Below are 144,179 nucleotides of genomic sequence, written 5' to 3' on the forward strand. Positions count from 1 at the left end.
CGAAATTTCACTTGCAAAACTTAAAATGGCTGTATCTCCTTAACTATGCGTCCTAGAGGGAAAAGGGCCTTAATTCGTGACTCCATCAAAAATTTCAAAATCCATTAAAAATCGAAATTTCACTTGCAAAACTTAAACCGGCTGTATCTCCTAAACTATGCGTCCTAGAGGGAAATGGGCCTTAATTCGTGACTCCATCAAAAATTTCGGAAGTTCATTGAAAATCCATTAAAAATCGAAATTTCACTTGCAAAACTTAAAATGGCTGTATCTCCTTAACTATGCGTCCTAGAGGGAAAAGGGCCTTAATTCGTGACTCCATCAAAAATTTCAAAATCCATTAAAAATCGAAATTTCACTTGCAAAACTTAAACCGGCTGTATCTCCTAAACTATGCGTCCTAGAGGGAAATGGGCCTTAATTCGTGACTCCATCAAAAATTTCGGAAGTTCATTGAAAATCCATTAAAAATCGAAATTTCACTTGCAAAACTTAAACCGGCTGTATCTCCTAAACTATGCGTCCTAGAGGGAAATGGGCCTTAATTCGTGACTCCATCAAAAATTTCGGAAGTTCATTGAAAATCCATTAAAAATCGAAATTTCACTTGCAAAACTTAAAATGGCTGTATCTCCTTAACTATGCGTCCTAGAGGGAAATGGGCCTTAATTCGTGACTCCATCAAAAATTTCGGAACTTCATTGAAAATCCATTAAAAATCGAAATTTCACTTGGAAAACTTAAATTGGCTGTATCTCCTTAACTATGCGTCCTAGAGGGAAATGGGCCTTAATTCGAGACTCCATCAAAAATTTCGGAATTTCATTGAAAACCCATTAAAAATCGAAATTTCACTTGCAAAACTTAAAACGGCTGTATCTCCTTAACTATGCTTCCTAGAGGGAAGTGGGCTTTAATTTCTGACTCTTTCAATTGAAAATCCATTAAAAATCGAAATTTCACTTGCAAAACTTAAAACGGCTGTATCTCCTAAACTATGCGTCCTAGAGGGAAATGGGCCTTAATTCGTGACTCCATCAAAAATTTCGGAATTTCATTGAAAATCCATTAAAAATCGAAATTTCACTTGCAAAACTTAAAATGGCTGTATCTCCTTAACTATGCGTCCTAGAGGGAAATGGGCTTTAATTCGTGACTCCATCAAAAAATTCGAAATTTCATTGAAAATCCATGAAAAATCGAAATTTCACTTGCAAAACTTAAAACGGCTGTATCTCCTAAACTATTAAAAATCCATTAAAATCGAAATTTCACTTGCAAAACTTAAAATGGCTGTATCTCCTAAACTATGCGTCCTAGAGGGAAATGGGCCTTAATTCGTGACTCCATCAAAAATTTCGGAATTTCATTGAAAATCAATTAAAAATCGATTTTTTACTTGCAAAACTTAAAATGGCTGTATCTCCTTAACTATGCGTCCTAGAGGGAAATGGGCCTTAATTCGTGACTCCATCAAAAATTTCGGAATTTCATTGAAAATCCATTAAAAATCGAAATTTCACTTGCAAAACTTAAAATGGCTGTATCTCCTTAACTATGCGTACTAGAGGGAAAAGGGCCTTAATTCGTGACTCCATCAAAAATTTCGGAATTTCATTGAAAATCCATTAAAAATCGAAATTTCACTTGCAAAACTTAAAACGGCTGTATCTCCTAAACTATGCGTCCTAGAGGGAAATGGGCCTTAATTCGTGACTCCATCAAAAATTTCGGAATTTCATTGAAAATCCATTAAAAATCGAAATTTCACTTGCAAAACTTAAAACGGCTGTATCTCCTTAACTATGCCTCCTAGAGGGAAAAGGGCCTTAATTCGTGACTCCATCAAAAATTTCGGAATTTCATTGAAAATCCATTAAAAATCCATGCAAAACTTAAAACGGCTGTATCTCCTAAACTATGCGTCCTAGAGGGAAATGGGCCTTAATTCGTGATTCCATCAAAAATTTCGGAACTTCATTGAAAATCCATTAAAAATCGAAATTTCACTTGCAAAACTTAAATTGGCTGTATCTCCTTAACTATGCGTCCTAGAGGGAAATGGGCCTTAATTCGAGACTCCATCAAAAATTTCGGAATTTCATTGAAAACCCATTAAAAATCGAAATTTCACTTGCAAAACTTAAAACGGCTGTATCTCCTTAACTATGCTTCCTAGAGGGAATTGGGCTTTAATTTCTGACTCCATCAAAAATTTTGGAATTTCATTGAAAATCCATTAAAAATCGAAATTTCAATTGCAAAACTTAAAATGGCTGTATCTCCTTAACTATGCGTCCTAGAGGGAAAAGGGCCTTAATTCGTGACTCCATCAAAAATTTCAAAATCCATTAAAAATTGAAATTTCACTTGCAAAACTTAAAACGGCTGTATCTCCTTAACTATGCGTCCTAGAGGGAAATGGGCCTTAATTCGTGATTCCATCAAAAATTTCGGAACTTCATTGAAAATCCATTAAAAATCGAAATTTCACTTGGAAAACTTAAATTGGCTGTATCTCCTTAACTATGTGTCCTAGAGGGAAATGGGCCTTAATTCGAGACTCCATCAAAAATTTCGGAATTTCATTGAAAACCCATTAAAAATCGAAATTTCACTTGCAAAACTTAAAACGGCTGTATCTCCTTAACTATGCTTCCTAGAGGGAAGTGGGCTTTAATTTCTGACTCCATCAAAAATTTTGGAATTTCATTGAAAATTCATTAAAAATCGAAATTTCAATTGCAAAACTTAAAATGGCTGTATCTCCTTAACTATGCGTCCTAGAGGGAAATGGGCCTTAATTCGTGACTCCATCAAAAATTTCGGAACTTCATTGAAAATCCATTAAAAATCGAAATTTCACTTGCAAAACTTAAAACGGCTGTATCTCCTAAACTATGCGTCCTAGAGGGAAATGGGCCTTAATTCGTGACTCCATCAAAAATTTCGGAACTTCATTGAAAATCCATTAAAAATCGAAATTTCACTTGCAAAACTTAAAACGGCTGTATCTCCTTAACTATGCTTCCTACAGGGAAGTGGGCTTTAATTTCTGACTCCATCAAAAATTTCGGAACTTCATTGAAAATCCATTAAAAATCGAAATTTCACTTGCAAAACTTAAAACGGCTGTATCTCCTAAACTATGCGTCCTAGAGGGAAATGGGCCTTAATTCGTGACTCCATCAAAAATTTCGGAATTTCATTGAAAATCCATTAAAATCGAAATTTCACTTGCAAAACTTAAAATGGCTGTATCTCCTTAACTATGCGTCCTAGAGCGAAATGGGCCTTAATTCGTGACTCCATCAAAAATTTCGGAATTTCATTGAAAATCCATTAAAAATCCATGCAAAACTTAAAACGGCTGTATCTCCTAAACTATGCGTCCTAGAGGGAAATGGGCCTTAATTCGTGATTCCATCAAAAATTTCGGAACTTCATTGAAAATCCATTAAAAATCGAAATTTCACTTGCAAAACTTAAATTGGCTGTATCTCCTTAACTATGCGTCCTAGAGGGAAATGGGCCTTAATTCGAGACTCCATCAAAAATTTCGGAATTTCATTGAAAACCCATTAAAAATCGAAATTTCACTTGCAAAACTTAAAACGGCTGTATCTCCTTAACTATGCTTCCTAGAGGGAATTGGGCTTTAATTTCTGACTCCATCAAAAATTTTGGAATTTCATTGAAAATCCATTAAAAATCGAAATTTCAATTGCAAAACTTAAAATGGCTGTATCTCCTTAACTATGCGTCCTAGAGGGAAAAGGGCCTTAATTCGTGACTCCATCAAAAATTTCAAAATCCATTAAAAATTGAAATTTCACTTGCAAAACTTAAAACGGCTGTATCTCCTTAACTATGCGTCCTAGAGGGAAATGGGCCTTAATTCGTGATTCCATCAAAAATTTCGGAACTTCATTGAAAATCCATTAAAAATCGAAATTTCACTTGGAAAACTTAAATTGGCTGTATCTCCTTAACTATGTGTCCTAGAGGGAAATGGGCCTTAATTCGAGACTCCATCAAAAATTTCGGAATTTCATTGAAAACCCATTAAAAATCGAAATTTCACTTGCAAAACTTAAAACGGCTGTATCTCCTTAACTATGCTTCCTAGAGGGAAGTGGGCTTTAATTTCTGACTCCATCAAAAATTTTGGAATTTCATTGAAAATTCATTAAAAATCGAAATTTCAATTGCAAAACTTAAAATGGCTGTATCTCCTTAACTATGCGTCCTAGAGGGAAATGGGCCTTAATTCGTGACTCCATCAAAAATTTCGGAACTTCATTGAAAATCCATTAAAAATCGAAATTTCACTTGCAAAACTTAAAACGGCTGTATCTCCTAAACTATGCGTCCTAGAGGGAAATGGGCCTTAATTCGTGACTCCATCAAAAATTTCGGAACTTCATTGAAAATCCATTAAAAATCGAAATTTCACTTGGAAAACTTAAATTGGCTGTATCTCCTTAACTATGCGTCCTAGAGGGAAATGGGCCTTAATTCGAGACTCCATCAAAAATTTCGGAATTTCATTGAAAATCCATTAAAAATCGAAATTTCACTTGCAAAACTTAAAACGGCTGTATCTCCTTAACTATGCTTCCTACAGGGAAGTGGGCTTTAATTTCTGACTCCATCAAAAATTTCGGAACTTCATTGAAAATCCATTAAAAATCGAAATTTCACTTGCAAAACTTAAAACGGCTGTATCTCCTAAACTATGCGTCCTAGAGGGAAATGGGCCTTAATTCGTGACTCCATCAAAAATTTCGGAATTTCATTGAAAATCCATTAAAATCGAAATTTCACTTGCAAAACTTAAAATGGCTGTATCTCCTTAACTATGCGTCCTAGAGCGAAATGGGCTTTAATTCGTGACTCCATCAAAAATTCGAAATTTCATTGAAAATCCATGAAAAATCAAAATTTCACTTGGAAAACTTAACATGGCTGTATCTCCTTAACTATTAAAAATCCATTAAAATCGAAATTTCACTTGCAAAACTTAAAATGGCTGTATCTCCTAAACTATGCGTCCTAGAGGGAAATGGGCCTTAATTCGTGACTCCATCAAAAATTTCGGAATTTCATTGAAAATCAATTAAAAATCAATTTTTTACTTGCAAAACTTAAAATGGCTGTATCTCCTTAACTATGCGTCCTAGAGGGAAATGTGCCTTAATTCGTGACTCCATCAAAAAATTCGGAATTTCATTGAAAATCCATTAAAAATCAAAATTTTACTTGCATAACTTAAAATAGCTGTATCTCCTTAACTATGCGTCCTAGAGGGAAATGGGCCTTAATTCGTGACTCCATCAAAAATTTCATAATTTCATTGAAAATCCATTAAAAATCGAAATTTCACTTGCAAAACTTAATATAGCTGTATCTCCTTAACTATGCGTCCTAGAGGGAAAAGGGCCTTAATTCGAGACTCCATCAAAAATTTCGGAATTTCATTGAAAATCCATTAAAAATCGAAATTTCACTTGCAAAACTTAAAACAGCTGTATCTCCTTAACTATGCTTCCTAGAGGGAAGTGGGCTTTAATTTCTGACTCCATCAACAATTTTGGAATTTCATTGAAAATCCATTAAAAATCGAAATTTCAATTGCAAAACTTAAAATGGCTGTATCTCCTTAACTATGCGTCCTAGAGGGAAAAGGGCCTTAATTCGTGACTCCATCAAAAATTTCGGAATTTCATTGAAAATCCATTAAAAATCGAAATTTCACTTGCAAAACTTAAAATGGCTGTATCTCCTTAACTATGCGTCCTAGAGGGAAAAGGGCCTTAATTCGTGACTCCATCAAAAATTTCAAAATCCATTAAAAATCGAAATTTCACTTGCAAAACTTAAAACGGCTGTATCTCCTAAACTATGCGTCCTAGAGGGAAATGGGCCTTAATTCGTGACTCCATCAAAAATTTCGGAATTTCATTGAAAATCCATTAAAATCGAAATTTCACTTGCAAAACTTAAAATGGCTGTATCTCCTTAACTATGCGTCCTAGAGGGAAATGGGCTTTAATTCGTGACTCCATCAAAAATTCGAAATTTCATTGAAAATCCATTAAAAATCGAAAATTCACTTGGAAAACTTAACATGGCTGTATCTCCTTAACTATTAAAAATCCATTAAAATCGAAATTTCACTTGGAAAACTTAAAATGGCTGTGTCTCCTAAACTATGCGTCCTAGAGGGAAATGGGCCTTAATTCGTGACTCCATCAAAAATTTCGGAATTTCATTGAAAATCAATTAAAAATCGATTTTTTACTTGCAAAACTTAAAATGGCTGTATCTCCTTAACTATGCGTCCTAGAGGGAAATGTGCCTTAATTCGTGACTCCATCAAAAAATTCGGAATTTCATTGAAAATCCATTAAAAATCAAAATTTTACTTGCATAACTTAAAATAGCTGTATCTCCTTAACTATGCGTCCTAGAGGGAAATGGGCCTTAATTCGTGACTCCATCAAAAATTTCGGAATTTCATTGAAAATCCATTAAAAATCGAAATTTCACTTGCAAAACTTAAAATAGCTGTATCTCCTTAACTATGCGTCCTAGAGGGAAAAGGGCCTTAATTCGTGACTCCATCAAAAATTTCGGAATTTCATTGAAAATCCATTAAAAATCGAAATTTCACTTGCAAAACTTAAAACAGCTGTATCTCCTTAACTATGCTTCCTAGAGGGAAGTGGGCTTTAATTTCTGACTCCATCAACAATTTTGGAATTTCATTGAAAATCCATTAAAAATCGAAATTTCAATTGCAAAACTTAAAATGGCTGTATCTCCTTAACTATGCGTCCTAGAGGGAAAAGGGCCTTAATTCGTGACTCCATCAAAAATTTCGGAATTTCATTGAAAATCCATTAAAAATCGAAATTTCACTTGCAAAACTTAAAACGGCTGTATCTCCTAAACTATGCGTCCTAGAGGGAAATGGGCCTTAATTCGTGACTCCATCAAAAATTTCGGAATTTCATTGAAAATCCATTAAAAATCGAAATTTCACTTGCAAAACTTAAAATGGCTGTATCTCCTTAACTATGCGTCCTAGAGGGAAAAGGGCCTTAATTCGTGACTCCATCAAAAATTTCAAAATCCATTAAAAATCGAAATTTCACTTGCAAAACTTAAAACGGCTGTATCTCCTAAACTATGCGTCCTAGAGGGAAATGGGCCTTAATTCGTGACTCCATCAAAAATTTCGGAACTTCATTGAAAATCCATTAAAAATCGAAATTTCACTTGGAAAACTTAAAACGGCTGTATCTCCTTAACTATGCGTCCTAGAGGGAAATGGGCCTTAATTCGAGACTCCATCAAAAATTTCGGAATTTCATTGAAAATCCATTAAAAATCGAAATTTCACTTGGAAAACTTAAAACGGCTGTATCTCCTTAACTATGCTTCCTACAGGGAAGTGGGCTTTAATTTCTGACTCCATCAAAAATTTTGGAATTTCATTGAAAATCCATTAAAAATCGAAATTTCAATTGCAAAACTTAAAATGGCTGTATCTCCTTAAATATGCGTCCTAGAGGGAAATGGGCCTTAATTCGTGACTCCATCAAAAATTTCGGAACTTCATTGAAAATCCATTAAAAATCGAAATTTCACTTGTAAAACTTAAAACGGCTGTATCTCCTAAACTATGCGTCCTAGAGGGAAATGGGCCTTAATTCGTGACTCCATCAAAAATTTCGGAATTTCATTGAAAATCCATTAAAATCGAAATTTCACTTGCAAAACTTAAAATGGCTGTATCTCCTTAACTATGCGTCCTAGAGGGAAATGGGCTTTAATTCGTGACTCCATCAAAAATTCGAAATTTCATTGAAAATCCATTAAAAATCGAAATTTCACTTGGAAAACTTAACATGGCTGTATCTCCTTAACTATTAAAAATCCATTAAAATCGGAATTTCACTTGCAAAACTTAAAATGGCTGTATCTCCTAAACTATGCGTCCTAGAGGGAAATGGGCCTTAATTCGTGACTCCATCAAAAATTTCGGAATTTCATTGAAAATCAATTAAAAATCGATTTTTTACTTGCAAAACTTAAAATGGCTGTATCTCCTTAACTATGCGTCCTAGAGGGAAATGTGCCTTAATTCGTGACTCCATCAAAAAATTCGGAATTTCATTGAAAATCCATTAAAATCGAAATTTCACTTGCATAACTTAAAATAGCTGTATCTCCTTAACTATGCGTCCTAGAGGGAAATGGGCCTTAATTCGTGACTCCATCAAAAATTTCGGAATTTCATTGAAAATCCATTAAAAATCGAAATTTCACTTGCAAAACTTAAAATAGCTGCATCTCCTTAACTATGCGTCCTAGAGGGAAAAGGGCCTTAATTCGTGACTCCATCAAAAATTTCGGAATTTCATTGAAAATCCATTAAAAATCGAAATTTCACTTGCAAAACTTAAAACAGCTGTATCTCCTTAACTATGCTTCCTAGAGGGAAGTGGGCTTTAATTTCTGACTCCATCAACAATTTTGGAATTTCATTGAAAATCCATTAAAAATCGAAATTTCAATTGCAAAACTTAAAATGGCTGTATCTCCTTAACTATGCGTCCTAGAGGGAAAAGGGCCTTAATTCGTGACTCCATCAAAAATTTCGGAATTTCATTGAAAATCCATTAAAAATCGAAATTTCACTTGCAAAACTTAAAACGGCTGTATCTCCTAAACTATGCGTCCTAGAGGGAAATGGGCCTTAATTCGTGACTCCATCAAAAATTTCGGAACTTCATTGAAAATCCATTAAAAATCGAAATTTTACTTGGAAAACTTAAATTGGCTGTATCTCCTTAACTATGCGTCCTAGAGGGAAATGGGCCTTAATTCGAGACTCCATCAAAAATTTCGGAATTTCATTGAAAACCCATTAAAAATCGAAATTTCACTTGCAAAACTTAAAACGGCTGTATCTCCTTAACTATGCGTCCTAGAGGGAAATGGGCCTTAATTCGTGACTCCATCAAAAATTTCGGAACTTCATTGAAAATCCATTAAAAATCGAAATTTCACTTGCAAAACTTAAAATGGCTGTATCTCCTTAACTATGCGTCCTAGAGGGAAATGGGCCTTAATTCGTGACTCCATCAAAAATTTCGGAACTTCATTGAAAATCCATTAAAAATCGAAATTTCACTTGCAAAACTTAAAATGGCTGTATCTCCTTAACTATGCGCCCTAGAGGGAAATGGGCCTTAATTCGTGACTCCATCAAAAATTTCGGAATTTCATTGAAAATCCATTAAAAATCGAAATTTCACTTGCAAAACTTAAAACGGCTGTATCTCCTAAACTATGCGTCCTAGAGGGAAATGGGCCTTAATTCGTGACTCCATCAAAAATTTCGGAATTTCATTGAAAACCCATTAAAAATCGAAATTTCAATTGCAAAACATCAAAAATTTCGGAATTTCATTGAAAATCCATTAAAAATCGAAATTTCACTTGCAAAACTTAAAACGGCTGTATCTCCTAAACTATGCGTCCTAGAGGGAAATGGGCCTTAATTCGTGACTCCATCAAAAACTTCGGAACTTCATTGAAAATCCATTAAAAATCGAAATTTCACTTGGAAAACTTAAAATGGCTGTATCTCCTTAACTATGCGTCCTAGAGGGAAATGGGCCTTAATTCGTGACTCCATCAAAAATTTCGGAACTTCATTGAAAATCCATGAAACATCGAAATTTCACTTGGAAAACTTAACATGGCTGTATCTCCTTAACTATTAAAAATCCATTAAAATCGAAATTTCACTTGCAAAACTTAAAATGGCTGTATCTCCTAAACTATGCGTCCTAGAGGGAAAAGGGCCTTAATTCGTGACTCCATCAAAAATTTCGGAATTTCATTGAAAATCAATTAAAAATCGATTTTTTGCTTGCAAAACTTAAAATGGCTGTATCTCCTTAACTATGCGTCCTAGAGGGAAATGGGCCTTAATTCGTGACTCCATCAAAAAATTCGGAATTTCATTGAAAATCCATTAAAAATCAAAATTTTACTTGCATAACTTAAAATAGCTATATCTCGTTAACTATGCGTCCTAGAGGGAAATGGGCCTTAATTCGTGACTCCATCAAAAATTTCGGAATTTCATTGAAAATCCATTAAAAATCGAAATTTCACTTGCAAAACTTAAAATGGCTGTATCTCCTTAACTATGCGTCCTAGAGGGAAAAGGGCCTTAATTCGTGACTCCATCAAAAATTTCAAAATCCATTAAAAATCGAAATTTCACTTGCAAAACTTAAAACGGCTGTATCTCCTAAACTATGCGTCCTAGAGGGAAATGGGCCTTAATTCGTGACTCCATCAAAAATTTCGGAACTTCATTGAAAATCCATTAAAAATCGAAATTTCACTTGGAAAACTTAAATTGGCTGTATCTCCTTAACTATGCGTCCTAGAGGGAAATGGGCCTTAATTCGAGACTCCATCAAAAATTTCGGAATTTCATTGAAAATCCATTAAAAATCGAAATTTCACTTGGAAAACTTAAAACGGCTGTATCTCCTTAACTATGCTTCCTACAGGGAAGTGGGCTTTAATTTCTGACTCCATCAAAAATTTTGGAATTTCATTGAAAATCCATTAAAAATCGAAATTTCAATTGCAAAACTTAAAATGGCTGTATCTCCTTAAATATGCGTCCTAGAGGGAAATGGGCCTTAATTCGTGACTCCATCAAAAATTTCGGAACTTCATTGAAAATCCATTAAAAATCGAAATTTCACTTGTAAAACTTAAAACGGCTGTATCTCCTAAACTATGCGTCCTAGAGGGAAATGGGCCTTAATTCGTGACTCCATCAAAAATTTCGGAATTTCATTGAAAATCCATTAAAATCGAAATTTCACTTGCAAAACTTAAAATGGCTGTATCTCCTTAACTATGCGTAGAGGGAAATGGGCTTTAATTCGTGACTCCATCAAAAATTCGAAATTTCATTGAAAATCCATTAAAAATCGAAATTTCACTTGGAAAACTTAACATGGCTGTATCTCCTTAACTATTAAAAATCCATTAAAATCGAAATTTCACTTGCAAAACTTAAAATGGCTGTATCTCCTAAACTATGCGTCCTAGAGGGAAATGGGCCTTAATTCGTGACTCCATCAAAAATTTCGGAATTTCATTGAAAATCAATTAAAAATCGATTTTTTACTTGCAAAACTTAAAATGGCTGTATCTCCTTAACTATGCGTCCTAGAGGGAAATGTGCCTTAATTCGTGACTCCATCAAAAAATTCGGAATTTCATTGAAAATCCATTAAAATCGAAATTTCACTTGCATAACTTAAAATAGCTGTATCTCCTTAACTATGCGTCCTAGAGGGAAATGGGCCTTAATTCGTGACTCCATCAAAAATTTCGGAATTTCATTGAAAATCCATTAAAAATCGAAATTTCACTTGCAAAACTTAAAATAGCTGCATCTCCTTAACTATGCGTCCTAGAGGGAAAAGGGCCTTAATTCGTGACTCCATCAAAAATTTCGGAATTTCATTGAAAATCCATTAAAAATCGAAATTTCACTTGCAAAACTTAAAACAGCTGTATCTCCTTAACTATGCTTCCTAGAGGGAAGTGGGCTTTAATTTCTGACTCCATCAACAATTTTGGAATTTCATTGAAAATCCATTAAAAATCGAAATTTCAATTGCAAAACTTAAAATGGCTGTATCTCCTTAACTATGCGTCCTAGAGGGAAAAGGGCCTTAATTCGTGACTCCATCAAAAATTTCGGAATTTCATTGAAAATCCATTAAAAATCGAAATTTCACTTGCAAAACTTAAAACGGCTGTATCTCCTAAACTATGCGTCCTAGAGGGAAATGGGCCTTAATTCGTGACTCCATCAAAAATTTCGGAACTTCATTGAAAATCCATTAAAAATCGAAATTTTACTTGGAAAACTTAAATTGGCTGTATCTCCTTAACTATGCGTCCTAGAGGGAAATGGGCCTTAATTCGAGACTCCATCAAAAATTTCGGAATTTCATTGAAAACCCATTAAAAATCGAAATTTCACTTGCAAAACTTAAAACGGCTGTATCTCCTTAACTATGCGTCCTAGAGGGTAATGGGCCTTAATTCGTGACTCCATCAAAAATTTCGGAACTTCATTGAAAATCCATTAAAAATCGAAATTTCACTTGCAAAACTTAAAATGGCTGTATCTCCTTAACTATGCGTCCTAGAGGGAAATGGGCCTTAATTCGTGACTCCATCAAAAATTTCGGAACTTCATTGAAAATCCATTAAAAATCGAAATTTCACTTGCAAAACTTAAAATGGCTGTATCTCCTTAACTATGCGCCCTAGAGGGAAATGGGCCTTAATTCGTGACTCCATCAAAAATTTCGGAATTTCATTGAAAATCCATTAAAAATCGAAATTTCACTTGCAAAACTTAAAACGGCTGTATCTCCTAAACTATGCGTCCTAGAGGGAAATGGGCCTTAATTCGTGACTCCATCAAAAATTTCGGAATTTCATTGAAAACCCATTAAAAATCGAAATTTCAATTGCAAAACATCAAAAATTTCGGAATTTCATTGAAAATCCATTAAAAATCGAAATTTCACTTGCAAAACTTAAAACGGCTGTATCTCCTAAACTATGCGTCCTAGAGGGAAATGGGCCTTAATTCGTGACTCCATCAAAAACTTCGGAACTTCATTGAAAATCCATTAAAAATCGAAATTTCACTTGGAAAACTTAAAATGGCTGTATCTCCTTAACTATGCGTCCTAGAGGGAAATGGGCCTTAATTCGTGACTCCATCAAAAATTTCGGAACTTCATTGAAAATCCATGAAACATCGAAATTTCACTTGGAAAACTTAACATGGCTGTATCTCCTTAACTATTAAAAATCCATTAAAATCGAAATTTCACTTGCAAAACTAAAAATGGCTGTATCTCCTAAACTATGCGTCCTAGAGGGAAAAGGGCCTTAATTCGTGACTCCATCAAAAATTTCGGAATTTCATTGAAAATCAATTAAAAATCGATTTTTTGCTTGCAAAACTTAAAATGGCTGTATCTCCTTAACTATGCGTCCTAGAGGGAAATGGGCCTTAATTCGTGACTCCATCAAAAAATTCGGAATTTCATTGAAAATCCATTAAAAATCAAAATTTTACTTGCATAACTTAAAATAGCTATATCTCGTTAACTATGCGTCCTAGAGGGAAATGGGCCTTAATTCGTGACTCTATCAAAAATTTCGGAATTTCATTGAAAATCCATTAAAAATCGAAATTTCACTTGCAAAACTTAAAACGGCTGTATCTCCTAAACTATGCGTCCTAGAGGGAAATGGGCCTTAATTCGTGACTCCATCAAAAACTTCGGAACTTCATTGAAAATCCATTAAAAATCGAAATTTCACTTGGAAAACTTAAAATGGCTGTATCTCCTTAACTATGCGTCCTAGAGGGAAATGGGCCTTAATTCGTGACTCCATCAAAAATTTCGGAACTTCATTGAAAATCCATGAAACATCGAAATTTCACTTGGAAAACTTAACATGGCTGTATCTCCTTAACTATTAAAAATCCATTAAAATCGAAATTTCACTTGCAAAACTAAAAATGGCTGTATCTCCTAAACTATGCGTCCTAGAGGGAAAAGGGCCTTAATTCGTGACTCCATCAAAAATTTCGGAATTTCATTGAAAATCAATTAAAAATCGATTTTTTGCTTGCAAAACTTAAAATGGCTGTATCTCCTTAACTATGCGTCCTAGAGGGAAATGGGCCTTAATTCGTGACTCCATCAAAAAATTCGGAATTTCATTGAAAATCCATTAAAAATCAAAATTTTACTTGCATAACTTAAAATAGCTATATCTCGTTAACTATGCGTCCTAGAGGGAAATGGGCCTTAATTCGTGACTCTATCAAAAATTTCGGAATTTCATTGAAAATCCATTAAAAATCGAAATTTCACTTGCAAAACTTAAAATGGCTGTATCTCCTTAACTATGCGTCCTAGAGGGAAAAGGGCCTTAATTCGTGACTCCATCAAAAATTTCGGAATTTCATTGAAAATCCATTAAAAATCGAAATTTCACTTGCAAAACTTAAAACGGCTGTATCTCCTAAACTATGCGTCCTAGAGGGAAATGGGCCTTAATTCGTGACTCCATCAAAAATTTCGGAATATCATCGAAAATCCATTAAAAATCTAAATTTCACTTGCAAAACTTAAAATGGCTGTATCTCCTTAACTATGCGTCCTAGAGGGAAATGGGCCTTAATTCGTGACTCCATCAAAAATTTCGGAACTTCATTGAAAATCCATTAAAAATCGAAATTTCACTTGGAAAACTTAAATTGGCTGTATCTCCTTAACTATGCGTCCTAGAGGGAAGTGGGCCTTAATTCGAGACTCCATCAAAAATTTCGGAATTTCATTGAAAACCCATTAAAAATCTAAATTGCACTTGCAAAACTTAAAACGGCTGTATCTCCTTAACTATGCTTCCTAGAGGGAAGTGGGCTTTAATTTCTGACTCCGTCAAAAATTTTGGAATTTCATTGAAAATCCATTAAAAATCGAAATTTCACTTGCAAAACTTAAAACGGCTGTATCTCCTAAACTATGCGTCCTAGAGGGAAATGGGCCTTAATTCGTGACTCCATCAAAAATTTCGGAATTTCATTGAAAATCCATTAAAATCGAAATTTCACTTGCAAAACTTAAAATGGCTGTATCTCCTTAACTATGCGTCCTAGAGGGAAATGGGCTTTAATTCGTGACTCCATCAAAAATTCGAAATTTCATTGAAAATCCATGAAAAATCGAAATTTCACTTGGAAAACTTAACATGGCTGTATCTCCTTAACTATTAAAAATCCATTAAAATCGAAATTTCACTTGCAAAACTTAAAATGGCTGTATCTCCTTAACTATGCGTCCTAGAGGGAAATGGGCCTTAATTCGTGACTCCATCAAAAATTTCGGAATTTCATTGAAAATCAATTAAAAATCGATTTTTTACTTGCAAAACTTAAAATGGCTGTATCTCCTTAACTATGCGTCCTAGAGGGAAATGTGCCTTAATTCGTGACTCCATCAAAAAATTCGGAATTTCATTGAAAATCCATTAAAAATGAAAATTTTACTTGCATAACTTAAAATAGCTGTATCTCCTTAACTATGCGTCCTAGAGGGAAATGGGCCTTAATTCGTGACTCCATCAAAAATTTCGGAATTTCATTGAAAATCCATTAAAAATCGAAATTTCACTTGCAAAACTTAAAATAGCTGCATCTCCTTAACTATGCGTCCTAGAGGGAAAAGGGCCTTAATTCGTGACTCCATCAAAAATTTCGGAATTTCATTGAAAATCCATTAAAAATCGAAATTTCACTTGCAAAACTTAAAACAGCTGTATCTCCTTAACTATGCTTCCTAGAGGGAAGTGGGCTTTAATTTCTGACTCCATCAACAATTTTGGAATTTCATTGAAAATCCATTAAAAATCGAAATTTCAATTGCAAAACTTAAAATGGCTGTATCTCCTTAACTATGCGTCCTAGAGGGAAAAGGGCCTTAATTCGTGACTCCATCAATTATTTCGGAATTTCATTGAAAATCCATTAAAAATCGAAATTTCACTTGCAAAACTTAAAACGGCTGTATCTCCTAAACTATGCGTCCTAGAGGGAAATGGGCCTTAATTCGTGACTCCATCAAAAATTTCGGAACTTCATTGAAAATCCATTAAAAATCGAAATTTTACTTGGAAAACTTAAATTGGCTGTATCTCCTTAACTATGCGTCCTAGAGGGAAATGGGCCTTAATTCGAGACTCCATCAAAAATTTCGGAATTTCATTGAAAACCCATTAAAAATCGAAATTTCACTTGCAAAACTTAAAATGGCTGTATCTCCTTAACTATGCGCCCTAGAGGGAAATGGGCCTTAATTCGTGACTCCATCAAAAATTTCGGAATTTCATTGAAAATCCGTTAAAAATCGAAATTTCACTTGCAAAACTTAAAACGGCTGTATCTCCTAAACTATGCGTCCTAGAGGGAAATGGGCCTTAATTCGTGACTCCATCAAAAACTTCGGAACTTCATTGAAAATCCATTAAAAATCGAAATTTCACTTGGAAAACTTAAAATGGCTGTATCTCCTTAACTATGCGTCCTAGAGGGAAATGGGCCTTAATTCGTGACTCCATCAAAAATTTCGGAACTTCATTGAAAATCCATGAAACATCGAAATTTCACTTGGAAAACTTAACATGGCTGTATCTCCTTAACTATTAAAAATCCATTAAAATCGAAATTTCACTTGCAAAACTTAAAATGGCTGTATCTCCTAAACTATGCGTCCTAGAGGGAAAAGGGCCTTAATTCGTGACTCCATCAAAAATTTCGGAATTTCATTGAAAATCAATTAAAAATCGATTTTTTGCTTGCAAAACTTAAAATGGCTGTATCTCCTTAACTATGCGTCCTAGAGGGAAATGGGCCTTAATTCGTGACTCCATCAAAAAATTCGGAATTTCATTGAAAATCCATTAAAAATCAAAATTTTACTTGCATAACTTAAAATAGCTATATCTCCTTAACTATGCGTCCTAGAGGGAAATGGGCCTTAATTCGTGACTCCATCAAAAATTTCGGAATATCATCGAAAATCCATTAAAAATCTAAATTTCACTTGCAAAACTTAAAATGGCTGTATCTCCTTAACTATGCATCCTAGAGGGAAAAGGGCCTTAATTCGTGACTCCATCAAAAATTTCGGAATTTCATTGAAAATCCATTAAAAATCGAAATTTCACTTGCAAAACTTAAAACGGCTGTATCTCCTAAACTATGCGTCCTAGAGGGAAATGGGCCTTAATTCGTGACTCCATCAAAAATTTCGGAACTTCATTGAAAATCCATTAAAAATCGAAATTTCACTTGGAAAACTTAAATTGGCTGTATCTCCTTAACTATGCGTCCTAGAGGGAAGTGGGCCTTAATTCGAGACTCCATCAAAAATTTCGGAATTTCATTGAAAATCCATTAAAAATCGAAATTTCAATTGCAAAACTTAAAACGGCTGTATCTCCTTAACTATGCGTCCTAGAGGGAAATGGGCCTGAATTCGTGACTCCATCAAAAATTTCGGAATTTCATTGAAAATCCATTAAAAATCGAAATTTCACTTGCAAAACTTAAAATGGCTTTAATTCGTGACTCCACCAAAAAATTCGAAATTTCATTGAAAATCCATGAAAAATCGAAATTTCACTTGGAAAACTTAACATGGCTGTATCTCCTTAACTATTAAAAATCCATTAAAATCGAAATTTCACTTGCAAAACTTAAATTGGCTGTATCTCCTTAACTATGCTTAATTCGTGCCTTAATTCGTGACTCCATCAAAAATTTCGGAATTTCATTGAAAATCCATTAAAAATCGAAATTTCACTTGCAAAACTTAAAATGGCTGTATCTCCTTAACTATGCGTCCTAGAGGGAAAAGGGCCTTAATTCGTGACTCCATCAAAAATTTCGGAATTTCATTGAAAATCCATTAAAAATCGAAATTTCACTTGCAAAACTTAAAACGGCTGTATCTCCTAAACTTGCAAAACTTAAAACGGCTGTATCTCCTTAACTATGCGTCCTAGAGGGAAATGGGCCTTAATTCGTGACTCCATCAAAAATTTCGGAACTTCATTGAAAATCCATTAAAAATCGAAATTTCACTTGCAAAACTTAAAACGGCTGTATCTCCTAAACTATGCGTCCTAGAGGGAAATGGGCCTTAATTCGTGACTCCATCAAAAATTTCGGAATTTCATTGAAAATCCATTAAAAATCGAAATTTCACTTGCAAAACTTAAAATGGCTGTATCTCCTTAACTATGCGTCCTAGAGGGAAATGGGCCTTAATTCGTGACTCCATCAAAAATTTCGGAATTTCATTGAAAATCCATTAAAAATCGAAATTTCACTTGCAAAACTTAAAATGGCTGTATCTCCTTAACTATGCGTCCTAGAGGGAAAAGGGCCTTAATTCGTGACTCCATCAAAAATTTCGGAATTTCATTGAAAATCCATTAAAAATTGAAATTTCACTTGCAAAACTTAAAACGGCTGTATCTCCTAAACTATGTGTCCTAGAGGGAAATGGGCCTTAATTCGTGACTCCATCAAAAATTTCGGAATTTCATTGAAAATCCATTAAAAATCGAAATTTCACTTGCAAAACTTAAAATGGCTGTATCTCCTTAACTATGCGTCCTAGAGCGAAAAGGGCCTTAATTCGTGACTCCATCAAAAATTTCGGAATTTCATTGAAAATCCATTAAAAATCGAAATTTCACTTGCAAAACTTAAAACGGCTGTATCTCCTAAACTATGCGTCCTAGAGGGAAATGGACCTTAATTCGTGACTCCATCAAAAATTTCGGAACTTCATTGAAAATCCATTAAAAATCGAAATTTCACTTGGAAAACTTAAATTGGCTGTATCTCCTTAACTATGCGTCCTAGAGGGAAATGGGCCTTAATTCGAGACTCCATCAAAAATTTCGGAATTTCATTGAAAACCCATTAAAAATCGAAATTTCACTTGCAAAACTTAAAACGGCTGTATCTCCTTAACTATGCTTCCTAGAGGGAAGTGGGCTTTAATTTCTGACTCCATCAAAAATTTTGGAATTTCATTGAAAATCCATTAAAAATCGAAATTTCAATTGCAAAACTTAAAATGGCTGTATCTCCTTAACTATGCGTCCTAGAGGGAAATGGGCCTTAATTCGTGACTCCATCAAAAATTTCGGAATTTCATTGAAAATCCATTAAAAATCGAAATTTCACTTGCAAAACTTAAAACGGCTGTATCTCCTAAACTATGCGTCCTAGAGGGAAATGGGCCTTAATTCGTGACTCCATCAAAAATTTCGGAATTTCATTGAAAATCCATTAAAAATCGAAATTTCACTTGCAAAACTTAAAATGGCTGTGTCTCCTTAACTATGCGTCCTAGAGGGAAAAGGGCCTTAATTCGTGACTCCATCAAAAATTTCGGAATTTCATTGAAAGTCCATTAAAAATCGAAATTTCACTTGCAAAACATAAAACGGCTGTATCTCCTAAACTATGCGTCCTAGAGGGAAATGGGCCTTAATTCGTGACTCCATCAAAAATTCCGGAACTTCATTGAAAATCCATTAAAAATCGAAATTTCACTTGGAAAACTTAAATTGGCTGTATCTCCTTAACTATGCTTCCTAGAGGGAAGTGGGCTTTAATTTCTGACTCCATCAAAAATTTTGGAATTTCATTGAAAATCCATTAAAAATCGAAATTTCAATTGCAAAACTTAAAATGGCTGTATCTCCTTAACTATGCGTCCTAGAGGGAAATGGGCCTTAATTCGTGACTCCATCAAAAATTTAGGAATTTCATTGAAAATCCATTAAAAATCGAAATTTCACTTGCAAAACTTAAAATGGCTGTATCTTCTTAACTATGCGTCCTAGAGGGAAATGGGCTTTAATTCGTGACTCCATCAAAAAATTCGAAATTTCATTAAAATCCATGAAATATCGAAATTTCACTTGGAAAACTTAACATGGCTGTATCTCCTTAACTATTAAAAATCCATTAAAATCGAAATTTCACTTGCAAAACTTAAAATGGCTGTATCTCCTAAACTATCCGTCCTAGAGGGAAATGGGCCTTAATTCGTGACTCCATCAAAAATTTCGGAATTTCATTGAAAATCAATTAAAAATCGATTTTTTACTTGCAAAACTTAAAATGGCTGTATCTCCTTAACTATGCGTCCTAGAGGGAAATGGGCCTTAATTCGTGACTCCATCAAAAAATTCGGAATTTCATTGAAAATCCATTAAAAATCAAAATTTTACTTGCATAACTTAAAATGGCTGTATCTCCTTAACTATGCGTCCTAGAGGGAAATGGGCCTTAATTCGTGACTCCATCAAAAATTTCGGAATTTCATTGAAAATACATTAAAAATCGAAATTTCACTTGCAAAACTTAAAATGGCTGTATCTCCTTAACTATGCGTCCTAGAGGGAAAAGGGCCTTAATTCGTGACTCCATCAAAAATTTCGGAATTTCATTGAAAATCCATTAAAAATCGAAATTTCACTTGCAAAACTTAAAACGGCTGTATCTCCTAAACTATGCGTCCTAGAGGGAAATGGGCCTTAATTCGTGACTCCATCAAAAATTTCGGAATTTCATTGAAAATCCATTAAAAATCGAAATTTCACTTGCAAAACTTAAAATGGCTGTATCTCCTTAACTATGCGTCCTAGAGGGATAAGGGCTTTAATTTCTGACTCCATCAACAATTTTGGAATTTCATTGAAAATCCATTAAAAATCGAAATTTCAATTGCAAAACTTAAAATGGCTGTATCTCCTAAACTATGCGTCCTAGAGGGAAATGGGCCTTAATTCGTGACTCCATCAAAAATTTCGGAACTTCATTGAAAATCCATTAAAAATCGAAATTTCACTTGCAAAACTTAAAATGGCTGTATCTCCTAAACTATGCGTCCTAGAGGGAAATGGGCCTTAATTCGTGACTCCATCAAAAATTTCGGAATTTCATTGAAAATCCATTAAAAATCGAAATTTCACTTGCAAAACTTAAAATGGCTGTATCTCCTTAACTATGCGTCCTAGAGGGAAATGGGCTTTAATTCGTGACTCCATCAAAAAATTCGAAATTTCATTGAAAATCCATGAAAAATCGAAATTTCACTTGGAAAATTTAACATGGCTGTATCTCCTTAACTATGCTTCCTAGAGGGAAGTGGGCTTTAATTTCTGACTCCATCAAAAATTTTGGAATTTCATTGAAAATCCATTAAAAATCGAAATTTCAATTGCAAAACTTAAAATGGCTGTATCTCCTTAACTATGCGTCCTAGAGGGAAATGGGCCTTAATTCGTGACTCCATCAAAAATTTCGGAATTTCATTGAAAATCCATTAAAAATCTAAATTTCACTTGCAAAACTTAAAATGGCTGTATCTCCTTAACTATGCGTCCTAGAGGGAAATGGGCTTTAATTCGTGACTCCATCAAAAAATTCGAAATTTCATTGAAAATCCATGAAAAATCGAAATTTCACTTGGAAAACTTAACATGGCTGTATCTCCTTAACTATGCGTCCTAGAGGGAAATGGGCCTTAATTCGTGACTCCATCAAAAATTTCGGAATTTCATTGAAAATCCATTAAAAATCGAAATTTCACTTGGAAAACTTAAATTGGCTGTATCTCCTAAACTATGCGTCCTAGAGGGAAATGGGCCTTAATTCGTGACTCCATCAAAAATTTCGGAATTTCATTGAAAATCCATTAAAAATCTAAATTTCGCTTGGAAAACTTAAATTGGCTGTATCTCCTTAACTATGCGTCCTAAAGGGAAATGGGCCCTAATTCGAAACTCCATCAAAAACTTAGGAATTTCATTGAAAATCCATTAAAAATCGAAACGAAATGGCAGTATCTCCTTAACTATGCGTCCTAGAGGGAAATGGGCCTGAATTCGTGACTCCATCAAAAATTTCGGAATTTCATTGAAAATCGAAATTTAACTTGCAAAATTTAATATGGGTGTATCTCCTGAACTATGCGGAATTTCATTGAAAATCCATTAAAAATCGAAATTTCACTTGCAAAACTTAAAACGGCTGTATCTCCTAAACTATGCGTCCTAGAGGGAAATGGGCCTTAATTCGTGACTCCATCAAAAATTTCGGAATTTCATTGAAAATCCATTAAAAATCGAAATTTCACTTGGAAAACTTAAATTGGCTGTATCTCCTAAACTATGCGTCCTAGAGGTAAAAGGGCCTTAATTCGTGACTCCATCAAAAATTTCGGAATTTCATTGAAAATCCATTAAAAATCGAAATTTCACTTGCAAAACTTAAAACGGCTGTATCTCCTAAACTATGCGTCCTAGAGGGAAATGGGCCTTAATTCGTGACTTCATCAAAAATTTCGGAACTTCATTGAAAATCCATTAAAAATCGAAATTTCACTTGGAAAACTTAAATTGGCTGTATCTCCTTAACTATGCTTCCTAGAGGGAAGTGGGCTTTAATTTCTGACTCCATCAAAAATTTTGGAATTTCATTGAAAATCCATTAAAAATCGAAATTTCAATTGCAAAACTTAAAATAGCTGTATCTCCTTAACTATGCGTCCTAGAGGGAAATGGGCCTTAATTCGTGACTCCATCAAAAAATTCGGAATTTCATTGAAAATCCATTAAAAATCAAAATTTTACTTGCATAACTTAAAATGGCTGTATCTCCTTAACTATGCGTCCTAGAGGGAAATGGGCCTTAATTCGTGACTCCATCAAAAATTTCGGAATTTCATTGAAAATCCATTAAAAATCGAAATTTCACTTGCAAAACTTATAACGGCTGTATCTCCTAAACTATGCGTCCTAGAGGGAAATGGGCCTTAATTCGTGACTCCATCAAAAATTTTGGAATTTCATTGAAAATCCATTAAAAATCGAAATTTCAATTGCAAAACTTAAAATGGCTGTATCTCCTTAACTATGCGTCCTAGAGGGAAATGGGCCTTAATTCGTGACTCCATCAAAAATTTCGGAATTTCATTGAAAATCCATTAAAAATCGAAATTTCACTTGCAAAACTTAAAATGGCTGTATCTCCTTAACTATGCGTCCTAGAGGGAAATGGGCTTTAATTCGTGACTCCATCAAAAAATTCGAAATTTCATTGAAAATCCATGAAAAATCGAAATTTCACTTGCAAAACTTAACATGGCTGTATCTCCTTAACTATGCGTCCTAGAGGGAAATGGGCCTTAATTCGTGACTGCATCAAAAATTTCGGAATTTCATTGAAAATCCATTAAAAATCTAAATTTCGCTTGGAAAACTTAAATTGGCTGTATCTCCTTAACTATGCGTCCTAGAGGGAAATGGGCCTTAATTCGTGACTCCATCAAAAATTTCGGAATTTCATTGAAAATCCATTAAAAATCTAAATTTCGCTTGGAAAACTTAAATTGGCTGTATCTCCTTAACTATGCGTCCTAGAGGGAAATGGGCCCTAATTCGAAACTCCATCAAAAATTTCGGAATTTCATTGAAAATCGAAATTTCACTTGCAAAACTTAAAATGGGTGTATCTCCTGAACTATGCGTCCTAGAGGGAAATGGGCCTTAATTCGTGACTCCATCAAAAATTTCGGAATTTCATTGAAAATCCATTAAAATTCGAAATTTCACTTGCAAAACTTAAAATGGCTGTATCTCCTTAACTATGCGTCCTAGAGGGAAATGGACGCATAGTTAAGGAGATACAGCCATTTTAAGTTTTGCAAGTGAAATTTCGATTTTTAATGGATTTTCAATGAAATTTCGAATTTTTGATGGAGTCACGTATCTGATATCGAATTGTCGGACAAATTGTTTAGGGGACCACCCTTACCCCAAAAACACCCATAAATCGGACATATTTGCCGATGGCAACATGGGGCTCAAATGAAAGGTATTTGGGAGTAGAATACAAAGCTTATATCCAAATGTAGGAGTAAGTCTTTGGGGGCCGCTTTCCCCAAAAAACACCCCCCAAAGAGTTCGAATTTACGACCATAGCAATATGGGTTTCAAATGAAAGGTCTTTGGGAGTAAAACATGAATCTGGTATCAATATTCGGAAAAAAGTGTGTATGCGGCCAGCCCATCCCCATAACACCACCCAAATAGGACGTATTGATAACCATTGCAATATAGGGCTTAAATAAGAGGTATTTAAGAACACGAATCTGAGGCCAACGTGGCGCAGAGGTTAGCATGTCCGCTTATGACGCTGAACGCCTGGGTTCGAAACCTGGCGAGACCATCAGAAAAAAATTTTCAGCGGTGGTTTTCCTCTCCCAATGCTAGCAACATTTGTTAGAACCATGTAAAACTTCTCTCCGAAGAGGTCTCGCACTTAGGCACGCCGTTCGGACTCGGCTATTAAAGGGAGGCCCCTTATCATTGAGCTAAAACTTGAATAGGACTGTACCCATTGATATGTGAGAAGTTTACTCCTGTTCCTCAGTGGAATGTTCATGAGCAAAATTTGCAAAATTACACGAATCTGATACATATTTTCATTGCCAAGACACTGAGTGGCCGCCATATCCGCCAAAACAGCCGCCCCCACCCCAACCGGACATGTTTGCCGATAATGGAAATATGGTGCTCAAATGAAAGAATAATGTCTAGGGGACGTCCCACCCCCATAACAACCCCCAAATAGGACGTTATTTGCTCACCATGGCAATTTGGGTCTTAGAGAGTAGAGTAGCGTAGGGCCCATACCAAACCGGACATATTTGCTGACTTATGCAAAAAGGGGTTTAAATGAAAGTTATTTGAAATTGGAAAACGAGTTTCTTATCCAATTTTGAGGATAACGTCAATATGGGGTTCAAATAAATGATATTTGAGAGTTGAGCACTATACTGTTATGTTTTCGGGCTAAAGTGCTTAGGGGACCACCCCAACCCCCAAAACACCTTTAAATCGGACATATTTACCGTCCATATCAACATGGGTCTCAAATAAAAGGTATTGGGGAGTAAAGCTTGAATTAAATACACACTCTTGGGACCAATTTTTGGGGGCTTTACTACTGTCCCAAACACTCCACAATCAGCAATTATTTACTGACCATCGCAATTTGGGGCTCAATTAAAGGTATTTGGGAATAGAATACGAATTTGATATCCAAATGTGGAACCATATATTTAGGGCACCGTCCCATCCCCAAAACACCCCCAAAGAGGACAAAATTACAGGCCATGGCAATATATGGATCAGATGAAAGGTATTTGAGATTACAAAACGAGTTTGATAACCAATTTTTGAGGCCAAGTGTTAGGGGGATGCCTCATCCTGTAAACTGTCCTTAAACCTACGGCAATATGGGGTATAAATAGATGGTATTTGAGAGTAGAGTGCGATGCTGATATTTCTTTCCAGGCTAAGTGTCGGGGGGACCATGTTACCCCCGAAAACATCCCTAAATCGGGCATTCATATTTACCGATCATGGCAATATGGGGCTCAAATGAAAGGTTTTTCGGAATAGAGCTCGGAATTCGTACCCACATTCAGGACCACGTTTCTGGGGGTACACACCACCCTCTAAACCCAGCAACTCCCAACCTGAGGGTCTTCCCGCTCCAAAAATCCCAATGGGATAACGGGCTCAAATAAAGTCTTTTAAGAATGGAGTGCATTTAACATCAAAACTTAAATGACCCTTAACTTTCCGAGCGAATTTATAGACCAAGAAAGTATGGGATTGAGATAAAGCCATTAATATTGTTATACAGTTAGTGAAGCCTTATACATATACTATTTTCGTGCATGGTATTTCACTAAAAACTCTTTAATTATCGTAAATAAATATTCAACGGATAATCTGGTTCCATATAAAGTTAAAATAAATGCCAACGGAACGGACCCGGTTCAGCTAGTTTTTCTATAATTTCCACATCGCTTCGAATCTGTCCTCCTTTTCGAATTAGATGTATTCGTCTTCGCTGCTTTTGTCTACGTCGACCTCGTAGGCTTGGTCGTCTTCAGCTGGCCTAGCACATTCCATAGCCAATTTAAACAAATATATCTCTGATTTGTCCGACGTTTTCGTTAATCTATCGCTGATCATTTCCAACATTTCATTCGTGGCTTGTTTTATGCCAAAGCAATAAATTTCCGACTGAAGGTTTACTTCGATGGCTACATTCCGCTCGAAGCTATGTTGAAGTTTGGCATTTGTATCCTGCAAACATTGGGTCATTCCATACAGACAGGCAACATGGATTATGGAACGGCGTGTTAATCGATCCAAATGAGTTTCTCCGGGGATTTCATTAACCCCCCATTTGTTATAGATGGGCCTTAGGAACTTTATGAATTTTCTGAAATATTCATCGCGTTTCCATTTCTTCGGATAATTCTTCATGATTTCTGTGAATATTAACCAAGGGGCATATGCATTTTCTCCCGACATATACATAAACAAATCTCTATGAATCAATTCGCGGGTGAAGGAGTGGAAAGTATGGCCATCCTTGCACAAATGATAGGCATCATTCAAAAGCTGAGCACGATTCAGGGGATGTATTTGGTGGGGATTCGAGCGAAGTGCATCTATAATCAGAAACCAATTGCGCTCATCATAGTTGATGCGATAATAACCCGTCGACTGTTTGTTGAGTATCAGCCAATCATTTTGGGGAATGTTCTCACAAATTGTTAGACTTGTCTCATTGAGTAGATAATGGGTTGCCTTGGTGTCACGAAAATCCGCTTTCGATTTAGTTACATAGTTAAAGGGTATAAACCATAATTTATTCGATTTGGTTGTGGAGTTGGTCGAAAAGTCTTCTTGGGAAACAGTGAAACAGCCGTTTCCATAGTTACGAGTAACCTTAAGAACTGGATAACCGCTCTGTTGGGTCCAGGAAGCCACCATATCACCAATTGGAGCAGGTAGTACGAATTTCTCCTCATCTACTACACTTTGAATAGCTTTGTAGAGATCATCTTCGGATGTGGCATTAAATAAGCTGCAAAGAAAAAAAAAAAAGAAAAAAGTGTAGTTTATAACGGTTGATTTCCATTAGTGATGCCTTGTAGACCGATGTCTCTATTTATGATTTTTAGCCCATAGAAGGTGACATCGTTCCTGTAAAAAATGTCCCTGATCCAACCTCAGTTTGTTGAACTGCCACATAACCAATTTCTCGAAATAGAATATAACCAAATAAACGAAAAAAGTAAAAAGGCATTAAGTTCGGCCGGGCCTAACTTTGGATATCCACCACCTCGAGTATATATGTAAGCCCCCTTCGTCACAATCCGATGAAAATTGGATAACTTTCACGGACATCGTTAAATCGTCTTAGAATTTGACGACGATCCGAAATATATATACTTTGTAGGGTCGAAAATTGATATTTCGATGTGTTGCAAACGGAATGACTAAATGGTGGATATAAAGAGACTAAATGATGACTATGTAAAAGGTAGTCACATAGTCATTTCTAGACAACCACCACATGATGATCCACTCCAAGCGAGTAGCACTTACATTTAAATCAGTGCCATTTACTGGCTGTTTTCAATTGGATTTAGTGGATCCAACAGAATTTAGTTGATCCAATTGAAAACAGCCAATAGATGGCGCTAATTTGGAGAAGCCAACATGAACAGAGAGAGAGGACAGAGGGGTCAAAATTAATCATACATAATTTATCTTTGTCATGACAATCTGTCGGTCCTTTGAGTAAAGAAAAAAAAGTATTGGAATTACGGTGCGGTTGTTTGCCAGATAATTTTTAACTTTCCCACCCAAGACGGTGTTTAAGATAGTTGAAGTGTCACTCTTTGCCATAGAAAAAAATAGATATAAATACAAAAATTTCTATGGAAAAAGAAGAAAAAGAATTTGGAGAAAAATTTTATTTTTTTGTAGTATTGTATCGGCTATAGGTCCATTAAAACACAAATATTTAATGTTTTTTTCTCTTATTTCTTTCCAATATTTCATATAACCTTCACCATGGATCGCTTTTGTCAAGTTCTTTGAAAGAGTTTTTCAAATAGAAGAACACCAGTTATAGAAAAATACCACCTGCAATTTCAGGCAAATCGAGTAATAATTGCGCCCACCAGAGGCTCAAAAAATCTAACTTGGAGATCGGTTTATGTGGCAGCTATATCAGGTTATATACCGATTTATACCATACTTGGAACAGTTTTTAGAAGTCATACCAAAACGAAATTTCAACCATATAGGATAAGAACTGCGCCCTTAGAAGCCCAATAAGTCTATCGACTGACTCAGACCATACTTGACACATATATTGGAAGTCAAAATGAAACACTATATGCAAAATTTCGGCCAAATCAGATAAGAATTGCGCCCCCTAGAGGATCAAGAAGTCAAGACCCAAGATCGGCTTATTTGGCAGCTATATCAGGTTATAGACCGATTTGAACGTTAGTACAGTTGTTGGAAGTCATAACAAAACACGTCATGCAGAATTTCAGCCAAATCGAATAGGAATTGCGCCCCCTAAAGGCCCAAGAAGTCTAATCGGGAGATCGATCTATATGGCGGCTATAGCTGGGTATAGACTGTTTCAGAGCACAGTTGTTGGAAGTCAAAATGAAACACTATATGCAAAATGACGGCCAAATCAGATAAGATTTGTGCGCTCTAGAGGCTCAAGAAGTCAAGACCCAAGATCGGCTTATATGGCAGCTATTTTTGAACCTTTATTTGCACAGTTGTTGGAAGTTATGCCGAAATAACACGTTCAAAATTTCGGTCAAATCGGATTAGAATTGCGCCCTCTAGAGGCTCAAGAAGTCAAGACCCAAGATCGGTTTATATCGCAGCTATACCAAGACATAGACGATTTGATTGTATGCCATATAGGCTCAACAACGGCTGATCCGATTTTCTTGAAATTTTCACAGATGGTGCATTATGGACCCATGGTGAAAAAGGAGACTTAATTTTTTTACCCTAATTTTCAAAAACACCATATCTCCGATATGGGTACCGAAATATTGTTTTCACACTTACAGTAACCTAACAACAAGCATTTGGTATCAAAACCTAAGGGTGGGACGCCTAGGAGGACCGCCTACTCCCAAAACTAGCCAAACGGATTAATAGACCAATCACTACAATATGGAAATCAAATTAAAGGTATTTGAGAGTAGAAAACGAATCTGATATCCAATTGTGGGACTAAGTATTTTGTGAGTCAGTGTTTTGTGTTGTATTGGGAATCCGAACGGATTTGATGTGGTTTTTCTTCTGCTGCTATCCACATACCCCTTGACTTTGTCCTTTGGCATACTAATAGCACGATATGGAATATTTACCAAATGAAGAGTTATAAGACTTGCTCTTGCCCAGCGATTTGCCAAAGATAAAATTCACTTCAACGGTTTGCTCAATAATATATCGTGAATAGAAACTTACTTCACATCAAGAAAGCTTCTGCTAGATTGTCGAAAAATGTTGTCAGTCAAAGCATGTCTCCACATGTTCAGAATTGAAGCTCCTTTAAGATGGGTAATGTTATCGCAGAGAGAGCCTATTTCCATGTTATCTTCGGCACAATAGGACAAAGGCCTTGCATTATCGCTGGCATCAATAGTCATAGCACGATTGTAGACTTCTACATAGAAATATTGCCAAATATCCCAATCTGGAAAAGTCTAAAGAATAATAAAAAAATGGATGTAAACAAGTAAAAGCGAGGCAAGTTCGGATAGGCTGAATATTATATACCCTCCACCATGGATTGCATTTGTCAAGTTCCTTGCCCGATATTTCTTAAAGGCAAGCAAAGAATAATGGATAAGAATTGCTATGCTAATGGAGCTTCGTATATCTGGTTATAGACCCATTCGGATCAACGAAGGTTTAGATGTGGGAGACCATAGTAGAAGTCATTGTACAAAATTTCAACCAAATTAGATAAGAATTGGGCCTTATAGGAGATCAGGAAGTCAAATAGGGAGTACTGAGTTGCCAATGTCAACTTCGTTCGCACGCTAATGCAGGTTTGTCGGCAACCTAACGCTTCTCGTTCGCACCCTATCGCTGATACGTTCAAATCCTAACGTTTATTCGTTCGCAAACTAACGCGTTAGCTATCTGCTTTAACTCTGTCTTATTTTTATAGTTCACAGTCAAGATAGTGGTTTGCCTGAGGTACACGCCGCTTGAAACTTTTTATTACTGTATGTGTAATGATTGTAAATGGGCCAAAGCGGTCCATATTTTGATATTGCTGCCATATAAACCGATCTTGGGTCATGACTTCTTGAGCCTCTAGAGGGCGCAGTTGTCATCCGATTTGGCTGCAATTTTGCACGTGGTGTTTTGTTATGACTTTCAACAATAGTGCTAAGTATGGTTCAAATCGGTTCATAACCTGGTATAGCTGCCATACAAATCGATCTCGGATCTTTAGTTATTGAGCCGCTAGAGGGCGCAGTTCTCATCCGATTTGGCTGAAATTTAGCGTGAAGTATTTTGGTATGACTTCCAAACACCTGCAATAAATACGGTTCAAATCGGTTCATAACCTGGTATATAAACTGATTTTGGATCTTGAGTTCTTGAGCTGCTAGAGGGCGCAGTTCTCATCCGATTTGGCAGAAATTTTTTATAAAGTATTCTGGTGGGATTCCCAATAACTTTGCTAAGTATGGTTCAAATCGGTTCATAACCTGATATAGCTGTCATATAAATCGATCTTGGATCTTGAGTTCTTGAGCCGCTAGAGGGCGCAGTTCTCATCCGATTTGGCTGTAATTTTGCATGAGGTGTTTTGTTATGACTTCCAACAACTGTGGTAAGTATGGTTCAAATCGGTTCATAACCTGGAATAGCTGCCATACAAACCGATCTTGGATCTTGAGTTCTTGAGCCGCTAGAGGGCGCAGTTCTCATCCGATTTGGCTGAAATTTAGCGTGAAATATTTTGGTATGACTTCCAACAACTGCAATAAATACGGTTCAAATCGGTTCGTAACCTGGTATAGCTGCCATATAAACTGATTTTGGATCTTGAGTTCTTGAGCCGCTAGAGGGCGCAGTTCTCATCCGATTTGGCTGTAATTTTGCATGAGGTGTTTTGTTATGACTTCCAACAACTGTGGTAAGTATGGTTCAAATCGGTTCATAACCTGGAATAGCTGCCATACAAACCGATCTTGGATCTTGAGTTCTTGAGCCGCTAGAGGGCGCAGTTCTCATCCGATTTGGCTGAAATTTAGCGTGAAATATTTTGGTATGACTTCCAACAACTGCAATAAATACGGTTCAAATCGGTTCGTAACCTGGTATAGCTGCCATATAAACTGATTTTGGATCTTGAGTTCTTGAGCCGCTAGAGGGCGCAGTTCTCATCCGATTTGGCTGAAATTTTGCATGAGGTGTTTTGTTATGACTTCCAACAACTGTGCTAACTGTGGTTCAAATCGGTTAATAACCTGGTATAGCTGCCATATAAACCGATCTTGGATCTTGAGTTCTTAAGCCGCTAGAGGGCGCAGTTCTCATCCGATTTGGCTGTAATTTTGCACGAGGTATTTTGGTATTACTTCCAATAGCTGTGCTGAGTAGGATTCAAATCGGTTCATAACCTGGTATAGCTGCCATACACACCAATCTTGGATCTTGAGTTCTTGACCCGCTAAAGGGCGCAGTTCTCATCCGATTTGGCTGTAAATTTGCACCAGGTGTTTTCGTATTATTTCCAATAACTGTGCTTAGTATGGCGTAAATCGGTATATAACTTGGTATAGCTGCAATATAAACCGATCTTGGAACTTGAGTTCTTGAGCCGCCAGAGGGCGCAACTCTCATCTGATTTAGCTGAAATTTTGCAAAAGGTATTTTGTTAGGACTTCCAACAACTGTGTTAAATATGGCGTAAATAGGTACATAACCTAGTATAGCTGCCATATAAACCGATCTGGGATATTGACTTCTTGAGCCTCCGGAGGTCGAAATTCCAATCCGATTTGGCAGAAATTTTGTACAATGTCTTCTCCTATGACTTTCAATATGCGTGTTCAATATGGTCTAAATCAATCTATAGCTTAATACAGCTCCCATATAAACCCATCTCCCGATTTTGCTCCTTTCGCCCTACAAGGCGAAATTCTTATCCGAATGAACCGAAATGGTCCGAATCGGACTATAATTTAATATATCTCGAATAGCATAACCGTTCTTATTAATTTCTTTGTTTGCCTAAAAAGAGATGCGATAAACACGATCCATGGTGGAGGGTATATAAGATTCGGCCCGGCCGAACTTAGCTCGCTCTTACTTGTTTAATGGTTGGAACTTACCATATTCAATGTCATGTAGGAAAACAGATTGGCAAAACCTTCTGTCATCCACAGATAGTTCCACCATTCAGGGGAAATAAATTCACCAAAATATTTATGACTTATACCATGGGCAATTCGTAGAAACAAATTTATCCAGTCCTCAGTTGTTGCTGCGCTTCTCATTGGCAGCATTTCCTCACCCGAATCTATGGTCATATGCAAATCTGACTTGTCCACACTGGCAAGCAGAATTATATGTTCCAATTGTTGCAATATAAATGTTGAATTGAAGTACTCTGCTGTTAGTTTGTTCATTTTAATGACATCACTTAGGGGAAACTTTTCTCCATTCGGAGCAAAAAGTCTCTGCTTGATACCAAATAGATTAGACTGCGTGTAATCGAAATCTGATGCAAACAATTCAACCATGTGTGGGGAGATTCTTTCAGTTTTCTGGAATACAAATTTGCCTAGGCTGAAATGAACAATGCAATTTGAGTAATTTGCGAATAATTTTTTTTAATTGCTTACGTCGTTTCTTTTTCATCCTTTGGCATATTCGAAACGGCCCAGACATCGGGATTATGTTGTACAGTTATCCTAAAAGTTGCTTTTTTATTAGGCTCATCGTAGCAGGGAAAGGCGGTGCGAGCATATGTGTAATCGAAACGGGAGAATGCTAAACGTCTAAAGCAATGAAATGATAAAATTCAAAATTTCGCGCATTAAGTTCAACTTTGGATAGCCACATCTACATTTCATCCAAATCCCATGGAAACAGACAAATTATGAATGCAAACATTTTCAGCAGCATCCATGGTGATGGACCATTTGGTCCGGCCCAACTTAGCACTCTATTATTTGTTTTGATTTGCAACTCACCTATCCTCGCCCTCGATATTCTGGTATTTTAGCATTACGAAACCCCTTTCAGAACCATGAGTGGCATCGTACATCATATGCAGTTGTCTTTGGTCACCCTTCTGGAACAACTTACCCTTGGGAAGTCTTAATTTGAGCAAACATCTAGGTCTGTCATACTCGGGGTACAATGCATCCACAAAGCGTGTGCCATTTCTAATCACAGCCCCGATAATATCCAAATCGCGTGCGTGTAAAACAATGAATGGTGTTTCCTCTAGCACTTTAAAATCAATGGTTACTACTCCATAAAAAGATGCAATGCCCATATCGAATCTTGTACCCAAACGTATGTCATAATGCAGCGGCACTGTGTGATTGGGCAGACGAACGTTTAAATCTGTTGCAACTTTTCCGGTAATGCCGCCGTTTAATGGATACTTATGCCACGCGAGTGATTCTATGACCACTGCAATGATTAGCACGCCACAAAGGATGAACCGAGAGCTGTGCATTTTGACAAACAACCGCGAACCTATGCACATTGCAAGTAATGCCAAACAATGAAATTCTTGCTTTATTTATGGAAATTTAACTCGATTGGATTATATATAAAACCATTTGCGTCTTACGACAGCCTGTAAGTGTTGTGAATTGGCTTTTGAGTGAATGTAATTGCTCAAATTGAATTTAGTGCATTCAATTTAATTCCTAGAATTCCTAGAAAGCAAATAACCCAGCAAAACCAGTAAGGAAAGGCAAAAGTCGGGTGGTGCCAACCATATAATACCCCACACCTACACCTACACTATAGGTACTAAGTGGGAACTATATCTAATTCTGAACCAATTTTGATGAACCTCGGGGTATGTTTACAGATGGGTTATTAAACAATCCGTATCAAATTTCGAGTAAATATGCTCAAACTGTAATGACTACGGTTGACAAATGACAACATTATTGCAAATTACTCAGAATCTTAAGAACATATATATGAGAGCTATATCTTAATCTGAACCGATTTAGACCAAACTTCTTAGATGTTGTTGTAGGCAACGAGGAAAGAAAGCGTTGTGCACAATTTTGGCAAGATTGGTCAATAGATGCGCATGCAGTGGCTCTAGAAGTGAAAATCTGGCTATATTTATATACGAGAGCTACAATATATCTAAATCTGAACCGATTTTTGTGAAATTTACCACCAAGAGACACATTGATTGCCCTTGGTGATTTTAATCTTCCTAAAATTAACTGCATTTATTCGTCCGAGTCAAATGATTTACACCCGTGATACCAAATGGTATATCTAATGAATGCATCGGCATATTGTTAAATTTTGGTCTTTTTCAAATTAATTACATAAACAATTCATTTTCTAAATTACTCGATCTTGTTTTCGTTAATCAACCATCTGAGTTATGTTTAAGTTCTAATGATGCGGTTGTAAGTCCTGAGGATAGATATCACTCAAATTACTTATACCCTATCCCACTCTTAAAGTTAAAAGAGATGTAGCAATTGAAAAAGTTTACTGTTTTGCTAAAACTGATTACATCAAACTGAACTCACTACTCTCATCTGTTCATTGGAATGAAATTTTCAGATCTAAAGATATCAATGAAATGATTACAACTTTTTATACTGTGCTACTTGACTTTATTTCTCAATCTGTCCCTAAAACTACTTTTTGCAACGCATCTGATCCTCCATGGAACACAACCAATCTTTCTAGGCTGAAGAACAAGGAGAATAAATTATATGAAAGGTTTAAACACTCAGCGTCATCGTCTGACTTTTCCATGTACTCATTAACAAGATGCGAATATAATCAAGAAAACAAATTGGCGTATGGTAGTTATTTGAATAAAATTAGAAATCAATTGAAATCAAAACCTAAATCCTTCTACAAATTTGTGAATTCAAAGCGCCGTTGTAATAGCATATCGAACTTTCTTAGATATAAAGCTAAAGTAGCTGATAACGATTCAGGCATTCTCGACATCTTTGCTGACTTTTTTAGCACTACCTACTCAGATAATTATTATGATTTATGTGGAACATATCCATACACAATCAACAATTCAGCTTTTGTAGAGGTGTCTGGGATTGGCGAAAACGTAGTACTTGAAAATTTAAGGTCACTGAAGATAACTTTTAATCCCGGTTCAGATGGAATTCCATCGAATATTTTAAAGCATTGCGCTCTCGAACTTTCGTATCCACTTTGTACACTTTTCAACAGTTCATTAAAGCATGGATATCTGCCGGAATTGTGGAAGCAATCTTATATAAGACCGTTATTTAATGGCGGAAATCGCAATGAGGAATCTAATTACAGGGGCATATCAATTTTGAATGCTATTCCGAAGCTATTAAAGAAAATTCTGACTGACACTATTTCACATCAAGTCTCTTCTATATTGTCTCCCACCAACCTGGGTTCCGGAAATCGAAATCGACGATAACAAATATTTTAGAACTTATTGTACTTGTTTGGTCAACGATGGCTTTAGGGAACGCTACCAAACGGATAATATATATACCGATTTTAGTAAAGCATTTGATAAAAATAGATCTTATTGGTTTCAGTCCATCTTTACTAAAGTGGATCAGATCATATCTGACTGTGACGTACTTAAAGAGTTAAATTTGGTAATGCAGTTTCCAAATCAATTGTTGTCTCTTCAGGTGTTCCACAGGGTAGTCACCTTGGCCCTGTGCTGTTTTGTATGTTCATAAACGATCTTCCTTTTACTTTAAAGCACTCGAATATTTTGATGTATGCAGATGATGTTAAGATCTTCAGATCAACGAGAGACTCTGATGAACAGTGTTATCTTCAGTACGACCTTGATACTCTTAACGAATGGTGCAACCAGAACTTTATGGAACTTAATATTTCCAAATGCAAACACATATAATTTTCAAGAATAACCTCTCTTACAACTAGCTACTTTTTGAGTTCCAATCAACTTGAAGTAGTCTATAGCTTTAAAGACCTTGGATTTCTTCTAGATCAACGCTTAAACTTCCGTCAACATATCTCAATGGTTGTAAACAAAGCACGTAGTGCTCTTGGCTTCATGAAACGCTGGAGTAAAGAACCTAATGATTTCTCTGTGACGAAAAACTTATATACGTTGCTAGTTAGAAGTAATCTCGAGTGCGGTTCAGTGGTATGGCATCCATACTACAATATCCATTCTGATTTTATTGAATCGATTCAAAAACATTTTCTATTATTTTGTCTCCGTCGAAATGGGTGGGACAGAAGTTCATTAACTTCGAATGAGTACCGGTTAAATCTTATAAAGCTTCCTACATTAAAAAGTCGTAGAACCATGCTAAGCATTACTTTTTTAACTAAATTAATTCATGGTCAAATAGATTCCTGCTTTCTTTAATTTTTGAAATTTTCTAATAATGATTCTTTTCGGCACCTATGTTATCAATTTAAGCAACTGAAAGATATAATAGATCTGAGAATCAAGAAAGTTTAAAAAGGAAAATTTAATTATTTTTAAATTCTTAGGTTAATACATTTGTAAATATTGGGTTGCCCAAAAAGTAATTGCGGATTTTTCATATAATCGGCGTTGACAAATTTTTTCACAGCTTGTGACTGTGTAATTGCATTCTTTCTTCTGTCAGTTATCAGCTGTTACTTTTAGTTTGCTTTAGAAAAAAAGTGTAAAAAAAAGTATATTTGATTAAAGTTCATTCTAAGTTTAATTAAAAATGCATTTACTTTCTTTTAAAAAATCCGCAATTACTTTTTGGGCAACCATATATTGTTATTAGTCTGTAAGGATATTTACTAACTAAAGACTTAAATAAAAAACAAAAAAAAAAAAATATATATCCTTTGGCCAAGTGTGTGTTATTATTCGGAACACTTTGACTGGTTAGTAAAAATTGTTTTCTGATACGCCATATATCTTCATCAACACCTATGTCAAATTGATTAAAGGGCCCTACATACCCAAGGAGGCCACCGTAGCGCAGAGATCAGCATGTCCGCCTATGAGGCTGAAAGCATGAGTTGTAATCCTGGCGCAAACATCGGAAAACAAGTAAAAGCGTGCTAAGTTCGGCCGGGCCGAATCTTGAAAACCCACCACCATGGATTCTGGTGAGTATAAAAATTATCAGCGGTGGTTTTCCCCTCCTAATGCTGGCAACTTTTGTGAGGTACTATGCCATTTGGTATGACAGTCATATAAAAAACTATTCCACAAAGAGTTGTCGCACTTCGTCACACCGTTCGGACCCGGTTATAAAACGGAGGTCCCTTATCATTGAGCTTAAACTTGAATTGGACAGCACTCATTAAAATGTGAGTTTGCCCCTGTTCCTTAGTGGAATGTTCATGGGCTAAATTTGCATTTGCAATTTTGCATTAAAATGTGAGAAGTTTGCCCTTGTTCCTTAATGGAGTGTTAATGGGCAAATTTGCATTTGCATATTCAAGGACTATTGAAAACGGTGTGGAGCACGCTTTTGTTTCGATCAGGGCTAAATAAGTTCTCTTACTCTTCTTAACCTTACTTCCCACAATTCCGATACAAACTAATCATCATTGCGAAGAATTTCGTTGTTGTACTTAGCATTGATGATTAGTTTGTATCGGATTAGTGGGAAGTTAGGCTTTCTTCTCTCTTGCTGCGCTAAGGAGAGTAGGAGGACTTATTAAGCCCTGTTTCGAAACAAAAGTGTGCTCTACAGCGTACTCAATAGTCTTTGGGTATGTAGGGTACCTTAATCAATTTGAAAAAGGTGTTGATGAAGATACATGGCGTATCAGAAATCAGGATCCACTAACCAGTCAAAGTGTTTTGAATAATAACACACACTTGCGCAACTTTTATAAATTCTATGCAATGCTATTCTTTGAATAGAAAACATTGAATATTATCTGGAAGATGTTTGAAAAATCATGAAAAGATTTGAAAGATCAAAATAAAAGAGCGCAAACAGACATATTTTAAATTTGTTTGTATTAACAATTTTGTTGTCATATTAAACAAAAAATCCAACATAGTCAATTGATTGATTCCAATTTTTAAAAGTTGTTCCAAATTCAACAAAAATCCTTTCCCTGCTTCATGCAATTGCAATTACAATGAGGCTTAACAATTCTCCTTGGATCTCTAATCGTCTTCAGCAACACTTTTTGCAGAGACCATATTACATCACTTGAAAGGGCACTTATACACAATTTCAGATTCGAATCGAAATCTAGAGAATTAACAGCATAACTGAGAATAGATTTGGTGGTGCGTTTAACCAAAAATTTTCGATCGATTTCTAAGCCAACCATAAGAAAAGAGAAAATTTCAGTGCTTTGACATTTCTTAAAAGGGAAATTTGAGTTCTTACCTAGTAATTCTTGTCGCACATCCATGATTTTATTCTCAAAATGGCATTGTATGGCCGCAAATACTCGACGACCCACACCAACAATTAAATCTCTTTTGAATTTAGAAAAATAATGCTCAATAAAGACAAGCTCGTTGCGGCATAAATTCGGGATTTCGGTTTTCTGAGCCAAACTGGTATTGGAGTGCAGAACAAAGGATGCCAAGGAACCCTAAATATGGACAAAATTTAAATTAACATAGCTCACTTTGCCAAATTACACCAAAATGGAGTAATAAACTCTACTTTTGCCCAAAATATTAAACCAAGAGATTGGTATATATGACAGATATATCCACACATAGTCCGATCTTTATCATATTCGGTACGAATGTCGAGAGGGCAAAAGTAATTTACTATGCCAAATTTCAACGAAATCGGATAATTGATCCACCTTTCATAGGCACAACACATGTCATTGAGAGATCGGTATATATGGCAGCTTAATCCAAATATAGATCGATCTGGACCGTGTTAATGTCCAGGGGCCTAACAAAAATCACTGCGTCAAATTTCAGCGACATTTGATAAACAATGTGAGTTTAATGGGCTTAAGACCTTTAATTGGCATATCGGCCTATATGTGGGCTATATCAAGATATAGTCCGATAAAGCCCATCTTCAAATCATCTGAACCTGCCTATGAAAAAAAAAAAAAAAATTGTTTCAGTTCAATATGTCTATTTTTATACCCACCACCGGAGGATGGGGATATATTCATTTTGTCATTCCGTTTGCAACACATCGAAATATCCATTTCCGACCCTATAAAGTTTATTTATTCTTGATCAGCGTGAAAATCTAAGACGATCTATCCATGTCCGTCCGTCTGTCTGTTGAAATCACGCAACAGCCTTTAAAAATAGAGATATTGAGCTGAAATTTTGAACAGATTCTTTTTTTGTCCATAAGCAGGTTAAGTACGAAGATGGGCTATATCGGACTATATCTTGATATAGCCCCCATATAGACTATTCCCCCGGGTTAGGCCCATAAAAAATGCAAATTTTGACCATGAACATTCCATTAAGGAACAGGGGCAAAATTCTCACATATCAATGAGTGCAATCCGATTCAAATTTTAAGCGCAATGATAAGGGGACTCCTTTTTAGAGCCAAGTCCGAACGGCGTGGCGCAGTGCGACACCTCTTTGGAGAGAAGTTTTACATGGCATAATACCTCACAAATGTTGACAGAATTAGGAGGGGAAAACCACCGTTGAAAATTTTTTCTGGTCTCGCCAGGATTCGAACCTATGAGTTCAGCGTCATAGGCAAACATGCTAACCTCTGCGCTACGGTGGCCTCCCATAAAAGCCACATTTATTATCCGATTTTGCTGAAATTTTGGCCTGAATTGTGTTAGGCCCGTCGACATCCTTCGTCAATTTGGCCCAGATTTGGATAAAGCTGCCATATAGACCGATCCTCCGATTTAGGGTCTCAGGCCCATAAAAGCCACATTTATTGATCGATTTTGCTGAAGTTTGGGACAGTGAGTTGCGTTAGGCCCTTCGACATCTTTCTTCAATTTGGCCCAGATCGGTTCATATGTCGCCGAAATTTGGGACAGTGAGTTAAGATAAACCCCTTGACATACTTCTGCAATATCGCACAGATCGGTCCGGATTTATCCGGATATAGCTGCCATATAGACCGATCTCTCGATTTAAGGTTTCCGATTTCGCCGAAATTTGGGACAGTGCTTTGTGTTAGGCTCTTCGACATTTTTGTGCAACTTGGCCCAATTCGGTCCAGATTTGGATATAGCTGCCATGTAAACCGATATCTCGATTTATAGTCTTGGCCCCATAAAAGGCGCATTTATAATCCGATTTCACTGAAATTTGATACAGTAACTTATGTTAGGCTTTTCGACATCCGTGTCGTATATGGTTCAGATCGGGTTATTTTTAGATATAGCTACTGTACTTGTTAATATTTGGTACAAATCGGAACATATTTTGATATAACTGATATGGGACATAAGGTATGAAATTTTCACCGAATTTTGATGAAAGGAGGTTTACATATATACCCGAGGTGGTGGGTATCCAAAGTTCGGTCCGGCCGAACTTAACGCCTTTTTACTTGTTAAAGACTGTAGCATGATTTCAACAGACAGACGGTCGGATATGGATCGTTGTTTTTGTAGCACTGTGTTGTATTATATCTTGAGTCAACTTGATTCAGTTGAGTTTCCTTATCCAGCAACTCTGCTTCTAAGATAGGACGCGTCCAGAGGGATCTAGGTCTGATTCGAGTGGGTCTGGCTAGGCAATTAAACAGGTGGACCACACGTCACCACAATCTGGACATACATCCTGCACGTAGGCATCCAACCTTGCTCTGTAGGAGTCAAGGCGGCTGCATCTGCCGGATCGTAACTGTGCCAGAACTATTCTGGTTTGCCGGGGGAGGTCAATTTCTTCAGGTGCAATGGGAGGCGGTCGTTCTCCAAGGACTACATTCACCCGGTAGCCATTTACCGCCATGTGCTACCGTATCTGCGTGAATGTTGTCTTGACCTGCCTGATATGCCGCTTGATCTAGATGTTCTCTCTAGTGAATCTCACGCTCTAGATCATATGTAGATCTACCTTAAGGCTTCTGGGCGGTGAATACCTATCCACAAGATGAGGATTTGGATGATCTCTGCGATAAAAGCCCAGAAGGTATTGTTAGACAGCATGTAATATGATCTTTGTCTCCTGATGGAGGTGGTGCACGTGAGAACTGAGGAGACTACCCGTCGCGAAGAGCGGCATTCTGACAGATCTGAATGATGCGTGTCATAGAGTTGACGAGACCACACTGGCGCTGCATAACTAACTACAGACCTGTAAATTGCTTTGTACGAGGTCAACAAGGTTTCTTTGTCAGCACTCCAAGAGCTGCCGGCAAGTAGCATGAGGACTTTGTTTCTACTTTTTACTTCATCGCCAATCACTGTAGCATGTGGGGAGAGTGTGCAAGAGCTGTCAAATGTAAGGATAATGGAAAAGAAATGCGATTCGGACCATACTTGGTTTGGATGTTGTAGACCAAAGTCGAAGTCATTTTGCCAATTTGGATATGAATTGCGTCCTATAGAGTAAATTCAGAAGATCGATTTATGTGAGAGCTACATCAGGTTATAGACCAATTCAGACCATTTTTAGCACGTGGTTTAAAAGTTATAAAAGAAGTCGTTGCACAAAATTTCAGCTATAATGGATACAAATTCCGAAAACTTGACATAGCTGTTGGAAATCAAAACAAAACTTCTCGTGCTAAATTTCAGCCAAATCGGATAATAATTTCGCGCTATAGAGGCTCAAGAAGTCAAGATCTAAGATCGGTTTATATGGGAGCTATATCAGGATTTGAACAGCTTTTGACCATACTTAACACAGTTGTTGGAAGCCAAAATAAAACATTTTAGGCAAAATTTTGCACAAATCAGATAGAAATAGCGCCCTCTATTGGCTCAAGAGGTATAATCAGGAGATCGATTTTTATGGGAGCTATATCAGGTTATGAACCGATTAAGATCATACTTGGCATAGTTGTTGGAAGTCATAACCAAACATCTTGTCCAAAACTTCGTAAAAATGGGATAAGAATTGAGTGCAATAGAGGTTCAAGAAGTCAAAAAACAAGATCGGTTTACATGGCAGCTATATCAAAACATGGACCAATATGACTTTTTCAAATACGGAAATCGGTTTATACGACCTATGTCGAGTTAGAGATCGTTAAGACCTTACTTCCCATAGCTGTTGGAAATAATAGCTAAATATTGATTGTAGATTTCTGCCAAATCGGATGAAAATTGCGTAGTCTACAGGTTCAAGGAGTTAAATCAGGAGATTGGTTTATATGGGAGCTACATCAAAACATGGAGGCCACAGTAACGTAGAGATTAGCAAGTCTGCCTATGACCCAGAACGTCTGGTTGCGAATCCTGGCGAGAACATCAAAAAATTTTTCAGCGATGGTTATCTCCTCCTAATGCTGGCGACATTTGTGAGGTACTATGTCATGTAAAAATCTCCTCCCCCAAGAGATAGAGCACAGCGGATCGTCGTTCGGACTCGGCTATAAAAAGGAGGACTCTTTTCATTAAACTTAAACTTGAATTGGAAAGCACTAATTGATATGTGAGAAGTTTGCCTGAAATGTTCATGGGCAAATTTGCCTTTGTAATTATGGCAAGTTTGGTCCACATCAGATTATATTGCGATACAGCTACAAGGGGTTCAAACATGGTGCATACTTGCATTTGATCGAAATATTGTTTATACATAGAAAATCTTCGAAACCAGAAGAGACCTCAACTGGACTTTTAGGAATTTTTGAGCACTATACAACAAAATTTGAAAATCTTATATATAAAATTCATTTTGCGTTTATTTGTTTTTTTTATATCGGGAGGGGGCGGACCCTCCCCCTTATCCCAACAGTACTACCCAAAAATAAAAGTGGACCAATCGGTACAATATGGGATTCAAATTAAAGGTATTCAAGAGTAGAGTACGAATTTCATAATAAAAGTTGGGTCCAAGCACCTGGGGGGCCGTCCTAGCCCAAAAACCCCTTAAAATTGGTTTATTTAAGGACCACGACAATATGGGACTCAAATGATAGGTATTCGGGAGTAGATAACGAATAGGGTCAGGAAATAGGAATAGGTTTTATAATATGTTAATAACGGATGGGGGCGGACCCTCCACCTTTATCCCAAAAACACCACCCAAAATCAAAAGTGGGCCGATAAGGACAATATGGGTATCAAATGAAAAGTATGAAGGAGAAGATAACGAATCTGGCATACAAATTCATGTTGAAGTATAGGGGGTCACCCCACCCCCAAAAAACGCCCAAAATGGGCACATTGGCCAATCACGGATATATGGGACTAGGTTTGTTTTTTTTTCGTATAAAACGGCAGAAACGATTTTTTCAAAATTTTCGCATATTGTGTGGGCTGGTTTGGAATGAAACATAGGCTATATAATTTTTCGATATCGAACGGAGGACGGACCTTCCCCTTATGCCAAAAACACAACCCAAAATCAAAAGTGGACCGATCGGAACAATATAGGTATCAAATGAAAGGTATTGGAGAGTAGAAGAGGGAGAGAGATAGAAAAGAGTGTAGAGTACCCATCGGGCCGCCCCAACCCCAAACAGACATATCGGACGTTCATTTCAACATGGGGCTTAAATGAAAGGTATTCCGGAATAGATAACGAATCAGGCATACAAATTCATGTCGAAGCATAGGAAGTCACCCCACCCCCACAAAAACGTCCAAAATGAGCACATTAGCTAATCACGGATATATGGGACTCGGTTTGTTTGTTTCGTATAAACTGAAAAACGTCAAAACCGATTTTCTCGAAGTTTTCGCATATTGTGAAGGTTGGTCTTGAAGAAAACATAACCTATATAATTTTTCAAAATCGGACGGGGACGGGGACGGACGGACCCTCCCCCTTATGCCAAAAGCACAACCCAAAATCAAAAGTGGACCAATCGGGACAATATAGGTATCAAATGAAAGGTATTGGAGGGTAGAGGAGAGAGAGAGAGAGAGAAGAGTGTAGAGTACCCATCGGGCCGCCCCAACCCCAAAACTCCCCCAAACAGACATATTGGCCGTTCATTTCAATATGGAGCTCAAATGAAAGGTATTCGGGAGTGGATTTCGAATGTGGCATATAAAATCAGATCGAAGTATAAAGGGTCACGCCACCTCTCAAAAACACTATTAAACCCATTATGACTATTTGATACTTGGCTGAACCGTTTTTCTTAAAATTTTCGTATATTGTGTATGTTTGTCTGGAATGAAACATAGGCTATATAATTTTTAGATATCAGGTGGAGGCGCACACTCCCCATTACCCCCAAAAACGCCACCACCCGAAAGTGATCCGATGGGCACATGATTGAAAGGTATTGAAGGCCAGAAAACGAATATGTTATTGAAATTTGGGTCCAGATTACATTTGGGAGTAGATTACAAATATGACATTAAAATTTGCGTTCAAGACTAGGTGGCGCTTTTCCTTCTAAAGATACGTCAAATGGCTTATTTGACCCATTATGGCAATATAGGACTCAAATGAAAGTTATTAGAGAGTAGAAAACGAATTTGATATTCAATTTAGGAGCCAAGTGCACCCCCTTGAGAGAACTTCATTTCCGTTGGGAATAAACAACGAATTTGATATTTATTTTCGGTGCAATGTGCCGGTGGCCGCCCCAGCCCCAAAAACAACTCCAAACGGTTAATGTTTACCGGCCATGACAGTATGGGGCTCAAATTAAAGGGATTTAGAAGTGCAGCAGGAATTTGCTATCCATATTTGAGTCTGAGGTGGCATCCCTCCCCTAAAGAGCACTTCTCATTACCCCAATTTTTAAAACACCAGGAGCCGAGCATGGGCAGACTTCTCACACATCAATGAGAGCTTTCCTCAATGATAAGGGACCTTTTTTTATAGCCGAGTCCGAACGGGGTCCCGTAGTGCGACACTTCTTTGGGAAACATTTTTGAAAAGACCATGCATGGCATGGTGCCTCGCAAATGTCGCCAACATTAAGAGAGGATAAACACCGTTTTGTCCGATGTTCGGGCCAGGATTCGAACACGTTCAGCCTCATAGGCTACAATAGCACGAGTACGATATCCACATTCAGGGCGAAGTGTTCCCACCCTAAAAAGATATTAGAGAGTTAAAGAGGGCCCAGCGGAGCGGGACCGGTTCGGCATTTAGACCATAAATGCAGATTTGGAAGCTCGAACAAACTTTCGAAATGCCAAGGTGATAAACTTTAGGTGCCTGCCAAAAAGTGCATTAACCTCCTTGAAACCTTGCACATGATACGTATTGCTAATATCTCAGCTACAACCGTTCCCAAATTTCGTAGAGCTATCTCTACCCCCATTCTTAATCGACAGATTTTTTTACTTAGTTTTTCTCGATTTTATCCCACTGTGTGAGGTAGGATATAAATATTTTCACTATAGAAAAAATGGTCGTTTGAATTGTTAAACCTTTATGTCAGCTAAGCTGTCCTTCACTCTGTCAGTGTCTTGCAATGACTTTCCAATAAAAGATTTTGTCCGCAGTTTTCTTGAGATCTTGATTTCCCTTACTTACCGCAGGTGTGGGTCTTCTATGTCCCACCTCTTTGACCTTAATCAGGGGATGGATTTCATAGCTCGAAATGCCTATGGTACTAGAAATTCCATTAAACGATACTCTGCCCGTTGAGGTGCGCTTAGAAAATGATTTCGCTTTGTCATGATTGAAATCCTTTTCATAACTTTTGTGGCTCATAGCATCTCCCATTGATTTTCGAGCGGCAGATATGATTTGAGTTGATCTCTGAAAAACAAAGAAACCATAAAGAGGAGCAAAACTTCCGACATTCTACAATACAAACAAATATCACAAATTTCTTGGCATCCTCGAAGAACTTATCAATGCGCTCATATAGACTTTGATAGGCCACCTTATTGCCGGACAAATCCTTATTGAGTTTCTGCAAAATGTGTTGCATTATAAACTCGACTGCTTTGTAAATGGGATCATCGGCTGCAAAGGGTAGTTTGATGTCGTCTTGCAAATCCAAAACGGCATTTAAGGCCTTACACACATCAGCCTCATGAAGCCGATCGAAACTACTTTGAAATTCCGCACAAAATGATGATTTATGGGCTCCAGGCTCATTGGGTGGAACGCTTTGCTCTTTGCGAATATGAAACTGAAATTTTTTTCTATTGCGCATGGCTCGGTTTTTAATAGCCTTCTGAATGGCCAACCATTTTTCCTGACTTTTGGTCTTATGCTTCTCAATACTAACTTTTTTCTCTTTTTCAATTTTCGCCAATAGATTGCGAATTTTCTCTTGATTTGCTATACGTTCTGCTATGCGTTTATTCCAAGCATTTATCAGTCTCTCATCGGTATTTCGTGAAGATTTTTCTCTTAGTTTTTTCATGTTTCTCTTGAAGCGATCACTTTTAAAACTCAAATGCTTTACGAGGGCATTGTGTTTTCGGCGATAGATATCATGGCTTCTATCCCAATGCCTTTTCATGCGAAGCTGTTGAAGCAACTTTTGATGTTCAATAGTGGTTGCCTTCACATCCTGACGCATTTTTATCAAGGCTATTTTGTTCAATTTGGTTTGCCAGATTTTTTTATTGCGCTCTTGGCGTTGCTGATCTGTTTGGGTTTTTCGTTGAATGGCTTCTTGTCGATAATCTCGACGATTTGCTAAATTTTGGTAATCACATTTTGAAATGTACTCAGCATAGGCTATAAGAGCACGATCACGTTGTTCGTCCTCCTGTATGCAATATGGCGAAGCGAGGAAGAAGGGAGAGAAACGAAAGGAATTTAGTTTATAGTTTCAAAAATTTCAAACAACTTTCCTTTGAAAACCAGATATACATGAAATATTCTCTAAAAACATACTTGAAATTTTCTCTAAAGCATTCTTGAGCACCCTAAGCGGGGACGGTTTTTGGACACCTTACCTGGCCAACATGACCTTAACCGATAAGTAGCAGTATCAAGTCCATAGTAAGGTTAAGACTGATGTTGACCTGGGAAATCTGAGGGTTCCCATCGGGTTCCTACTTATGCCGGATGCGTCGGAAGTTGGGATTTTCAGCCTGGATCTTTTGGCGTAGATTGGTGCACGCATAACCCAGCCTTTCTGGAGTCTTTTAAACCAATTTCGAGCAAGGGCCGACACCAACGGCAGAACATGAATGTAGCGGGCCTCTATTCGTAAGAGAGCCTATTCTAGAAGAGCAGAGGAGAATGCAGACCTGGACCGAGAGCTTCAGAAATTCCGGAAGGTACAGTGGCCATCCACTGCCACCAGTCGTGATGAATAACTACCGGCCCTTCAAATTGCGATATGTCAATTTTGGAAATTTTTGCCCATGAATATTCCACTAAGGAACAGGGGCAAACTTCTCACGCCAATGAGTGCAGTCCGATTCAAGTTTAAGCTCAATGATAAGGGGCCTTCTCTCTATAAACGAGTCCGAACGGCGTGCCGCAGTGCGACACCTTTTGAAGAACAGTTTTTACATTGCATAGTACCTCACCAATGTTGCCAGCATTAGGAGAAGAAAACCGTCAGTCAGAATTCTAGCTCATGCATTCAGTGTCAAAGCCGGACATGCCAGCCTCTGAGTTACGGTGGCCAAGTTGCGATATGCCACGCGCAACTCCCCATGCACGCAATCTTTGATGGAAAGATTTTTGAGTTACTAGCCAACGGGCCACCGTAGCGCAGAGGTTGGCATGTCCGCCTATGACGCTGAACGCCTGGGTTCGAATCCTGGCGAGACCATCAGAAAAAATTTTCAGCGGTGGTTTTCCCCTCCTAATGCTGGCAATATTTGTGAGGTACTATGCCATGTTAAAATTCTCCAAAGAGGTGTCACATTGCGGAACGTCGTTCGGACTCGGCTATAAAAAGGAGGCCCCTTATCATTGAGCTTTAACTTGAATCGGACTGCACTCATTGATATGTGAGAAGTTTGCCCCTGTTCCTTCGTGGAATGTTCATGGGCAAAATTTGCAATGTGCAGCCAAAGGGTTTATCAAATCCTAGGAAAGTGTGTACGGCACGCTGGGCCAGAAAAAGAAGAGAAATGGTGGCCTTGCATGGACTTCCAACACCTGAATACCATAGGGTTTTCCAACGACAAGTGTTATTTTGAACCATCAGATATGGTCCTATGAGAGTGACCATGGTGGCAATTTGGCCGATATTCTGTTTCAATAACGGCATGCCTTCCTCTTTATTATGAAATAAACATCCGATCATTTTTATACTCATCACCGAAGGATGGCGGTATATTTATTTTGTCAATCCGTTTGCAACACACCGAAATACCCATTTCCGACCATATAAAGTTTATATATTCTTGATCAGAGTAAAAATCTAAGACGATCTAGCCATGTCCGTCCCTCTGTCTGTTGAAATCATGCTTCAGTCTCTAAAAATAGAGTTATTGAGCTGAAACTTTGCACAGATTCTTATTTTTGTCCATCAGCAGGTAAAGATCAAAGATGGGCTATATCGGACTATATCTTGATAAAGTCCCCCATATAGACCGATCCGCCGATTTAGGGTCTTAGGCCCATAAAAGCCGATTTTGTCATATTTTGGGGCAGTGAGTTGTGTTAGGTCACTCGATATTCTTCTTCAGTTTGGCCCAGATCTGTCCAGATTTGGATTTCGCTACCATATAGACCGATCTCTCGATTTAAGGTCTTGGGCTCATAAAAGGCGCATTTATTGTCCGATTTCATCGAAATGTGGGACAGTGAGTCATTTTAGCCCCCTCGACATCTTTCAGCAATTTCAACAAGATCGGTCCAAGTTTTGATATAGCTGACATATAGTCCGATCTATCAATTTAAGGTTTTGGGGCCATAAAAGGCCATTTATTGTCCGATTTTTCAAAAATTTGGGACAGTAAGTTGTGTTATGCCAGTCGATATCCTTCTTTAATTTGGCTCTTATTGTTTCAGATTTGGATACAGCTGCCATATAGACCGACTTCTTGATAAAAGGTCTTGGGCCCAAAAAAGGCGTATTTATTGTCCGATTTTACCGAAATTTGGGACAGTGAATTGTGTTTGGCTCTTTGACATCCATCTTCGATTTGGCCCAGATCGGTTTACATTTGGATATAAAGGGTGATTTTTTTGAGGTTAGGATTTTCATGCATTAGTATTTGACAGATCACGTGGGATTTCAGACATGGTGTCAAAGAGAAAGATGCTCAGTATGCTTTGACATTTCATCATGAATAGACTTACTAACGAGCAACGCTTGCAAATCATTGAATTTTATTACCAAAATCAGTGTTCGGTTCGAAATGTGTTCATTCACCGTAACGTTGCGTCCAACAGCATCTTTGAAAAAATACGGTCCAATGATTCCACCAGCGTACAAACCACACCAAACAGTGCATTTTTCGGGATGCATGGGCAGTTCTTGAACGGCTTCTGGTTGCTTTTCACTCCAAATGCGGCAATTTTGCTTATTTACGTAGCCATTCAACCAGAAATGAGCCTCATCGCTGAACAAAATTTGTCAAAATTTGAACACATTTCGAACCGAACACTGATTTTGGTAATAAAATTCAATGATTTGCAAGCGTTGCTCGTTAGTAAGTCTATTCATGATGAAATGTCAAAGCATACTGAGCATCTTTCTCTTTGACACCATGTCTGAAATCCCACGTGATCTGTCAAATACTAATGCATGAAAATCCTAACCTCAAAAAAATCACCCTTTAGTTGCCATAAAGCCCGATCTCTCGATTTAAAGTCTTGGCCCTCTTAAAGGCGCATTTATAATTCGATTTCGCTGAAATTTGACACGGTGACTTGTCCGTGTCGTATGTGCTTTAGATCGGTCTATATTTGGATATAGCTACCAAAAATACCAATATCTTGTTCTACAAAATTGGATTGCAATTGCTCCAAATCGGACCATATTTCAATATAACTGCTATGGGGGCATAAATTGCGCGTTTTTCGCCGGATTATGACGAAAGATGGTTTACATATATACCCGAGGTGGTGGGTATCCAAAGTTCGGCCCGGCCGAACTTAAGGCCTTTTTACTCGTTTTCAAATGTTTTGCCAGGAGCAGGATTTTGCCTCAGAAAAGGCATTAATCTCCTTCTTACTTATATGGCCATTTAACTGTCCGTAATGATGTTCACACTCGACGTCCATTAGCACCACACAACCTCACGCATTCCGTGATCGCCCCGAACTCAACCTGCAGAACAGTATTATATTATGATCGACTTAAATGTGAAGACTTATACTGCTTAATACGCCTTTTCGAACCTTCTTCCATGATGCCGAAGCTGGTAGCCGCGACTGCGACAGTGTCCCCGACCAAAGCTTGGTGACATATTACGCTTACCACTCGTCTTCTTCGAAAAATCAAGCATGGTGCCGAACCCGTGACCTTGCCGTCCTGGTTTTTATTGCCCTTATGGGCATTTTACTGTCCATAAAGATGTTGACACTCGACGTCCGTTAGCACCACACCACCTCACGCATTATATGATCGTCCGGATCTCCGCCTGCAGGACCGTATTATATTATAGACGACTTAAATGTGCAGACGAACACCTTACAGCGCCTTTTCGAATCGTCTTCCATGATACTGAAATCGGTATTCAACCGTGTCTTCTATTTAAGTGTTTTGAAGCATACCGCTCAGCGCGCTTCCTCGAACAGTGTCCCGTGGTGCCGAGCATGGTAGCCGTGTCTTCAACAGTGTCCCCAATCAAAGCTTGGTAATGTACGCCGTTCAACGCTCGTGTTTTCAACCGATTTATTGTTGTTGTTGTTGTAGTCACATGCACATAAGTGGAGGTGGCGATACTCGTCTAGCTCCTATAGGTGAGCAAGGTCGCTCCGGACCAAACTACCAATCGCCACATTATGGCCTTTGGTTATTTAAAGGAGCCAATAACTCGCCTTGTCATATCGAGCATCATAGGCATTCAGTATTTTCATAAGAGACGGAGGCGGCAGGCCTCCCTCTGAGACTCTCCGTTCGATACCGCTGATTGTCTGCCACTCCAATTGCAGCTACTCCGTATAGAACGTTCCAATGTCCGCAACCTATTGACGCGCCCAATAGCTCACATCTAAGCTTCTTGTGATAACAATGAATACCACACAGGTCAAAGCTCAAAGTTCCAGCCAATGTGGTGCTCTAGTTATCCCGCGCAGAGGTAACCGGGTGTCCGACCCAAGCGTTATGACGTATCCCGCATACTACGCTTTTTTTTAACCATATTCTGTGGTGCCAAACCCGTTAGTTGAGTCTACAACCATCTCTTCGATTAAAATGTGATGGCGTAACACACTTACCGCGCTCAACTGCCCGATCAGCTGACGTGGTACCGTGTAACTCGAAAGTTGCACCAACTTTCGGTTCTCCGTTCTTCAGGTATAGTGGTGTACCCACGAGGTCATGCGTAATGATCGACCTCATACGCAACGTGCCGAACCAGAGTATTTCCCGACCGCGGGTTCGAACCTCTTACACCTAGCCGAACTGTGCCATTATCTCTTCCTCCAGGGATTCAACAACCAGGCCTCGCTAATTCTGATTATCTTCCGTAGGGGCCAACGACGCTGTGCTAGTATAGCAGGCTGCGTCAGTAAAAATGTCATGGAAATTTTGACTTTAGAGAAAATTTCATTGCATTTTTATATTAAGAGAAAATGTTACTGAAATTTAGTTTTATTGGGATTCCATTGCAGGATATTGCCCGGCTTTGGACCATTGTTTAATGCTTTCTATTCAAATAATAGTGTAGCAAAAAACATGAAAAAGTCAGCAAAGATTGTGTTGTTGCTGAAAGCATTTGACTGGTTTGCTGTATCGCGATTTCATTTTCGACCAAGAAAAATCATCAGCAGGAGATGTTAAATGGATCATGGATCATTCCAACTAGAGTAAGTTGTAAAGCACACATCTGAATTTGAACAGTCTCTTTAATTCAGATGAGTGCTTTACAACGACAAATTTACCCACCCTTTTTTTCTGTTCCTTCATACCACCGCGTTTATGTAATTCTTGGCGAAACTTGTTGAAATCCTTTAGACTGCTTATCACATAGTTATCCGGAGTAATTTCTCCATTTTCTCTAAGCCTCCTCAAGTTTTTCTCATTTGCAAAGAAACTTCTGAGATTTTTATCTTGTAAGGGACTGTATTCGGGGAAACTGGCACAGGGTGTCACTTCAAACTCTTGACTGAGAAAATCAATTCTCGAATAATGGAAAAGCAATATCACATTTCACTTTCATCACCTACCTGTCATTATGCTTTACTTGACCGATTTTGCTTTTGGTGAAGATGACTTGATTTCCAGGAGATTTCAGCATGGGTAATTTACAATCCAAGGGTATCTCCTCCCATCCTGGTAAACTATTCAAAGGTAACCCGGATTCCAAATTTGATGTTGCTGTTCGGTTCATCGGAATTCCCTTGGGCCGTTTAGGCAATGATAAGATTTCGATCATTTTGAATGAAATTTTCAAATAAAAAAGTGTGAGCACGTTTAAATGAAAAGAAATGATGAGCAAATAATGATTTTTAGTTATTTTTATTGACATATAAGACAAAGTGAAAGCTAACACCTGTGTTTTTGTTTCTATACCCTACAGTTATTCCCTGAAAGTTAGGTAAGGTTGAATGGGTCTCCCACCAAAGGTGAGTTCACTCGGAGGCCAGTTTGGCCCGTTGTGATAACCTAGAGAGAGAAAGGGAGGTGAAGAACCGCCCTTCCCTACGCACCCCCCCGTCGGAATCATCCTGTTCCCTCAACAAATCTCAGGAGAGATATCAGAGGTACATTCCCAAGTTCACCCTGAGCACAGAAGAAACGGCTCCCCAGAAAAGAGAGCCTACATCTCTGCAGACCCGAACAGGAGCACAGCAAGTGCTCAATAGTCTCCTCCTCATCCTCCTTCCTACAGAAGTCATTGTGCGGTACCCCATCCGCGCAGCCATGCGGCCTATGGCACAGTGTCCGGTTATGACCCCTGTCAAAGTACTTATCGACCTCTTATCGGAAACATATTGTTCCCTCAACAAATCGCAGGAGAGATACCACTGGTACAGATCATAGAAGAAACGGCTTCCCAGAAAGGAGAGCCTACGTCTCTGCAGACCCGTCAGGAACACAGCAAGTGCTCAATAGTCTCATCCTCATTGAGGCAATTCCTACCGAAGTCATTGTGCGGTACACCCATGCGCGCCGCCATGCGGCCTATGGCATTGTGTTCGGTTATGACCCCTGTCAAAGTACATATCGATTTCTTATCGAACGCCAGCAACTCCCTCGTTCTCCTCCGGTCGATGACCGGCCATAACACCTTCGCAGTTTGGCAACAATCTACCGTGTCCCACCTCGCCACCGACGCCGCCCTGGCCATCTCATCTACTGTGTTCAGTAGCTCGACAAATGGCACGAAGGGAAGACCGATGACTGGTCCGCCCGGCGCACTAGTCCGCCCTCTCTTTTCCTGGAATCCCCTCATGCCCAGGAACCCATGTCAGCTTTACATCGTGGGCCCGGAGCCTATTTAGGGATTCCAACGAGTCCGCCATCCTCGACCCCAAGACCCTGAGCGCCGCCATACTGTCCACATAAATTCTGAGATTCGAGGGCGGTAAGCCCCAGACCTCTGCCTCAAGTCGCCATCCGCCCTCCATTCGTCCCTCTCAGGAAAACGAAACGCGACTTCCCTCACTACAGTCGGCCCTGGTACCAGGTAGTCGGAGATCCTCCCCAGTCTACCCTCCGTATCCATAACACCCAGAATCGAACTGTGGCCGCAACCATCCTCCTTCAGCATGCCGAGTCCCTGACTCCATCTTGGAGTCATCTGTGTAGATCGAGGTCTCATCCTCCTCAAGTTACCATCCGCCCTCCACTCGTCCCTCTCAGGAAAACGAATCGCGAATGCCCTCACTACAGTCGGCCCTGGCGCCAGGTAGTCGGACATCCTCCGTATCCATAACACCCAGAATCGCACTGTGGCTGCAACCATCCTCCTTAGCATGCCAAGCTCTCCCAGCCTAAGCGCGACCCTGACGGCGCATATATAGGCCCCAAATGAGCTTGCGGTGCGGACCTCAGCGCCCCTATGATCCCGACGCAGGCCAGTATCTGGACCTTCTCGAACACTTTCGCACGCGGCCTCTTCTCTACGACGTTCCACCATACCAGTGCTCCATAGGACAGTACTGGCCTCACGATGGCCGTATACATCCTATAAATCAACTTGGAAATCACTCCCCACTTCCTACCGAACATCCGCCTGCAGCAGTAAAAAGCGCACAGTGCTTTACGGCTTCTTTCCTCGGTGTTCCTCTTCCAGGACAGTTTCGCATCGAGCACTATGTCTAGGCACTTCGCCTCCTTCGGCAGACGCAGGTTGACCGTGTCCAAGGACGGGAGTCTGAACTCCGGTATCTTATATCTACACGTAAAGAGCACCAGCTACGTCTTCTCTGTGTTGGACCTCAACTCATTTCTGGTAGCACATCGCGACAACCTCCTCAGTGACCCTTCCATGATCTCACTGGTCGTTGACAGAAACTTGCCACGGAACAGCAGCACGATGTTGTCCGCATATGAGATAATCCTCGTGCCGTCCCCACCGAGATCCATCAGGATTTCATTATTCACGAGGTTCAATGATAATGACATACTAGTAGCCCTATAATCCTTATTCGAAATGTTGTTTATTCTTCCCGCCTTGGGGATAAAGACCACCTTGACTTCCCTCCATGCCCTCGGTATGTAGGACCATGCCAGGCTCGTCCCGAAGATCTACTCAAGCCATGGCAGGTTGACTCCAAGGACTCCTGCAGCAGTGCCGGGATAATTCCGTCAGGACCGGCCGACTAAAATACCTCGTCCACGATGTACCTGATGAGGTCATCCGTTAAGACCACAAGTGTAGGTATTGCGATGTCCTGATCGCCGACCTCTTCCTGGCAGCTTGTGAAATAAGCCTCCATCAGGAGTTCCACCGTCTCCTGTCCACTCTCAGTGTAAGTACCGTCGTCCTTCCTCAGGAAGCTAGGCGTGATGGGATCCTTCGAGAGCACTTTGCGCAACCTAGATGCCTCACTAGTGCCTTCCAATTCCCCACAAAATTTCGCCCTGGAACTTCTCTTCGCCTTTCTCGTCTCCTTGTTGAACTTGCCTAGGGCGTCACGACACTCGTCCCAGCCCTCTGCCGTGTTCTCCCTCTTGGCCTTGTTAAAAAGTTTTCTGCTCTCCCTTCTGAGCACCTTCAGTTCCGATGACCACCATGACTGGTTGGTTTTGCGTGGTGGTATTCTTTCGGGACATGCCACCAAAAAGGCCTCGTTCAGGCATCCCGTGACAAGATCGACTGCAGTCTCCAGTTCCATTGCGTCCTCCCGAGGCCCCCTAGGAGATCCCAATTTCTGCATCTGTTCCCTGAACTTCTACCAGTCGGTCCTCCTCGGGTTTCTACCCTACATCGTAGGGTAGGTACATATTGGGGAAACATTTATTATGACATTACGAGTTCGAACTAAAGAAAACATCGCAGCTGTATCGGCCAATGTTAATGATGACCAACAATTATCGATTCGTTGCCGTTCGCAACATTTGGGCCTTTGTTACTCAACAACGTGAAAAATTTTGTGAAAGGATTTACGTGTGAAGCCTTTCAACCTTTAGCAACTCAGAATTTTTGGTGAATGGGCTCTTGGAAAATTGGTCGATTATCGACTTTTTTTATCAAAAAATTGTATTCTGCGACGAAGCTCATTTTTAGATCAATAATAAGCAGAATTATCGATTTTGGAGTGAAGATCAGCCAGAATCATTGCAAGAGCAACCAATACATCTAGAAAAAGTTACAGTTTGGTGCGGTTTGTAGGCTGGTTGCATCATTGGACCGTACTTCTTCCAAAAGTGGTGCGAATCATAACGTAACTGTGAATGGTGAGCGCTACCGGGAGATGATATCCATCTTTTTTTGCCCATAATGCAAGAGCTTGACTTTCATGACATGTGGTTTCAACAAGACGGTGCAACATGCCATACAGCACGCGTAGCACAATGGACTTATTTAGAGGCGAATTCGGTGAATATTTTATTTCACCTTCGGTATTGGTCAACTGGCCGCCAAGATCATGCGATTTAACGTCTTAGGCATTGGAAGACAACATTGAACCATTTATTCGTGGGATTCTGGAAATGTTGGAAAGAGTATGTCAAAATTGGACTAAGCGGACGGACTATTTTGAGGCGCAGCCACAGTCAACATTTGCATTAAATAATCTTCAAACATTAAATAATATGGACCGTACTATCGATTCAAAAAAAGATTTCATGAATTTTTCTGAACTTTTTGTGTTTTATTTTAACTTTCCTTAGCTCTTAAAAAATTACCCTTTATGTCCAAGTATGGGCCGGTTCAGGTACCGAGAAGTTTAAATAAACAACAGTTTAAAATTTCAAGCAGGCTAAGTTCGAAGATGGGCTATATCGGACTCTATCTTGATATAGCCCCCCATATAAACCGATCCACCGATTTAGGGTCTTAGGGTCTTTAGGCCCATAAAAGCCACTTTTATTATCCGAAATTTGCGACATTGAGTTATGTCAGGCCACTCGACATCTTTCTTCAATTTGGTCTAGATCGGTCCAGATTTTGATATAGCTGCCATATAGACCGATCTCCCAATTTAAGGTGTTGGACCCATAAAAGGCGCATTTATTGTCCGCTGTCGCCGAAATTTGGAACAGTGAGTGTGTAAGGCTCTTCGACATCCTTTTTCAATTTGGTCTAGATCGGTACAGACATGGATACAGCTGCCATATAGACCGGTCCGCCGATTTAGATTCTTAGGCCCATAAAAGGCGCATTTATTGACCGATTTTGCCAAAATTTTGGGACAGTGAGTTGTGTTAGGACCTTCGACGTCTTTCTTCAATTTGGCCCCGATAAGTACAGATTTGGATATAACTGCCATGTGGACCAATCTCTCGATTTAAGGTTTTGGGCCCATAAAAGGCCCATTTATTATCCGATGTCGACGAAATGTGGAACAGTGAGTTGTTTAGGCCCTTTGACATCCTTCTTGAATTTGGCTTAGATCGGTCAAGATTTAGATATAGCTGCCATATGGACCGATCTGTCGATTTAAGGTTTTGGGCCCATAAAGGGCGCGTTTATTGTCCGATGTCGCCGAAATTTGGGACAGTGAGTTGCGTTAGGCCCTTCGACGTCCCCCTCTTTATTTGGCCCCGTTCGGTCAAGTTTTGGATATAACTGCCATATGGACCGATCCACCGATTTAATATTTTCGGCCCATAAAAGGCGCATTTATTGTCCGATTTTGCTAAAATTTGGGACAATGAGTTGTGTAAGTCCTTTCGACATTCTTCTTCAATTTGGCTCAGATCGGTTTAGATTTGAGTATAGCTGCCATAAAGAACGATCTCTAGATTTAAGGTTTTGGATTAATAAAGGGCGCATTTATTGTCCGATGTCGCCGAAATTTGGGACAGTGAGTTGTGTTGGGCCCTTCGACATTCTACTTCAATTTGGATCAGATCGGTCCATATTTGGATATAGCTTCCATATAGACCGATATCGCGATTTAAAGTCTTGGCCCCATAAAAGGCGCATTTATTTTCCGATTTCACTGAAATTTGACACAGTGACTTATGTTAGGCTTTTCGACATCCGTGTTTTATATGGTTCTGATCGGTTTAATTTTAGATATAGCTACTAAAAAGACCAATAGTTTGTTATAGACAATTAAACAATGACTTGTTATTATTAGTATTTGGTCCAAATGGGAACATATTTCGATCTAGCTGCTATATGGCATTAATTAGGCATTTTCCCGGATTATGAAGAAATGGGATTTACATATATACCCGCGGTGGTGGGTATCCAAAATTCGGCCCGGCCGAACGTAAAGACTTTCCAATAGTTTTTTTTTTTTTTTTTTTTGGTTCATTATATGGTGGAATAGTCAATAATGGTTTGGTACTAAAACCAATAACGGTCTGGTACTAATATTAATGACAGATTGGTATTAAAACCAATACCAGCTCGGTAACAGGACCAGTACCATAGGTCACTAATCATTTTATGTTTCATCCATACCATCCGTTATTGTTTTTGTAACATATGGTGTTGCTTTACAATCAATACCGTATGGTATTGAAATGACCACATTTGCTATTAACTTTTCTCTGGGTGTAGCATCAATCCAAATCCGTTACTAAAACCACATTCCTGTAAACTCGCCAGGGTTTTATTCTTCTCAGCTGACCCGTATTTTTACAGGTCGACCAAGACATTCTCCGCCTGAGCCCAGCTTAACCATGGTTCTGGCCATCGGCTTTATAATAACTAAATATGGATTTCTTTTTCAAAAGCCATTTCAAGTTGTTGGGAGGCCCAACGCGTCAATTTCATATAAAACACTTCAAGAAGAAAAGTAACACCAATTTTATTTAAATAATAAAATCAGAATACCATTAATACTTGTTCTATTGTGCTGTATGACTATGACGATGTGATATGTATGTGAAGCTTTCCCACAATGTGCTTCGAAAAAGTCAAACTATTCAATCTCGTTTAGTTTACTGGTTTGACGGTTTTTATAGTTGTCCAACCACATGATGATGGGCACAAATTTTGCCTCATGGTCCATTCGAGTTTCAACTGCAGCATCATGCTCTAGTTCTAGCATCTGTATGGCATTTTCTGAATGTTGTAGAATTTTAGCTTTCTGATCATCAAATGCAAAGGATGTATGATTTTCGGGGATAATCATGATGTCAATAAAGTCGTGTAAATAACGACTAAAGGCTGACATTCCATTGTGACCTAAAACCTTTAATGGCTTTACATGACGACCCTTGGTAGCAACACACTTTAGCATTGAATACAGCAAGTTTGCGGCAACTTCGTTGTCATAATTTTCATAGATTCTGTAAATATAATTGAAAATCTTGTAGCTCGATTGACGTAGACCATAGCAGAGAACTTCTGGAGTGATACCATCTTCAATTGGAATATTCTGCTCTACGTAATTCTCCACCAAAATGGCCATATCTCTCAGACACTCTGTCAAACCAACCAAACATGCCAGATCGATTAAAAGTTTACGTGGAACATTTACCAGGTATGGCTCATCGGTGAGAACGCCCAACTTTCTGTAGATGGGATTGATCAGTTCATCTGCGAAAGTTTCAAAATTGAAATAACCGTTCAATTTTTGATAGAAATCACGAAGAATTTCATTTGCAACCGACCAGGCGGCATAGTGGTCTTCGTTTTTCAGATAGGTTAGCAATTCCAAGAGGATGCTGGCATTAAGACGGTTCGTTTGCCACAAATGGTAGGCATCATCCATTAGTTGGGCCCGATTGTGGGAATGAATTTTGTAGGGTCTCTTTAAAAGACCATCGATAATCAATTTCCAATTGCGTTCATCATAGTTGATGCGATAGAAACCCGAGGACTGTTTATTCACAATCAACCACTCGTCGTGGGATATGTTGCCGCACACTTCAATACTTGGGACATTCAACAGATAATGGGTAGCCGTAGTGTTGCGAAAATCTGCTTCCGATTGGGTGGCAAAATTTAATGTAACAAACCACATCTTTTGCGATTCTGAGTGGGCATTGTGGAAATACTCCTGCTGAGTGATGTTAAAACAGCCATTCTCATAATGTCGGCTAACTGTAAGCATGGGATAGCCACCTTGTTGAGTCCAGGAAGCCAACATAGTCCAAATAGAAGCAGGCAAATTAATGGTTTGGTCTTGCAATGCACTATCTAAGGCTGCAAAGAAATCTGCTTCGGTGGTGGCTCCAAATTCGCTGCAATGTAAATAAAAGCTTCTTTTTTCAAAATGCTACATTATGATGGTGATTCTAAGAACCTACTTTGTTATCAAATACTTGTGCAAACTGTTTTTGAAAACGTCATCAGTTAAAGCATGTCTCCACATATTCAGAACTGAAGCTGCCTTCAAGGAAGTCACCTGGTCATAGAGTTTGGAAATGTCTTCTTTCCTTTCCACATAATAAGTTAATGGCCTTTGATTAACTTCGTCATTGATATTCAAAGCTTGCCCATAGACTTCCCTTTGAAATCGTTGCCAGGATCCAATATCTGGGTAAGCCTGTAGAAGAAAGATTTTAAAAACTAAAACACTACAATCAAATAAAAATGTATGTAAAAAAATAAAAATAGTATAAAAATTAATAAATTAACGTAATAAAATAATAACTAAAAAAAACATATAATGAATATAAATTAACTAATTTATAATTTGGCAAAGAATTAAAAAACAATTGAAATTAACATTTGGAATCTGAATCATAAACCACACGGATGTCGAAAAGCCTAACATAAGTCACTGTGTCAAATTTCAGCCAAACCGGATTGTAAACGTGCCTTTTATGGGGCTAAGACATTAAATCGAGAGATCGGTCTATATCGAAATTTCGACCGATCTGATCCAAATTGAGGAACGATGTCGAAGGGCATAACATAACTCACTGTCCCAAATTTTGGCGAAATCGGACAATAAATACGCCTTTTAAGGGCCTAAGACCTTAAATCGAAAGATCGGTCTTATGACAGCTATATACAAATCTGAACCGATCTGAGCAAAATTGAAGAAGAATGTCGACTGGCCTAATAATACTCATTGTCCCAAATTGCAGCAAAATCGTACAATAAAAATGGCCTTTATGGGCCTAAGACCCTAAATCGACGGATCGGTCTATATGGCAGCTATATCCAAATCTGAACCGATCTGTGCCATATTGCAGCAAGATATTGAGCGCCTAACACAACTAACGGTCCCAAATTTCGGCTAAATCGAACAATAAATGCGCCTTTTATGTGCCTAAGACCTTAAATCGAGAGATCGGTCTATATGGCAGCTATATCCAAATCTTAACCGATCTGGGCCAAATTGAAGAAGGATGTCGAAGGGGCTAACATAACTCACTGTCCCAAATTACGGCGAAATTGGACAATAAATGCGCCTTTTATGGCCCCAAAACCATAAATCGAGAGATAGGTCTATATGGCAGCTATATCCAAATCTGAACCGATCTGGGCCAAAGTGAAGAAGAATTTTGAGGGGCCTAATGCAACTCACTATCCAAAATTTCGGCTATATTGGACAATCAATGCGCCTTTTATGGGCCCAAAACGTTTACTTGAGAGATCGGTCTATATGGCAGCTATATCTAAATCTGGACCGATCTGGGTGATATTCCAGTAAAATGTCGGAAGGCCTAATTTATTTCACTGTCCCAAATTTCAGCGACATCGGACAATGAATGTGCCTTTTATGGGCTCAAAACCTTAAAACGAGAGATCGGTCTATATAGCAGCTATATCGAAATTTCAACCGATCTGATCCAAATTGAGGAACGATGTCGAGGGGCCTAACATAACTCACTGTCCCAAATTTCGGCAAAATTGGACAATAAATGCTCCTTTTATGGTCCCAAGACGTTTACTTGAGAGATCGGTCTATATGGCAGCTATATATAAATCTGGACCGATCTGGGTGATATTCCAAGAAAATGTCGAAAGGCCTCATTTATTTCACTGTTCCATATTTCAGCGACATCGGACAATGAATGTGCCTTTTATGGGCCCAAAACCTTAAATATAGAGATCGGTATATGGCAGCTATATCAAAATCTGAACCGATCTGGGCCAAATTGAGTAGAGATGTCGAAGAACCCAACACAACTAACTGTCCCAAATTTTGTCAAAATCGGACAATAAATGCGCCCTTTATGGGCACAAAACCTTATAGCGAGAGATCGGTCTATATGGCAACTATATTCAAATCTGAACCGATCTGATCCAAATTGAAAAGCGATATCAAAGAGCCTAACATAACTCACTCTCCCAAATTTCGGCGAAATCGGACAATAAATACGCCCTTTATGGGCCCAAGACCTTTACTTGAGAGATCGGATCAGATCAGGCCACCATTGGAGGCCACCGTAGCGCAGATGTCAGCATGTCCGCTTATGACGCTGAACTCCTGGGTTCGAATCCTGGCAAGACCATCAGAAACAATTTTCAGCTGTGGTTTTCCCCTCCTTATGCAGGCATTATTTATGAGGTACTATGCCATATAAAACTTCTCTCCAAAGAGGTGTAGCACTACGGCATGTCGTTCGGACTCGGCTATAAAAAGGAGGGCCCTTTTATTAAGTTTACACATAAATCGGACTGCACTCATTGGTATGTGAAAAGTTAGCCCCGATTACTTAGTGGAATGTTCATGGGCAAAATTTGCAAATTTGCAGTTTGCTTGGGCTTTAGATCCTTTACCGGAAGATCGGTCCATATAGCAGCTAAATCCAAATGTGGTCCTATTTGGCCCGATCAATAGCTTAGCCTGCGTGCATCAAAAAGACGTATCAGTACCAAATTTCAGCTCAATACCTCAATTTTTGAAGGCTGTTGAGTGATTACAATAGACAGACGGACAGACGGACTAAGATTATTTTTTTTGTCCATAAGCAGGTTAAGTTCGAAGATGGGCTATAGGAGACTATATCTTGATATTGCCCCAATATAGACCGATCCGCCGATTATGGGTCTTAGGCCCATAAAACCCACATTTATTATCTGATTTTATTGAAATTGGGGACAGTGAGTTCCGTTAGAACAGTTGACATGATTCTTCAATTTGGCCCAGATCGGTACAGATTTGGATATAGCTGCCATATAGACCGATCTCTCGACTTAAGGTAAAAAGGCACTTTTATTGTCCGATTTCGCCATAATTTGGGACAGTGAGTTGTGTTAAGCCTCTTGACGTACTTCTGCATTATAGTACAGATCGGTCCAGATTTGGATATAGCTGCCATATGGACCAATCTCTCGATTTAAGGGTTTGGGCCCCATAAAAGGCGCATTGATTGTCCGATATCGCCGAAGTTTGGGACAGTGGGTTGTGTTAGGCCCTTCGACATCCTTCTTCAATTTGGGCTAGATCGGTCCAGATTCGAATATAGCTGTCATATAGACCGATCTCTCGATTCAAGGCTTTGGGCCCATAAAAGGCGTATTTATTGTCCGATGTCGCCGAAATTTGGGAAAGTGAGTTATATTAAGCTCCTCGATATATTTCTGCCATTTTTCGGCCTTTTTTTAAGTTTTTTTTTAAATAAAGAAACCAAAATTTAATACTTCATAATGCCTTACCATGAAAGTCGCCATATAAGCCATTAGCTGTGAAAGACCCTCCTTTAGCCACAAATAATTCCACCATTCTATGGACAAATAGCCACCGAACCATTGTTTGCTGCAGCCACGAGCAATGCGAATTTTAGCATCGAAATCCACATCTTTGTTTTCCATATTAAACCGAATCTCATGGTGAGAATAAACAATCAATCCCCATTGTTCCATGGCCTTATGATTTCGTATTTGTAGGGGAGCATGGTCTAATTTTGGCAACATGAATTTCACATCAAAATACTTAACCAATTTGCTGGTCATTATAAGGCCTTCAGCATTAAATCGGGTTGGTTTCGATACCTTGTCTCTATTGTAGAGGACACGTTGATAGAGACCTTCAATGGAGCCTGTCTCTAAACTTAAATTGCATATGCAAAGGGCAAGCAGATACGTAGGCATCCTCTCTGTTTCCCAAAAGACTGTTGTGCCATTTCTTAAAGAAGGAGAGAGTTTATAGATATCGTACAAAGATTGAAGAGAATTAATTTTTTTTGTAACTTACATTGAAGCTTCGTTAATCCTTGGCATATTTGATGTGACACCATAGTTACGACCATGATGAATGGTAATTTTAAATGTGGCCCTCCTATTGGGTTCATCATAACATGGAAAAACGGCACGAGCACCGGTAGGTTCAAAAAGGGCAGTTGCATAGAAGCTGAAATGTTGATAGAGAATCATGTCCAATATAAACTTCTGTTTTTTAACGCATAGTCCATTCCTAACTATATCATCATCTTTGTCCAGACGAAGCTAGAATCCTTGGATTTTAGATGAGAGTGAATTTTGAATCGTTCTCTTCCAATGCGAAGACGATTGGAAGATGACAATCGTATTCCACTCGTCTTCGCACTGGCCATCTTTTTTACTAGATTCAGTGGTTCGAAAAATGTGATATATGAAGAATTGGAAATTGGTTCGCCAATTAAGGACGAACTCTTCAAAAATAGTCGTGTCCAAAAACCCTCTCAGTATGTGAAGAATGAAATATTCTTAGACAGCCTGGCTTATCTGATGAAAATAATGAGGAATTAACAGTTCTTAGCTCTAAAGCTGCAACAGCTGAATATGAATTCGCATCAGGAGTGTCGCAGGGTTGAATACTTGGGCCGGAACTCTGTAATGCCAGTTATGGTGGAGTATTACAAACAAAAATGCCAGGTGGAATCGTTCTAGTGACGACATCTCTGCAGTCATCACGGCAAGAGACACAGAAGGTACGGAGCGAAAACTACGGCAGATGATGCTAAAACCAAGGAACTGGTTGGAATCACACGTTTAGACAGTTGCGATGCGGAGTTACTACTACCGACGAGAAAAATATTCGTAATTTACTATTGGGTTGCCCAAAATGTAATTGCGTATTTTTTAAAAGAAAGTTAATTCATTTTTAATAAAACTTAGAATGACCTTTAATCAAATATACTTTTTTTACACTTTTTTTCTAAAGCAAGCTAAAAGTAACAGCTGATAACTGACAGAAGAAAGAATGCAATTACAGAGTCACAAGCTGTGACAAAATTTGTCAACGCCGACTATATGAAAAATCCGCAATTACTTTTTGGGCAACCCAATACTTTAATTGGCTATGACAGAACATTTGTTCCACTAGCCGAACGTAGAATAGCGTTCCAAGCGCATCGGTCTTCTGCGCTCATTCTAAAATCTCTGACACCAAGTTTCAAAGTGTCTCCCACCACTTGATCTTTTCTTCGGTCTTTGGTCTTCCCGGTTTGCGTGTACCACCGTGTTGGCCTTCAAAAGACTTCTTTGCTGGAGCTTCTTCTTCCATTCTGACAACATGACCTAGCCAATGCAGTAGTTGTATTTTGATGCGTTGTATAACTATGCTATCGTCGTCATATAGCTCGTGGTTCATACGTCGTCTATATTCTCCATTAACACAAACTTGTCCATATATTTTACGAAGGATCTTTCTTTCAAATACTCCAAGCACTGCCTCATCTGCTTGCACAAGTACCCATGCCTCAGAACCACATGCCAAAACGGGTAGTATCAGTGTCTTGTATAGTGCAATCTTCGTCCGTCGAGTAGTGGCATTGTTACTGTGCCAAGTACGGTCTTAGTCGGTCTCTAACCTGATATAGCTCCCATATAAATCGATCTCCCGATTTCACTTCTAGAGCCCTTACCAGCCGCGATTTTTATCCGATTTGGATGAAATTTTGCATATAGTGTTCCGTTATGACTCCAAAAAACTGCGACGAAATACGAAGTACGGTCTAATTCGGTCTATAACTAGATGTAGCACTCATATTTTAGCAGAATCCATGGGGGTGGGTTCCCAAGATTTGGCCCGGCCAAACTTAGCACGCTTTTTCTTGTTATACCCTCCACCTTAGGATGGGGGTATACTAGCTTCATCATTGTATTTGTAAATACTCAAAATATTCGTCTGAGACCCCATAAAGTATATATATTCTTGATCGTCGCTACATTTTATGTCGATCTAGCCATGTCCGTCCGTCTGTCTGTCGAAAGCACGCTAACTTCAGAATGAGTAAAGCTAGCTGCTTGAAATTTTGTAAAGGGTGATTTTTTTGAGGTTAGGATTTTCATGCATTAGTATTTGACAGATCACGTGGGATTTCAGACATGGTGTCAAAGAGAAAGATGCTCAGTATGCTTTGACATTTCATCATGAATAGACTTACTAACGAGCAACGCTTGCAAATCATTGAATTTTATTACCAAAATCAATGTTCGGTTCGAAATGTGTTCATTCACCGTAACGTTGCGTCCAACAGCATCTTTGAAAAAATACGGTCCAATGATTCCACCAGCGTACAAACCACACCAAACAGTGCATTTTTCGGGATGCATGGGCAGTTCTTGAACGGCTTCTGGTTGCTCTTCACTCCAAATGTGGCAATTTTGCTTATTTACGTAGCCATTCAACCAGAAATGAGCCTCATCGCTGAACGGTGAATGAACACATTTCGAACCGAACACTGATTTTGGTAATAAAATTCAATGATTTGCAAGCGTTGCTCGTTAGTAAGTCTATTCATGATGAAATGTCAAAGCATACTGAGCATCTTTCTCTTTGACACCATGTCTGAAATCCCACGTGATCTGTCAAATACTAATGCATGAAAATCCTAACCTCAAAAAAATCACCCTTTACAAATACTTCTTTTTAGTGTAGGTCGGTTGGTATTGTAAATGGGCCATATCGGTCCATGTTTTGATATAGCTGCCAAATAAACCGATCTTGGGTCTCTAGAGGGCGCAATTCCTATTGGAATGAAATTTTGCATGACGTGTTTTGTAATGAAATCCAACAACTGTGTCAAGTATGGTTCAAGTCGGTCCATATCCTGATATAGCTGTCATATAAACCAATCTTGGGTCTTGACTTCTTGGGCCTCTAGAGTGCGCAATTCTTATCCGATTGGAATGAAATTTTGCACGACATGTTTTGTTATGATATCCAACAAGTGTGCCAAGTATGGTTCAAATCGGTTCATAACCTGATATAGCTGTCATATAATCCGATCTTGGGTCTTGACTTCTTGAGCCTCTAGAGGGCGCAATTCTTATCCGATTGGAATGAAATTTTGCACGACGTGTTTTGTTCTGATATCCAACAACTGTGCCGAGTATGATTCTAATCGGTCCATATCCTGATATAGCTGCCATATAAACCAATCTTGGGTCTTGACTTCTTGAGCCTCTAGAGGGCGCAATTCTTATCCGTTTGGAATGAAATTTTGCACGACGTGTTTTGTTATGATATCCAACAACTCTGCCGAGTATGATTCTAATCGGTCCATATCCTGATATAGCTGTCATATAAACCGATCTTGGGTCTTGACTTCTTGAGCCTCTAAAGGGCGCAATTCTTATCTGTTTGGAATGAAATTTTGCACGACGTGTTTTGTTATGATATCCAACAACTGTTCCCAGTATGATTCTAATCGATCCATATCATGGACCATGTATTTTGTTATGATATCCAACAACTGTGGCAAGTATGGTTCAAATCCGTCTATAACCTGATATAGCTGCCATATAAACCGATCTTGGGTCTTGACTTCTTGAGCCTCTAGAGGGCGCAATTCTTATCCGATTGGAATGAAATTTTGCATGACGTGTTTTGTAATGAAATCCAACAACTGTGCCAAGTATGGTTCAAGTCGGTCCATATCCTGATATAGCTGTCATATAAACCAATCTTGGGTCTTGAATTCTTGGGCCTCTAGAGTGCGCAATTCTTATCCGATTGGAATGAAATTTTGCACGACGTGTTTTGTTCTGATACCCAACAACTGTGACGAGTATGATTCTAATCGGTTCATATCCTGATATAGCTGCCATATAAACCGATCTTGGGTCTTGACTTCTTGAGCCTCTAGAGTGCGCAATTCTTATCCGATTGGAATGAAATTTTGCACGACGTGTTTTGTTATGATATCCAACAACTGTGCCGAGAAGAAGAAGCATCTGATAGGGCTCCTATTTATACCGATATTACGATTTCACTTCCTTAGAATCTGGGAAGTGATATTTCTTAACTGATTTAATTGAAAGGCGGACGACCTTAAGTGATCCTACTTGTTTAACTTTACACTTTGAATCATAACTCACCTTTCTCCTCCTCTTGAGTTCTTGTAGGAATTTATGACAAATCCAGAGCCGTCGATATAAGCATTGTAGACAATTTTCAATTCCCACTTTGTATCCTTAGGAAATGGCATCGGCCTTTTACGCCACAATATGAGAAATTCCTCAGCAGCCGCATAGTCATAATTCAATTGTTCCATGTAACCACCATTGGCAAGAATCGTGGCGGATGTAACATTCAAATGATGCGCATGCAAAACTATGGAGTTAGTCTCTTCAATGACCACTAGATTTATAATGACAATTCCTGAGAAATTGCGTACGCCCTCTTCCACTTGTGTGTACAGCATCAAATCGTAGTGCTGGGGCTCAGACGTATTGGGTAGACGATAATTTACATGTTGAGGAAGTGTGAATTCTCCCTCAGATGTCAATGCTTCATGATGAAAAGGTGGCTTTAAACTTATTGCAAATTTCAAGTTCACCGTAGTGATGAGAAATCCACAGACGATTGTCACAATTGCAAAGCGAATAAAAATTTGCATTCCGAAGCTGCGGCGGTAGCCAAAACTTTAGTGTTGGCAAACATTGAATTGTTGGGGTATTTATAGTAATGGGCGCTTGAAAAAGGCTTGATTTAATTTAATTTTATTACAGCCTAATTGAAAGTAACTTTCATTCTCTTTTGTTAAAGTGCATATTCTTAAATGTCTTAAATAGAAATGTATTGAATACAGTATGTGGTGATATACCAGCATAGATAGTGAGATAATGCATAAATATCTGATACAAGGATCTAAAGTGAAATTGAAAAGTGGATCTACAGATTACAATTTTTTACAGAAACAAGTAAAAAGGCGTTAAGTTCGGCCGGGTCGAACTTTGGATACCCACCACCTCAGGTATATATGTAAACCACCTTTCATCAAAATTCGGTGAAAATTTCATACCTTATGTCCCATATCAGTTATATCAAAATATGTTCCGATTTTGACCAAATACTAATAAGTACAGTAGCTATATCTAAAAACAAAGCGATCTGAACCATATACCACACGGATGTCGAAAAGCCTAACAAAAGTCGCTGTGTCAAATTTCAGTAAAATCGGATTATAAGTCGAGATATCGATCTACATGGCAACTATATCCAAATCTGGACCAAGTTGCATAAACATATCGAAGAGCCTAACACAAAGCACTGTTCCAAATTTCGTCGAAATCGGACAATACAAGCTTCTTTTATGGCCCCAAAACCTAAACCTAGATATCGGTCTATATGGCATCTATATCCAAATCTGGACCGATCTGTGCCATATTGCAGAAGTATGTCAAGGGGCTTAACTTAACACACTGTCCCAAATTTCGGCGACATCGGACAATAAATGAGTTTTTTTATAGGCCCAAAACCTTAAATCAAGAAATCGGTCTATATGGCACCTATATCCAAATCTGAACCGATCTGAGCCAAATTGAAGAAAGATGTCGAAGGCCGTAACACAACTCACTGTCCCAAATTTCACCAAAATCGGATAATAAATGTGGCTTTTATGGGCCTAACACCATAAATCGGAGGATCGGTCTATATGGCAGCTCTATCCAAATCTGAACCGATCTGAGCCAAATTGACGAAGGATGTCGATGGTCCTAATACAATTCACTGTCCCGAATTTCATCAAATTCGGATAATAAATGTGGCTTTTGTGGGCCTAAGACCCTAAATCTGAGGATCGATCTATATGTCAGCTATATCCAAATCTGAACTGATCTGGGCCAAATTAACGAAAAAAGTCGAAAGGCCCAATACAACTCGCTGTCCCAAATTTCATCAAATTCGGATAATAAATGTGGCTTTTGTGGGCCTAAGACCCTAAATCAGAGGATCGGTCTATATGGCAGCTATATCCAAATCTGAACCGATCTGAGCCAAATTGACGAAGGAAGTCGAAGAGTCCAACACAACTCACTGTCCCCAATTTCATTAAATTCGGATAATAAATGTGACTTTTGTGGGCCTAAGACCCTTATGCGGCGGATCGGTGTATATGGGGGCTGCATCAAGATATAGCCCATCTTCGAACTTAACCTGCTTATAGACAAAAAAGAAAAGAATCTGTGCAAAGTTTCAGCTCAATATCTCTATTTTTAAAGACTGTAGCATGATTTCAATAGACAAACAGATGGATGGACAGACGGATGGACATGGCCAGATCGTCTTAGATGTTTACGCTGATCAAGAATATATATACTTAATGGGGTCGGAAATGGATATTTCGAAGTGTTGCAAACGGATTGACACCATCCTTCGGTGGTGGGTTTAAAAAGTACCAAAAATTGTACGAAATGGTAAACATTGTACAGGGCGAATGGATAGGGGAAGAATTTTGAAATTTTACTTAAAAGACATCCGATGCAAAAGGATGAGGGTGAAAACAAGAAAATAGAAAAAAGGTACTGGTAAAGAAAAAACGTAGGTTTAGTACCACAATTAGTACCATTTGGTACTTTCTTTACAGATAGAGCTAGAGGTCTGAAATTTGGCATGTTGATACAATTAGGAAATATATGATGGGTGACTAAATGATTTTTTTCACAATTTGACCATTTTGGTACCAAATTTGGTACTATTTGGTACTTTCTTTCTAGTTGGAGCTAGAGGTCTAAAATTTGGCATGTAGGTAAAACTTAAAAATATATGATAGGTGATCCATCAAAATTAGTACATTTTGGTACCAAAAAGTGCAAAATAGTACGAAATACATAGCTTATCTTCGCCTAAATCGAACGGGGACAGCTAAAATAAAGCAATTTGACAAACATTATGACAGTCTAGACAAAAATATGAAGTAAACATAGGGAAGAAAGATAGAAGTGCATCTTGACTATACATTTTGGGTGACCAGAAAATTATTGAAAATCGTACATTAAGTACTAAAACGTACAAAATGGTACATTCTTTACGAATTCAGCTAATGCACTAGGATACGGTTACATCTTGATACCATTTGGTACTTTCTTTACAGATGGAGCTAGAGGTCCGAAATTTGGCACGTAAGTAAAACTTAAAAATATATGATAGGTGATCCACCAAATTAGTACATTTTGGTACCAAAAAGTGCAAAATAGTACGAAATAGCTTATCTTCGCCTAAATCGAACGGGGACAGCTAAAATAAAGCAATTTGACAAACATTATGACAGTCTAGACAAAAATATGAAGTAAACATAGGGAAGAAAGATAGAAGTGCACCTTGACTATACATTTTGGGTGACCAGAAAATTATTGAAAATCGTACATTAAGTAGTAAAACGTACAAAATGGTACATTCTTTACGAATTCAGCTAATGCACTAGGATACGGTTACATCTTGGCAGTAAATAGATGGGCTTTTAGAAGATTTGTTTTTAATTCGTGCATGTAGGCATTAAGACATACACGTTACGTTACGTTAGTGTCCGTCTGTGGCACAAATGCATATTTTATCAAACCAGGTTGAGTCTTGAAAGAGCCATATCCGATCATGTGTGGATATAGGGCGTAATTATTGTCCGATTTGGCTGAAACAGTGAATTCTTTTAATATATTTTATCTATTGTAATTTACTTTAATTGGCTATATCTAAATACATTCATTTAATTGGCCAAGACAAAACGTTTGTCCCATTAGCTGAACTTAGAATAGCCCCCAGCAAGCGCCCCAATCCTTTGCGCTCTTTCTATAATCTATCTCCCACCATCTTCCCATCATGCTTTTGGTCGTCCCGGTTTGTATGTACCACCGTGATTGCCTTCAAAAGACTCTTTTGCTGGAGCATCTTCATCCATTCTGACAACATGCCCTAGCCAACGCAACCGCGGTCCATATATTTTAGGAAGAATCTTTCTCTCAAACACTCCAAGGACTGCATCGTCTGCTTTCACAAGAATATTTTGATATAGCTGCCATATAAACCGATCTTGAATCTTCACTTCTTGAGCCTCTAGAGGGCGCAATTCTCGTCCGACTTGACTGAAATTTTGCACGTAGTGTTTTGGTATCACTCCCAACAACTGTGCAAAATATGGTTCAAAACGGTCTATGGTTTGATATAGCTGCCATATAAACCGATCATGGGTCTTGACCCTCTAGAGTGCGCAATTCTCGTCCGACTTGACTTGACTGAAATTTTGCATGTAGTGTTTTGGTATCACTTGCAACAACTCTGCTAAGTATGATTCAAATCGGTCCATAATTTTGTATAGCTGTCATATAAACCGATCTTAGATCTTGATTTCTTGAGCCAATACAGGGCCACTTCTCATCCTATATGGCCGAAATTTTGCATGAGGTGTTTCGTTATGACTTTCAATAACTGTGCTAAGTATGTACATAACCTGATATAACTGCCATATAAACCGATATTGAGTCTTGACTTCATGAGCCTCTAGAGGGCGCAATTCTCCTCCGACTTGACTAAAATTTTGCACGTAGTGTTTTGGTATTACTTCCAATAACTGTGCTAAGTATGATTCGAATCGGTCCATAATTTCGTATAGCTGTCATATAATCCGATCTTGGATCTTGATTTCTTGGGCCTCTAGAGGGCGCGATTCTTATCCTATTTGGCTGAAATTTTGTACAACGGCTTTTTCCATGACCTTCAACATACGTGTCAAATATGGTCTGAATCGGTCTATATCCGGATACAGCTCCCCTCTAAACCGATCTCCCCATTTTACTTTACTGATCCCCTAAAGGGCGCAATTCTTATTCGATGTGGCTGAAATTTAACATCAGGCCATAACTTCATATAGCTCCAAGAGCTGTCATTTCTTTTATGCTTGTTTGACTAACAATAGTTTCCGGCAAAAGAACTCGACAAATGCAATCCTTGGCGTAGGGTATATAAGATTCGACCCGGCCGAACTTGGCACTCTTTTACTTGTTTTTTCCTTGCTTTTACGCAATGTCGTCCCGCCCCACTGTTGTGTTAGCATTTCTCTGCTTCCTGTGCTTTTACAATCAAATTGTCATGAGTTTACTCTCCATATGGCTTAGAGAAGGGGCTGACCCTTGATTTCAAATGAAATTTTGTCACATGCCTGCAATCGAAATTATCGAGCTGCAACAACTCTTATACCAACATCGAGTTGAATTCCGGTCAGGTCCTCTCTCTCTCTCTCTTACTCTCTCGATGTTGTTAATGTTTTAAGGGGCTACGCATCTTATCTTATCAGTGCTGCTGGTGCTGTCAATGGTGTCGATTCGAACATAAAGGAGAATTAAGTTTTCAATCTGTATTCGATGAGAACAGTTGGAATTTTTCGGTGGAATTGAGCGGTTGTGCGATACGAATCGAGCCGAGCTGAGTTGATTTGGGGCAATGTTGAGAGTTCAACCAGCTAAATTTAGTTTTAAATTAAGACCATGTCTATTTATGGCCCTATTCATAGTGGTTGCTGGAATCGCAACTGAAACAGATGAGGGCTTTAGTGCAGCAACAACAGATCAAGCCCTACTATCTACATCTACCCTATCCACTAGAGAGAGACCTGTACGCTTGCCAAACTCCACCTTTCCCTTAGCCTATTACTTGCACATTGTCACAAATATACACCAAGGGGATCTTCAATTCAAAGGCAACATCACCATAGACATTGAGATAAAAGAGACCACCGATGAGATTGTTCTCCATGCTAAGAACCTCACAAATTTCGTCATCACTGCCATCGATTTGGATACCAACAACATGTTGATTGATCTCACCTACACTTTGGATAAGATGCGTAACTTCCTCATCATTCATGCCCAGGAATACTATCAAATTTTTGAGGTGGACAAGAGATATCGATTGGAAATCCTCTACGATGGCAAAATGAATGCCAATCACTTGGGTCTCTATTGGCTGGCCTATCACAATGCCGAAAATCAGGTCATGTAAGTATGTTGCTGCCACGAGTATGGCCAGATCTACTGCTCGAAAGCCACCCTCTTCATTAAAGTGTTTTACAAACTGTTCCAATTTAGAATATAACTTCAAGTTAGTCAGCCAAGAGAGACACCTTCCAAGGAAAAAAATCGTAGCTACCGAAAAACAACAAAACACACAAAAAACTTGCGATTAATAAGAAATCTATATGAATAAACCCAATTAAGAATGAGCATTGAAATGGTAGCTCACTGATAACGCCTCCCCTCAGCAAGTGTCGTCACCGATAGTTAAACAAAAAAATTAAAACGAAAAAAAAACACAAACAAATCTTTTTGAATTACTCGTTCAATGTACCCTGTGTTCGCGCCTGTGTATGTGTGACGGCTTTATATTGTGCGTGAACTTGTCGTGAGTTGGATGCACACTCATCTATCTTTGCCAATATAGAGAGAAATTTGTAAAAGTGAAGTGGCACCAGCAGCGAGATAGCGACCATTCTGTTTCCACTATCTGTTGTGAGTGATTGCGATAACACCAATGACAATCGCTGAGGTAAACAAAAAGCAAAAACAATACCTGCTATTCGGCGATACTTGGAATAAGAACCCCTTCTGCACAAATATGCACAGTACTCCAAATAGGGAGACAATTTTAACGAAAACAAGTAAAAGCGTGCTAAGTTCGGCCGGGCCGAATCTTATATCCCCTCCACCATGGATCGCATTTGTCGAGTTGTTTGCGCGGTATCTTCTTTTGGGTAAACAAGGAATATTGAGAAAGAATTGTTATGCTATTGGAGATATATCAAGTTATAGTCCGATTTGGACTATAAGTAAATTGAATGTTGAAGACCACAGTAGCAGTTATAGGGTAATATTTTAGTCTATTCGGATAAGAATTGCGTCTTGTAGGGGCTCAAGAAGCCTATTCGGGAGATCGGTTTATATGGGAGCTGTATCAGGCATTAGATCGATAAAGACCATATTGGACACATATGTTGAAGGCCGTTGTACAAAATTTCAGCCAAATCGGTTAAGAATTGCGCCCTCTAGAGGCCTTAGAAGGCAAGATCCCAGATCGGTTTATATGGCAGCTATATCAGTTTATGTATCGATTTGAACCATATTTATCGCAATTGTTGGAAGTCATATCAAAGTACTTCAAGCAAAATTTCTAGAGGCTCAAGAAGTCAAGATCCAAGATCGGTTTATAAGGCAGCTATCTTAGATTATAGATCGATTTAGTTCATGTTCGGCACAGTTATTGGAAGTCATAACAAACAACTAAATGCAAAATTTCAGCCAAATAACATAAGAATAGCGCCCTCTAGTGGTTTAAGAAGTCAATACACAAGATCATTTTATATGGCTGCTATATCAGGTTATAGACCGATTAAGTCCATGTTTGGCACAATTGTTGAAAGTCATAACAAACAACTTCGTGTAAAATTTCAGCCAAATCGGATGAGAATTGCGCCCTCTATTGGCTCAAAAAGTCAAGACCCAAGATCGGTTTATACGGTTATTAACCGATTTGAACCATACTAAGCACAGTTGTCGGAAGTGATACCTGAACACCACGTGGAAAGTCTCAGCCAAATGGGATAAGAATTGCGCCCTCTATATGCTCAAGAAGTCAAGACCCATGATCGGTTTATATGGCAGCTACAACAAAACATGGATCGATATGGCCCATTTACAACCCTAACTGACCTAAACTCATAAGAAGTACTTGTGCAAAATTTCAAGCGGCTAGCTTTATTCGAAAGTTTGCCTGCTTTCGACGGACGGACAGACGGACGGACAGACGGACGGACAGACGGACGGACAGATGGACAGACGGACGGACAGGCGGACGAACAGAGGGGCGGACAGGCGGACGGACATAGCTAGATCGACTTAAAATGTCATGACGATCAAGAATATATATACTTTATGGGGACTTAGACACATATTTCGATGTGTTACAAACGAAATGACTAAATTAGTATTCCCCACATCCAATAGTGGAGGGTATAAAAACTTGCGATTCATAAGAAGTGTACATGAATAAACCCAATTAAAAATGAACATTGACATGGTAGCTCACTGATAACAACTTCCCGCCCCAAGTTTCGTCACCGATAGCTAAACAAAACAAGTAAAAAGGCGTTAAGTTCGGCCGGCCGTACTTTGGGTACCCATATAACAATATATTGATATTTTTTGTAGCTATATCCAAGAATAAACCGATATGAACCATGTACGACACGGATGTCGAAAAGCCTAACATATTTCGCTGTGTCAAATTTCAGTGAAATCGGAAAATAAATGCGAGATATCGGTCTAAATGCCAACTATATCCAAATCTGTACCAAGTCGCCAAGTTGCAAAAAACCTAATCGAGAGATCGGTCTATATGATAGCTATATGCAATTCTTGATCGATCTAGGCAAAATTTCAGATATATGTCGAGGGACTTAACTTAACTCTCTGTCCCAAATTTCGGCGACATCGGACAATAAATGAGCCCTTTATGGGCCAGAAACTTTGAATCCAAATCTAGGCGGATCTGAACCAAAATGAGAAGGATGTCGAAGGTCCGAACCTGACTCACTGTCCCGAATTTCGGCGACATCGGACAATAAATGCGTCTTTTATGGGCCCAAGACCTCAGGGGAAAATTGAAAAAAGATGTCGAAGTACCTAACACAACTCACTGACCCAAATTTCAGCAAATTCGGATAATAAATATGGCTTTTATGGGCCTAAGACCCTCAATCGGCGTATAGGTCTAAATGGTGGCTATATCAAGATATAGTCCGATATAGCCCATCTTCGAACCTAACCTTCTTATGGACATAATAAGAATCTGCGCACAGTTTCAGCTCAATATCTCTATTTTTAAAGACTCTAGCGTGATTCAACAGACAGACGGACAGACGCACGGACAGACGCACGGACGGACAGACGGATGGACACGGCTAGATCGTCTCAGATTTTTACGCTGATCAAAAATATATACACTTTATAGAGTCGGAAATGGATATTTCCATGTGATGCAAACCCTACCATCCTTCAGTGATGGGTATAATAAAACGCCAGTGTATGTGTGACGGCTATATATTATGCGTGAACCTGTCGTGAGTGTGCTTCAACTATCTTTTGCCCATATAGAAGAGAAATTGGTAATAAGCGAAGTGGCACCATCAGCGAGATAGCGACCATTCTGTTTCCGCTATCTATTTTGATTGCGATAACAACAATGGCAATCGCTGAGGTAAACAAAAAACAAAAACAATACCTGCTATTCGGCGATACTTGGAATATGAACCCCTTCTGCACAAATTTGCACAACACTCCAAATAGGGAGACAATTTTTACGAACACAAGTAAAAACGCATTAAGTTCGGCCTTGTCGAACCTTTGATACCCTCCTCCCCCTTATACCAAAAACACAACCAAAAATCAAAAGTGGACCGATCGGGACAATATAGGTATCGAATGAAAGGTATTGGAAAATAGAATACGAATGAGGTATTAAAATTTGAGTCTAAGTACCCATTGGGCCGCCCCAACCCCAAAACTCCTCCAAACAGACATATTGGACGTTCATTTCAATAAAGGGCATAAATGAAAGGTATTCGGGAGTAGATTTCGAATCTGGCATACAAAATCAGATCGAAGTATAGGGGGTCACGCCACCCCTCAAAAACGCCATTAGACCCATTATGACTATAAGATACTTGGCTGAACCGATTTTCTTAAAATGTTCATAGATTGTATACGTTTGTCTGGAAGGAAACATAGGCTATATAATTTTTAGATATCGGGTGGAGGCGGACCCTCTCCCTTACCCCAGAAACACCACCGATATCCAAAAGTGGTCCGATGGCCACAGTAAGGGTGTCAAATGAAAGGTATTGGAGACCAGGAAATGAATATTGCTTTAGAAAAAAAAGTGTAAAAAAGTATATTTCATTAAAGTTCATTCTAAGTTTTATTAAAAATGCATTTACTTTCCTTTAAAAAAATCCGCAATTACTTTTTGGGCAACCCAATATATTCGAAGTACATGTCAATGTGGAACTCAAATGAAAAGTATTAGGCAGTAGATTACAAATATGGCATCAAATATTAGGTCCAAGTAATGGGAGGTTGCCCACCCCCAAATACCCCCAAATGGGCATATTGGCCGACCATGGCTATATGGGACTCAAATGAAAGGTATTAGGTAGTAGATTACGAATATGACATTAAAATTTGCCTTCAAGTCTAGGGGGCGCTTTTACTCCTAAAGATATGTCAGATGGTTTATTTGACGCATTATGACAATATGGGACTCAAATGAAAGATATTTGAGAGTAGAAAACGATTTAGATATCCAATTTTGGACCCAAGTGTTTGGGGTACGCCCCAAATCACCCCCTAAACTGAACTTCATATCCGTTGGGTATAAAGAACGAATTTGATATCTCTTTTTAGTGCAAAGTGCCGGTGGCCGCCCCAGCCCCAAAACACCCTCCAAACGGTTCATATTTACGAATTTGATATCCATATTTGAGTCGAAATGTCTGAGGTGCCATTCCTCCCCTAATCAGAACATTACCCTAAGGAAGAACATTTCCACCAGAAACCAGGGGCAAATTCTCACACATCACTGAGTGCTTTCCGATTTAAGTTTAAACTCAATTATAAGGGCCCTTTTTTATAACTGAGTCCAAACGGCGTCCTGCAGTAACCATGCATGGCATTATACCTCGCAAATGTCGTCAACATTAAAGGGGGTAAACACCGCTTTGTCCGATGTTCTCGCCAGGATTCGAACGCGTTCAGCGTCATAGGCTACAATGGCACGAATTCGATATCCGCATTCAGAGCGAGGTATCCCCACCCTAAAAAGATATTAGCGAATTAAAGAAAGCACAGGGGAACGGGTCCGGTTCGGTTAGGAGCACCTATATAAACCGATCTCCTTATTTGACTTCCTGAGCCCCTGGAAGCCGCAATTTTTTCCGATTTGCCTGAAATTTTGTACATAGTGTTCCATTATGACTTCCAACAGCTGTGCCTAGTACGGCCAAAATCGGTATATAACCTGATATAGCTCCCATATAAACCGATCTCCCTATTGGACTTCTTGAGCCTTTGGAAGCCTCAATTTTATCATATTTGGCTGAAATTTTGCACATAGTGATGCAATGACTTTCAATAACTGTGCCAAGTACGATCAAAATTGGTAAAAAAAAACTGATATAGCTTCCATGTAAACCGATCTCCCGATTTGACTTCTTGAGCCCTTGCAAGCCACAATTTTTGTCCAATTTGGCTGAAATTTTGTTCCTGATGTTTTGTTATGTCTTTCAACAACTCTGGTAGGTAAGGTCCAAATCGGTCAAGAACATGATATAGCTCCCATATAAACCGATCTCCCGATTTGACTTTTTAAGGCCTTACAAGCCGGGATTTTTATTCGATTTTGCTGAAATGTTGCGTATAGTGTTCAGTTATGACTCTCAACAATTGCGCATAGTACGGTCCAAAGCGGTCTATAACGGGATATAGCTCCCATATTATAGCAGAATCCATTAGCCGTGATTTTCTCGTGGATCTTGAGTTTCGTGTGAGTCGTAGGTTTTTCAGGAGTCGTGAGTGTCTTGTGAATAGGGAATTTTCTCGTTAGTCGTGAGTTTCTCGTGAGTCTTGATCAGTCGTGAGCGGGATTTCATTTAGCTCACTCTTACGCAAGAAGAATTCATGCAAGATTACGTGATTGGATTTGGATCTCATTCAGGAATCACGTTACCCACCCATGACACGACATCTAACGTGCACCCCTCTAGTTGGTAACATAATATTAATAAAATTTTTCTCCCCCCTATTTTTTAGATATCAAGCAGCTACCCAATTTGAGCCAACTAGTGCTCGCCTGGCAATGCCCTGCTATGATGAACCAGCCTTCAAAGCTAACATCTCCATTAGAATAACACATGGCCGAGTCTATAATGCCATCTCTAATATGCCCATGCAGGAGGTCATTCATCACAAGTAAGAGTGAAAAATTGATTAGCCACTAATTAAAGGATTACCAACCATTGTGACACTTTTCAGTGATAGTGATTTAACGACTACTGTCTTCCATCCTACTCCACCCATCTCCACCTATTTGATAGCCTTTGTCATATCGAATTTTGGCTATATCTCCAAGAGACAGGGTCACGTCACTCAACGTGTATTCACACCCACCATGTCCAAGAATAAGGGAGAACAGCAATTGGATTTTGTCGTACGCACAGTGGCCGCAATTGAGGAGTATTTGGGTGTGCCCTACACCCTGGATAAACTGGATCATGTGGCCCTAAACAAGAACTATGGAGCGGCTATGGAGAATTGGGGCCTTATAACCTACCGGGAGGATTTTCTACTCTATTCGGACAATGATTTGAGACAGAGATTTAGGGATACCGTGACCATAGTGCATGAGATAGTGCATCAATGGTTTGGTAATCTGGTGTCTCCTGAATGGTGGTCCTATATTTGGTTGAATGAAGGATTTGCAACATATCTCTCGCATGTCATCATAGATATGGTAAGTGGACGGAAGTGTTGAAGAGGGAACACCTATGCCAAAAAGAAATAAATAAAAGTTCTCCTCTATTGGCTCCCATTCAGCTGCATCCCGATTTTAAGGCTTTGGAATTTTTTATTATGGACACTGCCTACAGGGCCTATAGCTATCACAAATATAGCACCAGATGGCATCCCATGACCCATTATGTGGAGAAGGAAAATGAAATAGCGAATATTTTCGATCTCATTGGCTATCAAAAGGGTAGGTGAACGATGCAGACCAATGCTTAATATGCCCTTATAAGAGACACTTTTCTCCCTGTTACTAAATCAGCTGCCTGTGTCATAAAAATGTTCCATCATGCCTTTGGCTCGGCCACCTTTGTGCGCGGCATTCAAATTTACCTCAACAAATAGTAAGTTCACCTTCAAGGCCACTCTTTTCTCTTATTTTGTGTGTACCACTCCAATGATGATTATCAGATAACAATTAATCTAAAAAAGCTTTTACCCTTGTCAAGTCAGTATGCTGTGGCAAATGAGATGGATCTGTTCCAGTGTTTGCAGCAAGCTCTGTGGGAGACGGAAGGAAAAGGTGGCCCCAAGAGATGGGCTCCATTGTTGCCTGACATAATGTACTCATGGACGCATAGCGAACAAGTGCCCATTATCAAGGTGATAAGGAACTATGAGAACAACACCATAACGCTGACGCAACATTATAGGGCTCCCATAGCGGAAAAACTCTGGATTCCCCTGAATTTTGCCTCAGCCTCCGATCATAATTTTAGCCACACCGAGGTGGACTATTTCATGAGGCCCCAGCAGCAAGAGACGCTAGATCCCTTGGAAATGGGCATTCAACTGCAGGCGGATGATTGGCTGATAGTAAATAAAAAGCAGACAGGCTTCTATCATGTCCTCTACGATGATGAAAATCTACGCAGGATAGCCCGAGCATTGCAGGAAAATCATTTGGCCATACACGAATTCAATAGGGCCGATCTTTTCTATTGCCTGCAGCCTCTGATAGATCACAATGAGATCGACTCCATCGATGTTATATTCGAGCTGCTGAGTTATCTCAGCCGTGAGGAGGAGCTGCTGGTTTGGAACTTTGTTCAAGCCACTGTGGAATTGTTTGAGCAAAGTTTGGATGGCACCGCCTCGCATGAGCACTACAAACAGTTCGTTAGACATTTGGTGAAGCCCATCTATCTCAAATATTTCCCCTCCATACACGAGGCGCGTCAGGCGCTCACCGAGAAAACTGGATCGGAACACACCTCCCGTCAGAACCTGCTCAAAATGGCCTGTCTTGTTGATCTGACCGAGTGTCTGGACTATGCCCGCCAAATGGCCTTTGATTATATCTTCCAGCAAATTGAGTTTGTCACCAGCAAGGAGGATTACTATGTCATGACGGGGGATGTGCTTTGCTATGGCTTGAAATACATAAGCGATGAGGAGTTTGCCCATGTACTTCGTGTTCTGGAGACCACCAATAAGGATACCATGTTCTTTGATGATATTGTCATAGGATTACGCTGTACCCAGAATCCGGTGCACATACGACAATACCTTGACATAATCATCGGAGTAAATGCCTCCGAGTACATCACCTTTCCCATGGATTCGACACTGCATGTGAAGCGTTTATCACGTTCCAATGGCAAATCACGACCCATTATACGACAATATCTGGCCAATAATTATAAGGACATGATGAAGAATGTGAATTTTGTAGATGTCTTCAATACGATGGCACAATATGTGCCCACACAGCATTTGGCTCAGGTATGTGCAAGTTTGGCAATTCTTATTTATTATTTTAATAAACTAGATCATGGAATGCCGGGTATACTAACATGCGACTATTGATCGCTATGATACTTTAAATCGATCTTGCAATGTCCGTCTGTCTGTCACATTTTGAACGAATCATTTAGGTCGCTTGGTATTGTTGTAATGACAAGTTTCTTCTGGATGGCGGGGGGCAACTGCTAATTCAACTTCCCAAGGAATTCCACCCTAATACACAATAGTGTTTAGGAAAAGGCAGAGAAAAGAGGACTATACTCTATGTGCAGCTGCTACTCTCTGCTTACCAGAGAGTTCGGCCCAAGGGCCATACTGTTTTGAGTTAAAAAGGGATTCACCCCAATATACAATTGTGGCGGGTTGGGCTTAAGGAACAATGGACTCGGGCACTGTTACGAGTATTAGCTATGTGAACACGAGGAGGCGAGAGGCCTCTTTGTTAACCTTTGCGAACAGTAGGCAAATGAGTGGCAAGGAGGTACAACGTAATGCACGGCACTGTTCGGGTCACCCACGTGCGCGATGCTTGGTGGCACTTTCCACTTAAACTGTGGTAAGTGATAAGGAACCAATGCAAACTTCATTAAGGCACAGGGGCAAACTTCTCACATATCATTGAGGGCTCTATTCAAGTTTATGCTCAACGATGGGGGCCGATTTCGAATGACGTCGCTTATTTCTGGAAAAGTTATTACATAACTGCCATACCAGATGGTACGACATCCTTGTTTAGTTTGGCTCATATCGGTCCAGATTTAGATATAGCTGCCATATAGACCGAACTCTCGATTTAAAGTTTTGGGGACATAAAAGGCGCATTTATTGTCCGAGTTCGCCGAAATTTGGGCAGTGAGTTGTATTAGGTTCTTCGGCATTTTTCTGTAACTTGGCCCAAATCGGTCCAGATTTGGACATAGCTGCCACATGCTCCGATATCTCGATTTACAGTCTTGGCCCCATAAAAAGCGCATTTATATAGCCTTTTGTTCAAAAATGCCCAACATCTTGTTATAGCACCTTTTTACCGATCTCCCGATAAGAAATTTTGAGTTCATAAAAGTAATATTTTATTCCTGATTTTGATGAAAGGCACTGGTTTTCATCAAAATCAGGAATAGGAGTTTGGATAAAATAATCCTCCCGATTTAAGCTCTTGGGCCCATAAATGCACAATTGCTACCTATTTTCGCCGTAACACTGGGTTGTATGGGCCCCTGAACGTCTTAACGTCTCAAGCTGCATTTCTTACCCAGAATATACGACATTTCGTATGGATCCCAAAACACTCGTACAAGTTACATTCAATATTGGAACCTACTCTCTGAAATTTGAAACAGCCAGATCCCTTTCATCAGTATTAGGCCTCCCGACATCCATGGTTTTGTTCTACACGCATAACGAACGCATAGTAAAAACAAGAAAAGAAATAATTTTGAGTTATCTCCGGCATTTTTTCAGCAATTAACTTGGTATTTATATATTCGAAAAACGTATCAAAATTTGAGATCGGTCTACCAACCTACCAAGAGGAAAAAACCTACCAATTTTGGTAGGAATCTACCAACAACGGCAACACTGTTCTCGAGTACTTGACACCACTCCCTTTTATATGCACCCATCCTAGTAGAGCTGGCAAAATATCTATGGTACTAGAGATATATATTAAGTTACAGTCCGGTTCAGACCAAAAGTGAATTGAATGTTGAAGACCTTTGTAGAAGCCATTGGGTAATATTTCAGACCATTCGAAAAATAATTGCGCATTGTAGGGGTTCAAGAAGCATAATTGGGAGATCGGTTTATATGGGAGCTGTATTAGGCTATGGATCGATTAAGACCATATTGACACGTATTTTTAAAGTCATGGGAGAAGCCGTTGTACAAAATTTCAGCCAAATCGAATAAGAATTGCGCCCTCTAGTGGCTCAAGAAGTCTAGATCCAAGATCGGTACATTAGTCAGTTATATCAGGTTATGTACCGATTTGAACCATACTTGGCACAGGTGTTGGAAGTCATAATAAAACACTTCACGCAAAATGTCAGACAAATCGGATACAAATTGCGCCATCTAGTGGCTCAAGAATTCGAGATACGAGATCCGAGATAGGTTGAGGTCGCAGCTTTATCAAAACATGGACCGATGTAGGCCATTTATAGTCCCAACCGACCTACAATTAAAGGAAGTAAAATGCAAATTAGCCTGTGAAAATTCCATTAAAGGACGGCGAATCGGCAAGCTTCCCACATATCAATGAGTGCTGTCCGATTCAAGTTTAAGCTCAATGAGAAGGGGCCTCCTTTTTGTAGCCGAGTCCCAACGGCGTGCCGCAGTGCGACACCTGTTTGTGGAGAAGTTTTTACATGGCTGCCATACCAAATGGTACAGTACCTCCCAATTAAGAGGGGATAACCACCGCTGACAATTTTTCACGATGTTCTTGCCAGAATTCGAACCCAGGCTTTCAGCGCCATAGGCGGACATGCTAAGCGCTTCGCTATGGTGGGAGTATTCGTGCAAAATTTCAAGTGCCTAGTTTTATTCCTTAGCATGCTTTCGACAGACAGACTGGCGAACAGATAGAAGAACAGACGGACGGACATCAATTATTCAATGTGTTAAGGAATGGCGAAATAAGAATACATAAACAATTGATATACACCCAGAAAAACTTGTCTGGTAATATCAGCAAATACAGTCCGCTGTTATTAAATTAAAAATTTTAAATTTTTGAATAAATCCATTCAAAATCCATTGAGGCATTTGCCATATATTAATAAAAAGCAAGTAAAAAGGCGTTAAGTTCGGCCGGATACCCACCACTTCGGGTGTATATGTAAACCACCCTCATCAAAATACTTTCATCACTGTCCCAAATTACGGCGACATCGGATAATAAATGGGTTTTTTTATTGGCCCAAAACCTGAAACCGAGAGATCGGTCTATATGACAGCTATATCCAAATCTGGACCGGTCTGTGCCATATTGCAGATGTATTTCATGGGGCTTAACATAACACACTGTCCCAAATTTCGGCGATATCGGAAAATAAATGCACCTTTTATGGGCCTTAAACCTTAAATCGAGAGATCGGGTTATAAGGCAGCTATATTCAATTATGATCCGATCAAAGCCAAATTGGAGAAAGATGTCGAACAGCCTAAGAAAACTCACTGTCTCAAATTTCAGCAAAATCGGATAATAAATGTGGCTTTTATGAGCCTAAGACCCTAAAATGGAACATCGGTCTATATGGCAGCTATATCCAAATCTGGACCGATCTTAGCCAAATTGACGATGGATATCGAAGGGCCTAACACAACTCACTGTCCCAAATTTCAGCAAAATCAGATAATAAATGTAGCTTTTATGGGCCCAAATCCCTAAATCGGCGGATCGGTCTATATGGGGACTATATCAAGATATAGTCCGAACTTAACCTGCTTATGTACAAAAAAAGAATCTGTGCAAAGTTTCAGCACAATATCTCTATTTTTAAAGACTGTAGCGTGATTTCAACAGACTGACGGAGAGACGAACGGACATGTCTAGATCGTCTTAGATTTTTACGCTGATCAAGAATATATATACTTTATAGGGTCGGAAATGGATATTTTTATATGTTGCAAACGGAATGACAAAATAAATATATCCCCCCTCTTTCGGTGGTGTGTATAATAACAAGTAAGAGCGGGCTAAGTTCGACCGGACCGAATCTTATATACCCTCCACCATGGATAGCATTTGTCGCGTGCTTTGCGCGGTATCTCTTTAAAGGTATACAAAGAATAACGAATAAGAACTGTTATACTATTGGAGCTATATCAAGTTATAGTCCGATTCGGACCATAAATGAATTAAATGCTGAACATTGTAGAAGTCATTGTGTAATATTTCAGTTCATTCGGATAAGAATTGCACCTTGTGGGGGCTCAAGAAGTAAAATCGGGAGATGGGTTTATATGGGAGCTGTATCAAGCTATAGATCTATTCAAACCATATTGCACACCTATGTTGAAGGTCATGGGAGAAGCCGTTGTACAAAATTTCTTCCAAATCGGATAAGAATTACGTCCTCTAGAAGCTCAAGAAGTCAAGATCCCAGATCGGTTTATATGGCAACTATGTCAGGTTATGAACCGCTTTAAACAATACTTAGTACAGTTGTTGGAAGTGATATCAAAATACCACGATCAAAATTTCAGCCAAATCGGATAAGAATTGCGCCCTCTAGAGGAGGATTTTACCATATTATGGTCGGATGGAGGGTGGCCTAAAACAACTTACTGTTTCAAATTTCAGCGAAATCGGATAACAAATAAAGCTTTTAATCGCTTAAGACCCTTTATCGGGTTATCAGTCTGTATGGCAGCTATATCTATATATTGTCCGATCTGAACCGCATTTGGGTCCTATGTTAAGAGGCGTAAAACCAGTCAGTGTCTCAAATTTCAGCGAAATCGGAAAAAATAAAGGTTTTATGGGCTTCAGATCTTTTATTTGGAGATCGGTCTATATGGCCGCTATATCTAAAAAAGTCCGATCTAATCCATATTTAGGTCAGATGTCGGGAGACCTAAAACTACTCACCGTTTCAAATTTCAGCGAAATCTGATAAAAAATAAAGCTTTTATGGGCTTCAGGTCCTTTATCGGCAGATCGGTGTATATGGCAGCTATATCTAGATATAGTCCGATCTGAACCATACTTGGTTCAGATATCGGGAGGCTTAAATTAATCCCACTGTTTTAAATTTCAGCGAAATCGGGTAATAAACAAAGCTTTTATGGGCTTCAGACCCTTCATTGGGAGATCGATCAATATGGCAGCCTTAAACTAATCAGTATATAATATTTCAGTGAAATCGTTGAACGTTTTGATATATTTACGACATTTTTGAACTTTTTTTTTAAACAACAGAAAATGCTTGCTGTTTTAACAACAAATTATTGCTGACCCATTTTCAGCTGATATTCTGCTGTTTCAGCAAACATTTTTGCTGATTTCACTAACCAATTTCTATGAGTGTTCAATATAAAACTTTTTTTGATATTAAGTTGTGTGCATTTTCTTTACAGTTTCGTGACTTCCATAAAAAGGTAGCCGAAGAATTAAAATCCTCCCCCACCGACTATGGCTTCGAACTTTTAGATGTGGATTCTAGGGAAATTGGAAAACAAATAAAAATGACGGAATCGTTTTTGGAAAAATTTGGACCAGATATACACAAATGGTTGCTAAACAATCAAAGCCCAGTTTGTACACCTCCAGCAGCTCTTACATCATCAGCAGCAGCACACAAAGCGAAAAGTAGTGCTGCAAATCGTTTTGGTTCGATGCTACACTTAGCCGGAAATCTCTATAGAAAGTTTTTTAGTCATAAGGCCATATCAATTTCAGAAAAAATAAATAAATAAAAAATGACAATTCTTGCAGAATCTTTCAAAAAAAAATCTTAGCTATTGAAAATTTTTCGAGAAGGATTCGAAGATTAGCAACAAAAATTAAATGCTTTAATACTAGCGTGGAGCAAAAGTTGGGGTGAGCCGAATATATAAAACCCAACACCACCAAGTCCTCGAACTACTTGCTATACCCTCCACCATAGGATGGGAGTATACTAGTTTCGTCATTCTGTTTGTAACTCCTCGAAATATTCCTCTGAGATCCCATAAAGTGTATATATTCTTGATCGTCATGACATTTTAAGTCGATCTAGCCAAGTCCGTCCATCTGTCCGTCTGTCTATCCGTCCGTCTGTCTATTGAAAGCATCAAACTTTCGAAGGAGTAAAGCTAGCCGCTTGAAATTTTGCACAAATACTTCTTATTAGTGTTGGTCGGATTGTAAATGGGTCATATCGGAGCATGTTTTGATATAGCTGCCATATAAACCGATCTGGAGTCTTGACTTCTTGAGCTACTACAGGGCGCAATTCTTATCCGATTTGGCTGAAATTTGGCACAAGGTTTATTTTTTATGATTCCCAAAAACTATACTGAGTATGGTTAAAATCGGTTCATGACCTGATAAAGCTGTCATTTAAACCGATCTGGGGTCTTGACTTCTTGAGCCTCTAGAGGGCGCAATTCTTATGGGATTTGAATGAAATTTTCCACGAAGTATTTTGTTATGATATTCAACTACTGTACCAAGTATTTATCAAATCGGTCTATAACCTGATATAGCTTCCATATAAACCAATCTTGAATCTTGACTTCTTGAGCCACTAGAGGGCGCAATTTTTATCGGATTTGGCTTAAATTTTGCATAACGTATTTTGTTATGACTCCCAATAAATATGCCACATATGATTCAAACCACTCCATAACCTGATACAGTTGCCATACAAACCGTTCTGGGATATTGACTTCTTGAGCCTCTAGAGAGCGCAATTTTTTCCGACTTGGTTAAAATTTTCGTACAACGACTTCTTTCTTGACCTTCATGATACGTGTCAAATATGGTCTGAGGCGGTTTATAGCCTGATAAATCTCCCATACAATCCGATCACCCTTTTTTACTTTTTGAGCCCCTAAATAGCGGAAAAGGACTCGATAATTGCGATCCATGGTGGAGGGTATATAGGATTCGACCGGCCGAACTTAGAACGCTTTTACTTGTTTTACATAGCATCTATGTTCAAATCTGATCAGACTTTAATTTAGCATACCTATTGAAATATCGATCAGAACCTTGTAAGATTTTCTTATGACTTAAAAACTCATATCGGATGAAAGATATACATATATGGGAGCTATATCGAAATCTGTATCGATTTTAATGAAATTTTGCATTGCATACCTACCAAAATGTCAGGGCGAGTGGAGTTAAAGCCAGTTGACGCATATTACATTTTCTTCCTAAATTTTATGTAGAGTAGAACAAGAAAAACATTACATCCACAGAAACAAGAGATGGAATTCAGTTCTCACCAAATTACCATGTATACAAATATTTTCACCAGGCATCTTTGTCGGCTCCAGCAATATCATGTTTCATGTTCATACGTGCATTTGCACTAGAAAACGGTGATTATTTCATAATTGTTAACAATTTTTATGCAATGGTAGAAAATGATTTTTTTTTATTATTTTATTAGTTTATTATCACATGATTTGTAATGGCACTTGCTTTAGAAGACCTTGTTTGCCAAACGATTCCTAGCTTTCATATTTCTTTCTTTTTATACCCTCCACCATAAGATGGGGGGTATACTAATTTCGTCATTCTGTTTGTAACTACTCGAAATATTCGTCTGAGACCCCATAAAGTATATATATTCTTGATCGTCGTGACATTTTATGTCGATCTAGCCATGTCCGTCCGTCTGTCCGTCCGTCCGTCCGTCCGTCCGTCCGTCCGTCCGTCCGTCTGTCTGTCGAAAGCACGCTAACTTCCGAAGGAGTAAAGCTAGCCGCTTGAAATTTTGCACAAATACTTCTTATTAGTGTAGGTCGGTTGGTATTGTAAATGGGCTATATCGGTCCATGTTTTGATATAGCTGCCATATAAACCGATCTTGGGTCTTGACTTCTTGAGCCTGTAGAGTGCGCAATTCTTATCCGATTGGAAAGAAATTTTGCATGACGGGTTTTGCCATGATATCCAACAACTGTGTCAAGTATGGTTCAAATCGGTCCATAACCTGATATAGCTGCCATATAAACCGATCTTGGGTCTTGACTTCTTGAGCCTCTAGAGTGCGCAATTCTTATCCGATTGAAATGAAATTTTGCAGGACGTGTTTTCTTATTATATCCAACAACAGTGCCAAGTATGGTTTAAATCGGTCCATAACCTGATATAGCTACCATATAAACCGATCTTGGGTCTTGACTTCTTGACCCTCTAGAGGGCGCAATTCTTATCCGATTGGAATGGAATTTCGCACGACGTGTTTTGTTATGATACCCAACAACTGTGCCAAGTATGGTTCAAATCGGTCCATAACCTGATATAGCTACCATATAAACCGATCTTGGGTCTTGACTTCTTGACCCTCTAGAGGGCACAATTCTTATCCGATTTGAATGAATTTTTGCACGAAGTATTTCGTTATGATATCCAACAACTGTGCCAAGTATGGTTCAAATCGGTTCATAACCTGATATAGCTGTCATATAAACAGATCTGGGGATTTGATTTCTTGAGCTTCTAGAGGGCGCAATTCCTATCCGATTTGGCTAAAATTTTGCATGATGTATTTAATTTTTACTTTCAACAACTGTGTCAAATAAGGTTCAAATCGGTTCATAACCTGATATAGCTGCCATATAAACCGATCTGGGATCTTGACTTCTTGACCTCTAGAGGTCTCAATTATTATCCGATATGCCTGAAATTTTGTACGATGGATCCTCTCATGACCATCAACAAACGTGTTTATTATGGTCTGAATCGGTCTATAGCCCGATACAGATCCCATATAAATCGTTCTCTCTGTTTTACTTCGTGAGCCCCAATGGGCGCAATTCTTATTCGAATTGGCTGAAATTTTACACAGGTCTCCAACATATAATTTAATTGTGGGTCGAACCGGACCATATCTTGATATCGTTTTAATAGCAGAGCAACTCTTTTCTTATATCCTTTTTTGCCTAAAAAGAGATGCCGGGAAAAGAACTCGACAAATGCGATCCATGGTGGAGGGTATATAAGATTCGGCCCGGCCGAACTTAGCACGCTTTTACTTGTTGTTTTTGATTATATTTCTTCTAATCATTTTTTTCTTTTCAACTTTAAAACGGAAATGGTAACTGACGTTACACTAGCAACCCCTGTTTGCAACATTCAGGATATTTATAACATTTATTTATCAGCCAGTCATAGCCAGCAATGTGTAAAAGTCAAGTGTTTTAAAAAATTAGCCTTTTTTCTACAACTCAAAATTTAAAAATTATAAAAAAAAAACCTTGCTTCAATGATAAATCGGCTTCATTTTGTTTTCCCCAAATATTAGATAGTTTTACTCATTTTTATATTCATTTATTTTTCGAGTGTTATTTCTTTTTTTCTAAATATTTGTTCACTCTTGATTACGGTTTCATTTTTTATTTCTATTGCCTGTATGTATCATGCAGAGTGAAACACATTTTTTTGACTCCCTTTTCATTTGGGAATCAATCATCAATCACCCACTATACGTACATTTTCACATAAATATTTTCGAATTTTATTGCCTTTAATGATCATTACGCTCAGTTAAAATAGGCATGCATGTTTGAAGATCATTAGACAACATATTGATTAGTGCACAAGAGTGAAATGTTGCCAAACCTTTACGATAGCAACATTTCTCTTTTTCAAAAATAACAAGCAACATTTTAAAGCCAAGCAACATTTCTCATCATCCACCACTGTAAGCAGCTTGTCAACATATCGAAGCGCAGCATATGTGCTTAAGCCACGCAACATATCTGTTTTTTATAACAGCAACAACATCAACCACTTGCTTAAGTACTTTCAACGAAGGAGAGGAGCTACATCAAACAAAGTAAGTCAATGAACTTTTGATTATTTAACATATGTTGCTGAAGATAAAAGAAAGAGTGTATAAAAGAGTGACCATGTGTCCGTATTTTGTTTCATATTAATTTAACTTATTATTAAAATTAAAATTATTGTACTTGAATTTAAATTTGATATTTGAATATTTCAAATAAATTATCAAATGAATCAATAACAAGATTAATAATTGGCATACATTTTAAAATAATTTAAAGATTTGCTCACGTTTGTGTTTTTGTGATGTTCAACATGGTCACCCTTTTGATTTCTTTTGGTTCCTGTGTAATTTAAAAGATTCGTGTTGATAACCAACAGCAGAGCAATAAAAGCAGTAATAATAGGAAAGAATCTCTCCGAACCATTTAATACCAAATGAGGTTTCAGACAAGGATACAACCTATCGTGTGATCTGTTTAATATCCTGTTGGAGAAGATTATTAGAGATGCAGATGTGAATAGATATGGCACACTAATCACAAGAGAACACATGCTACTCGCCTATGCCGACGACATCGATATCATAGGTCGGTCACCGGTAGTAGTAACTGCTGCCTTTGAAAGAATCGAAAGAGAGTCAGTGAGAATGGGTCCGGCAGTAAATGGAGATAAGACGAAATGGATGGTTTCAACTGCCAATAAGCCTTGCACAACCGAGCAGATAAAGAAAATTGAGAAAGTTGGGAACCACATCTTTGAGGCAGTCAGTAACACCGCCGTAACCGTAACGAATGACACCAGTTTTGAGATTAAGCGAAGAATAATACTGGCAAACAGATGCTACTTTGGACTAAGTAAGCAGGTTAGAAAAAAGGCCACCTCTCGACGGACAAAGATTACACTATACAAGACACTGATGCTACCCGTGCTGTTATATGGTTCTGAAGCATGAATACTTGTGAAGGCACATGAGGCAGTGCTTGGAGTATTTGAGAGAAAGATTCTTCTGTATGAGCTGTATGACGACGATAGCATAGTTACACGCATCAAAATATAACGACTGTGTTGGCTAGGTCATTTTGTTAGAATGGACGACGAAGCTCCAGCAAAGAAGTCTTTTGAAGGCAAACATGGTGGTACACGCAAACCGGGAAGACCAAAAGCCCGATGGAAAGATCAAGTGGTGAGAGACACCTCGAAACTTGGTGTCAAAGATTTTAGAATGAGCGCAGAAGATCGAAGAGCTTGGAAAGCTGTTTTACGTTCGGCTAGAGGAACAAATATTCTGTCATAGCCAATTAACAAAAGAAGAAGTGTGGGATCCAAATTCAATCACGTGATCGTGTTTGAATTTAAATGCTTAGTGCTTGAGCGTGAGTGAGTAGAATCATGCCAATATTCAAAGAATTCATTTTGACTTTTATTGGGTTGCCCAAAAAGTAATTGCGGATTTGTTAAAAGAAAGTAAATGCATTTTTAATAAAATTTAGAATGAACTTTAATCAAATATACTTCTTTTACACTTTTTTTCTAAAGCAAGCTAAAAGTAACAGCTGATAACTGACAGAAGAAAGAACGCAATTACAGAGTCACAAGCTGTGAAAAATTTTGTCAACGCCGACTATATGAAAAATCCGCAATTACTTTTTGGGCAACCCAATAGTTATTCATTGCGTTTGGACATATTCTTAAAATCTAGTCCTATTCATTCTATATACTTTGAAATTTACAATTTTTCCCATATATGAACAGAGGAGATTCAAGCTGTTGCACAATCATTTAGGATCTCTTTTATACATTCGACTCCCATGGCATGCCGCTAGGCGACGCCTCTTGGTAAAGATATTGCAATTGGCCGAAGAACTTACAAATGTCGACAGCAGGGTGGCCTCTCTTATATCTATGACAACAATTTCTCATAATTTATTCCTATATGGTTAGTCGGAATAAAACTTAGGCTTAGCCAATACAAAACCCCACTAATTGTTTACCACACTATCTTACAACAGAATTTCCTCAATAGTAAATGCCAACAAATTCTTACAACTTTTACATGAGCCAAGTTATTAAACTTAACTAATCTTGTTACTATATAGCCTCATAAATTGTTTGAAATGCCAATTACCAACGAATACGCCCATCTAATAGCGACTTTGTGTATGAGTAACTTTTAACTAAAGAAGATAACTACCCCCACTTCAGAATGACCCGATATGGTTTTTATTACCATCCACTTTAAATTGAATTTTTTTTTTTTTTATGTAGACAACATGTAAACACTTTCCAGGTGATAATCTTCGGTTCAATAAATTGAAGATAAGATTTTAAAAATATCTTATACGATTTCTGTGTGTAGTTAACCGATTTGACAAGCGTTTTATCAATTTCAAGAAGTTCAAATTTTTGGCAATTGTTAAAAAATCTCTGAAAATTTTGATTTTTATTCACCATCACCGTAGGATAGGGGGGAGATACTAATCTAGTCATTCCGTTTGTAATATCTTGAAATATTCGTCTAAGACCCCATCAAGTATATATATTTTTGATCGTCTCGACATTCTGAGTCGACCTAGCCATGTTCGTCCGACCGTACGCCTGGAAATCACGATAGCGGACGCTTGCAATTTTGAGTAGATACTTAACGTAGGCCTTTGGGGATAACAAATGGGCCATATCGTTTCAGATTTAGCCATTGGGCCCTTAGAAGCCTCAATTTTCGTACGATTTGGCTGAAATGAAGTGTTCTGTTATGATTTTCAACAACTGTGCCTAGTACAATCCAAATCCGTCTATAACCTGATATAGCTTGCAGACAAGTGAAAGCATGCTAACTTCGGCCGGGGCGAATCTTTTATACCCTCCACCATAGAAAACATTTGTCGAGTTCTTTGCGCGGTATCTCTTTTTAGGCAAACAAAGAATAATGAACAAGATCTGTTATGCTATGGGAGCTATATCAAGTTATAGTCCGATTCGGACCATAAATGAATTCAATGCTGAACATTGTAGAAGACATTGTGTAATATTTTAGTCCATTCGGATAAGAATTGCGCCTTGTAGGGGCTCAAGAAGCAAAATCGTGAGATCGGTTTATATGGGAGGTGTATCAAGCTATAGATCTATTCAAACCATATTGCACAACTATGTTGAAGGTCATGGGAGAAGCCATTGTACAAAATTTCTTCCAATTCGGATAAGAATTACGCCCTCTAGAGGCTCAAGAAGTCAAGATCCCAGATCGGTTTATATGGCAACTATATCAGCTTATGTACCGATTTGCGCCATACCACACAGTTGCACAGTTGTTGGAAGTCATAACAAAATACTTCATGCAATATTTCAGCCAAATCGTATCAGAATTGCGCCCTCTAGCGGCTCAAGAACTCAAGATCCAAGATCGGTTTATATGGCAGCTACACCAGGTTATGAACAGATTTGAACCATATTTAGCACAGTTGTTTGAAGAGAAACCACAAGATCACGCGCAAAATTTCAGTCAAAACGGACTAGAATTGCGCCCTCTAGAGGCTCAAGAAGTCTGAAGACCAAAGATCGGTTTATATGGCAGCTATACCAGGTTATGAACCGATTTGAACCATACTTAGCACAGTTGTTGGAAGTGACACCACAACATCACGTGCACAATTACATCCACATCGGATAAGATTTGCGTCCTCTAAAAGCTGAAAAAGGCAAGACCCAAGATCGGTTTATATGGCAGCTTTATCAGGTTATGTACCGATTTGCATCATACTAAGAACAGTTATTGGAAGTCATAACAAAATACCTCATGCATAATTTCAGGCAAATCGGACGAGAATTACGCCCTCTAGAGGCACTCTTGAGCCATATAAACCCAAGATCGGTTTATATGGCAGCTATATCAAAACATGGACCGATTTGGCCCATTCACAATCCCAACCGACCTACAGTAATAAAAGGAATTTGTTCAAAATTTCAAGCGCCTAGCTTTACTCCTTCGAAAGTTAGAGTGCTTTCGACAGACAGACAGGCGGACGGACATGGCTAGAGCGACTTAAAATGTCATGATGATCAAGAATATATTTACTTTATGGGGCCTTAGACTCATATTTCAAGGTGTTACAATCATAATGACGAATTTAGTACACCCCAATCGTATGGTGGAGGGTATAATAAACTGATATCCCGATTTGATTTCTAGAGCTCTTACAAGCAGCACTCATTGTCCGATTTGGCTGAAATTTTGCAGGTAGTGTTCCGTTATGACTTCCAACAGCTGCGTTAAGTACGGTCCAAATCGGTCCATATCCTGATATAGCTCCCATATAAACTGACCTCCCGATACGATGTCATGAGCCCTTAAAGTCCGCGTATAGAGGTCTGTTATGACCTGCAATAACTGTGCCAAATACGACATAAATCGGTTTATAACCTGTTGTAGCTCCCATATAAACCGATCTCCCGATTTGATTTTTTGAGCCCTCAAATTTCGCAATTTTTCTCCGATTTGGCTGAAATTTGGCATGTAGTGTTTTGTTACGACTACTAACAACTGTGCCAAATACGGTCCAAATCGGCCTATAACCTGATGTAGCTCCCATATAAACCGAACTACCGATTTGACTTCTTGAGCGCTTACAAGCCGCAATTTTTGTCCGATTTGCGGAAATTTAGCATTTTGTGTTCTGTTATGACTTCCAATAACTGTGCCTTGTAGCGTCCAAATTGGTCTATAACCAGATATGGCTCCCATATAAACCGGTTTCTCGATCATCCTTGTTCGGTTCCTAGAAGTTTGGTATATAGAATAAAATAATGCCCTTCACCTAAATTTATTTTGTATAAATTTTTAGCAGAATCCAGGGTGGTGGGTTCCCAAGATTCGGCCCGGCCGAACTTAGCACCCTATTTCTTGTTAGTAAGGTTGTTGTTGTTGTAGCAGTATGTTGTGTTCTATCTTTCGTCTGCTTGATTCTGTCCAGTGTCAAGACCCAGAAACTCTACGACTAAGATGGGGTGCGTCCACAGGGATCTGGATCTGAGTCGAGTGGGTGTGGCTGAGCAGTTAAACGGGTGACGTGTATCGTGCGGATCCTGTTTACAATCGGAACATATATCTTGCAGGTCGGCAACAATCCTTGCTCTGTAGGAGTTGAGGCGGCTGCAACTGAGCCAGAACCACCCTGGTTTGCCGGGAGAGGTCAACTTCTTCAGGTGCACTGGGGGGCCACCGTAGCGCAGTGGTTAGCATATCCGCCTATGACGCTGAACGCCTGGGTTCGAATCCTGGCGAGATCGGCAGAAAAAATTTTCAGCGGTGGTTTTCCTCTACTAATGCTGGCAACATTTGGGAGGTACTATGTAATGTAAAACTTCTCTCCAAAGAGGGACTGCACTCATTGCCCCTGTTCCTTAGTGGAACGTTCATGGGTAAAAATTTGCAAAATTTGCATTTGCAATGGGAGGCGGTCATTCTCCAAGGACTACATTCATCCGGTAGCCATTTACCGCTTTTGCTACCGTGTCTGCATGAATGTTGTCTAGACCTGCTTGATATGCCGCTTGATCTAGAGGTTCTCTCTTGTAGCGCTGAACTTCATGCTCTAGATCATGTAGATCTAACTTAAGGCTTCTGGGCGGTGGGTATCAATCCATAAGATGATGATTTGGGTGGTCTCTGCGTTAACAGTCCAAAAGGTATTGCTTAGACAGCATGTAGTTTTGTCTTCGCACTGGTAGGAGACATAGATCTTCTGATGGAGGTGGTCCACATGAGAACTAAGGAGACAACCCGTCGCAGTTCGAAGGGCGGCATTTTGACAGATCTGAATATTATTCCACTGGGTGTCACAAAGCGGACGAGACCACACTGGCGCTGCATAACTTACCACAGACCGGTCAACAAGGTTTTTTTGACTGTACCCCAAGTGCTGCCGCCAGCAAGTGACTTGAGGACCTTGTTTCTATTTTTGACTTTATCGCAAATTGGCATGTGGGTAGAAAGTGTAAGAGCTGTCAAATGTGACGCCAAGTATTTTGGGACACTTGATAATCGGAATCATTTCTCCATCGACCATCACAGTCACCTCACTATTCACCTAACTCGTATTTGTAGTTAACAGAAGATTTGGTGGCAGATATCTTCAGATTTCTTGCAACGAAATATGAGGCAAGTTCGTTGAGATAGACGTTCAGCCTATCGCAGATGTCAACAATGGCTGGGGGGCCTGATGCCTTGATCGTACAATCGTCCGCATATGATACGATCTCTATGCCGCCTGGAGAGGTTGGAATGGAGGATAGGTAGAGGTTAAACAGTGCCGAAGATATTACCCCACCTTGGGGAACTCCCTGCCTCACTCTACGGTGCTTCGACTTCTTATCCCTGAATTCCACAAATGGCTGCCGACCACACAGATAATTCACGACCCAGCTTGTCAGGCCTAGCTGGAGGGACGAGTTGGCCATGTCCTCAAATAATTTGGCATGGCTGACTATGTCGAATACCTTCGATAGGTACAGTGCCACGAGGACCGTCCTATCACATGGCCTGGGCTGATTGAAGCCACGGCAAATGTATGCCGTGGTGGCATGCAAAGCCATTGTTGTGCTATGCAGTCTTCGAAATCCATGTTGATGATCGCCAAATGGAAATTCTCCTACGAGGCTCGGGAGGAGTAATGCCTCAAGCGTCTACGCTACTGGTGAGAGAAGGAAAATCGGTCTCTACGACTTAAAAATAAAGTTATTGAGCTGAAAGCTACAGTCTTTAAAAATAGAGATATTGATCTGAAACTTTGCACAGATTCTCTTTTTGTCCATAAGCAAGTTATGTTCGAAACTGGGCTATATCGGACTATATCTTGATGTAGCCCCCATATGATTTAGAGTCTTAGGCCCATAAAAGCCACATTTATTATCCGATTTTGCTGAAATTTGGGACAGTGGATTGTGTTAAGCCACTCAATACCCTTCTTCAATTTGGCTCAAATCGGTCCATATTTGGATATAGCTGTCATATAGACCGATCCGCCGATTTAGGGTCTAGGCCCCATAAAAGGTGCATTTATTGTCCGATTTCGTCGAAATTTGGGACAGTGAGGTGTGTTAGGCCCTTTGATATCCTTCTTCAATTTGGCCCAGATCAGTTCACATTTGGATATAGCTGCCATATAGATCGATCCGCCGATTTAAGGTCTTGGACCCATAAAAGACGTATTTATTGTCCGATTTCACCGAAATTTGGAACAGTGAGTTGTGTAAGGCCCTTCGACATTCTTCTTCAATTTGGCTCAGGTCGGTTCAGATTTGAATATAGCTGCCATATAGACCGATCTCTCGATTTAAGGTCTTGGTCCCATAAAAGTCGCATTAATTTTCCGATTTCGCCGAAATTTGGGACAATGGGTTGTGTTAGGCCCTTCGACATTCTTCTTCAATTTGGCTCAGATCGGTTAAGATTTGGATATAGCTGCTATATAGACCGATCTCTCGATTTAAGGTTTTGGGCCCATAAAAGGCGCATTTATTATCCGATTTCACCGAAATTTGGAACAGAGAGTTATGTTAGGTCATTTACCATTCTTATGTCCAGATTTCAATATAGCAGCTATATAGTCCGATATCTCGATTTAAGGTTTTGGGCCCATAAAAGGCGCATTTATTATCCGATTTCACCGAAATTTGGAACAGTGAGTTGTGTTAGGCCCTTCGACATTCTTCTTCAATTTGGCTCAGAACGGTCCAGATATGGATATAGCTGTTATATAGACCGATCCGCCGATTTAAGGTTTTGGGCCCATAAAAGGCGTATTTTTTTTCCGATTTTGCCAAAATTTGGGACAGTGAGTTGCGTTAGGCCCTATGATATTCTTCGTCAATTTGGCCCAGATCGGTCCAGATTTGAATATAGCTGCCATATAGACCGATCATTCGAAGTAAGATTTTGGGTCCATAAAAGTCTCATTAGTTTTACGATTTCACTAAAATTTGACACAGTGGCTTATATTAGGCTTTTCGGTTTATTTTTAGATATAGCTACTACAAAGACCAATATAAATATTTGGTCCAAATCGGAATATATCTCGATATAGCTACTATTGGGTATAAGGTATGCATTTTTCACCGGATTTTGACCAAAGATGGTTTACATATATAGGTGGGGGGTATCCCAAGTTCAGCCCGGATGAACTTAACGCCTTTTTACTTGTTCATTAAAAAAAAATTATGACCCTTGAATTAAGTTTGCTAATATTTGGATCGAATCTTAAAATTAGGACAACATTTTTTCAGTGTAGAGAGCACCTTGTGTGGTTGTGTGGCTCCCACAAACCCAAACCCATGAGGCCCTCTTAACGATTTCTCCTACATCTTGTGCTTGTGAGCTATTTAGCCGTGTAAAACGATTCTATTAAATGGTGTTGCGGCAAGCCGTTTGGATTTGGTAATAATTTGGAAGTCCCTTATCATTGTGCTTTACTCAGGCAGAAATCAATGCTATGAGGTATTTATCCTCGCTGTTGCTTAATGGAATGGTCATTGGCAAAATTTGTATTTGCCATGTAATGCAAAACAAAACCTTAATTCGAATGTAAAGCGTTTTAAACTGATTACTGTTCGTACGAAATGTTGTCGTTTGCCGGTTGTTGAAAACATCGATGCTCTTTGAGCCTTTTCGCTTTCGAAACCGCTCACATGGCCCACTGTACATTGAATTGCATTGACATCTATGTATAACCAAGTATGACTAAATCTAAATATGACTAAGCTTTTCGCCTATCCCCCGTGATGTTTAACCCCCATATCAAAGACCATCAAATATGCCCACGATCCCTTGTGAAATTAGAAACGACAGCAATAATTTATGATAAGAATTTTGAGTTACAGTATAGTGCTAGATTGCCATTTAAGTATCGAGCATATCTCGCCCGTTAGGCATTTAGTCTTGGCTATCGTGGCGTCTACATACCCATATAGTATGACATGTCATAACTCGCAGAATAAGCGGGGTGTACGAAGAAGTTTTAGTACACCTTCAGTGCTAATAAACCAACAAAAATTAAAGCCATTAACTGATTATGACTTATCGCAGAAACATACGAAATACATACGCAGCTATTGAATGTAACTGGCCAATAGCTGAAATTCTTATTTATGATCTTCGAAATCGACTAAATAATCCCACCTTATCGCAATCGATAGGGCGGAATTGAAATGTGAATGGTTTTACGAATACGAGCACACTTATAAAACATATTGCCTGGTGATAGTTCCATTTAGAGGCATGTTGTAGTTCTGTCGAACGGTACATACAACATGCAACGTTTCGTGGTCGGTGTTTTATATCTAACTGCTGCCGTTATCCTGGCAGCAGGACCAGCCCAGGCGGCCTCGCGCGCTCTAACGCCCCCATTGTATCGTGATGACAATGGGTGGTTTCAGGAAAATCCTAATGCTCGTGTTAGTCCTCGGGCCGACCCGGACTATCGCCTACCCAATACCACAATTCCTACTCATTACGACATTGACTTGACCACTATGGTGCACGAAGGGGATCGAAAATTTACGGGCATAGTGAAAATTCATGTAACCTTTGAAGAGGCCACCACCAGCATAGTGTTGCATGCTCGTCAACTGATCATAACCGAGGCCTCCATTCAATTGGATACCACTGATACCCCAGAGGATCTTGAACAATCGTATGAGGATGAACGTGAGTTTCTGACATTGGCACGCACAACAAACACACCCTTCGCTAAGGGCAGCCAGGGGGTTCTGACTGTGCATTATAACGGTGAGCTGCGTTTGGATAATGGCGGCTTCTATTTGTCCACCTACAACGATACCAATGGCAATGTAAGGTAAGTTGCAGTAAGTTTTATGTTTGACAAGCTATTTAGGGTAGACAAATTTGGCAGCAAAAGAGTATAATAATAAGCTTTGAATTGTATAATGCACAAGGAGGTAACAATTAGGGTTTTGCATTACCTGGCTTTTTATAATGCCACGAAAACGGGAATGAAAATGGGGGCTCCCGGGAATTTTTGTCCATTTATAAAGGGTGATTTTTTTGGGGTTAGGATTTTCATGCATTAGTATTTGACAGATCACGTGGGATTTCAGACATGGTGTCAAAGAGAAAGATGCTCAGTATGCTTTGACATTTCATCATGAATAGACTTACTAACGAGCAACGCTTGCAAATCATTGAATTTTATTACCAAAATCAGTGTTCGGTTCGAAATGTGTTCAAATTTTGACAAATTTTGTTCAGCGATGAGGCTCATTTCTGGTTGAATGGCTACGTAAATAAGCAAAATTGCCGCATTTGGAGTGAAGAGCAACCAGAAGCCGTTCAAGAACTGCCCATGCATCCCGAAAAATGCACTGTTTGGTGTGGTTTGTACGCTGGTGGAATCATTGGACCGTATTTTATCAAAGATGCTGTTGGACGCAACGTTACGGTGAATGAACACATTTCGAACCGAACACTGATTTTGGTAATAAAATTCAATGATTTGCAAGCGTTGCTCGTTAGTAAGTCTATTCATGATGAAATGTCAAAGCATACTGAGCATCTTTCTCTTTGACACCATGTCTGAAATCCCACGTGATCTGTCAAATACTAATGCATGAAAATCCTAACCTCAAAAAAATCACCCTTTATAAAAACTAAATGGAAGTAGAAAATATTCTTGTTTACTTATAAATGAACAATTGTGGTCTCAAATAGCATATCAACTCAAAATACCCTCAAAATTTTGAAAAATTTTTTTGTTTGGACGATTTTTAGAGTTTGCTTTTCAAATCACTATTACTGCAGTTATGCTATGCTATATATTTATTTATTATGCTATATATATATATATATATATATATATATATCATCCGATAATATCTTTTAAGGCTGTAGAAGCCACCAATTTTGTCCGATCTTTATAAAATTTAGCACGAGGTGTTTTATTTGACTTTCCAATATGTGTGCAAAAATTTTTAAAAATCGGTTCAGATTTAGATATAGCTCCCACATATATCAATCATCCGATGTGGAGTTTTAAGGGTAGAGCAACCAAATCTTTGGTTCGATCTTTACAAAATTTAGCCCGATGAGTTTCTTTGACATTCCAATGCGTGTATAAAATATCTTAAAAACGCTTCAAACTTAGATATAGCTCCCAGATACATCTTCCATTCGATAAAGGACCGATCTAAGCCAAATTGCAGGAATATTTCTAGCTGCCTAACACAACTCACTGTTCCGAATTTCGGCGAAATCGGGCAATAAATACGCCTTTTATAGCCCCAAAACCTTAAATCGAGAGATCGCTCTATATGGCAGCTATATCCAAAACTGGACCGATCTGACCCAAATTGAAGAAGGTCAGAAGAAGGCCAAATTTCGGCGAAATCGGACCATAAATGCGCCTTTTATGGGTGCAAGACCTTAAATCGAGAGATCGGTCTATATGGCAGCTATATCCAAAACTGGACCGATCTGAGCCAAATTGAAGAAGGATGTCGGAGGGTCTAACGCAACTCACTGTGCCAAATTTCGGCGAAATCGAATAATAAATGCGCCTTTTATGGATCCAAAACCTTAAATAGGGAGATCAGTCTATATGGCAGCTATATCTAAATCTGAACTGAGCTGAACTAAATTGAAGAAGAATATTGATGGGCCTAATACAACTCACTGTCCCAACATCCCAACATGGCGACATCGGACCATAAATTCGCCTTTTATGGGTCCAAGACCTTAAATCGAAAGATCGGTCTGTATGGCAGCTTTATGCAAATGTGGACCGATCTGGGCCAAGTTCAGTACAATTGGATAATAAATGTGGCTGGTATGGGTCTAAGACCCTAAATCGGCGGATCGGTCTATATGGGGGCTATATCAAGATATAGTACGATGTGGCCCATCTTAGAACTTAACGTGCTTATGGAAAAAAAATCTGTGCAAAGTTTCAGCTCAATATCTCTGTAACGTGATTTCAACAGACAGACGGATGGACATGGCGAAATCGTCTCAGATTTTTACAACGATCAAGAATATATATACTTTATATGGTCGGAGATGGATTTTTCGATGTGTTACAAACGGAATGACAAAATGAATATACCCCCATCTGTGTGTACGTGTGTTGTAATAACGCTACAGTCTTCAAAAATTGAGATTTTAAGCTAAAGTTTGGCACAAATTCTTACTTTGTCTATACACAGGCTAAGTTCTTGAACTAGCAAAATCAGTTGTTACACTAGGCCTTTCGTTATCCGATCTGCACTTAGTCGATTTCAGACCATATTCAGATATATCTGAATTATAGACCGATCTGCCGAATGAGGTTTTTAACCCCATAAAAGCTACATTTGTTACGCGACACTGGGCCTCTCATTGTCTAAACTAGACATAGTCCAGATTGGGCCAAATTGTAATAGAGCCTTAAGCCCATAAAAATTTATATTTTCCAATTTCGCTGAAATTTAAACCAGTGGGTTGAACTTGATTTCCCGTTGTTCGAATGAAATTTCGTCCAGATGGGGCCATACTTTGATATAACTTTGGAACATGGAGTTGCACTTGGCCAACCGATATCCAAACAGCTTATGGTCCATATCAGACCATTTTTGGATAAAGCTGCCATATGTCCATATCTCCCGATTTGACTTCTTGAGTAGCCGGAATTTTTGACCGATTTGGCTGAAATGTTGCATGCGATGTTCTGTTACGACTGCCAACAACTGTGGCAAGTACAGTCCGAAACGGTCCACAACCTGATATTGCTTCAATATAAACCGATCTCCCGATTTGAATTTTTGACCCCTTACAAGCCGCAATTTTTGTCCGGTCGCTCGATCTTGCTCGGTTCCTAAAAGCTTTACTTTTTGCTGGTTTGACAGAAGTTTGGTATGCTCTTCAACTAAATTTATCTTATATATAAAAATCATTTTGTGTCTGTATGTCCCGCATAGACACAAAAGCGGTTGAACCGATTTTCTTGAAATTACCACCTATGGTGCATTATGACCCCGTGGTGAAAATAGGGTACCACATTTTTTGATATCTGAATGAGGGCGGGCCTTCCCCCTAACACTATTTTTCAGAAACTCGAAATTTTGTGTGCTCTCTTATAGTTACCTAAAAACAAAAATTTGGTATCCTAATTTCGGATGGGGCACCTAGGGGGGACGCCCCATCCCCAAAACCCACTAAATATATATATAGACCAACCACAACAATATGGGACTCAAATGAAAGGTATTTAAGATTCGAAAACTTATCACGTATCCAATTGGCGGACCTAGTGTTTGGGGGACCACCCCAACCTCCAAACTCCCTCCAAATCGGACATGTTTACCGACCATGGCAATATGGGACTCAAATGAGAGTTATTTGCGAGTAGAATACGAAATTGACATCCAAATGTGTGACAATGTTTCGGGGGGTCCACCCCTTCCCCAAAATACTCTCAACACAGGACTTATTTACTGACCATGGCAAAAAAGACATTTGAGTGAGGAATACGAATCGGATATCCAAATGTGGGGTTAAGTGGTTTGGGGGCCTCCCCTCCCTAAAAACACCAACCAAAGAGGACAAATTTAAGAACATAGCAATATGTGGCTAAAATGAAAGGTCTTTGGGAGTAAAGCACGAATCTGATATCAACATTCGGGACCAACTGTCTAGGGGACGTCCGACTATAATAACAACCCACAAAGAGGTTGCATGTGCTCACAAAGCCAATTGGGTCTTCAAGACAGTGGAGCTCGATATTGATAATTTTTAGGGCCCATATCCAGAACCAGATATATTTGCTGACTTTTGCAAGGGGTTTGAAATTAAAAAACGAATTTGATGTCAAATTTCGAGGCCAATATGGGGTTCACATAAATGGTATATAAATATATATGAGAATAGAGCACGATGCTGATATATTTTAAGGGCTAGGTGTTCGGGGCACCACCCCACTGCCCAAAACACCACTAAATGGGGCATATTTACCTACAATGTCAATGTGGAGCCCAAATTAAGAATGTTGAGGAGTAGAGAACGAAATTTATCCACAATTTCCGGAAAAATTTTCTGCGGATCTACCTATGCCTTTCCCAAAATATCGCACAAACAGCAATTATTTACTGGCCATCGCAATATGGGGTTCAATTAAAGGTATTTGGGAGTAGAATACTACTATCCATGTATTTGGCGCACCCCCACTTCCCCAAAACACCCACGAAAGGGTTAAAGATTTTCCGACCATGCCAATATGTGGCTCAAATCAAAGGTTATTGAGATTGGAATACGAATTTGATAACCAATTCTGAGGCCAAGTGCTCGGGGGATGCCTCATCTTAAAAACTCGCCTTAAACCAATGGCAATATGAGGTATAAAAAATGGTATTTGGGAGAAAAGCTCGATGCTGCTATTTTTTCAGAACCAAGTGTCTGGGGGACCACCTCTCCCCAAAAACACCCCTAAAACGGACATCATAGAACATCGGGCTGAAATATTGTCTTTAAAGAATGGAATATACCTAACATCCAAACTTAAATGACATTAAATGACTGAACCGATCTGTGCCATATTGCAGAAAGATGTCGAAGGGCATAACACAACTCAGTGTTCCAAATTTTGCCCGATGTCGCGGGCATTAAATGCGCCTTTTATGGACCCAAAACCGACATCGGGCATTAAATGCGCCTTTTATGGACCCAAAACCGACATCGGGCATTAAATGCGACTTTTATGGACCCAAAACCTTAAATTAAGAGATCGTTCTATATGCAGCTATATCCAACTCTGAACCGATCTGGATATCGATGGATATCGACGGTCCTAACCCAACTCCCTGTCCCAAATTTTGGCGAAGTCGGACAATAAATACTCCATTTATGGGCTCAAGATCTTAAATCGAGAGATCGATCTTTATGGCAGCTATATCCAAAACTGGACCGACCTGGTCCAAATTGAAGACGAACGTCGAAGGGCCCAACAAAACTCACTGTCCCAAATTTCTTCAATATCAGATAATAAATGCGCCTTTTATGGAGCCAAAACCTTAAATCAAGAGATCGTTCTATATGGCAGCTATATCCAAATATGGACCGATCTGAGCCAAATTGAAGAAGGATATGGAAAGACCTAACACAACTCACTATGCCAAATTTCAGCAAAATCGGATAATAGTTGTGGCATTTATTGGCCTAAGACCCTAAATCGGTGGATCGGACTATATGGGGGTTATATCAAGATATAGTCCGATATAGCCAATCTTCGAACTTAACTTTCTTATGGACAAAAAAAGAATCTGCGCAAAGTTTCAGCTCAATATTTTTTTTTTTCTGAAGACTGTAGCGTAATTTCAACAGACAGACACGGACGGGCATGTCTAGATCGTCTTAGGTTTTTACGCTGATCAAGACCGATCTGAGCCAAGTTGAAGAAGGATATCGAAAGACCTAACACAACTCACTGTGCTAAATTTCAGCAAAATCGGAAAATAAATGTGGCTTTTATGGACCTAAGACCGTAAATCGGAGGATCGATCTATATGGCAGCTATATCTAAATCTAGACCTATCTGGCCCAAATTGGCGAAAGATGTCGAAGGGCCTAACACAACTCACTGTCCCTAATTTCAGCAAAATCAGATAATAAATGTGACATTTATTGACCTAAGACCTAAATCGGTGGATCGGTCTATATGGGGACTAAATCAAGATATAGTCCGATATAGCCCATCTTCGAACTTTACCTGCTTATGGACAAAAAAAAAGAATCTGTGCCAAGTTTCAGCTCAATTTCTCTATTTCTGAAGACTGTAGCGTGATTTCAACAGACAGACGGATGGACATGTCTAGATCGTCTAAGATTTTTACGCTGATCAAGAATATATATACATTATAGGGTTGGAAATGGATATTTCGATGTGTTGCAAACGGAATGACAAAACGAATATACCCCATCCTTCGGTGGTGGGTATAAAAATGATATAGCCTATGTTTCCTTCCAGGCAAACGTATACAATCTTTGAAAATTTTAAGAAAATCGGTTCAGCCAAGTATCATATAGACATAATGTGTCTAATGGCGTTTTTGAAGGGTGGCGTGACCCCCTTTACGTCGATCTGATTTTGTATGCCAGGTTCGAAACCTACTGCCGAATACCTTTTATTTGAGCCCTATACTAAAATGAACGACCAATATGTCTGTTTGGAGGAGTTTTGGGGTTGGAGCGGCCCGATGGATACTTAGACTCAAATTATTCGTATTCTACTCTCCAATACCTTTCATTTGATACCTGTATTGTCCCGATCGGTCCACTTTTGATTTTGGGTTGTGTTTTTGGTTCGTCCCCCTTCTGATACCGAAAAATTATATAGCCTATGTTTCCTTTTAAACCAATCTTCACAATATGCGAAAATTTCGAGATAATCGGTTCTGCCGTTTTTCAGTCTATACGGAACAAACAAACCGAGTCCCATATATCCGTTGTTGTTGTAATAACAGTGTGTTATTCACTAAGGCGCCAGCCCTTGCCGATGAGGAAGTCCATCTGGTCAATCCGGTACGTACAACCGGCTGCCATGGGATTGCCCATATATCCGTGATTGGCCAATGTGCCCATTTTGGGTGTTTTTGTGGGGGTTGCGGATGACCCCCTATACTTCGACATGAATTTGTATGCCAGATTCGTTATCTACTCCCACATACTTTTAATTTGATACTCATATTGTCCTTATCGATCCACTTTTGATTTTGGTTGGTATATTTGGGGTAGCGGTAGAGGGTCCGCTATAAAGCCAATTCCGTTATAAAGCCTATTCCTACTTCCTGCCCATATTCGTAATCTACTCCCGAATACCTTTCATTTGAGTCCCATATTGTCAAGATTGTCAAATGTTTTGGGGCTGGAGCGGCCCCCCAGGTACTTGGACCCAACTTTTATTATTCGTACTCTACTCTTGAATATCTTTCATTTGAATCCCATATTGTACCCATCGGTCCACTTTTATTTGTGGGTAGTACTCTTTAGTAAAGGGGAGGGTCGGCCCCACTCCCAAAATCAAAAATTTATTGGCCTATTTTTCCTTCCAGACCAACCTACAAAATCTGTTAAAAAATTCAGGGTAATCGGTTCAGCCGTTTTTGAGTCTATACGGAACAAACCGACAAACATATAAACAAACAAACTTGACACAGTTTTTATACCCTCTACCATAGGAATGGGGGAGGTTATAAAAATTTAATTTATTAGTGTAGGTCGGTTGGGATTGTAAATGCGCCAAATCGGTCCATATTTTGATGTAGCTGCCAATACCCAACCAATCTTGGGTCTTGACTTCTTGAGCCTCTAGAGGCCGCAATTCTCATACGATTTGACTGAAATTTTGCACGTAGTGTTTTGGTATCCCTTTCAACAATTGTACCAAGAATGATTCAAATCGGTTCATAATCTGGTATAGCTGTCATACAAACCAATCTTGGCTATTGACTTCTTGAGCCTGTAGAGGGCGCAATTCTCATCCGATTTGGCTGAAATTTTGCATGATGTGCTCTGTTATGACCACCAATAACTGTATGGCGCAAATCAGTGTATAACCAGATATAGCTGACATAAAACCAATCTGGGATCTTGACTTCTTGAGCCTGTAGAGGGCGCAATTCTAATCCGATTTGGTTGAAATTTTGTGCAACAGCTTCTGTCATGACAACATACGTGTGCAATATGGTCTGAATCGATCAATAGCTTGATGCAGCTCCCATATAAACCTATCTCCCGATTTGGCTTCTTGAGCCCCTGCAAGGCGCAATTCTTATCTGAATGAACTGAAATATTACACAATGTTCGGCATTCGCTTATGGTCCGAATTGGACTATAACTTCATATAGCTCCAATAGCATAACAGTTCTTATTCAATATATTTTTATACCCACCACCGAAGGATGGGGGTATATTCATTTTATCATTCCGTTTGCTACACATCGAAATATCCATTTCCGACCCTATAAAGTATATATATTCTTGATCAGCGAAAAAATCTTAGACGATCTAGCAATGTCCGTCCGTCTGTCTGTTGAAATCACGCTACAGTCTTTAAAAATAGAGATATTGAGCTGAAATTTTGCACAGATTCTTTTTTTTTGTCCATAAGCAGGTTAAGTTCGAAGATGGGCTATATCGGACTATATCTTGATGTAGCCCCCATATGGACCGATCGGCCGATTTAGGGTCTTAGTCCTATAGAAGCCACATTTATTATCCGATTTTGTTGAAATTTTGGACAGTGAGTTGTGTTAGGCCCTTCGACATCCTGCTTCAGTTTGGCTCAGATCGGTTCTGATTTGGATATAGCTGCCACATAGACCGATTTCTTGATTTAAGGTTTTGGGCCCATAAAATGCTCATTTATTGTCCGATTTTGCTGAAATTTGGGACAGTGGGTTATGTTAAGCCCCTTGACATAATTCTGCAACATCGCACAGATCGGTCCAGATTTGGATATAGCTGCCATATAGACCTATCCTCCGATTTAGGGTCTTAGGCCTACAAAAGCTACATTTATTATCCGATTTTGATGAAATTCGGGACAGTGAATTGTGTTAGGCCCATCGACATCCTTCGTCAATTTTGCTCAGATCGGTCCAGATTTGGATATAGCTGCCATATGGACCGATCCTCCGATTGAGGGTCTTAAGCCCATAAAAGCCACATTTATTATCAAATTTTGCAGAAATTTGGGACAATGAGTTGTGTTAGGCCCTTCGACATCCTGCTTCAGTTTGGCCCAGATCGGTTCTGATTTGGATATAGCTGCCACATAGACCGATTTCTTGATTTAAGGTTTTGGGCCCATAAAATGCTCATTTATTGTCCGATTTTGATGAAATTCAGGACAGTGAATTGTGTTAGGCCCATCGACATCCTTCGTCACTTTTGCTCAGATCGGTCCAGATTTGGATATAGATGCCATATGGACCGATCCTCCGATTGAGGGTCTTAGGCCCATAAAAGCCACATTTATTATCAAATTTTGCTGAAATTTGGGACAGTGAGTTGTGTTAGGCCCTTCGACATCCTGCTTCAGTTTGGTCCAGATCGGTTCTGATTTGGATATAGCTGCCATATAGACCGATTTCTTGATTTAAGGTTTTGGGCCCATAAAATGCTTATTTGTTGTCCAATTTGGGACAGTGAGTTAAGTTAAACCCCTTGATATACTTCTGCAATATCGCACAGATCGGTCCAGATTTGGATATAGCTGCCATATAGACCGATATCTAGGTTTTAGGTTTTGGGGCCATAAAAGACACATTAATTGTTCGATGTCGCTGAAATTTGAGACAGTGAGTTTAGTTAGGCTCTTCGACGTCCTTCTTCAATTTTACCCAAATCGGACATGGCTATTCGTCAAGATGATCAGGAATATATGTACATTTTAGGGGGTCTTTGACGAATATTTCGAGGTGTTACAAATGGAATAACTAAATTAGTATACCCCCTTCCTATGGTGGGGGGTGTAAAAACATTTAGGTCTATGCGCCTGTGCGGCTGCACAATCTTGAGTTTTTGATATATGCACTGCATTCAACTGAAAGGTTTTGGCAAGTTGTGTATGCCAACAATGAGGAGTATTTTTGAAGTCAAGATATTTCCATGAGACCAAGAAGTTTAGATTATAGATATAAATAAATTTTTATTCTCTGTAGATGGCGCAGAGCAGCGTGCTTGGGTGGAATAGTTTCAGATTTAACCTAAGTATGTCTACGCTTTTCGCTTAGCCCCCGCGATGTTTGAACCTGTTCAAGTGCTGGTGACTTATCTTGGACTTTCTGTCTATCCATATTGAAGACCATGAAGTATGCACACGATTCCTTGTGAAAATCGTTGAAATTGGAAACGACAGCAATAATTCATTCATGTTAAGCATGATAAGATTTTTGAGTTAAAGTATAGTGCTAGATTGCCATTTAACTATTGAGCATACCTCGATACATAAGCATTCACTCAGTCGTGACTATCTTGGCCATATAGTACAAAATGTCTTAACTGCCGGAAAAGACGGGGAGTAAAAAATTGCCCCTGAACCTTCCATTAACAAATGGGCGCAACGACGAGCAGTAAAAGGAAAATTTAGTACACCTTCATGCTTGATAATAAACCAAAAAAAAAAAAATTAAAGCCATCAAATGATTATGGCTTATCATAAAAATAAGAAACATACGTAGCTTTCGACTAAAACTGGCCAAATAGCTGAAACTGTTATTTATGATCATTGAAATCAGCAAAATATTTCCTAATCGCAATCGATAGGGCGTAATTGAAATGTGATTGACATTGCAAATAAGAGCACATTTATAAAAGGCCCTGCCTAGCGCTGGTTCCATTTAATCGCATGTTGTACTTCTGTCGAACGGTACATACAACATGCAACGTTTCGTAGTCGGTGTTCTATATCTAACTGCTGCCGTTATCCTGGCAGCAGGACCAGCCCAGGCGGCCTCGCGCGCTCTAACGCCCCCATTGTATCGTGATGACAATGGGTGGTTTCAGGAAAATCCTAATGCCCGTGTTAGTCCTCGGGCCGACCCTGACTATCGCTTACCCAATACCACAAAGCCCACTCATTACGACATTGACTTGAGCACTATGGTGCACGAAGGAACTCGAGCATTTGTGGGCACAGTGAAAATTCATGTGACCTTTGAAGAGGCCACCACCAGCATAGTGCTGCATGCTCGTCAATTGATCATAACGGCGGCCACCATTCAATTCGGTACCACTGCACCCGAGGATCTTGAACCAACGTATGAGGAAGAACGTGAGTTCCTTACACTAACACGCAAAACGAACACACCCTTCCCTAAGGATAGCCAATGGGTTGTGACATTGGATTACAACGGTCAATTGCGTTTGGATAATGGCGGTTTCTATTTGTCCACCTACAACGATGCCAATGGCAATGTAAGGTAAGTTGTAATACAGTTTTGGTTTGACCAGCAGTTCAGGGTAAAAAAAAATATGGCATCAAAAAGTTATAGGTGAGGATATTTGGAATAGTTGAATAGAATAGTTTTGGATGTCTTTTGTGAATATTTTTGAATATGTTTAAAAATCCATAACTAAATTTCCATCCTTTACAAGGTCCTTCTCAAATCTTTAAAACTGTTAACAAAAAAACGCATACAGCTTTCTGCTTATGGCCTGAATCCATTCTAATAGCTGAAATTGTATGCCAGAGAAGGTCACAATAGAGGACACCTGTACTCCCATAGCTGTTGTGAAAGTTTACATTGTGAGGAAACCTAAAAAACCCGGGTTGCGCAATATTCGGCTCAGTTTGACAATATTGCTAACAACACTAACAGGAACAAGCAACTCAATAAAGGGGTCTTTTATGGGTATTTTATTAAAGAAAGGTGGCTCTTTACAACGAAATCGCAGACGGTAAAAATATGCTCTACTCTCAAATACCTTTCATTTGAGTCCTTTTTATGTTCCCAATCGGGGGTTAGGGGGTTTTATTTTTATTTTATTAAAGAATGTGTAAGAACTCCACAACGTGATCGCAGATGGTAAAAATCAAGGCTGTGGAGTCGAGTAATTTTAACTCGACTTCAACTATGAGAAGATTGCTCGACACCGGCTCAGGCTCCGGAGTCGACTCCGAACACTTTAATTTTCCTAATTTTTTTTTTTTTTTAATTTTCGAAACAATATTTTTTTTTATTTCTTAATCCACTATGTTTTTATAACAAAAAAAAATTTTAAATATTTTATGACCATTTAGCGAAGAAAAGTGTATATCTATGATTTTGGCTTAAAACCGCACCTGCTGTTAGGTGGTCATCACCATTAATTCATTTTCTACCCACCACCGAAGGATGGGTGAATATTCATTTTGTCATTCCGTTTGCAACACATCGAAATATCCATTTCCGACCCTTTAAAATATATATATTCTTGATCAGCGTCAAAATCCAAGACGATCTAGCCATGTCCGTGTGTCTGTCCGTCTCTCCGTCCGTCTGTCCGCCCGTCGTTTGTCCGTCCATCTTTTCGTCCATCTGTCCGTCCGTCTGTCTGTCCGTCTGTTGAAATCACGCTATAGTCTTTAAAAATAGAGATATTGCGCTGAAACTTTGCACAGATTATGTTTTATTCATAAACAGGTTAAGTTCGCAAATGGGCTACGTCGCCCCAATATAGACCGATCCACCGATTTAGAGTCTTAGGCCCATAAAAGTCACATTTATTATCCGATTTTGCTGAAATTTGGGACAGTGAGTTGTGTTTGCCCAGTCGACCTCCCTCTTCCATTTGGCTCCGATCGGTCCAGATTTCGATATAGCTGCCATATAAACCGATCTCTCGATTTAGGGTTTTCGGTCCATGAATGGCCCATTTATTGTGCGTTGTTGCCGAAATTTGGGACAGTGAGTTGCGTTTGGCCCTTTGACATTCTTCTAAATATGGCACAGATTGGTCCAGATTTGGATAAAGCTGACATATACACCGATCTGTCGATTTAAGGTTTTGGGTCCATAAAAGGCCCATAGACCGATCTCTCGATTTAAGGTCTTGGGCCCATAAAAGGTGCATTTATTGTTAGATTTTGCAAAAATTTGGCACAGTGAGTTGTGTTATGCCCTTCGACATTCTTCGTCAATTTGGCTCAGATTTGAATATAGCTGCAATATAGACCGATCTCACGATTTAAGGTTTTGGGCCCATAAAAGGCGCATAGACCTATCCCTCGATTTAAAGTTTTGGTTCCAAAAAGGCACATTTATTGCCCGAAATTTGGGACAGTGAGTTGTGTAAGGCCAGTCGACCTTCTTCTTCCATTTGGCCCAGATCGGTCCCGATTTGGATATAGCTGTCATATAGACCGATCTCTCGATTTTAGGTGTTGAGCCCTTAAAAGGCGCATTTATTGTTCGATTTCGCCGAAATTTGGGACAATAAGTTGTGTTAGTCCCTTCACTATTTTTCTTCAATTTGGCTCAGATCGGTTCAGATTTGGATATAGCTGCCATATAGACCGATCTCTTGATTTAAGGTCTTAGGCCCATAAAAGGTGCATTCGCCGAAATTGGGGACAATGAGTTGTGTTAGGCTCTTCGATAACTTTCTACAATTTGGCCTAGATCGGTCCAGATTTGGATTTAGCTGCCATATAGACCGATCGCTCGATTTATGGTTTTGGACCCATAAAATGCGCATTTATTGTCCGATTTCGCCGAAATTTGGGACACTAAGTTGCATTAGGCCCTTCCACAGCTCTCTTTCATTTGACCCAGATCGGTTCAGATTTGGATATAGCTGCCATATACCCCGATCTCTCGATTTAAAGTCTATGGGGCACATTTATAATCGGATTTCGCATGGGCAAAATTTCATCACAAATCTCCACGATCTGCCTTGCGACCTTTGCATGATCTCACTAGTCGAATAGACTAAATACCTGTTATTTCTAGTTTGAATGGTATGCCTGTGTGTACTTGGTAGCACTACCCTGTAAGGAGGTAGGGAACCCCGTCAAGCTCCATAGGTGAGCAGGTTTGTTTCGGTCCATTAACACATCAATTGCCGCGGGAACATTATAAACATTGGTTATTTAAAGGCGCCCAGTCACATCGAGCATCATAGGCACTTAGTATTTAAGAGCGGAAGATGGCTGGCCTCTTTCTGAGACTCTCCGCTCTATATCGCAGGAATCCTGCGACCGTTGCAGCTACTCCGTGTACGGAGCATTTCACTATCTTTGGATGCGTTTGGTAGCTTCTCGTGTAAACGATGAATACCATATAGGTTGGGCCTCAAAGTTTCAGCCTGTGAGGTACTCATAGTTATCCAGTGCCGGGTGGATAATGATTTTGTCATCCACCCTTATGTTCAGACCATAACATGTCCCAAAAAAAAAAAATTAGGTCAAATCCAGAAAATTTCTTCCCACAATGTCTTTTTGACCAAGAGTTTTCGAAACTTTGGATAATATCACCTCTTTCTCGTTTTGCTTTCCAGACATTTGGCCACAACACAATTCGAGAGTACCGATGCACGTCACGCCTTCCCCTGTTTTGATGAACCAGCCATGCGTGCCACTTTCACCATAACCATGAGGCACAGTCCCAGTTATAAGGCAATTTCCAATATGCCTGTGAACACCATGGAATCAAGGTAAGGCAATAAAATGTGAGCCCAAAATGATACCAATTTTCATTTCCCTCCTACCTCTCTTTGCAGTCCTGGTGTGACGGTTTTCCAAACAACCCCTAATATGCCCACCTATTTGGTTGCCTTCATTGTTTCGGACTTCGAGTACACCGAAGGTGTTTTGAACAGTTTGCCCCAACGCATTTACTCTCGTCCCGGCACCGAAGGTGATCAGGAATGGGCTTTGGTGTCGGGCATGTTGATCTTGGAGCGTTTGGCCGAATACTATGGTGTTCCCTTTGCCTTGCCCAAAATCGATCAGGCCGCTATACCCGACTTTGCTGCTGGTGCCATGGAAAACTGGGGTTTGGCCACTTACCGCGAGGAATACATGCTGTACAACAAGGACCACTCAACCATTACCACCCAAACCAATATTGCCAATATTATAGCGCATGAGTATGCCCATCAATGGTTTGGCAATTATGTGGCCATTCAATGGTGGACTTACTTGTGGCTAAAGGAAGGTTTTGCCACCCTCTTCTCGTACAAGGCCACAGATGCTGTAGGTTTTTGAAGTAATTTCAGAGGGAGGAAATAGGTATTACAGCTTTTTGTTGTTGTTTTCTTGCAGGCCTACCCCGAATGGGGTATTTGGCAACAGTTCCACACGGACGACTATCAAGGAGCCTTGAACAATGATGCCGGTGTCTCACCACGTCCCATGACCCACTATGTGCAAAAGCCCCAGGAAATTTCTCGCCTCTACGACACCGTCTCCTATGCCAAGGCCGGTTCCGTGCTGAATATGTGGAATCATGCCTTGACCGATACAGTGTTCCAGCGTGGTCTTCACAACTATTTGACTGCCAAGTAGGTTGCTTTGCAACAATTTTGCTCCCCCAAAGAGGAATTTTCAATCGAATGCTATGTGTTTTTTTTTTTTTTTATTTTTCTTCTCTAGCAATTTTAGTGCCGCCGTGGAGGATAAACTCTTTACGGCCATCCAGATTGCTTCCAAAGAGGAAAACTATGAAATTCCTGCCAAAATCGAAGATATGATGGGCTCCTGGACCCATCAAGGTGGTTATCCCCTGCTTACCGTCAAACGTAACTACGACGATGGATCCTTCTCCGTCACCCAACAGGCCTTCCACAACAATGAAACCATTAACTCCGATAAATCGTGGTACATACCCTTCAACTATGCCACCCAATCGAATGCTGATTTCCGTGACACTGAAGCCACCAACTATTTGTTGAATGTCAAGAGCGTCTCTGTAGGCGCCAAGCTAGGCAAGGAGGAATGGCTTATTCTGAATAAACAGTCTACCGGCTACTACCGCATCAATTATGATGAGCAAAACTGGAAACTGATCATCAATGGCCTGATCCACCATCCCTTCAAGATTCATCCCCGCAATAGGGCCCAGCTCATGCACGATGCCTACCGCTTCAGTGCCTCCAACCGTTTGAATCACGCCATACTCTTGGAAATGCTCACCTATTTGCCCAGTGAGGTCGAATACGCTCCCTGGTCCACCGCCAATGGCATTATCAACATCTACAATCGTTACTTGGGTGGCGATAACGATTACAAAGTGTTCCAGGAGTTTGTGGCCGAAATTGTCACCCCCATCTATGAGAAGCTGGGCATTAACGATGTTCCCGGCGAGCACCACTATCAGAAATTCACCCGCAATGTTGCCATCAACATGGCCTGCTTGGCCGGCATTAACAGCTGCCTCAAGGAGACCAATGACAAGCTGAAGGATTTGGTGGAGCGCGACGTTGCCATTGAGCCCAATGTACAATCGCAGATCTACTGCAATGGCCTCAAACAGTCCAGCAATGATGTCTTTGACTTTGTCTACAACAAGCTCATGGACTCTGACGATCAGGCCCTGCGTCGCATTTTGATCAACTCCTTGGGATGTTCTCAGAACAAGCAGCAATTGGACAAATTCGTCTCCAGCTCCATCGACCACGACAATGAACTGCGCGTCCAAGAGCGCTCGACGCTGCTTAGTCCCGCCTACTCACGTGGCCTGACCGGTTGGATGGCCTGCATGGACTTCCTGGACAAACACTGGGATGCCTATGGCAATTTGAATGGAGGTTTCGGTGGCACCAATCCCTTGGATGATGCCATTCGCGGTATGTCTTCGTATGCCAACAATGAGGAGCAAGAGAATCGTCTGTTGGCCTTGGTGGCCAAAGTAAAGAATTCGGTACATGCTTCGGCTAATTTGGAGGAAGTTGTGGAAGCCAACTTTAAGACCAATCGTGACTGGCTGAAAAGCAATCGCGACCCCCTTATGTCATGGTTGATCAGTTATCGCTCAAATGGTGGGGCCACCCTTGCCATCTCAACTCTCTCCATGGTCTCGGTCATCTTGTTGGTAGTTTCGCACTTATTTTAGGCACTTAAGATAGATTAGCATGTTACATAGTATGTATAGATGTTGTTGTAAATACTAGTTTAGTATTTAATACCTACTTAACACACACACACACACACATTGAATATTTGCTGTGTTTTATTTAGGTCACATATGCAGTGAAATTCAGATGTTCTGCGTAGAATATCAGTGCAAAGTTGTATGTACTGGTAAGTTATCGATAACATGCAATTACAGATTATAAGAAACGATTAATCATGATTTGCATTATACAGTTTTAAAATAAAACACAGCAATCAAAACTGTTGCAATAAATAGAACAAGTTATCGAAAACAAACTCACTATTGGTAACTCTTAATTATTTATTGTTAATTTATTGAGGAAAACCTTGCAATGACGATAAGGACACGGGACATGGGCATAGGGCACCAGTCAACGAAGTAATACTACGTCTTAATCTGGGGGATTTTATATAATGCAAAAACTCACCTAACCGATAATGCAAACAAGTAAATTCAGGCCAAGTTCGGCCGGGCCGAATCTTATATACCCTCCACCATGGATTTGTCAACTTCTTTGGCCAATGTCTCTTTATAGACAACCAAAGGATAATGGATCAAAATTGCTATGCCATTTCAGTTATGCCAAGTTATGAACCGATATTTGATACAGCTGATGGGGACCAAAGTGGAATTCATTGTGCAAAATTTCACTCAATTCGGATAAGAATTGCGCCCTAAAGTGGCTCAAGAAATAATTTTAGGAGATATGTTTATATGGGAGCTATATCAAGCTGTGGACCAGTTCAGGTCATAACACGTAGGTTTACGGTTATATAAGAAGTCGCTATGCAAAATTTCAGCCAAAACGAATAATAATTGCGCCCTCTAGCGGGTTGCGTCTAGATCCGAAATCGGTTTATATGGTAGCTATACCAGGTTATGAACCGGTGCAGTTATTGGAAGTTAGAAAAAGACTTCGTACAAAATTGCAGCCAAATCGAATAATTATTGCGTCCTCTAGCGGTTCAAGAAGTCATGACTCGAAATTGGATTACATGGGAGCTATTTTAGGTTAAGAACCGATTTATATCATTCTTGGTGCAGTTATTGGAAGTTAGGAAAAAAGACTTTGTGCATAATTTCAGCCAAATCGGATAATAATTGCGCCCTCTAGCGGTTCAAGAAGTCAAGATCCCAAATCGGTTTATATGGTAGCTATATCAGATTGTGAACCGATATGGGCCATACTTGGTACAGTTGTTGATGGTCAAACCAAAACATTTCATGCAAAATTTCAGCCAAAACTAATAATAATAGCGCCCTCTAGATGCTCAAGAAGTCAAGATCTGAGATTGAGTTATATGGGAGCTATATCAGGTTAAGAACTGATTTATACCATTCGTGGCGCAGTTGTTAGAAATTAGAACAAAACACATGCAAAATGTCAGCCAAAATGAATAATAATAGCGCCCTCTAGATGCTCAAGAAGTCAAGTTCCGAGATTAGATTATTTGGGACCGATTTGTACCATTCTTGATGCAGTTGTTAGAAGTTAGAACAAAAGACTTGATACAAAATTTCAATCAAATCGGATTATAATTGCGCCCTCTAGATGCTCAAGAAGTCAAGATCTGAGATTGGATTCATGGCGCAGTTGTTAGAAGTAAGAACACAATTTCAATCAAATCGGATAATAATTGCGCCCTCTAGCGGTTCAAGAAGATCCAAAATCAGTTTATATGGTAGCTATACCATAATAATAATTACGGATAATAATTACGCCCTCTAGCGGCTTAAGATGTCAAGATCCGAGATCCGTTTATATGGGAGCAATTTCAGGTTATGAACCATTCCGAGCCATTCTTGGCACAGTTGTTAGAAGTTAGAACAAATTTCAGCCAAATCGAATAATAATTACGCCCTCTAGCGGCTCAAGAAGTCAAGTTCCGAGATCGGTTTATATTGGAGCTACATGAGGTTTTTTACCGATATGAACCATGCTTGGCAGATTTGTTGGAAGTCAAAATGAAAGACTTGGTGCAAATATTCAGTCAAATCGGATAAGAATTGCGCCCCCTAGAGGCGCAAGAAGTCAAAATCCGATATTGCTATAAACGGCAGCAATACCAAAACATGGAACGATTTGGCCCATTTACAATACCAATCGACCTGCACTAATAGAAAGAATTTATGCAAAATTTCAAGCACTTAGCTTTACTCCTTCGAAAGTTAGAGTACTTTCGACAGACGGATGGACGGGCAGACAGACGGTCATGGCTAAATCGACAAAGAATATTAGGAAAATCAAGAAAATAAATACTTTGTTGGGTCTAAGATTAATATTTCGATGTGTTGCAAAGAAATGGCGAATGACGAAGTTAGTGTACCCCAATCCTATGGTGGAGGGTATAACAATACATTAAACCTTTATAAACAAATTTGCTTAAATTTTGGCACACACATTTTTTTGCGAAGAGACGAGTCCTATTGAAATTGGAAACAAATAAAAGCGTGCTAAGTTCGGCTGGGCCGAATCCCCCTCCTCCATGGATTGCTTTAGTCGAGTTCTTTTCCCGGTATCTCTTTTTTTCAAACAAAGGATAAAATATAAGAATTGCTATGCTATTGAAGCTACCGTTCTTTCTGACGGTCACGTCAGACAGAAATTCCTGTTTGGAGGTGCTGGTACGGCCTTTCGATACTTCGCGCCAGAGTGGTTATTATATTGGTGCTCTTCTCCCAAATACTTTTCATTGGAGCCTTATACTGCTATGGTCGGTAAATATGTCCGGTATGGAGGTGGTTTTGAGAATAAGGCGGATCCCCATATATCATATTCGTGCTCTGGTCTGAAATACCTTTCGTTTGAGTCCCATATTGTCATTATTGGTTTATATTCCATTTGGCTGGTGGCCACCTCCTTGGGATCTGGCGTTTTTGGAAATAAGATGTGACGAGCTTGCGAGACTGAAAATTACCTTAGACATTCCAGGGAAACTGGAATCTGTGTATATACCTCTAGCGAGATCTAAGCTAAGTTTTCAGGACCAGGCCCGAAGGACAACGAATGATAGATGGTCACAGAGTGGAGGCTGTGAGCATTCCAAAACTGTCTGGCCTAATCTAGATTTAAAGAGGTGTACCGCTATTACAGGTCACTGTCTGATCGGAAAATATGCTGACAGATTGAAAGTAGCCATTAATGACTTTTGCAGAAGTTGTCCTTACAAATTTTGCAGAAGTTGTCCTCACAACAACAATCGAAGAAGAAGAGACTGTAGAACACCTTCTGTGTGTATGTCCCGCACTGGCAGTCAGAAGAAGTGCTACTTTAGGTTCTCATTTCTTTGATAACCTGTCTGATTTAGCGCATTTGAACATTCGCAAGTTGTTGGGCTTTTTGAAGCGATCTGGATGGTTCAACGGTAGAAAATAGAAGGCATCTTCCTTCTTCCGTTCCTATGATATCACAATGGGCGAAATCATCTAAGTGAGTCCAATGGCAGACTGCTGCTTTAACCTAACCTAACCTTTCATGGAGTGGGTAATGGTTTGCCATTGTGCTGGTATACCAGCGGGACAGGGAGTGATTTCTTCAAGCAATTGGATCAGCCGAGTGGTGTATGCCGTTGTCACTGCATTCGTTGAGGTGTCAGATAGTTACATTTCACCGCTGGAAATTTTTTCTGATGCTCTTGTCAGGATTCGAACCCAGGCGTTCAGCGTCATGGGCGGACATGCTAACCTCTGGGCTATGGTGGCCTCCTCCTTGTGCCAATAAAATGCGCATTTATTGTCCGATGTTGCCAAAACTTGGGACATTGAGTTGTGTTAGGCCCCTTAATATCTCTCTGCAACATGGATCGGTCCAGATTTGGATATAGCGCCATATAGACTGATCTCTCGATTTATGGTTTTGGGCCCATAAAAAGCGCATTTATTGTCCGATGTCGCCGAAATTTGGGACAGTTAGTTGCATCAGACCTTCGACATCCTTCTTCAATTTGGCCCAGACCGGTCCACATTTGAATATAGCAGCCATATAGACCGATATCTCGATTTAAAGTCTTGGCCCCATAAAAGACGCATTTATTGGCCGATGTAGCCGAAATTTGGGACAGTGGGTTGTGTTAGGCCCTTCGACATTAATCTTCAGTTTGACTCAGATTGGTCTAGATTTGTATATAGCTGCCATATAGGTTGATATCACGATTTAAAGTCTTGGCCCCATAAAAGGCGCATTTATAATCCGATTTTGCGGAAATTTGACACAGTGACTTTTGTAAGATCGATTTATTTTTAGATATAGCTACTAAAAAGACCAACATTTTGTTATACACAATTGAACAATGACTTGTATTTATTAGTATTTGGCCCAAATCGGAACATTTTTCGATATAGCTGCTATGGGGCATAAGATATGCATTTTTCGCCGCATTTTGAAGAAAGTTGGTTTACGTTTATACTCGAGGTGGTGTGTATCCGAAATTCGGCCTGGCCGAACTTAACGCCTTTTTACTTGTTTCAATTGCGTGGGTCGTCAACATTAGGGGAATCCGTTCCCTTTATTCTTTTGTTTCTCAAAGTAATTCTTATCATTTTCCTGGGGCGGGTTACTGGCCCAGCGCCCCAACCGCATGGGTTTGGTGGAATCGCACTTGTATCCCTCGATGTCGCGAGCCGCTTACTCCAAGATCCGACGCTCGCCTCCAGCCGCCCTTAACCTAGGAACAGACGCTGATGTTGTCCATTGGTTATTTGAAGGCGCCAATAATTCTTCTTGTCATCTCGAGTATCATTGGCACACAGTATTTATATAAGAGCCAGTGCTAACTGACCCCTCACTGAGACTCTCCTCTCGAAATCGCTGACTGCCCGCGGCCGCATTTGCAGCTACTTCCCATAAAAACGAATCTTTCCACTATCCTCAACCTATGACCCGGTAGCTGACAGCTAAACACACACGTCGGAGCTCAATGTTCCAGTACGTGTGGTGCTCACCGTTGTCCCGTGTAGCCCGGGAATTATTATTGCTTAGTATATATGTCAATTCTTCAAATTGAAAAAACAAGTCAGTGGTTGTAAAAAGTAAATCCCCTATGCATTGACAAGAACAATTTCAAGCCTATTATAGATCATTGATAATTTTTCTTTTGTTTAATAGCATAAAACTCACCTGACATATTAATCAGATTTAATTTAAGACTGCTTACTATCTAATCGCATCGAATATTTTAAGAACAAAAGTTAATCACTTGACCAGTAGCTAAATACAAAACACGAACGACAAATAAAACCAAAATAAATTGGAATTTAATTCAAAATCCAAAAAAAAAATTAAGTGAACTATTTTGGGATTTACCGGATTGCACATAGGAAATGTGATAGTTACTATCGAATATTTAATGATTGTGCTTGATAAAAGGTTGAGAACGATTAATCCAGTTTGATCCAGTATAAGAATCAGTAATGGCAGAAAAACAAGACAGTGCAGACAAGACAGACAAGACAGACAAGACAGACAAGACAGACAAGACAGACAAGACAGACAAGACAGACAAGACAGACAAGACAGACAAGACAGACAAGACAGACAAGACAGACAAGACAGACAAGACAGACAAGACAGACAAGACAGACAAGACAGACAAGACAGACAAGACAGACAAGACAGACAAGACAGACAAGACAGACAAGACAGACAAGACAGACAAGACAGACAAGACAGACAAGACAGACAAGACATACAAGACAGACAAGACAGACAAGACAGACAAGACAGACAAGACAGACAAGACAGACAAGACAGACAAGACAGACAAGACAGACAAGACAGACAAGACAGACAAGACAGACAAGACAGACAAGACAGACAAGACAGACAAGACAGACAAGACAGACAAGACAGACAAGACAGACAAGACAGACAAGACAGACAAGACAGACAAGACAGACAAGACAGACAAGACAGACAAGACAGACAAGACAGACAAGACAGACAAGACAGACAAGACAGACAAGACAGACAAGACAGACAAGACAGACAAGACAGACAAGACAGACAAGACAGACAAGACAGACAAGACAGACAAGACAGACAAGACAGACAAGACAGACAAGACAGACAAGACAGACAAGACAGACAAGACAGACAAGACAGACAAGACAGACAAGACAGACAAGACAGACAAGACAGACAAGACAGACAAGACAGACAAGACAGACAAGACAGACAAGACAGACAAGACAGACAAGACAGACAAGACAGACAAGACAGACAAGACAGACAAGACAGACAAGACAGACAAGACAGACAAGACAGACAAATATCTCGAGGCACCTAATACGATTCTCCGTTCTGAATTTCAGTGAAATCGAGTTTTAAATTTAAGTGTTATGGGCATAAGACCCTTTGACGGGAGATCGGTGTATTCTGACAATTCAATAATAAAACTCACTGTGCCGAAATCGAGTAAAAAGTATGCCTTGTATGATTCTCTAACCTTTTAACCATGGCATGGGTCTACCAATAGATGAAACCTACACCCATAGGAAAAATTAAGCACGGCGTTGTCAAAGTTACCATATTCGTTCATTAAAACTAATCAACACGCAGTTGAAATCGGTTTAACCACAAGTGTTCATTATTTTTTTTTTTAAAGATTGCAAAAAGTTTTTGTGTGCTGCTGAGTATCGAGCCTGTGTTCCTACCATTGTTTTAAGATGCATTTGAACTTTGGTTGGTATACAAACTCGGTTTGTAGGAATTAAGTTCACAGCGAACGGTGCATGAAACAACAGAGCGTACTCACAAAATCATACACGCTTGTTAACAATATTTCCAACAACGTCTGTTTATCGTACACTCAAAGCAATTTGTTAGTAAAAACAGCAAAAATGTTTGCTGAATCAGCAGAAAGTCTGCTGAGAATGGGACAGCAGTAAATTGTTTCTAAAATAGCAAACATTTTATGCTGTTTTCAAATTTTTAAGTCGTAAGGTAATATTGCATTCCATTCGGATAAGAATTGCGCCTAGTAGGGGCTCAAGAACCATAATCGAGAAATCGGTTTACATTGGAACTCTTTCAGGCTATAGATCAATTCAGTCCATAACGGACATGTATGTTGAAGGTCGTTGTATTAAATTTCAGAGAAATCGGATGAGAATTGCGCCCTCTAGTGGCTGAAATATTCAATATCCAAGATGGATTTATATGGCAGTTATATCAGGTCATGAAGCGATTTGAACCATACTAAGCACAGTTCTTAAAAGTCATAAAAAAACAAACTTCATGCAAAATTTCAGCCAAATCGGTGCGAAATGCGCCCTCTAGCGGCTCAAGAAGTAAGAAGTCATAACAAAACACCTCAAGGAAAATCTCAGCCAAATCGGATTAGAAATGCGCACTCTAGCGGCTGAAGAAGTCAAGATCCATGATCGGTCTATTCGGCAGCTATATCCGGTTATGAACTGATTTGGCCTATTAACAATGCCAACCGACCTACACTAAGAAGTATTTGTGCAAAATTTTAATCGGCTAGCTTTACTCCTTCGAAAGTTAGTGTGCTTTCGACAGACGGATGGAATTGTTAAGATCGACTTAAAATGTCGTGACGATCAAGATATTTATACTTTATGGGGTCTTAGACGAATATTTAGAGATGTTACAAACAGAATGATGAAATTAGTATACCCTCATCCTATGGTGGAGGGTGTTACAACAAAACAAGTAAAAGCGAAATAAGTTGGGTCGGGCCGAATATTGGGAACCCACCACCATGGATTCTGCTAAAATATGGAGCTATATCTAGTTATTGACTGATTTGGACCGTACTTGGCACCGTTGGTGAGAGTCATAACAGAACACCATGTTCATATTATTAGCCAAATCGAATGGAAATTGCGTCTTTCAGGGGCTCAAGAAGTCAAATCGGGAGATCGGTTTATAAGGGACCTATATCAGGTTTTAGACCGATTTGGACCATCCCTGGCACCGTTGTTGGAAGTCATAACAGAACCTACGTGCTCAATTTCAACCAAATCGGACAACAATTGGGGCTTCCGGGGCTCAAGAAGTCAAATCGGGAGATCGGTTTATATGAGAGCTATATCAAGGTCTCGACCGATTTGGACGGAGCACTATTTGGAAAATCTTAGCTAAATTGCGGCTTCCAGGTGCTTAGGTAGTGAAATCGGTAGATAGGATTATATGGGAGCTATATCCAAATTGCCCATTTGACATCCCCAACGACCTGCTCCAATATTAAGTATCTATGCAAAATTTCAAGCAACTAGCTTTACGCGTTCGACCGCTATCGTGATTTTGACAGACGGATTCAAATACGTAAATCGGTTTATATGGGGGCTATATAAGTATATAGACCGATTAGGTCAATATTTGGCTATATCAGTATATAGACCGATTAGCACCATGCTTGCAACAAATATAGAATGTTCCAAAAGAGGTTCTTGAACTAAGTTTGTGGCAATTGTGGCTTTCCAGGGGTTCAAGAAGTCAAATCCTGAATCCAGTTTATACACCAATTTTGTTCATACTCCTAGTGTTAAATTTCATTAAAATTTAATAAAAATTAAGAAATCAAAACAGAGGATTTGTTTATATGGGGGCTATATCCAAATCTAAACCAAAATTGCAAATCAAAATCCCCAAGGACCTACAACGATTAGAAGTATCGGTGTGAGATTTTAAGCGGATACCAACATTTGTTCACACGCTAGCGTGATTTCGACAGAAGGACGGGCATGGCTAGATCGACTAAGAAAGTCAAGACGATCAAGAATATAGATACATAAATACATATGTACTTTATAGGGTCGCAGATCACTATTTCGAGGTCTTTCGATTGGGCAAAAAACTAGCACTAAACTTTTTGGCTCAGAGTTTTTCAAAACTAGTGGCATAGAAACAAAAATATAATAAATGGTAAACACATGTCTTAATTTCGTTATTGCTTAACAGAGTAATCAAATCTTATCGTTTGTACTTTATCGATTATCTGATTAGGATTTACACCAAATACGTACGTTAACACACATGTTTGCTCGAAAGCGTTGGACTATACTCTAATCATTCTTATCGAGGAACCCTATCACGTGACCATGAAAACATTCGTTAATTCATTAAATACAAACGATTGATTGTCTTAACCAAGCATTCAATGTGACTCAGAGTAGTTGTACTATGGAATGTGAATTTTTCAAAGGCTTTAAAATTCTTGACATGGAGCCATTTTTTTTTGCTAATAAAAAAATGGAGTTGAAAATTTTGTAGTGATATGTGATATGAAAATAAGATAAAAAAAGTAAAAAAGGCATTAAGTTTGGCCGGGTCAAACTTTGAATACCCACCACCTAGGGTATATATAAACCACTTTTCGTTATAATCCGGTGAAAAATGCATTATTTATACACCCATAGCGGCTTTATCGAAATATGGTCCGATTTGGACTGGAAATTCGGCACGGACATTTAGTGGTTTAATAAATACAAGTCACTGTTCAATTTTGGTTTAATATTGATCTTTTTGGAGGCTATATCCAAATATATACTGATTAGAACCATAAAGGACTTGCATGTCGAAAAGCCTAATATAACTCAAAAATGCAAATTTTGCCCATGAACATTCCACTAAGGAACAGGGGCAAACTTCTGACATATCAATGAGTGCAGTCCGATTCAAGTTTTAAGCTCAATGATAAGGGGCCTCCTTTTATAGCCGAGTCCGAACGGCGTGCCGCAGTGCGACACCTCTTTCGGGAGAAGTTTTACATGGCATAGTACCTCACAAATGTTGCCAGCATTAGGAGGGGAAAACCAACGTCGAAAATTTTTTCTGATGGTCTCGCCAGGATTCGAACCCAGGCGTTCAGCGTCATAGGCGGACATGCTAACCTCTGCGCCTCCGACGACATAACTCAAGGCCCAAGACCTTGAATCGAGAGATCGGTCTATATGGCAGCTATATCGAAATCTGTACTAATTTGGGCAGTCTTCAAGAAGGATATTGACGGCTCCAACACAACTCACTGTCCCAAATTTCAGCGAAATCGGACTATATGGTTGCCATTACCAAACCTGAACCGATCTGAGCCAAATTGAAGAGGGATACCGAGTGACCTAACACAACTCCCTGTCTCAAATTTCAGCAAAATCGGATAACAAATGTGGCTTTTATGGGCCTAAGCCCTAAGCAGCACTATCCATATAGACACAACTTACTGTCCCAAATTTCGGCGAAATCAGACAATAAATGCGCCTTTAATGGGCCCAACGCCTTAAATCGAGAGATCGGTCTATATGGCAGCTATATCCAAATCTGGACCGATCTAGGCCAAATAGAAAAAATATATCGAAAAGCCTAACACAACTCAATGTCCCAAATGTCGGCGAAATCGGACAATAAATGCGCCTTTTATGGGTCCAAAAGCATAAATCGAGAGATCGGTCTATATGGCAGCTATATCCAAATCTGGCCTAATCTAAGCCAAACTGAAGGATAATATCAAAGGGCCTAACACAACCCACTGTCCCAAATTTCGGTGCAATCGGACAATAAATGTGCCTTTAATGGGTCCAAAACCTTAAATAGAGAGATCGGTCTATATGGCATGTATATATCAAAAACTGGACCGATCTGGATCAAATTACAGAAAGATATCGAAAAGCCTAACACAATCTGCTTTCACAAATTTCTTCGCAATCGGACAATAAATTCGCCTTTTATGGCCCCAAAACTTTAAATCGAGAGATCCTTCTATATGGCAGATATATCCAAAACTGGACCGATCTAGACCAAATTGAGAAATAATATCAAAGAGCCTAACACAACCCACTGTCCAAAATTTCGGCGAAATTGGCCATTAAATGCGCTTTTTATGGGTCAAAAACCGGCGCAATCGGATAATAAATGCGTCTTTTATGGCCCCAAAACCCTTAATCAAGAGATCGGTCTATATGACAGCTATATCCAAATCTAAACCGATCTAAGCCATATTGAAGGAAAATGTCAAAGGGCCTAACACAATTCACTGTCCCAAATTTCGGCGTAATCGGCCAGTAAGTGCGCCTTTTATGGGTCCAAAACCTTAAATCGAGAGATCGGTCTATATGGCAGCTATATCCAAACCTGGACCGATCTGGGCCAAATTGGAGAAAGATATCGAAAAGCCTAACACAACCCACTGTCCCGAATTTCGGCGCAATCGGACAATGAATGCACCTTTTATGGCCCCAAAACCTTAAATCGAGAGATCCGTCTATATGGCAGCTATATCCAAATCTGCACCGATCTAAGCCAAATTAAAGAATAATGTGAAAGGGCCTAACACAACCCACTGTCCCAAATTTTGGCTATTTCGGACAATAAATGTGCCTTTAATGGGTCCAAAACCTTAAATCGAGAGATCGGTCAATGTGGCAGCTATATCCAAATCTAAACCGATCTGGGCCAAGTTGAAGAAGGATGTCGAGTGGGCTTACGAAACTCTTTTGTGGGCCTAAGACCTTATATCGTCGGATCGGTCTATATGGGGGATATATGAAGATATAGTCCGATATAGCCCATCTTCGAACTTAACCTGCTTATGGACAAGAAAAAAAAAGAATCTGTGAGAATTTCTGCTCAATATCTCCATTTTTAAAGACTTTAGCATGATTGCATTAGATTTTTACGACGATCAAGAATACTTATACACTATAGGATCGAAAATGGATATTTCGATGTGTTGCAAACGGAATGACAAAATGAATATACCCCTAACCTTGGTGGTGGGTGAACAAATAAAACGGGTGCAAAGTGTTATTGACAATGACTAACCATGGGTCAATGGCTTATCATAAATAACTCATAATGGTGGTTTACCCATTTGGAGAAGTGTCATAAATACTTAAATGTGATAATGTGATTAGCCTTTGACTAACAAACAAATAACAATAGATGAGTCATTGTGTATGGAAAAATCGAAGTACATATATGCAAATGTTGTAATCAAAAGCTTATGTCAGTAATATCGTAGATATAAACCAGTAAGAAAAGGCAAAAAGTAAGCATACAATTATAAATTCGGACAATAGATACATTTATATGAGAGCTATATCTAAATCTGAACAGACTTTTTCGAACAGATCGTTTGAAAATTGTTGTTACTACAACCCTTAAAGTGGAAATCGGCCAATACATATATATGGGAGCTATATCTAAATGTGAACCGTGATAGGTTAAGATCGGTAACAAAACAATCTGTGCCAAATTTTGTGCAGATCAGTTAAAAATTTTAGGCGATACATATATTGGGTTGCCCAAAAAGTAATTGCGGATTTTTTAAAAGAAGGTAAATGCATTTTTGGTAAAACTTAGAATGAACTTTAATCAAATAAAATTTTTTTTACACTTTTTTTCTAAAGCAAGCTAAAAGTAACAGCTCATAACGGACAGAAGAAAGAATGCAATTACAGAGTCACAAGCTGTGAAAAAATTTGTCGACGCCGACTATATGAAAAATCCGCAATTACTTTTTGGGCAACCCAATATATGGGAGCTATATCTTAATCTGAACCGATTTTTACCAAAATCGATAGCGTTTGCCACTGAGCCGAAAACGTGGGATGTGCAAAATTTAGTGAGGATTGGACAACAAATACGACCCGTACCTTGATTACAAGAATACATGGACTCACAGACGGACATGGCCAAATCGAATCAGAAAGTGATTCTGAGTTGATCGGTATACTAATCAATGGGTCTAGCTCTTCTTCTTAGCGTTGCAAACAAATGCACAAATCTATAATACCCTGTACCACAGTGGTGGTGTAGATTATAAAATGGGAGGCCAAGAATTAAACATGGGGCATTAATATACAGCCATATAATATTTCGGCCTGATCTAAATACACGGAAGAATTTGTGAAAACTTCCAGTTCCAAATTTCAGCATAAACCAATTGAATTCGCTCATATTTGAGCCAATGACCTACACTTGGGTGGTTTGACTATATCGAAGCTATGTGTTTATTTTAACATGGCCTGTATGTCAACTATTGGGTTGCCCAAAAAGTAATTGCGGATTTTTCATATAGTCGGCGTTGACAAATTTGTTCACAGCTTGTGGCTCTGTAATTCCATTCTTTCTTCTGTCAGTTATCAGCTGTTACTTTTAGCTTGCTTTAGAAAAAAAGTGTAAAAAAGTATATTTGATTAAAGTTCATTCTGAGTTTTATTAAAAATGTATTTACTTTCTTTTAAAAAATCCGCAATTACTTTTTGGGCAACCCAATATATTAAAATTTGATGCGTGTCAGCCCATTAGGCAACATAACCAGAGTAGAATATAAAGCGGAAATCTGTTCTGAGTTTCAGCTCAACATCTAAACTTTAAAAGGCTTTCCTCTGCCAAAGTCGTCTGCACTTTTAGATCCTCTAAGGTAACATTAAGTTGGAAAGCACGCGACTAGCAATGGCAGCTACCAATCGTTCCTTCGGACACATTAGATCCATTGCGTTCGTCCTAGAAGTAGGCAGAAGAGATATAGAAGACGGTGAAATGCAGAAATATATAGAAAATTGAGACCAACACGTAAGAAATCAAGTAATAAGGCGTTAAGTTCGGACGGGCCAAACTTCGGATACCCACTACCTCGTGAATATATGTAAACCACCATTCGCCATAATCCGGTGAGAAATGCATAATTCATGCCCCCATTGCAGGTATATCGAGATTTTGTCCGATTTGGACGAACTTCGACACGGACATTGAGTGGTCTAATAAGTACAAGTCGTTGTTCAATTGTGTAGAACAAAATATTGGCTTTTTGGTTGCTTTGTCCAGCTATAGACCGATCTGAACCATATACGACACGAATGTCGAAAAGCCTAAAAAAAGTCACTGTGTCAAATTTCAGCGAATTCTAATTACAAATGCGCCTTTGATTCGAGAGATCAGTCTATATGGCAGCTATATCCGAATCTGAACCGATCTGTGCCATATTGTAGAAAGATGTCGAAGGGCATAACACAACTCAGTGTCCCAAATTTCGGCGAAATCGGAGAGTTAAAACACCTTTTATGGGACCAAGACCTTAAATCGAGAGATCGGTCTATATGACAGACAAATCCAAATCTGAATCGATCTGTGCCATATTGCAGAAAGATGTCGAAGGGCATAATACAACTCAGTGTCCCAAATTTCGGCGCAATCGGACAATAAAAGCGCCTATTATGGGCCCAAGACCTTAAATCGGGAGATAGGTCTATATGGCAGCTATATGCAAATCTGGTCTGATTGCCAAATTGAAGAAGAATGTCAACTGGCCCAACACAACTCACTGTCCCAAATTTCAGCAAAATGGGATAACAAATGTGGCTTTTATAAACCTAAGACCCTAAATCGGCGGATCGGTCTATATAGGGGCTATATCAAGATATATTCCGATATAGCCCATCTTCGAATTTAATCTGTTTATTAGTAAGTTTCAGCTCAATATCTCTACTTTTAAAGACTGTAGCGTTATTTAACAGACAGACGGGCATGGCTAGATCGTACACTTTATAGGGTCGGAAATGGATATTTCGATGGGTTGCAAACGAAATGACATAATAAATATATGCCCATCCTTCGATGGTGGGTATAACAAGTAAAAATTGCTAAATGCAGCCACGCCGAACTTAGCCAGTGATCCGTTTATATGTCAGTCTATAGAGCGATTCAGACCATACTTGACACAAATGTTGTCAGTCAGAGTAGAAGTGTTTGTATTGAATTTCAGTCAAATCAGGTGAGAATTGAAGCTTCAAGGAGGTTCAAGAAGTCAAATAGGAGAATCGTCGTGTATGGGGGCTATAGCTGATGTTGAAGGTCAGAATCGAAGTCTTTGTGCCGAATTTCAGCCATATTGGTTGAAAAAGTAGGCTTTCAGGGGCTCAAGAAGTCAAATCCGGGGATCGGTTTATGTGAGGGCTATATCACTATATAGACTGATTCCGATCATAAATACCGATTCCTTAATGCAATGTTAATGGGCAAATTTGCATATGAGTGATAATAAAACAAACTCTCGACTGATGGATCAGTGATCGAAAGACAAGCTTAGTATGGAAGTCCGCTTCATGGTTAATGCTTGTAACATTTGCCAACGGAAAGCGTATTTTTTTGTATCCTTTTCCAAGGAAATGGGTAATTTTAGTACCCTTTCCCTCGGGAGTTTTAGTACCTTTTTAGTACCCTTTTCCAACGGAAAGGGTTATTACCCTTTTCCCAAGAAAAAGGGTAATTTTATTACTCTTTACCAAAGAGAAGGGTAGTCTAAGTACCCTTTTCCAAAGAAATAGGTTGTTTGAGTACCCTTTAACAAGGAATTTCGTAGTTTTAATACCCTTTTCCATGGAAAATGGTGGTTTTAATACCCTTTTCCATGGAAAATGGTGGTTTTAATACCATTTTCCAAGGATAAGGGTTGTTTTATTACTCTTTCCCAAGGAAAAGGGTAGTTTTAGTATCCTTTTCCAAGGAAAAGGGGTAGTTTTAGTATCCTTTTCCAAGGAAAATGGGTAGTTTTAGTACCATTTAACTAGGAAAAGGGTAGTTTTAGCACCCTTTAATAAGTAAAAGGGTAGTTTTAGTACCCTTTTTCAAAAGAAAAGGGTAGTTTTAGTACCCTTTGCCAAGAAAAAGGGTAGTTTTAGTACCCTTTTCCAAGGAAAATTTTAGTTTAAATACCCTTTTTCAAGAAAAGGGTAGTTTTAGTGCCCTTTTAAAAGGAAAAGGTTAGTTTTAATACCTATTTTCAAAAGAAAAGGGTAGTTTTAGTACCCTTTGCCAAGAAAAAGGGTAGTTTTAGTATCCTTTTCCAAGGAAAATTTTAGTTTAAATACCCTTTTCCAAGGAAAAGGGTAGTTTTAGTACCCTTTTAAAAGGAACAGGTAGTTTTAATAACCCTTTCCAAGGAAAAGGGTTGTTTTAGTACCCTTTCCCAAGGAAAAGGGTAGTTTTGGTATACTTTTGCAGGGAAAGGAGCAGTTTTAGTACCCTCTTCCATGGAAAATTCTGAAAAATTCATGAAATCTTTATTTAAATCCATAGTACGGTCTATATAATTTAATGTTTGAAGGTTATTTCATGCAAATGTTGACCGTGACTGCGCCTCAAATGATCTATCCGTTTAGTCCAATTTTGGCATACTCTTTCCAACATTTCGGCCTGTATCTCATGAATAAATGCTTCAATGTTGTCTTCCAATTGAAGCGGGCTTGTCTGTACAGATATGAGCTTTAACATAGCCCCACAAAAAAGGCAAGCTCTTGCATTTAGGGCAAAAAAAAAACAGTTGGATATCATCTCACGATAACGCTCACCATTCACAGTTACGTTACGATTTGCATCATCTCTTGAAGAAGTACGGTCCAATGATGCCACCAGCCCTTAAACAAAACCAAAATGTCACTTCTTCTGGATGCATTGGTAGCTCTTGCAATGTTTCTGGCTGACCTTCACTCCAAAATCGACAATTCTGCTTATTTACGCAATTGAGCTAAAAATGTGCTTCGTCGCTGAATACAATTTTTCAATAAAATATTGGATCCTCGGGCAACTTTCCAAGAGCCCAGTCAACAAAAATTCTGGCTTGCGGTAGGTCGTTCGTTTTCCATTCTTGCACCAGCTGTATTTTGAAAGGCTTCAGACCCAAATCCTTCCGCGAAATTTTCCATGTTGTTGAGTAGCAGAGGCCAATTGGGCTGCTAGGAATTGTTGCCTTTTATATTTCTGGATTAGAGAACACAAAAAAAATATTAATCGAAAATTGCTTTATTGTTTTTCAAAATATTCTTCATTAAGATCTATACACTTATGCATGCGTTTGAACCAATTGTCGGTGCACCTTTGCCACTCTGATTGAGGTATCTCCAAAAACATGCATTTTGAACGCATAAACCGCTTCTTCAGGTGTCGAAAAACGTCTAAAAATAAGTCATTCGGTGCCAAGTCAAGACTATACGGCGCATGACTCATCAAATCGATGTTTTGAGTGATCAAAAATGCAATTGTTTCGTATTTTTGGAGCATTTCTTTCGACCCATCGACACGAGCCTTTTTTAGTGCGATTGACGAATTGTGTGGGATCCAGCAAGAAAAAAATTTTTTTGACGGCCAAGTTTTCATGCAATATTGAATGTATGCTGGTCCCACTAAGTGATCTCACAATAGATCACATGACGATCTTGCAATATCAGTTGGCGCACCGCATCAATGGTTTTTGTAGCAACAATTGATTTTGGACGACCTTCACGAAATTCGTCTTGGAGTGAACTACGGCCTCGTTTGAATTCCCCATACCATCGATAAACATGAAGCTTCATCGCAACAAATTGAATTAAGTTCACCGATGTAGTGTTGTTGAGTTAATCCACGTCAAAAGTTGTAAAAAATAATGAATCCTTTAAGTTACTGTAAAACAAAACACAAATAGCGCTCGTATGTCAAAACGTTCTGAGTACATATAACCTTAAAAATTTCAAGCTTTACGCTAGGGCTGTCAGTTGACAGATTGCAACGCAAGTGTTGTCCAAACCCGAAATATAAAAGGCAACCCTCGTAATTGATGGTCATCATTAATACTGGCCGAAACAGTTGCGATATTTTCTTCAGTTCGCACTCTATGTAAGAGCGTTGGTGTTTTAATGTCCAACAATGTAAATTTGGTGCGAAATTTAGTCACAATAGCTCGAATAGCCTTTTCAGTGGGCCGATGGAACTGACCATAAAATGGAAGAAGCGCGCAATGATATTTCTTAACAGACCACCCATTTTCATAATAAAATTCAATAATTTGCAAGCGTTGTTCTTTTGTCAGACGAAAGGTCAAATTGACAAGGTCAAATACTTAGGTGTGATCTTGGACGGGAAATTGAATTGGAAATGTCACATTCAGGAGTGTACTGAGAAGGTCCACAGATGTTCGACACTATATCGACGGGCTGTAGTCTCGAAATAAGCGGAGCGATGGGGACCACTTCTGCTAGGGCAATGGAAACCATTCTAGATATCCGACCCATAGACATACAGATTAAGTGTAAGGCACCCAGTTCGGCTATGAGACATAAGGCGATGTGAGAATGGATAGAGGATAGGAGCAGGTCATACCATCGCGGTATAATCGAGGCGACGAAACCTGGAAGGAAGGGAAGAGGTTTCCGATCAGATACCTGAGACGATACTTGAGGTCGAATGCGAGGCACTGCTGTCAGCGGCACAGTCTTGGATTGACCCAACCCTCGTATTGCTATCTGGAAGATCCATGTAGGATCTAGAAGATCATGTTAACTGGGGATCTACATTCAGAACCCAGGGATTGAAATCTGTTTTAGACTGCCTAAGCATATATATTTTTGATAGTCTCGAAGTTCCGAATCGATCTAGCCATGCCCGTCCGGCCGTCCGTCTTTTGAAATCACGATAGAGGTCGAACGCATAAAGCTAGCCGCTGGAAATTTTGCACAGATACTTAATATCGATGTATATCGTTGGGGATTGCAAATGGGCCAAATCGGTTAGGATTTAGATATAGCCCCCATATAAACCGATCTCCCGATTTGACTTCTTGAGTCCCTACAAGCCCCAATTTTCATCCGACTTGGCTGAAATTTTGCACATAGTGTTCTGTTGAGACTTCCAACAACTGTGCAAAATACAGTTCAAATCTGTCCATAACCTGATATAGCTCCCACATAAACCGACGAAATCGGACAATAAATGCGCCTTTTATGGACCCAAAACCTTAAATCGAGAGATCGGTCTATATGGCAGCTATATCCAAAACTGGACCGAAGTGAGCCAAACTGAAGAAGGATGTCGAAGGGCCCAACGCAACTCAGTGTGCCAAATTTCGGCGATATCGGATAATAAATGCGCCTTTTATAGCACCAAAATATTAAATCGAGAGATCGGTCTATATGGCAGCTATATCCAAATCTAGACCGATCTAAGACAAATTGAAGAAGAATATCGAAGGGCCTAACAAAACTCACTGTCCCAAATTTAGGCAAAATCGGATAATAAATGTGGCTTTTTTGGTCCTAAGACCCTAAATCGGTCTATATGGGGGCTATATAAAGATATAGTCCGATAAAGCCCATTTTCGAACATAACCTGCTTGTGGACAAGAAAGGAATCTGTGCAAAGTTTTAGCTCAATATCTTTATTTTTAATTACTGTAGCGTGATATCAACAGACAGACAGACGGACGGACATTGCTAGATCGTCTTAGATTTTTACGTTGATCAAGAATATATATACTTTATAGGGTCGGAAATGGATATTTCGATGTGTTGCAAACGGAATGACAACATGAATATACCCTCATCCCTCGGTGGTGGGTATAAAAATGAGAACTAAACATTAGGAGATCGATTTATATAGAAGCAATATCAATGCACAGACCAAATAAATCCAAGATAATAAAAGTCAATTGGATGTCATGAGAGAAATCATTGTAACAAATGTTAGCTTAATAGGATGAAATATGCGCCCTCTATGGGCGAAATGCATCTTAAAGGATATATTAAGAGTCGCATCGCTTATTATACCCTACACCACTACTGTTGTACCGGGTATTATGAATTAGTTTGTAACACCCAAAAGAATGAGAGATAGACCCATTGATAAGTATGCCAATCGACTCAGAAAACTTTCTGATTCGATTTATCTATGTCAGTCTGTCTGTCCGTCCGTCTGTCAGTCCATGTTAATTTGTGAACAAAGTACAGGTCGCAGTTTTCAGCCGATCGTCTTCAAATTTGGTACAGACATGTTTTCGTCCTAGGGACGAAGCCTATTGAAATTAAAAAAAATCGGTTCAGATCTGGATATAGCTCCTACATATATATACGAAATTTGGCAGGAATGATTTTTCTCCGACTGTCGATATTACTGGTGAATTTCATGGAAATCGGTTCAGATTTAGTTATAGCTCTCATGAGCATATATCTCCTGATTTTCACCCCTAGAGCCACTGAAGCACAGTTTTTGACCAATCTTGCCAAAATATTGCACAACGCTTTCCTCAATTACTACCACAATATACATAGAGTTTGGTCAAAATCGGTTCAGATTTAGATATAGCTCCCACATATATGTTCGTCCGATTTGCAGTAATATTGCAATAAAATGTTCTTTTGTTAACCGATTTTCTCGAAATTCGGCAGGAGAGATTTTCTCTTGACTCTCAATATTACTGGTGAATTTCATGGAAATCGGTTCAGATTTAGATATAGCTCTCATGTATATATATCGCTCAATTTTAACTTCTAGAGTCACAGCAAGCGCATTTATTGAGCCATCTCGCCAAAAATTTTGCAAAGCGCTTTCCTCGACGACTGCCATAGTATTTGAGGAGTTTGCTCGAAATCGGTTCAGATTTAGATATAACTCTCATATATATGTTCGTCCGATTTTGAGAAATATTGCAAAAAAGTGATCATTTATTATCCGATGCTGTCGAAATTTTGCAGGAAGGATTTTATTATGACTCTCAATATTACTGGTGAATTACATAGAAATCGACCCAGATTTAGATATAACTGTCATATATATCGCCCGATTTTCAATTCAAAAGTCACTTCAAGCGCATTTATTGACCAATCTTGCCAAAATTTTGCACAACGCTTTCCTCTACCACATTATCTGAGGAGTTTGCTCAAAATCGGTTCAGAATTAGATATAGCTCGCATATATACGTTCGTCAGATTTTGTGTAATTTGCCATAATGTTGTCATTTGTCAACCGTAGTTTTTATAGTTTGAACATATTTGCTCGCCGAGGTCTATCAAAATTGGTTCAGAATTGGATATAGGTCCCACATTGTACTCATAGGGTAGGTGTAGGGTATTATACAGTCGGCACCACCCGACTTTTGCCCTTCCTTACTGGTTTTTGTTTAATTTTTCAAAAAAATGTAACTTTTCCGATAGTATCAATCGATATTTAGTCAAAAAATTAAACATCGATAGTATCGATAGTGCGATACATCGATGTTTTGCCAGCTCTAGTACTAGACGGCGCAATTCTTTTCCAATTTTGTTGACATTTTGCTAATGTCGTTTTGGCATGACTCTCAACAGCTATGGCAAGTATGGTCTAAATCGGTTCATAACCTGACATAGCTGTCGTATAAACCGATCTCCCAATTTTACTTTCTGAGCCTCTTGAAGGCGCAATTATTACTCGATTTTCCTCGTTTTGGAGGTGATATTTTTATATGACAAGTACTGTCCATATTGGTCAATAACTTGATATAGCTCATACATATTTGCAAAAAGTCATTCAAAGAACTTCACAATTGCGATCCATGGTGGAGGATATATAAGATTCGGCCCCGCCAAACTTAGCACGCTTTTGCATGTTTCTTCTAACATTCTCTTCATAATTAAGCAGTATTGAGTGTAACTTTGATCTAACTTGATAGCATGAACTAAGTTCCACATAGCAATATTAGAGTTACGTCAGATAAATATTTTTACTCAGTCATCTATGCGAAACCCAACCTCTTCCAACCCATTCAGGGTTCTTAACTTCGCCTCGACCAATATTGCTCGCCTCAAATCTCTTTGCTGCATAGTCGCTTCATATTTAATCTGTGTGTCTATGGCTCGGATATCTAGAATTCTCTCTTCAAAACTAGTAGGTGCGATTGACATCACCAATATAACTATCACGCCAGTGGAGTATCTTCACATTCAGCTAACATTACCATTAAACTTACTGATTTTCCCATGAGCATTACATTGAGGAACATGGGATACTCTCATATCAATGACTGCTGTCCAATTAAAGTCAAGCTTAATGATAAGTGGCTTCCTTTTCTATGCCTTGTCTGAACGGTGAACCGCGTAGAAAAGATTTTCCATGGCAGAATACCTCAAAAATGTTAGCAGCATTAGGAGGAGCTAGCCACCGCAGAAATATGTTTCTGGTGTTCATGCTGGGATTTGAACCCATGCGTTCGGCTTTATAGGCAGACATAGTAATAAAGACACGGTGGTCTCCAGTCAATATTGCTGGCCGACCTACATTATATCCAATATTTGTGGGCATTCTTAGTATGTTCCAAAGTGACACTTGCAAATATTTGACAATGACGGAAATAAAAATCTTTTTTTATACCCTCCACCATAGGATGGGGGATATACTAATTTCGTCATTCTGTTTGTAACTACTCGAAATATTCGTCTGAGACCCCATAAAGTATATATATTCTTGATGTTCGCGACATTTTATGTCGATCTAGCCATGTCCGTCCGTCTGTCCGTTCGTCCGTCCGTCTGTCCGTCCGTCAGTCTGTCCGTCTGTCTGTCGAAAGCACGCTAACTTCCGAAGGAGTAAAGCTAGCCGCTTGAAAATTTTCACACATACTTCTTATTAGCGTAGGTCGGTTCGGATTGTAATTGGGCCATATCGGTCCATGTTTTGATGTAGCTGCCATATAATCCGATCTTGGGTCTTGACTTCTTGAGCCTCTAGAGTGCACAATTCTTATCTGATTGGAATGAAATTTTGCACGATGTGTTTTGTTATGATGTCCAACAACTGTGAGAAGTCTGATTCAAATCGGTTCATAACCTTATATGGCTGTCATATAAACAGATCTGGGGACTTGACTTCTTGAGCTTCTAAAGGGCGCAATTCCTATCGGATTTGACTGAAATTTTGCATGACATATTTTGTTTTTACTTTCACCAACTGTCAAATAAGGTTCAAATCGGTTCATATTCTGATATAGCTGCCATATAAACCGATCTAGGATCTTGACTTCTTGACTTCTTGAGCCTCTAGAGGTCGCAATTATTATCCGATTTGCCTGAAATTGTGTACGACGGATCCTCTCATGACCATCAACATACGTGTTTATTATGGTCTGAATCGGTCTATAGCCCGATACAGCTCCCATATAAATCGATCTCTCTATTTTACTTCTTGAGCCCCCAAAGGGCTCAATTCTTATTCGATCTAGCCATGTCCGTCCGTCTGTCCGTACGTCCGTCTGTCCGTCCGTCTGTCCGTTCGTCCGTCCGTCCATCTGTCCGTCCGTCCGTCTGTCTGCCGGTCTGTCCGTCCGTCTGTCCATCCGTCTGTCCGTCTGTCCGTCCGTCCGTCCGTCCGTCTGTCTGTCGAAAGCACGCTAACTTCCGAAGGAGTAAAGCTAGCTGCTTGAAATTTTTCACACAAACTTCTAATTAGTGTAGGTCGGTTCGGATTGTAATTGGGTCATATTGGTCCATGTTTTGATGTAGCTGCCATATAAACCGATCTTGGGTCTTGACTTCTTGAGCCTCTAGAGTGCGCAATTCTTATCCTATTTGAATGAATTTTTGCACGAAGTATTTTGTTATGATATCCAACAACTGTGCCAAGTATGGTTTAAATCGGTCTATAACCTGATATAGCTGCCATATAAACCGATCTTGGGTCTTGACTTCTTGAGCCTCTGTCTAACAACTGTGCCAAGTATGGTACAAATCGGTCTATAACCGGATATAGCTGTCATATAAACAGATCTGGGGACTTGACTTCTTGAGCTTCTAAAGGGCGCAATTCCTATCGTATTTGGCTGAAATTTTGCATGACATATTTTATTTTTACTTTCAACAACTGTCAAATAAGGTTCAAATCGGTTCATATCCTGATATAGCTGCCATATAAACCGATCTGGGATCTTGACTTCTTGAGCCTCTAGAGGTCGCAATTATTATCCGATTTGCCTGAAATTTTGTACGACGGATCCTCTCATGACCATCAACATACGTGTTTATTATGGTCTGAATCGGTGAACCGCGTAGAAAAGATTTTCCATGGCAGAATACCTCAAAAATGTTAGCAGCATTAGGAGGAGCTAGCCACCGCAGAAATATGTTTCTGGTGTTCATGCTGGGATTTGAACCCATGCGTTCGGCTTTATAGGCAGACATAGTAATAAAGACACGGTGGTCTCCAGTCAATATTGCTGGCCGACCTACATTATATCCAATATTTGTGGGCATTCTTAGTATGTTCCAAAGTGACACTTGCAAATATTTGACAATGACGGAAATAAAAATCTTTTTTTATACCCTCCACCATAGGATGGGGGATATACTAATTTCGTCATTCTGTTTGTAACTACTCGAAATATTCGTCTGAGACCCCATAAAGTATATATATTCTTGATGTTCGCGACATTTTATGTCGATCTAGCCATGTCCGTCCGTCTGTCCGTTCGTCCGTCCGTCTGTCCGTCCGTCAGTCTGTCCGTCTGTCTGTCGAAAGCACGCTAACTTCCGAAGGAGTAAAGCTAGCCGCTTGAAAATTTTCACACATACTTCTTATTAGCGTAGGTCGGTTCGGATTGTAATTGGGCCATATCGGTCCATGTTTTGATGTAGCTGCCATATAATCCGATCTTGGGTCTTGACTTCTTGAGCCTCTAGAGTGCACAATTCTTATCTGATTGGAATGAAATTTTGCACGATGTGTTTTGTTATGATGTCCAACAACTGTGAGAAGTCTGATTCAAATCGGTTCATAACCTTATATGGCTGTCATATAAACAGATCTGGGGACTTGACTTCTTGAGCTTCTAAAGGGCGCAATTCCTATCGGATTTGACTGAAATTTTGCATGACATATTTTGTTTTTACTTTCACCAACTGTCAAATAAGGTTCAAATCGGTTCATATTCTGATATAGCTGCCATATAAACCGATCTAGGATCTTGACTTCTTGACTTCTTGAGCCTCTAGAGGTCGCAATTATTATCCGATTTGCCTGAAATTGTGTACGACGGATCCTCTCATGACCATCAACATACGTGTTTATTATGGTCTGAATCGGTCTATAGCCCGATACAGCTCCCATATAAATCGATCTCTCTATTTTACTTCTTGAGCCCCCAAAGGGCTCAATTCTTATTCGATCTAGCCATGTCCGTCCGTCTGTCCGTACGTCCGTCTGTCCGTCCGTCTGTCCGTTCGTCCGTCCGTCCATCTGTCCGTCCGTCCGTCTGTCTGCCGGTCTGTCCGTCCGTCTGTCCATCCGTCTGTCCGTCTGTCCGTCCGTCCGTCCGTCCGTCTGTCTGTCGAAAGCACGCTAACTTCCGAAGGAGTAAAGCTAGCTGCTTGAAATTTTTCACACAAACTTCTAATTAGTGTAGGTCGGTTCGGATTGTAATTGGGTCATATTGGTCCATGTTTTGATGTAGCTGCCATATAAACCGATCTTGGGTCTTGACTTCTTGAGCCTCTAGAGTGCGCAATTCTTATCCTATTTGAATGAATTTTTGCACGAAGTATTTTGTTATGATATCCAACAACTGTGCCAAGTATGGTTTAAATCGGTCTATAACCTGATATAGCTGCCATATAAACCGATCTTGGGTCTTGACTTCTTGAGCCTCTGTCTAACAACTGTGCCAAGTATGGTACAAATCGGTCTATAACCGGATATAGCTGTCATATAAACAGATCTGGGGACTTGACTTCTTGAGCTTCTAAAGGGCGCAATTCCTATCGTATTTGGCTGAAATTTTGCATGACATATTTTATTTTTACTTTCAACAACTGTCAAATAAGGTTCAAATCGGTTCATATCCTGATATAGCTGCCATATAAACCGATCTGGGATCTTGACTTCTTGAGCCTCTAGAGGTCGCAATTATTATCCGATTTGCCTGAAATTTTGTACGACGGATCCTCTCATGACCATCAACATACGTGTTTATTATGGTCTGAATCGGTGAACCGCGTAGAAAAGATTTTCCATGGCAGAATACCTCAAAAATGTTAGCAGCATTAGGAGGAGCTAGCCACCGCAGAAATATGTTTCTGGTGTTCATGCTGGGATTTGAACCCATGCGTTCGGCTTTATAGGCAGACATAGTAATAAAGACACGGTGGTCTCCAGTCAATATTGCTGGCCGACCTACATTATATCCAATATTTGTGGGCATTCTTAGTATGTTCCAAAGTGACACTTGCAAATATTTGACAATGACGGAAATAAAAGCTTCTAAAGGCGCAATTCCTATCGTATTTGGCTGAAATTTTGCATGACATATTTTATTTTTACTTTCAACAACTGTCAAATAAGGTTCAAATCGGTTCATATCCTGATATA

At 39.3% G+C, this 144,179-nt stretch overlaps 4 protein-coding genes across 5 annotated transcripts; 2 read left to right on the plus strand and 2 right to left on the minus strand.

Moving 5' to 3' along the window:
• Positions 1–25,421: 25,421 nt before the first annotated feature.
• Positions 25,422–68,317, minus strand: LOC106086704 (uncharacterized). The gene is made up of 18 exons (XM_059361389.1): positions 67,777–68,317; positions 63,668–63,823; positions 63,130–63,598; positions 59,823–60,061; positions 58,491–59,756; positions 58,208–58,264; positions 54,795–55,304; positions 52,169–52,282; positions 51,888–52,107; positions 45,723–46,631; positions 45,437–45,664; positions 38,244–38,454; positions 37,986–38,171; positions 32,886–33,333; positions 32,535–32,690; positions 32,022–32,478; positions 29,131–29,369; positions 25,422–26,698 (listed from the first exon to the last, which is right to left on the minus strand). The coding sequence occupies exons 1-18, from the start codon at positions 68,295–68,297 to the stop codon at positions 25,651–25,653; spliced, it is 7,434 nt and encodes a 2,477-aa protein (XP_059217372.1). The 5' UTR covers positions 68,298–68,317; the 3' UTR covers positions 25,422–25,650.
• On the minus strand, positions 37,845–52,415 carry LOC106086706 (uncharacterized). The gene is made up of 6 exons (XM_013251479.2): positions 52,169–52,415; positions 51,888–52,107; positions 45,723–46,631; positions 45,437–45,664; positions 38,244–38,454; positions 37,845–38,171 (listed from the first exon to the last, which is right to left on the minus strand). The coding sequence occupies exons 1-6, from the start codon at positions 52,375–52,377 to the stop codon at positions 37,945–37,947; spliced, it is 2,004 nt and encodes a 667-aa protein (XP_013106933.2). The 5' UTR covers positions 52,378–52,415; the 3' UTR covers positions 37,845–37,944.
• A 4,726-nt stretch (positions 68,318–73,043) lies between the features above and the next one.
• Positions 73,044–87,447, plus strand: LOC106086710 (aminopeptidase N). Its single transcript, XM_013251485.2, has 7 exons — positions 73,044–73,665; positions 79,528–79,686; positions 79,750–80,227; positions 80,311–80,470; positions 80,543–80,624; positions 80,730–82,005; positions 87,109–87,447. The coding sequence occupies exons 1-7, from the start codon at positions 73,112–73,114 to the stop codon at positions 87,445–87,447; spliced, it is 3,048 nt and encodes a 1,015-aa protein (XP_013106939.2). The 5' UTR covers positions 73,044–73,111.
• A 13,292-nt stretch (positions 87,448–100,739) lies between these two features.
• Positions 100,740–118,316, plus strand: LOC106086712 (aminopeptidase N). 2 transcript variants are annotated; one of them, XM_013251487.2, is made up of 5 exons: positions 100,740–101,319; positions 115,488–115,643; positions 115,710–116,184; positions 116,254–116,492; positions 116,584–118,315. In XM_013251487.2, exons 1-5 carry the CDS (start codon positions 100,775–100,777, stop codon positions 118,040–118,042), a joined length of 2,874 nt encoding a protein of 957 aa, XP_013106941.2. In that variant the 5' UTR covers positions 100,740–100,774; the 3' UTR covers positions 118,043–118,315. The 2 variants fall into 2 exon arrangements, with proteins under 2 accessions (XP_013106941.2, XP_013106942.2); XM_013251488.2 differs by lacking the exon at positions 100,740–101,319 and adding an exon at positions 111,846–112,429 and having other exon boundaries at positions 116,584–118,316.
• The last annotated feature ends 25,863 nt before the right edge of the window (positions 118,317–144,179 follow it).

Source organism: Stomoxys calcitrans, chromosome 2, assembly GCF_963082655.1.
Source record: "Stomoxys calcitrans chromosome 2, idStoCalc2.1, whole genome shotgun sequence".
NCBI lineage: Eukaryota > Metazoa > Arthropoda > Insecta > Diptera > Muscidae > Stomoxys > Stomoxys calcitrans.

What these genes read in the sequence shown, in the direction of transcription:
- LOC106086706 (XM_013251479.2), bottom strand. Translation starts at nt 52,377, where the DNA reads ATGATCGAAATCTTATCATTGCCTAAACGGCCCAAGGGAATTCCGATG. An exon ending in CAAGTAAAGCATAATGACAG is followed by an intron (nt 52,108 to 52,168) that starts GTAGGTGATGAA and finishes TGATTTTCTCAG; the next exon opens with TCAAGAGTTTGAAGTGACAC. An exon ending in TGTGCGACAAGAATTACTAG is followed by an intron (nt 38,172 to 38,243) that starts GTAAGAACTCAA and finishes TGGTTGGCTTAG; the next exon opens with AAATCGATCGAAAATTTTTG.
- LOC106086704 (XM_059361389.1), bottom strand. Translation starts at nt 68,297, where the DNA reads ATGCAAATTTTTATTCGCTTTGCAATTGTGACAATCGTCTGTGGATTT. An exon ending in AAACTAAACGAGATTGAATA is followed by an intron (nt 58,265 to 58,490) that starts GTTTGACTTTTT and finishes GTTATTATAAAG; the next exon opens with CCGATGGCCAGAACCATGGT. An exon ending in TTAACGGATGACCTCATCAG is followed by an intron (nt 52,283 to 54,794) that starts GTACATCGTGGA and finishes ACCTTTGAATAG; the next exon opens with TTTACCAGGATGGGAGGAGA.
- LOC106086710 (XM_013251485.2), top strand. Translation starts at nt 73,112, where the DNA reads ATGTTGAGAGTTCAACCAGCTAAATTTAGTTTTAAATTAAGACCATGT. An exon ending in CGCATGTCATCATAGATATG is followed by an intron (nt 80,228 to 80,310) that starts GTAAGTGGACGG and finishes GCTCCCATTCAG; the next exon opens with CTGCATCCCGATTTTAAGGC. An exon ending in CAAATTTACCTCAACAAATA is followed by an intron (nt 80,625 to 80,729) that starts GTAAGTTCACCT and finishes ACCCTTGTCAAG; the next exon opens with TCAGTATGCTGTGGCAAATG.
- LOC106086712 (XM_013251487.2), top strand. Translation starts at nt 100,775, where the DNA reads ATGCAACGTTTCGTGGTCGGTGTTTTATATCTAACTGCTGCCGTTATC. An exon ending in GATACCAATGGCAATGTAAG is followed by an intron (nt 101,320 to 115,487) that starts GTAAGTTGCAGT and finishes TTTGCTTTCCAG; the next exon opens with ACATTTGGCCACAACACAAT. An exon ending in CACAACTATTTGACTGCCAA is followed by an intron (nt 116,493 to 116,583) that starts GTAGGTTGCTTT and finishes TTTCTTCTCTAG; the next exon opens with CAATTTTAGTGCCGCCGTGG.